Here is a 144,179-nt window from a genome sequence, read left to right on the forward strand (position 1 = left end):
CAACTAGACATGGAGCCATTGATCACTACCCGTTGAGCCCGACAATCTAGCCAACTTTCTACCCACCTTATAGTGCATTCATCCAGCCCATACTTCTTTAACTTGCTGACAAGAATACTGTGGGAGACCGTGTCAAAAGCTTTGCTAAAGTCAAGAAACAATACATCCACTGCTTTCCCTTCATCCACAGAACCAGTAATCTCATCATAGAAGGCAATTAGATTAGTCAGGCATGACCTTCCCTTGGTGAATCCATGCTGACTGTTCCTGATCACTTTCCTCTCATGTAAGTGCTTCAGGATTGATTCTTTGAGGACCTGCTCCATGATTTTTCCAGGGACTGAAGTGAGGCTGACTGGCCTGTAGTTCCCAGGATCCTCCTTCTTTCCTTTTTTAAAGATTGGCACTACATAGCCTTTTTCCAGTCATCTGGGACTTCCCCCGTTCACAACGAGTTTTCAAAGATAATGGCCAATGGCTCTGCAATCACAGCAGCCAGTTCCTTTAGCACTCTCGGATGCAACTCGTCCGGCCCCATGGACTTGTGCACGTCCAGCTTTTCTAAATAGTCCCTAACCACCTCTTTCTCCACAGAGGGCTGGCCATCTATTCCCCATGTTGTGATGCCCAGCGCAGCAGTCTGGGAGCTGACCTTGTTAGTGAAGACAGAGGCAAAAAAAGCATTGAGTACATTAGCTTTTTCCACATCCTCTGTCACTAGGTTGCCTCCCTCATTCATTAAGGGGCCCACACTTTCCTTGGCTTTCTTCTTGTTGCCAACATACCTGAAGAAACCCTTCTTGTTACTCTTAACCTCTCTCGCTAGCTGCAACTCTTCAGGTCAGTAGACTCAAGCCCTGTCAGACCAGTGGGTCTCGTCATCTATTATTTAAATCTGTGGGGTAGGGCCTCAGACTTCAGCTGATCTCAAATGCTGGGACATAAGAAGGAGAGGCAGGTGTTACCTTAAGGACCTCTGTATTCACACCCTACACACTATTGTATTAAACATTGTACAAAATATGCATTGTGAGGTATCATTTTAAAACTAATAACTCATGGATCATTAATGTTCTTGGATGATGTATGTACACAGGATGTATTAAGAGTTATGCATATATGGAGGAAGTATGACTCAAGTGTGTTTAGACTAGGCATGTCGGGGGTGGGGGGTAGGGAGAGATTGATAAACAGTTCTATCCTAAACAAAGACTGGTGGGTTTAATCTCAATTTATATATAAGCAGTACACAGGGGCATCAAACTAACAAGGGGTGGAGATTGCAGGAAACAGAACAATTTGCATTTTATCAAACACCACCGGGGAAAGAAAAAACACAGTGCTTCCTTCACCAACAGATTGCATGTCACCTTCCTCACAGCTTGAAGAAACTTTACTTTGAGGATACCTTTTAGAAGAATCAATTTCAAAGGGTTACTGGACTATAAAAGAAAGGGGCAGAGAACTCCAAGTTACCTCTTTCAGCTAAGAAGACAAAGGATCCAGCACTCTGGGTTTCTGGAGGAGATGCTGATGGGGGTATGGGTGTCAGCCACCATATTGCTAGAAGACTGTGGGTGAGAAAAGCCATCTTGAACAAAGCCTGTACCTTGCTAGATTAAATTTTAGACTTTTAGATGTGTGCTTTCACTTCTATTTGCTTGCAACCATTTCTAATGTTGTTTCTTACACCTGAACTGACTGAACATCCTATCTTCTTTTGTTAATAAACTTGTTCTACTATTAATATAAACCAACAGTATTGTGTTTGAATTACAGTGAATGTTAACTGCAGTTAACATGGCAAGCTGTTGGGTTCTGCCTCTTTAAATGAGCAAATGGCTCTTATTAGTCCTCTGAATGCCGCAAGAGAGAGCACTTGGCTTTGGGAAAGTTTGATGCTGATGGTGTATTGGGGTCACCTGCAACATCAACCAAGTCTGGGATAGCCAGGAGTGTGTCTGTGATAACTGCTGGCAGGCTGTTGGATTCAAAGTGGTTGAATCAAAGCTGTACAGCACAGGGAACATGAAGTGAATGCTAGCTGCTGGCTGTGTGTGTGTGTCTCGGGCAGGGAGTCACAATTAGCAGAAGCATTTTGGGGAACTCAGGGTTATAATTCAAGGGGTGACACAACCTCTCACAACTGCATCCCAGAGGGTCCTTCTAAAGTAGCCAGGACCTAGTCAAAACAGGACTGCAGGAAACCAAAACAATGTCTTGAATTACACTGGAAATCTGGAGTCTATAAACAGGAAATGACAAACTTGTCTCTAGGTTTGCAAGATTCTATAGGAAGTAACACATTTTGCATCTTTTATTGAATCCTCTACATGAACTGGGACATGGAGCCAAAGTCCAAATTTCTAAGCAGTGAGCCAAGGGTGATTCACTGTCTCCCACAGGGCTGTTAACATTAGTGTCAGATGACGCCACTGATAGGGAAGTGGATGGTCATACTTTGTCCAGCAGCTTAGGTGTACCCAGGTGGTGCGAGCACCTTAGACTAGCAGGATCCAATGTGCCTGCTTAAGGCCTAATACCATAACTGGGAATCAGAACTGGAAGCTGCCTTCATAGTTGTTTAACTTTGCCCTCATGATTGGCAGGGGGTGTGAATGGCAAAAGGTTGGTGGTTTGCTATGGATAAGCAGCCATAAGACAGTTATTTCAAATCTTGATGGGATGGAATATAACATGATTATCTGCCAATTATTTAGTATCTCTGCTTTGGCCCAAACTAGAAAGTTTAGAGGTGACATTTTTTTTAAAAGGCCAGTCAGAGGCTACTGATGAGGGAAATTATATGGATGATGCTAACAAGTGCTTAGAGTGGCTAATGTCTTACTTCACCAGCATCCTGGAGTGGAGGGAAAGAAGATTGTATTGGACCAAAAGGAGATCACAAGTAGGTGAATATTGGTACCTGCAATTTTTAAAATTCACACTTCCTGGAACAGTGCTTGTGTATGTGGGTATAAAATGTGCTTTTATTAGCAAATCTCATTCACTCAAACATCTCTGGAAAGTAAACATAAAAGGGATACAAACCCACGTGAAGTAAATTTTTGCTTAAGCGTTCCTGAATACACAGGGTCAGTGTTTTGTGGTATTTGCCTAGCGCTACCTAGATGAATGAGAAATGGTAGAAATATGCCTTCTTCTGAAATTCATTATTTGTACCTTCATTTTTTCAGGCATGTGTCACAGTTATTTACATGTTTAGCTACATACAAGGCAAACTGGAAAGCCTCAGTCCCTTGCACAGAGGTTTTAGATGTCTAGACAAAGGTTCCAATGTTAATGAAAGCAAACAAATAGCCCTCTGAAACTGCAGACATATCAGCAATAGGTCTCTTTGGGGAAGAACAATCAACCCCTATCATCAGTGTCAGTACGAGGATGCTAGATGGGAATTTTACCACACTTTACTGAGCTTTTAGTCCTTCAGTCATGAACAGCTGTGGGCTGCTCCTTCAGTTTTGGGAATTACATGTTTGCCCAATTCTGCAGAAACCTGTATAGCACAGAGAAAATGTTCTGCTGTGAAAACTTGCATTACAGCTTTATACCCCATATAACTGCTGACTTAATGACCTGCATCCTATATTCTGCATTGCCTTGATAAACACAAAGGGCTTTCATCCACTTAGCTAGAAAATGCATTTTTTTGCCTATACAAAGTATTAATGCCATTTAATGTAATAATTTAGCTTCAGAGAACTTTCTTACTGCAACTGGCATGTCAGTGCAGTTCTTTAGATCAAGTAAAGGTACATGACTGTGTAATCCTTTGGAGAAATTGCGATATAGTCTTTTTTGTTTCCAAAATATTAGCTACAGTTTAAATATATTTACAGAGTTTCTCTCCACCCCTACCTTCTTTTATTGGATTTTATAAATAAAATACAATACAAATATCTAACAATATGACAAAACTGCTGGGGAAAACATTAAAATGCAGATCGTCCCATCATGGGCCTAAAAACTTATAACAGCATATTTATGGAGCTAATCAAATTCCTTCCCTCCAAAATGAAACACCTTTGTTCCCCATACTGAAAAGCCAATATGATTATAAAACGAACATATTACATTATCAACATCAGGGGTCCAGTGACTGCAGAGAAACCTAATGTTAAAAAGGGACACAGTGGAAAATTATGTTATATTACATGGGTGAAAAAAATGGAAGTCCATTCAAAGGTGACAGGAATATTTTCTATTATAATCAGAAGGCAGAAATGAACTTTCTGGATCCCCAGATGTTGAGATGGTGCCAAATTATTATGAATTGCTGTGATTGATATGAATAAATGTGGTATGGCTTGGTATGTTTGAATTTGCTAGAGGATTCTGGGAGCAGGATTCTCTTAGCATTACATAAATGATGTGGAGAATCACTGGAGGTGCTGGAACTGCCCTGGAATGGTTAATCATGGCTGGATCTGTGCGTATGCTTCAACATTGAACTTTGGGATGTCAGCAGGGAACCAGCTCACAGAGTAAAGAAAATGTAATATCATGCGATCAGTGGGCTTGGAGCAAGCTGACCTGGATCAAAGTGACCACTTTGGATGGCATCATGGCTAAGAGCTTAAGTGAATGATTGATGAGAGGGTAAATGATTGAGCTTTGGTCTGTCTGCTTTGCAGCGCCCTTCCAAAATATTAATTAGAGTACACCATAATAAATGCCCACAAGGCGTACTTCTGGGATATGTGACTCCTTTGAGAACAAAAGGTATAAATGCTAAGTAAAGTAAATTAGTTCGATTAATTCCCCAATTAACATCTGAAGAAGTTCATGATGCTGTGACACAGAGGGCTTGGAGCAGCATAGGCTCTGCTTTGAGGGACATTTGCGGGATTCTAGAACCGGTGCTATGCCAATTTACAGCAGTTAAGAATCTGGCCCATTGTGTGTAAGTCTGAAACATATTAAAATAAGCCTGAGGAGCAAAGAAAATAGAAAAGGAGAAAGGGAAGGTTAGGGTTAGAGCCATTATTGAGTTTCTGTAAAATATTTTGTCATCCTCTGCTGTTAAAGTAATTTTTTTTTCTTTTACACTCATGCTGGTTCATCTTTTTCAGAGTTATATTTGATGTAAAATGTGTTGGGCTGCTTGGAGTGGTTATGGTTTGCCTGTTTAGACATGCCTGTAGGCAGATCCTATTAGCATGCATACTTTCCCCTACATTTGTAAAATACCTTCTTCTATAACCAGGAAGATAATTAATGTCTGGAACCGACTAGCACGGGAAGCAACGGAAGTCACAACTGTGAACATACATTCAGAGATCAACTGGTTTGTATGTAGGGAATGAGTATATAGAGGAAAAGTATTACAGGGCACACACCTAGACAGACAATAGAGTTGGAGTGTCATTAATGGCTTCTTTTCAGCCTGAAGTGATATGCATATGCCCTTCCTTTTTCCTAGAATATTTAGAACTTCTGTTCCTCTTATTTGATTATTCTCAAGGAGTCCCTGGAAATTCTTTGTTTATTTCCTAACATTTTGGCTTTTTTTGTGGCTTGTTTGATAATTCAAACCCAAGCTGGAAAATCACCACAGGTAACATGGCACTTTTGCACCTGTTCAGCATGGTGACTAGACACTGGCTAACTGTATTTGATAGATAAATACATTAGGTCAAATAAATAAATGATAGACAAGTGGATAAATGATAGATTGATAGAAATAGGCTCAAAAATATCAACTAAGCCTTACATCCACTCAAAATTAAAGCACTTCCTCACAAAATGTTTAGAGAGGGAACCATCTTTTAGTATCGGGTCAAATTCAACATTGGTGCAATTGCCGTTGACTTCAGTTGGAACTATGTTGCTTACACCTTATCTGAATTTTGTCCCTAGTCAGGTAAGTGACACTTTCAACATACTATTCACCGGGTGTGTCCAAGTGATATCTGCTCATTTTACTGAGAGAAAACAAGTATTCATTCCTATTAACAATATAGAACTGATAAAAGCTGAGACCAAGTCTGCTGTGCAAGGGCTAGAGTGGTTCTCAACCTATTTACCACTGTGGGCTGCATATGTGGCCCACACTGTATTATGTGGGCCGCATCCAATACTACCTCTATGGCCCCTGAGGATGTCACATGGGCTGCAGCTCTGTGCTGATTGGGCTGCACATGGCCTGCGGGCCACAGCTTGAGAACCGCTGGGATAAACAAAGTGGAGTGCCTCCCTGTACTCACCAGGAGTGTGTTTGCTACTGCTAACCCTTTCTGGGATACCGCCACTGCCCTCTCTGGGCTGGTTCTAGTTTTGCTCTGAGGCCAAATCGGATTAATTAATAAATATTTCATATGTAAGCAGTGCCATAATTTTTGTAAGTGGTATTTGCTGCAGTGCCTTAGAAGTATTCCTGTGGGGTTTAGGTGAGAGAGAGAGAGAGAGAGAGAGAGAGAAAATACCCATTGGTTCCACATCATTGGATTGTCTCCAGTTTGCAGGGTTGAATTGTCCCACAGCATTGAATTCTTATGGAACAATAGCTTAAAATTTTTTAGATTTGCTGCTAGATTAGGTCAGACTCCTTTGGTAACATCTGTTACTTGTGATCTTCCATGTGGATGTGGAGACTGAGCAGCAAGAGAGGGGAATTCCTGTTTTATATGAATTTGCACCAGAACATTTTGTGCTACATATAAATACTGTTGGGAGGTATGATGAAGTCATACACTCCAGTGCTGGAAAACTGGAATCCCCCTTGTTCGTAGATAATTTAATTCATAGACATTTGCGTATCCTCCTCTCAACCAAAATCGATGGTTTTCATGTATAATAGTACAAGTCCCTGCTCACTCTTTTGTAGAATGCGTATTGCTCTCAGAATAGTTTAGCTTGATTTTCAGCACCCAGATGGAATTTGCAGTGTTGGCAGATAGGAAAAAAATCTTGTGACTTGTAACCAGGAAGTTTGGAGCAGATGAAATGAAAAGAATCAGTAAGAAACTCCACATCATTTTTATACAGCCACTTTTATGACTTATTGTAAGCATTTTAAGACTGTCTTTATGAATCAGTTTTCATTGTCATTTACACAGACTGCATCTGTGGCTATAGGACAAAGATGACTACAAAACTAATTTCAGTTAACTGAATCCCTGGGAAGTTCACAAAATCTTGACAGGTATCTTTCACTTCTCAAACTTTAGAGAGCTCCTTTTATGTTAACAACTGTGCGAGTATTGGAATCTGACTTGTACCGTGATCCAGCCCATTGTTTCACTCTCTAGGTTGTATTCTGGTTCCATGACAGTTCTCCAGCACACTTCAGCAAGTGATTGTGACCTGGGTCTATTGTTAGATCATCTTTGTTACTTGTCTGCTGGCAGACAATTCTTCCCAAGTTTGTTTCAAGTTTCAGATTTATCTTTAATCCCCCTCCAACACTCAAGACTAACTCTGACAATTTTGAAGGCCTGATTGGTATTATCCAGATTACCTATGGATTTAATCACCATGGACTTGTCTATATTACAAACTATTATTCTGTTCAAACATGATTATGGGGAGGAGAGTTAGGTAACATGTTGCTGACCACAACTGATTGATCATTGTAGTATGCAGTGCAGTTATAGCCATGTCAGCCCCAGGATATTAGATAGACAAGGTGGATTAGGTAATATCTTTTAAATTGTATTGAGCATTGTGCCAGTCAATCGTGATTAAACCCTGGTGTATATGGATTTGTGCTAGGGAATTATGCTAAATTTACGTACCTTTGGAAAGTGTATCCCAAGAGGAAGTCACCGCAATATGTTCCAGAACTAGAATTGTTTATAAAATGGTATAGGTTAATCCTAGCACTGCCTGTGACCACAGCAAATATACCACCATTCTAAGAATGGACATTGGCTTACATTAACAGATAACAATTTTTGGAGTGCCAGCTTTGAAGGACAGTTGAAGAAAAGAAATAAAGGTAGAATCCACCTCTATTATATCTGGGTGGAGACTTCACAGTAAAGGAGATGAATTAGAACCACACTTTTTGACCTGTGATTTGTGATGCAATGTGCAGGAGGTCTGGCTAGATGATCATGATGGTCCCTTCTGACCTTAAAGTCTATGAATCTATGGGTGACCATCCATAGGTAAATGACATCTATGGAGGTGGACAAAGCAGTCATCAATCATCTAGCCTACAAATCAAAATAGTATTAATTGAATTGTAATTATTCCATCAAACATTATTCTGTCAATGGCCTGCAAAGCAAAGGAAATTATACCTATTTTTAAATGTAAGGAATTTTATATAAAGAGAGGTAATATAAGCAAAACTCAGTATCTCAGTTTTGTAGCTGGAAAAAAATGGGGGATATTTATAAGCACGAATGCTGGAAATGCAGATTTCTGCTTCCATAGGGTTTGGTTATTTCAGGGTTATTTAATCTAAATCTTTCCATCACCTAGGTTACTGGGTGAGAATTAATTTTTGGTTCCTTTTCTCCTGCACAAAGTTGGTGGTTTCTTAATGTTAAATGTGAATCCCATAAAAGGGCTTAATATGTAAAATGTGGGGTTGTTGATTAATCAAAGTTAACTCATGCGATTAACAAAGAAAATTAATCACAGTTAAAAAACTGAATCGCGATTAATCAGTTTTAATCATATTGTTAAACAATAGAATACCAATTTAAATTTATTAAACATTTTTGGGTGTTTTTCTACACCACACTATCTGAAGAACCATCAGTAATGTAGTAATGAAGTAATGGGAACTTGTATTGTTGATGTATTACCTGTAATTTGGGGTCTGGCTTCAGAACTTTGATGGAATCTCTCCAGAACTATTTAGAAGTGGGATTTTCCACACTAGAGAGATTCATTCTCCCCTGCTCCTGCAGCTGAATGTAGCTTTTACCGAAAGCATTCACTATTTTTTCCAACTGGCCTCGTGCTACTTTTACTCCAAAACAAGATCAAATGATACTATTCAGCATGTATGGTTTAGGGGCCAATCTAATTCCCATAAAGTCAATGCGAGTCTTACCACTTACGTCCATGGGAGTTGGATCAACATCAAAGGCTTGTATAAGCATTGGAAAAGCATTCAAACTATAGTGTCTGAGCTGAAAGGAACCTAATCTCTGACCCTTCTGAGTTTCATTATTCATTATAACAGAACTTTCTTTGGCTTCTGGCTGGTAACAACAAGCTAGAGATTAGTACCAAGATCACAGAACAACCTTGTATACCAGAGGTGGGCAAACTACGGCTTGCGGGCCACATCTGGCCGGCGGTAGCATCCTGCCCGGGCAGCCCCTGAGCTCCTGGCCTGGGAGGCTAGCCCCTGGCCCCTCCCCTGCAGCCTTACCTCTCTGCGCCGCCGGCACAATGCTCTGGGCAGCGTGGCAGCAGGGCCCGGCCTGACCTGGTGCTCTGTGCTGCATGGCGTGGCTGCTTATCCTGGTGTGGCCTCGCTGCCAGCTACTGGTGCTCCAGGCAGAGCAGGCAGGGGGCAGGGGGCAGGGAGCGGGGGGGTTGGAGAGAGGGCAGGGGAGTTCGGGAGGTGGTCAGGGGCCGGGGGTGTGGATGGGGTCGGGGCAGTCAGAGGGCGGGGAACAGGGGGCTTGAATGGGGGCAGGGGTCCTCGGGGGACAGTCAGGAAGGAGAGGAAGGGTTGGATGGGGCGGCGGGGGGCAGTCAGGGGCGGGGATTCCAGGGGTGGTCAGAGGACAGTGAGCAGGGGGGGTGGATGGGGCAGGGCTCCCGGTGGTGCGCAGCCATGAAGGAGAGGGGGAGTTGGATGGTGTGGTGGGGGGCAGTTAGGGGCTGGGGGTCCGGGGGCGGTCAGGGAGAAGGGGTGGTTGGATGGGGTAGGGGTCCCATGGTGGCAATCAGGAAGGAGAGGTGGGGTTTGGATGGGGTGGCAGGGGGCAGTTAAGGGTGGAGGGTCTGGGGGTGGTCAGGAGACTGAGAGCAGGGCGGGTTGGATGGGGCAGGAGTCCTGTGGGGGCCATCAGGGGGCGAGAAGCAGGGGAGGTCAGATAGGGGGCGGGGGTCGGGCCATGCCTGGCTGTTTGAGGAGGCACAGCCTCCCCTAACTGGCCCTCCATACAATTTCAGAAACCCGATACAGCCCTCAGGCCAAAAAGTTTGCCCGCCCCTGTTGTATACTATGATAAATGGCAGGATCTCTGAGGTGCTCAATCTATTATCAGATTCCATTTCAGACCTTGTCTTGTTATGAGCATAGGATGTGCAAAAGTTCCCTACTGCTGTAGCATGCCAACAAACAAGGGGCAAATGCTCGGACTTCCTGTTAGCAAGAGATATGAAATTATATAGTGTTTAATCATATCTTGACGAGAATAATGAATTTTAAAGAATTATTTACATTTGATTCATAGCGTCTCCTGGAAGAGGAGCAATTTATGGACATCATGTATATCATTGAGAAAACATTAAAATTTACTTCTTAAAATTGGAGTCTTTTTAACGCGTCGATGTTGGTTACAGATTATTTGAAATTAGGGCTGTCAATTAATATCAGTTAACTCACATGATTAACTCAAAAAAATTAATTGCAATTAAAAAATTAATCATGATTAATTGCAGTTTTTATTGCACTGTTAAATAATAGAATACCGATTGAAATTTATTAAATATTTTGGATGTTGTTGTACATTTTCATATATATTGTATTCTTTGTTGTAATTGAAATCAAAGTGTATATTATTTTTGCTTACAAATATTTGCACTGTAAAAATGATAAAAGAAATAGCATTTTTCAATTCACCTCATACAGGTATTGTAGTGCAATCTCTTTGTTGTGAAAGGGCGACTTACAAATGTAGATTTTTTTTTTGTTAAATGACTGCACAATGTAACACTTCAGAGCCTACAAATCCACTCAGTCCTACTTCTTGTTCAGCCAATCGCTGAGACAAACAAGTTTGTTTACATTTAAGGGAGCTAATGCTGCCCCCTTCTTATTTACAATGTCACCAGAAAATGAGAACAGGTATTTGCATGGCACTTTTGTAGCCAGCATTGCAAGGTATTTATGTGCGAAATATGCTAAACATTCACATGCCCCTTCATGCTTTGGCCACTATTCTAGAAGACATGCTTCCATGCTGATGATGCTCATTAAAAAATGCATTAATTACATTTCTGACTGAACTCCTTGGGGCAGAATTCTATGTCCCCTGCTCTGTTTTGCCCGCATTCTGCTATATATTTCCTGTTATAGCAGTCTTGGATGATGACCCAGCATGTGTTGTTCATTTTAAGAACACTTTCACAGCTACCAATGTGAGATTTCTAAGGACAGCTACAGCACTCGACCCAAGGTTTAAGAATCTGAAGTGCCATCCAAAATCTGACAGGGACGAAGTGTGGAGCATGTTTTCAGAAGTCTTAAAAGAGCAACACTCGAATGTGGAAACTAGAGAACCTGAACCTCCAAAAATATTTAAATTTATGGTATTCTATTATTGTGTAACAGTGCAATTATTCGTTCAATTATTTTTTTAATCATGCAATTAATCTCGATAAATTATTTTACTCGCTTGACAGTGCTACTTGAAATACAGTGGCACTTTCTGATCAAAATTCCATCAATTGAGGGGTGCAGGTATTTTCACACACAAAATAGAGGGCTGTTTTTAAAAATCAGGCCTCAAATGCCTCATGTAAGATAATACTGAAATGCTCAAGAGAAGTTTGTTTTCTCTCAGTAAAGTTATTTGCACTTATATGAGAAGTTGCATGACCCGGTGTGCAAGCACACCAGCTTCTAGTAGTTTCTCCATAAAGCTGTTACACATGGAGCGCAGGCCTGCTCCTCAGCTGTTGTATAGCTCCGCTGAAGTCAATGCAACGATGTGGATTTACACCAGCTGAAAGTCTGGGCCAGAATTGCTTAGCTTCTTCCCGGGGAGTAAAAGAAGACACAAGTGCAACCCTGGGATATTGGAGAGATTTTTTTTTTGTTCACAGGCTAGAGATAAGAATGGTAAGGAAGCGTAATTTACTGTAAACCATGGAGACATATTACAAGATATTTCTGCTAGTATCTTAGCAACCAAGGAGAGTAATAGAGAAACTACACAGGGAAATCAACTAGTCTTGGCTTATCTTTTTGTTTTATATTTCGTACATGTTTCTGGTATTGACGTTTTAGCTATGGGTATTGCATGCCGCGGGGTCGTTTTGTTGTACGAGTCATTGTTTCTGCTCATTGACTGATAGGTGAGGCCATCTCTGCATTGATCAATATGTTAGAGCAATTCTGCTGACATATATCAGACTGAATTTGGGATCATCAGAGATAGAATAGAATAATGCAGCAAAACCAGGACTAGCTATATTCTTACCAAATAAGTATCATGATGGATGAAAAGCACCGTGGCCCTGATCTTGTTCCCACTGAACATAATGACAAAACCTTCATTGACTTCAGTGGGGTAGCTGAGGACCTATTTACTGTCAGATCTAATAACCTTTTATATAGTATGCTTCAAACTTGTTTCACACATGTTAAATTTTACATAGCACGGTCAATGTAAATCTGTGTAATTGTGGTAAATGGAACTTAGTACTTACTGCAAATTAAATATTACTGACTTTTTCCCCCTAAATCAGCAAAAATAGAACAAATTAATTGATAATTATTTAATTTTTTTAGTATGTGTATTATGAAGATGTAGTCAAGAAGACAAGCTTAGAATCTATTGATTTCCTTCAAAATTGTTCCATACCTCTCTATTTCAGTTTATCAGCTACTTCTTGAGGCACTGTTGGTCCCAATAGTCCTTCTAGATACAGGAATTTTGAAGCACAATGGGATTTTGAAAGCTGGCCAAATAATAAAATAATAGATTCACGTTAATGTTTCAAATTCAATTTGCTTTTCTTTTGGGGGCCATACTATTTGGTATTCATGCATATTCAGAGCACCACTGGTATTCATGACAATGATCACAGATTTTGAAAGTTTTACAACTTGTTATAGGCAGTAGGGCATTATTTGCTATGCACTAATCAGTCTGTTGTTTGTTTTAAATTCTCCTATTAAAGATTTTCAGGAAGCCAATGAGAAAGCAGGAAATATGCCAACACGATCAGTCACGTAACATGAACAGCAAATAGTCAGTGTGAGTTATTTGTGCACAACCGTTTGAAAATTATTCATCTGGGCTGTTCACTGTGTACTTATGAATAATAAAAACTCTTGCAGAAATCAGAAAGGGTTTGCAAAGTATTCACAAACTCCAAAAATGCTTAAATTCATCACATTTTGTTCAACTAATACTATTCTACCTTCTCTAATAAGTTCCGCGCCGATACCTAAAAGGCTCTTCCAGCTCACAAAAAAAGCAAACAAAGGGTTTATAATGGAAATACCAGTTGAATATTGGCTTCTGCATAGCTCATCCATATGTGTTAAATGTGGGGTAACGCATGTGTGTCTCACACACATGCCTCTGAATGTAAATTGCACATTATGACCCAATAAGCCTCAGGCTGTGCATATGAAGCTCTCTTATTATCATGAGGTCTAAAGGTCTCATTATTTACTAAACACCCCACTCCAGGCACTTTCAAGGATGTTGTATTACCTGACTGGGAGATGACTCAAGGGCATAATTTAATGAGTATCTTGGGGTTAAAAAGGCAGTTTCTAGTTAACAGGTGGATCCTGAACCAACCTAGAGGAATGTACTTCGGTTCGAGCAGCGCTCCTTAAGTCAGCCGTTGTTCTAAATGGATAATCTGCTGCTAAACACAGACCGAATCAAAGTTTGAGAAAACATGTAGGGTATAATTTCTGAGAGATTTTTAACTATCCAATAGATTGCATGAATAATTGCTTCTTTCTGCTTCAGGCTGGAGACATGGCAAGCAGTACATTCACGGGCAATTATGGCAGGTCTCAGGAGGTCTTGTAAGGCACACAGCCAAGGCTTGAGTCATTTTAACCAGCTGGGAAGGGCACTAATCACCTTGAAAGGTGCTACCTGTGGTGCTCCTTACTGCGATTATCAAATGGAATTTCCAAATAAAAAATGCATAACACAGCCACTCCTGTGCCCACACTGAGCCCACTAGCTAGGATTGTGGCAGCCCAGGGTAAAGTTCTAAAACTGTACAGATTTTTAAGGCTGTTTTAAATTTTTAATTGATTTAATCTTTAGTTTGCTTGGCCCGTTTAATCAGTGCTTTAGGTACTCTGCATAGAGGAAAGATGAGTTACTTGAAAAAAGGTGGTATGTTGAAAATACCCACCCTACCCCAGGAGTTTTCATGACTGGATATCATCCTCATAAGTATCTATCCACTTGTTCAAATTCCACATCCCCTTTATGGTCCTGGCAAGATTTTTCAGAAGTAGCTAGTGATTTGAGATGCATTGATTTGTAGGTGCCCAATTTGAGACACCCTAAAGGGGCCTGATTTTTTCAGAGGGTGGGCGTATAGCACTTCTGGCTAGCAGGCCCCTTTAAGGTGTGTCAGACTGGGTATCCACAAATGGAAATGCCTCAGATTGTTAGTCACATATGAAAATCTTGGCTCCTGTTCTCATCTTTCTTTCTTTCAGTGTGCTATTGCTTGCCTACCGTAGGACTCATTTCTCTTTGTGTCAAAATATTATTCTATCATGGTGCCTATCAACATGGGAGCCTATCTTCTAGTCTAGCTACAAGCAACAGGGTCATTACTGCTGCTAGAGGCCAGGTTAAAACTCTCAGGAAACAGAGGCCTTTCCTGTGGAGGTCCTGGACTGTGGGCCTTCCTATTAGCAGATATTAAAATGAGTTCCTGTCTTTTCTCTTTCTGGCTGGGTGTTAGGCTGGGAACTAGGAGACCCACATGCAAATCCCTGCTCCTCAACTGACTTCCTGTGTGACCTTGCGCAAGTCACTTAATCTTTTTACGCCCTACCTCACAAAGTTGTTGTGAGACTAAACACGTTAAAGACTGTGAGGCACTCAGATGTGGCAAGACTGGTAAGTACCATAGACAGATAGGACACCAGTCAAGCATGGCACTTATAAATATGCTTTAATTTAAAGCAGTAGTCCTATTCACTCTTGCCCTAGAGCACAATATAAGACACAACTCTCTGTGCAGGACTGAAATAAGGTATGACTCACAACTGGTGGAAGACTTTTTTTCCCGTAGGCACCTTAGAAAGATCCACAAGACTATGAGCTAAGTGAAAAAAAGGGAGTGGAGAAGATGCCCATACTTAGGGCTTGGCTACACTTGCAAGTTACAGCACAATAAAGGAGCCCCGGGCGCACTAACTCACTCCCCGTCCACACTGGCAGGGCACGTAGAGTGCTCTGACTCTGTGGCTACAGCCTCGGCGAGTGGAATAACGTTTCCTGTGCCCTCGCTGGAGCGCCACAGCGCCAGTGTGAACGAGGGGTTGCATTACTGCGCTCTGATCAGCCCCCGGAAACGTCCCATAACCCCCTTAAGCCAAGTGGCCACGCTTGTCATTGTTTTGAACTTGCTATAGGAATGCGGACATGCCCTTTCAAAGCTCCGTTTCTGACAGCTGGCTACTTATCTGCTCCAGGACAAAGGAACCATCACTGAGGAATGCTGCTTGCTTTGAGAGAGAGGCGGGGCAGGGGGCGGGAAGGGAGGCCTGTTGCTGTCTGAACTTACAAGACAGCATGCTGACACTCTGAGCTCCCAAAAACAGTACAGTGAGATGGGTCTTATAAGTACCTCTGAAAGACAGATCCCTTCTGGGCTTAGAGAGGGGGAGTTCCCTTCTACAATTTTATCCTGATTCACAATCATACCTTCTTAACTGGAACTACCAGGGAATTCTGATGCACGTTTAGTGATGTGCAAGTGAGAAGCAGAATAGTATTCACTTTAATAGTTATCTCAACACTTGGAGAAATCCCCTAGAATTAGCTGCTTGTAAATGTAAATATTTAACAACAATGTTTCAATTACTGTCAGGCTAGTGGATGGCATCCATGCCATTCAGATTCTTTTAAGATTTTCAAATCAATACTTATGAGCCACTAAAGACTCAGATTACACCTGTCTATTAGACTAAATTGACTGGTTTATTGTTTTAACAGTCTTTTGAAGAGTGATAAGCACATCCTTAAACAACTGCTCAGAGAAGATTTCTTGATTATAGCCTTTGAGTGAGTTATGAGAGGAGGCTGACAGCTGTCCTCTCTGGTTTGGAAACAATCACATTAGACTGAATGCTAATGGAAAATACTACTCAAAGGATAAGCCTATAATATGAGATAACAATGATGCCTTGATGACCCTTTCCGTTTTCTGAAGTGGAAAGAAAAGATTGGCATGAGTAATTAGCAGCAGAGGTAAATGCCTATGTTATTACTTGAAGAACAGTTCAGTATTAACAGTGGTGTTCTTGTGTGGAAGATGTAACAGCATCCTTGTTTGAAACGATTTTCTCAAGTCCCCTCTTGCGGGGATAAACAAACAGAGACGTGAGAATATTCAAGTTAATTTTCTGGGCCTGTGCTAGTAGAGATGTTTCTTTCCTTTTTTTCAGGGAAAACCTGGGAATAGCCCATTTTTCAGGGAGTAAACAGTGAGTGATAACTTAAAGAACAGTCATATAGTATACTCAATTTCTCTCTCTTCCATGACCACTATGATGGCTGATGGCTTTGGCTAACCCTTGAGAACTTGAATGGTAAATTATCAGGAAGAATGCTTTCCATTCTGTTGCCCCCAGACACACATATATGAATTTACCTAAGAGCCTGGATAGGCAAAGAATTCAAGAGTTCCAGGCAAACCCTTTGTCAATTATTGTGGTAGACAAGTAAAGTGCGCCAGCGGCTTTCTTCATTGCCAGAGAAAGGCTGATGTTATGAATGGATGGATGGATAAGTCTGATGCCCTGAAATAAACTACACAGGCCATTCTAACGGAACTGAGCATTTTCTCTGAGCTCAGATTCAGCACAGTAGGTGGCAAAGAGCCTTTTTAACTGTGCGCAGTGCTGGGAGCTTTGAAACACTAAACTTCAGAGGAAAAAATGGTGGGTTGAAAGTGAAAAAGATGGGTCCTAGAGAATGTTGTGTGTACTCACACCATGTATACGCATGGCAGAGAGTGACTACTAAACTTCTCTGCTGTTTGTACATCTAGCTTCTAATTCCTTAGAAAGTTCTTTTTGCTGGGTCCCTAGTCCTTGTGTGGGGAGGTCTCATCTAATTTATTTTTCAGTTGTTATCCTGAGCTACTGCTCTTTCTTTGCCTTCTGATTCTTATGCTTGGATGTTTTCCTTCTGCTTCTTTAGTCGGAAGAAGGTATCCAGACATGAAAGGCAGGAGGGGAACGGTGCCAAGCTAATTAACAGCTGCTTGAAGCTATTGTTTACCATGCACAGTAACATATCTCAAATCATTGGTTATTTTTCTCCTGAAAATTTTGATAGATATCCAGAACAAAGTCTTGAAAATCAATAGCCCCCTCCACAATCCCCTTTGGGGTGTCTTATTTCCTCATTAGCATCCGACAGGTCCCATTAGGGGATTTCCCAAGTCCATAGATTTTGACCTGCTGGAAAATTTCTAGGACATGTATCACACCAGTAGGCAGAAACCCCTTGGTCAATTAGCAAACGCACAGTTTTACATTCTTACTGTTTCAGGAAAGACACAGGGTGTCGGGGTGAGGGTGGGGGAAAAGAAAATTAGGAAATTGTTGTTTGGATTAACTTGTTTCAGAAGACCAGTGAAGAATACAAAGCAATAAGGGAATGCTCCTCTCACCCATCTTCCTTCCTCTATCCTAGTGTAATAGATCCTTTAACACTAGTTATTAGGGCTCCAGTTACCTGGATGCAAGGAGCCAAAATAAAGCAAAATGAAATTTTTGGCACTGATCAATGAACTATATTTGAGAGACCAAACCTTGGTTTAGGCAAGGGCCAGAGACAAAAACCAATGCTAAGGTTAAAGGTCTGGTTTGGATCTGATGGCCCAATAACATCAGCTGTTCTTGCACTATTTATGGAATCTTCAGTGGTGGAAATCTCATGAGGTCATGTCTTTTACGGCCAAAAATCTCATGAGAATAGCTGTTTTATGAATTTTTGCATGCAAACAAACCAGAAAAATAGACCCCCCCCCTTCTGATTTTGAATGTGCTGTGGAACAAAAACATTAGGAAGTTTTGGCACGAGGGTGTTGATTCCAAACCTGTCTGAAAATCAATGGGTACGTATTCAGGGCTCCAGTTTTAGCTCTCTTCTAAAATATTTGTATCTGTCGGTACATAGGCAATTTTCTGTCTCTCTGCGTGTGTGCATCTATCTATCTATATACACCACACACACTATTTCTACGGAAGGAAGTAGGGCTCAATCCTGCAAAGGTGCTGCTGTGTAACTTCAGGCATGTTGGTGGTCTCATTGAGGTCAATGACACAAGTCATGTGTCTACATGTGCCACATGTGTAGGGCCTTGTCTACACTGGCAGCAGCATGTGGGGTATGTGTAGTTACCATAGTAAAAAGCAGGCTGCATCCACAGTATGGTGTATAGCTACTCATGGGAATGAAAAGCTCTGGCAGGGTGAGTGGGCAGGCAGCAGGACACTACACTGTGTAGAGGCAGCAGGCCCTGCTTGGGTGTGTAGAGAGTTGCGTGGGGTCTGGCACATCTTTACTCTGCTCACCTAAGCAATGCTATTTATACCTTTGCGGAGGGTGTGTGCAGTGTATGTATGCTATATCCCACCATAACTATGGCAATAATCTAAGTGGCTGCAGGCTCAGGACCTGGGTGAGCTAAAAGCAGGTTTGAGATGATTGACTGCTCTACACACTTCCTCCAGTTGGATGGAATGGGGAGCAAACAGTAAAACTGGAATTTTTCTTTTAATTCACATCTCATAAGTGTATGTCACTTGTATGGCATTGATTTATGCCTGTGCATTTCTTACTTTGTTTCTGTCTTCCGTATCTATACAGTGAAAGTCAGGCAAACACTACCACATATAAAATTAACTCCTGACATTTCTTCAGCCACTCACATTTGAATTCTGAAACTCCCCTAATATAGTGCACTGCAATCCAGGGAAAATCCTTAAAGCATGCAGTCATGAAATGCACACTGCTTATTACACTCATTTGTAAAAAGGGAAATGTTAATATAAACCAAACCATTCTTAAGTCAAAACATGGACAAACATGAGGAGTGGTTCTCCTCAGATGATCATCTCTCACTGCTAGCAAGAGGAACACTTTTACCAATATTGTGCTGAGTGTGTATGGTGCTTTACAAAGATTTCTGTACATACGGATATTTTCCTATATGTGTGGTTGTAACAGTCCCCTGGTGTTATCTGGACCAGTGATCTGCTAGGTCACTCCAATCCTTGACTCTGGGAGCCAGCCTGTCATAAATATAAAGGGAAGGGTAAACCCCTTTGAAATCCCTCCTGGCCAGGGGAAAGCTCCTCTCACCTGTAAAGGGTTAAGAAGCTAAAGGTAACCTCGCTGGCACCTGACCAAAAGACCAATGAGGAGACAAGATACTTTCAAAAGCTGGGAGGAGGGAGAGAAACAAAGGGTCTCTGTCTGTCTATATGCTGTTTTTGCTGGGGACAGAACAGGAATGGAGTCTTAGAACTTTTAGTAAGTAATCTGGCTAGGTACGTGTTAGATTATGATTTCTTTAAATGGCTGAGAAAAGAACTGTGCTGAATAGAATAACTATTTCTGTCTGTGTATCTTTTTTGTAACTTAAGGTTTTGCCTAGAGGGGTTCTCTATGTTTTGAATCTAATTACCCTGTAAGGTATCTACCATCCTGATTTTACAGGGGGGATTTCTTTACTTCTATTTCCTTCTATTTCTATTAAAAGTCTTCTTGTAAGAAAACTGAATGCTTTTTCATTGTTCTCAGATCCAAGGGTTTGGGTCTGTGGTCACCTATGCAAATTGGTGAGGCTTTTTATCCAACATTTCCCAGGAAAGGGGGGGTGCAAGTGTTGGGAGGATTGTTCATTGTTCTTAAGATCCAAGGGTCTGGGTCTGTAGTCACCTAGGCAAATGGGTGAGGCTTTTTACCAAACCTTGTCCAGGAAGTGGGGTGCAAGGTTTTGGGAAGTATTTTGGGGGGAAAGACGTTTCCAAACAGCTCTTCCCCAGTAACCAGTATTAGTTTGGTGGTGGCAGCAGCCAATCCAAGGACAAAGGGTGTAATATTTTGTACCTTGGGGAAGTTTTGACCTAAGCTGGTAAAGATAAGCTTAGGAGGTTTTTCATGCAGATCCCCACATCTGTACCCTAGAGTTCAGAGTGGGGGAGGAACCTTGACACAGCCTTACCCTGCTTTACTGTGAGAACCCCCACTCCTGTGCTGTTCACACACAGCCTCTGGCAGGTAAGCTGCTCCCTGCAAACGAATGACACTAGCCAATATCTCCGGTCCCCAACACAACCCTAGGAACCTCTGTCTTGCAGTGTCCAGTTATGCCTGCTGGACATTGCAAACTTATGAGTTCACCAGTTTAACAAAGAAATTGATATGTACCAGGCTTGTTATCCCAAGGGGAGTCTCTGACATGCTTCAAACCAAACACACTACTTCAGGTAGAATAAACAAACAGATTTATTACCTATAAAGACAGATTTTAAGTGATAAGTCAAAACATAAGTCAGATTTAGTCAAATGAAATAAAAGCAAAATGCATTCTAAGCTGATCTTAACACTTTCAATACCCTTATAAACTTAGATGCTTCTTGCCACAGGCTGGCTGGTTGCCTTCGGCCAGACTCTCCCCTTTGATCAGTGCTTCAGTCCTTGGTGGTGATGGTGTTTGTAGACATAGGTGGAAGAGAGAGAAAGAGCGTGGCAAACGTCTCTCCCTTTTATCATGTTCTTTCTTCCCCCTTGGCTTTGCCCCCCCTCCCCCATTCAGAGTCAGGTGAGCATTACCTCATCACAGTCCCAAATTGACCAAAGGAAGGGAGGTGACTCACTCGAGAGTCCAACAGATCCTTTTGTTGCTGCCTAGGCCAGCGTTCTTTGTTCCTGTGAGGCTGGGCTGGGTTTGTCCCATACATGCCTTGATGAGGTGTGAACTGCCCCTCTGCTCTTAGAGAGTTTTTGCTTGGGCTTGCTTTAAGCTATGAGGATACATTTTCAGCCTCATAACTATATACATGAAATTATAACCTATAATATTACTGTAACAACAATTACTATAACAACAATGCTCTGTGCATCATGAGCCTTCCGAAGACACCCAACATGACAAACTTTGCATTAGATACCACACAATCATATTATAAGGATAACATGGGGTTGTAGGGTTTCCCCCACAAGATACAGAACGTCACAGTGGTCCAGGAGATGGGCACAGAAACTAGTGTAAATGAGAAGATTACAGTTTGATTAATTTCATAATGTCAGATTCACTAACATATAATGTAGTACACACCAATAATATCACCAGGGATACAACATGTGTTTCTATATGCTCATGAATATTCATACCTAATTTTTAAATACATGATGTTTATTTTTTCGTTTGCTTCCACATGCAAGCGATCAATTAAATGCACAGGCATCGGGGAGAGGAAAAATCAGAGTAAAGACTAGAGAGCTAATAAATGACAACCATATAGGGTAAAACCTTACCTCCCTTTAAAATATATTCCCTTCCAAATTTGCAATCGGATCCTAAATATTTCTTTCTTCTCCCAGAAAATAGTACTTGTCTTTATTCTTTGAGAATCTCCAAAGGAAAGTGCTATAAAGACAGGAAGTTTAGCTGGATATCTGGGGCAGCGGGGCAAGGACTAAATTTAAGATTGACCCTAAATTGCAGGTGCAATTTAGGTCATTCTGATGTCTATGTACTTGTTTGTGACTGCAAAATTGTGGGTTATGAAGGAGGAGGCCTGGTTAAGGCTGGGCTGAGTACCAGGCCCCCATGTTTTTTTGGACATCCAACATTTTTGAGAGAGAGAGAGAGAGATCACCCTTGACCCTCTTCATCTCCTCTCCTCAAAGCTAAGATGCCAAACAAAGTTATTGCCATCTCTTAAGTGCACAGGGATGCACCTTATGGTCCTTCAAATTTAAGCTGGTATGGAACATGGATGATTGCTTAGGAATGACGTCACAGAGAGCACATTACCTGGGTACTCCACGATGTGCAATGGCCTCTGGGTGGAGTTTAGGGATTTGAGCTATAAACCTCTAAATGGCCCTGGCTACCGAACAAAGTGCCCCTCACCTCTTGTGATATTGTGCAGGCTTGATCAAGGTGCCACGCACCTTTACTCATCCCCTCCTGCTCTGCATCAGTGGTACAAAGGACAGAACTGAGGATCTACTCTTTTGGCTCGTCAAGAAATTCAAAATTTAGACTCAAGGAAATGAGATTCTTGCCCCTTGGGTGGCTGGACCCAGCAAGGGCGTGCCTGCTCAGATGGCAGGGTATGTTCATGCTGGGAAACCTTCCTGGCAAGCTCCTGTAGAATTAACAGATTAGAGGAACAGGGTGGGCTCTAATAGAGTTACACTGAATTTAACTGCTTTTAATTGAGCCCTATTCACTTGACCTCAGCCTTATTGATTTACATGTGTGCTTATTTGTTTTAAATAAAACCAGTACACGTAAAGGAGTTTGCACCTGGTTTCTTTAGAGCTAAGTAGAATTGAATTAGTTCTACTGGAAAGAAAACCAGCACAAAAATATGAAGCACTGGCTACACTACCACTGACCTAGCCACACAGTCACCTATTTATTTAAAGGTTTTTTTAGGAAATGTTCTGGGATAATGCATGCTCTGCACTTTGGTTCTTTTGGATTGGCCCCAGAGTCAACTGATAGCACATTTAGAATGATGCTCTAAATACATTACAGTATGTGCTAATGCACTACAGATGTCTATGGGACTAGATATCAAGCAATTGCCACCCATGTACCTTAAATCTCATGAGCCCAATTCTGCCTTCAGCTACGTTTCAAACTCCCAGTGGGGTTCCACAGATATAACTGAGGGCAGAATCCTGCCCAATGAGAATTGCAAGCACATAAGACAGAAGACATGAAACACAAGAGAGTGAAATCCTGGCCCCAGTGAAGCTAATGTTAAAGCCCCCATCCACACCAGGAGGGCCAAGATTTCTCCCTGAGAGTTTAGTTTGTCATTATGATAATTTATAGATCACTGTCAACTTACATGGAGTTTAAAACATATAGTCAGACATGCTCCTTGGACTCCAACCCATAAAAAAAGCATCCATTATGTATATGTTATTGGCTCTCCTGTAGGCTATTCTAAATTAGCTTCAAGTATCCACCATGCACCCTTTTCCATTATCACAGATTTATAGAAGTAATCCTAAAGACATGCATTGTTTTTCTCCTACCCACTAAAGCTTAGCTGTTACCGTGCCTTTTTTATGAGAATAAGAATAGAGAAGTGCCTATCTGACCTAGCAGAGAGGAGATCATTAGTAAGCACAGTTTTCATGAAATATAGAGTGAATGCCAGATTGGAGGGGAAGCAAGGCAGCCTAAGCAGCTAGAGTAGTCAGCATGCTCAAGGATTTTATAGACAAAGGGCAAGAGGTAGGTGGGGTTAAGGAAGGATTTTTCAGCACAGGAAAGATAGGAGCATGCTTTCAGGCACAGGGAAACGAGCCATTGGAGGAAAGAAAGATGCCGCCAATTGGGAGGGGATGGTGTCAAAAGGAACAGGCCAAAGGGTTAGGAACACAAGAGGAGAGAGACCTCAGAATAATGTTGGCATGAAGGCCAATGGGCTTGAACTAGGGATGGGAAAGAGAAAGGATGGAGAGGCAAAGGGAGTTCTCAAAGCGTTAATTCTGTTTCTGGGGAGGAAATGGCACAACGCTGTCTGCAGAAAAGAAATTCAGAGATCAGAGCAAGAACAGTGCTTATTAGAGACCAGATTAGGAGCAATCAAGACACTGCATGGGGGAGATTAAATGGTGGTGGTGAATAGGAGGGCTGGAGATGTAGCAGATTCAGACAAGTTGATGTGGAAAATGAAGCTGTATGGGATAAAGGGTGGGGATTGAGGATGGAGGGAGAGCGAAGCAGGCATTACAGGTAGGGAGTAAGGAGGATGGAAAGCAGGGCCGGGGGTAAACTGAAGTTAGTGGCCAGGCAGAATGGATGTTGAAGCAGATGGAGTGGGATGGGAAGGACAAAGAGGGTAAAGATGGGAAAGTGGTAGGAGAGGGCGGGGTGAAACCCAGTGTCAATCCCAAGGCTTTCAGATCTGGGAGCGAGAGCGAAAGGAGACCCACCTAGGGAGAGATGATGTAATAATTGAGACCTAGTAGGCCTACATGAATTGTTAGCCTGACTGATGAAAAGTAGGTAAAGGTTTATGAATCATCACAGTGATCAGTAATATAAAACTGTTTCAGGGAAGAGGTGAGGAAACAGAAAGACTGAATATATTTAAACAGTAAACCACTCAAAACTGGTGCGTCGGATATTAGGCCTAATTGGTGGACAAAACAACAAGAGGATATGTTATCCCACCCATTGCCTTTTTGGGGCCCTTAAGAAAAAATGATTATGGGAGCGGGGGGAACATCTCTTACCAACATTGCAGCTGTAGCAGAAGAATTGTTGCCATGACAGCAGTCCTTGATACTCCAGTGGGGACACCTGACCCTCATCACGACACCAGCGAGGACCCAAACCTGATACTTATGAGATCTTCTCTTGTGCTTTCCTTTCTCTTCCTCCCCAATTTTCTTGCCCTCTCTGCTTTTCACCTGATCCTGAAATAAACTGTACTGCATGGCACCAGCATGGTGAGATGAGATGGCTCATTCAGGTCTGCCTGGTCTGAGAAGGACCAGTGAAGGAGACGGACTTGACCAGATCAACCAGCTGATGTCCTTTGGCTGGGGAAGTAAGCCAGGGTCCAGAGCCACACTCGTTGTGGCCAATTTGCTGGCTCAAAGCATCTAACCGTGACCGACCAGCCACGCTGCATTCTGAGAACATCAACAAAAACTATATTTCCCTCCTCTTTACAATCCTATTTCTTCTTTGCCTTCTGTGTCCGTTGGTTTTGTCTAAAGCAGGAAAGTGACTATCATTCCTGATTCAGAATTGCTCAGCAGCATTAACCCTTTCTTCCACACCAGGAAGGACTGTTTGACTGAATAAGGGACTGTAACCAATATTCATGGTCTCCAAAAAGGGAGGTTTTGGTTGTTTTGTATAAACGATTTCAGCTTCAATGCTCTTTAATTCATTTTGATTCTTTTCCTTTTATGTGCTTCAATCAATACATTTCTAACCTTAGGCACGAATTTTATAGTGTATTGGCCATTGTAGTCTGTGGATTGAGGTCTCTATTCTAAACCCTGGACCTTGTTTAACACTGTGTAATGTTGGCCAGTAACTGGGTTATGTAAACAGTTTTAGCCCATATATTCCATCTAAATTAATAGAACAGAAAGCAGAAACAGGTGCTGAGTCAGCAGGGAGAGCCAGGTTCAACCAGCACAAAGAGGCTGAGTCAGGTGGGGATCAAGGGGGGTTGTGTATCAAGCTGAGTTTCTTGGTTGATGGAGCAGAAGTTAGGGTGGCAGCAAGGGAATGGAAGCATGGAAGGGTGTATAGGAGGGGTTTGAATTAGCTGGCAAGTGTAGAAGGTGGATTCTTCTTTGTAACTCTATGAGATTAAAACACATTAGATGGTGTCCAGTGAAGGGGCCATTGCTGATATCAAGAGAAGCATTTAGGCCTTAATTCTCAGTTAGTCCATCCCTGTGCTCAGCCACGTGCCTCCCATATTTGGGGGTGGGTGCAGCCCCAGGCTACCTGTGGGCCTTAGAGCATTGTGCTATGGGCCACACTCCTGCCTTACCGCACCCTGGCACCTCCCTCCCATCCCCCCCAAATGGAGGAGCTTGGCAAGGGCTTCTCTAGCAGCTCTATGCTTGGGGGGAGCTGCCTTATACAGGAGCTAGTTCTTGGGGCTTTAAGGCAACACAGAATCAGCTCCAAGTCATTTTCATTTTGAAAGCATAATAAATTCAATCTCTGTTTTCCATGCCTGGCTTGTCTATGTAACTGACGATAATCAGGTGTAGATTATAATAGTTAGACGACAAGTCCTAGTCACATTTGGTTCATGTACTGATAATTGCTGTGAGTTCCAATCACCAGTTAACGTCAAAAATACTTTATTGATCATCAGTGTTATTTGGTCAGGCCTCTCTCTTCCATTCTCTGGGATAATTATCTTCAAGAGTCTCTTATCTTATCATTTACATTTTTAGTCATCAGCACCGGGTGCAAGTATCTAATTCACACCGCATCCTGTCTTCAGTCATCGACCCCCCCACCCTCCAAAGCAAACAGCTTTGTACTTCTACAGTGCCTGGTACTGCAATCACACAAATGAATTAAACATTACAGATGTAGCACACAAGTTGCAAAATATATGGCAATTTATCCTTTAGGCAAAACATTCTTTGCTGCGGTGTTACACCCATCTCTCTGTATATAATATTACTGTTATACTTGCGCTGAACAAAAGAGCAAATTGTGTCTTCCCTCCACCTCTTCTTCTTTCGGGCTTTTAATCCGAACAATTACAGCCAATATTTAGTAGGCCAAAGGGCACATTTCCAAAATGTTGCACTAAGAGGTACAAGCACAAATTCAGTTAAAGCATAACAGGGTATGTGCACACCTCCATCCCCATGCACTTAAAAGTCCCCTCCTGTAACACGATGGATGGCTTTTCTCTGATCATTGTAAGCAGCTCGGGGGTAGTTTGCATTATTTTGTGGATAGCCTTGTGTAAGTGAGAGAGCTGGTCACTTACATAAGAGAAGTCACCTTCAGTTTGTCTCATAGGTAACAGTGCCTCCTATATGTGGCTTGAAGCATTGTTGTTTGTGCAATTACTTTATTATGATAAAGTGTCACAGACCAAAAGAAGATTACGTGGCAATTTTAATTGAGACTCATTCATTTGTAATATTTTGTGGGCCATCTAAATGAAACAATGAAGTTGATACCAGCAGCAGGCAAATGAAAATGCTAGAGACCCACTCTGCTTTTTGACCGTTCACACTAGAACTGATGGAGTGTGTCCTGAAAAGGACTCATTTAAATAAGCCATGGTGCATTTAGATTCATAAAAATATGCAACCTCTGTCAAGCAAACAAAACAGCCCCATGGGAAATAAATCCACTTTGGGCTTTGATTTGGCTCTGAGCCTAAGGCAGGTAACAGCGTTGCCACCTTTCTCACCCCAAGTGGAGAGCTGCCAGAGGACTGCTTTACTCTCCAGCTAGTGTCCTGCTAGGCTTCTGAGTCCCTTGCCTGGTCCCTTGCATTTTGTGGGCTACATTGGTTCACTCTGCCTCTACTCCCCAAATGAGTGGGTTGTTTACACTGTTCTGATGCTACAGAGCTTTCTGGTATTGAAGACCACAGTCGATTCCACAGATAGAGGAGTAAATTGAGCCATTTATTGTAATCATCTACCACTTGATGGCACTAGCAGGTAGCTTGTTGACAAGTAGATTAAAAGGCACACTTGCAAACTTCTACTCATTCCTCTAGGAGTAAATATTTCTGATTGTAAATTCTTTGGGCAGGCACAGTCTCTCTCTCACGCTGTATCATAGGTGGCCCTAAGCATCATGGAACCTCTGGATACATTCAGACAGGTGAGCACATGGCAGGAAATCCTCTTTCTTCCTGTTTAACAGAGAACTGTTATTCCCTGCACTGCATCCTCAAACCAGTTCTGGACACGTTCCCGCCCCCAAATGCTCTTGGCTTCCCAGCTGAGAGGGCAGCCTGTATGGCACAGCAATTTCTCTGGTGGTGAGAAGAAAAATCACACATTGATTCTTGTGGCTTGTAGACAGGGGACTCAATTAAGAGACTCCACTGCAGTCCCCAGGTTTGCTTGAACTGGTCTTGGCTCCCCCCTGTATCCTCTCCATACACCCACATAGACCTACAAGGTATCCATTATTTTGCCCTGAACAAGTTGCCAGTGTGACCTGGTGGATAAAGCTCTAGAATAGGACTCAGGAGATCTTGTCTTGGCCACTGGCTGCTGGGTGACCTTGTATCCTCAGTCTCCCCATCTTTAAAATGGGGATAATGATAACAACCTTCTTTCTAAAACACGTTGCGATCTGTTGATTAAAAGCATGAAATAAAAGAGCTTGGTATTATTACTTTTCCCCCCATCAGGTAAGGCTCATCATGAATAACACTCTGAGTCATAAATGTAGCAATTTTATTACAGTGGAAATATTCCACATTTTGTCATCATAAAATACATGAGAAAAAACTGGTGAATGGCACCTCATTTCCCTGAATTCAGAGAAAATGGACTAGATCACATAAAACCACTGCTTGGAGTGGAAAAGAGTTGATATCAAATATAGTCACCAAAGAATTCATTCCTAGCCACTGAGCAATCTCACATCCCATTAACAAAAAATCTCAACTACATCTAATTCCCTTCATTCACATATCACACACACAAAATCTCTTTCTCAATGGCCTTCTACTTCCATCAGAGCAGACAATACTGTACTGGTTACAGTTATAAATGAGCTACAGTTTTAGTACAAATCTAAGTGCTCGGCATGATATTCAGTCCTGCCTGACTTGTTTTAAAGTAACCACAACTTGAAGATATTAGTTACAGTAGTCCTCAGAATACACTGAAAGCCAAATGAGTGTTTGCTAAATGGGTTATTAAAAAGGGATCACACATTGTGATGTGTCATAATAAATTAGCTAAAATAATACATATATAAAAGGCTAAAAATATTTCTAAAATAGAGAGTCAGTGGTTGAGTCACAGGTGCCAGGCAAGATAGATTTAGTGCATGATTGGGTTCAGTTTAAGCCCCACATTGTGAAGATTTTCCTGTGACATCCTGCAACTTGACACAGTGCTAATAAGTCAGTATTTCTATGAGAAACAATAGAGACATCATTCACTGCATTACAACAGCTAGTAATGTTGGAGTCATTTATGATTATTCTTATTACTTTGAGGTATTGAAAAAGATCTAGAGATGTATTTTTTAAAAGTCTTGAAGACACACCACATTTTACTCACCACTTGCTATTACGACGATAATGTGATTAGCACCCTTTCATATTGTATATCTCACATTCAAAGTAATTTACTTGCCTGACTCTCAGATCTGGTATAGATTTGTATAGTTCACTATTAAAATATTTTCTCTCTCTTCAGCAAATTTCCTCTCAAAACGATCCCAAGAATATCGATAAACACATAGGGATGTTCACATCTATCATTGACTGCATCCAGTTCTGGGGTAGAACATTATGTGTGTCTGACAGAACACAGCAACACTCCATAATAGTATAGGGCAAGAAGGGAGGAACACTATCTCCAAATGAAAAAGCTAGGAGAATTCTAGTTAGGTTGAATATTTACTTGAATTGAAATTTGGCGGGGGTTAATATATTTCTATTTCACTTTTTGGTTTAAATTAGGTAGTTTTCAAAAGTACAAGTCTACACCTCCCTTGAAGTTCTCCTGCCAGTTTTTTTGTTGTTGTAATTTTATATGCACATTTTTCTGTTTATTAAAATCTTTTCTTCACTGCCCTCTACTGCTGTGTAGAAGATCAACCCAGACAAAAAGGGTGAAACAGACTATAAAAGGGAAGCAGTGAAACTCACTATCTACACAGTATTGTTACATGCATAAAGCATACAGACTGAAAAATATACCATTTTTTCTAATTTCTTTCTGTTACAGTCATCTTAGGTATCACTTGTAACAGTAGGAGATAACACATTGTCAGACAGAAGTGTGATTTTTAAGTTGCTGGTGCCCCTTGAAAAAGCAGCAGAGCTTGAAAGGAGCTGGAATGGGATTTGCTGCTTTAAGGAAAGACCTAGAGGATGATTCCCTCTCACTGAACTAAGCATGTAGTTACCATTTAATCAACACATCGACTACCATTATTGTGAAGGGAAAATGTTCCCTGGGGAGCAACATCTTTGGTTTTCATCCAAACTGTGCATTTCACAGATGTGGGCCGCACAGCAGCAGCACAATATGTCCAGAGTTCAAACACCTGCCACCGCAAATCTTTTACAGTGTCACTGAGCTCACAGACCTCCGATGGCTTCCAGGGGTAAGTTCTTCAGCGTTATCACTTGTCAGCTGGCTAGCGAACAGCCCAGGAGATGGTATTCTAGTGGGCTCAAGTAGATCTTGCCCAGGACAGGGTCTTGCTAAGAAGTTGGCAGCAGTAGTTTCTTCCCCTGCGCACCTCCTGGTGGAAGAATTACCTTCTCCATTTAGCATCCAGTCCCTGAGGTGATTCATTTCAGGAGTCGAGAGTCCCTGGGTATCGTTATTCCCATGGGGTGTAACTGCTGCTTGGCCCAGAAACTGTGACACATGTAAATTACTGTTGGTTCGGTCAACCTCATCACTGGGTGATACCACAGATGTGGTTGGGATGCCTTGTTTTCTTGACCTCCACCTCTGGATTTCCCGGTCTCGTTGCTCTTTAGGGAGCTTATCCAGCTGCTGAGCTTTCAGAATCGGAGATACTCTGAAGGTTCCTCGCACGGCCAATACAAGATACCTGGTGAAAGTTGAAGAAGGGTACTGCATTAATAATGGGCTTCACTGGTAATTTGCCACAACATGACAAAAATCTAACTCTGATCTTTCAACTTCCATTGTTATGCAGGTTTCTGGCAGAGAGGTGTAATATTTCTAATGGAGGCACTTAAATACACACAGTCCTCCTATTGTACAGAGTCATTTACACTTATGATGCTATATAAATTATAATAATACAGGTTGTGCAGTCACTGCATAGAACAAGGAAGGTCAGACACAGATTAGTTTCACTGAGAGAAGCACTATCAGTCAGGACACTGGGGTTATATTCTCCCATATTCAGAAAGAGGATGGGCAGACAGGATCTTAGTTTAACATCTCGTCTGAGGCTTGGAAGTAAAAACAATCCCAGCTTGAGGGTGGCTCAGGAACCAGCAAAACAGTTGGCCTCCCTAGAGAGATGGTGCCTGTCTTTACACTACCAGGTCATATTTGAAAACCAAAGCCTCACCGTAAGGACAGTTTCTGAGAAGGGTTTGGAACATGATTTGGCCTTTGTCCACATGGCTGGCCAATATATATCCTAAACCAATTCAGAGGGAGTGCTGTTTGAAACTGTGTTAAGAAAGGACCCAGTTCCCTTCTCTCCCATGCAGGAAGGGATCTTAACTCTGAAGTTCCCCTCACACTGAGATCAGGTGGTGTGTGGAGGCAGAAGTGGGCAGGGAAATAGGGAAAGGTGAAGGGCATGGGGGTTTTCACTCTCCCAGTACAAGGAACAGAGGATTCTGTCCCAAGAATTTGTGGACTGTTGGAAAATTGCAGAGGCTAGGGCCAGTCAGGCAGAGACTCCTTGCTTTTATCCTGCCTCTGCTGCACCCACTCTTCTTCTAGCTCCCTGGCAGTGCCTGAAAGTTGAGGAAAGTTGCATGAAGCTGGGAGCTCACAAGAGCGAGATTCATATTCTATTCTGAACAGGAAAGCATAGTAAAATTTTTTTGGTCGTGTGCATGGGGCATCTCTCAAAGAATTATGCAGAGCTACTACAAAACCCCTGCACACAAGCAAGGGCAAATGGGGATGTCCTTCACCAAACAGTAAATGGTCTTAGCAACTCCAACCTATAAAAGCAATAAGTACAAGAAGTTGTGGACAAGAGGAGGAATTGAGGCTCAAGAATTTTAATCCTACCTCCTAGAGATAGTGAGGAGTCGGAAAGCTGTAAACTCCAGGTGGGAAACAGGGGAGATAAGGAACAATCAGCATGCCAAGAGGAAGAAAGTCACAGCCAAAAGAAAACTTAATTTGAGCATGAACCTGTACATCACAGGAAGGAGTGTTTTTGTTATAACTCAGTTCTAGGGCGGGACTTCGAGCTGGATTTTGTGTGAACAGAAACTCCTAAAGACAATATTCTGGGGTGCCTGCAAGAGGGAACAGCAGTGCTCCACCCCTGTTATCAAGACAAAAATCCTTAAGCTCAGTATCCTGCTGAGGCAGCAATGATCTCAACGAATAAATCCCCAAGATAGAGACATGAATTTTTAACCATGTGTTTGATGTAGCTCTTCCTAGAAAGCTCAGGGTCAAAAATGACAACAGTGAATATGGGCTGATAGGAACACAACCATCATACAGGAACAAAACAGACAGTAAAAGATGCTGTACCCTGAAGACATGGGACTGCATTGAACTATGAGGCACTTCATCTTTACCTTATATAGCACAGCATATAAACAGAAGTAAATTTAAAAACACATGGAAATATAGTACTCATTGGACAGGTATTATTTGAGAAAAAAAGTTATCTAGTCTTAAATGGTCACCTTTCCGATCATTTAGGCCCATATTTTATAAAGCATTTGAAAAGTGGTTTTACAGAATCCAATATTAAAGGAACTGTTTTCATAACTAGTATTTACAGTTCATGACAACCACAAAAGTGACTAGAAACAAAAAGTGAAACAAACTAGTCTTATTTCATTGTCCAAGTTGAATGTAGTGCAAAAAATAAATTAGCACCATAATCTGGGAATAGGAGATTTGTTTTTATAAACTATTTTAGTTCTAATAACCTAAGGTGTTAACGACAACACACATAAGGAAGTGAAAGTATATATTTTAGCCTGTCACTTGTTAAAACAATAACATTATCACTGAATATTTTTCAATACATCCATTATTTGGCATATAGTTGTGACCCTGCGAGACACTCCATACCTGCTGGCAGAGGACACACTATACTGTAACTCACAATAGGCCTGACACACTCACTGCCCTCAACACATCATTGCCATGATATTCATTTAACAGGTGTCTTGTAATATGTCATTTGAAAACTACCACCCTGCTGGTCATTAATATTACCGTTAAATGTATGTAACAATGTTGTTTGTGAAATTATGCATGCCCTCTGATATTGTTTTGTAGTCTGTAAACAGACATAGGAGGCAAAACCGTTTTCTCTCATTTTTTCCTTGTCTCACCAGTTTGATCACAGGCAGAGGACAATGCAGGTACATTTACATATAAGGTAAATCAAGCCAACAAGCAGGGGAGAAGACCACTTAATGATCACAACCACAGACGGAGTCTGTACCCCTCAGGAAGCCTTCCTGGCTCTTGAAACAGAGACAATGAACTTTGGGCTAATATATGTGGGGGCAAAGAGATATTTGAGTCATCCATCTCCTGGGAGAACAAAGAAGCCAATTTGCTGTATCTACAAAAGATGAGTCCTCCTACTAAACTAGTTGGAGAACGCTAACAACTTAGTGTGAGTAAGAAACTGTTAGGCAAAGCTATATCTTGCTAGAATTGAATTTTAGACACTAGAAAGCATACTATATTTCTTTTGTTTGCAACCTTTTGAGATTGCTGTCACTCTCTCTTGAAATCACTTAAAATCTATGATTGTTGTTAATATATGTATTCTTAGTTTACTATAAATCATCTCAGTGCCATTTATTAAGGTTGAGTTTATAGCCCCAGGTGAGCTAACAAGCTGTTGCATGTACTGGCTCTCAGGAGGCAGTGAACTTGGGGTTACCTCTGTAAGTGTCCAGTAAGAGGGACTGGACACTACAGAGGAGACATTTTTGGGGAGAGCTGGAACCAGAAGGGTGGAACCAGGGTGAGACCACTGGGCTGTGAGCATGCTGCTAGTGTCAGGGTTCTGAGCCAAAGATGCACAGCACAGAGGCAATCAGGGTCCCAGGGCAGGTGGCGAGAGAAGCCCTTTTCGGTCTGAGTGAACCCTCAAAGCATCACAATAGTAAACTAAGATTCTGGCTGTACGAAGACGTTTATATATAAAGAAGATATTATTAGTTATCTGCAGTAATGCATTGCTAAATTTTAAGATGTTAATTATTTAAAGATGTAGTATAATATAGGGACATGATAGAAGTAGATATTTTTCAAGATTTTACTGCATTTGGGGACAATTCAAAACTTAAACCTACCCTTTACCAAACAGTGGTACACTGAATATTGCTGTACCCATAATATTGAACACTTTTATAGCAGCTTTTCACTTGTAAAATCGCAAAGCACTTCACAAAAGAGGGTAAGCATGACAAATGTCCATTTTATAGATGAGCAAAAGGAGGAACAGAGGTGTAAAGTGACTTGTCAAAGCTTAGATAATTGTATGAGCCAACAGCTGAACTGAGAATAGAAGCCATGTCTCACATTGGACCAAACATGACTCTGAGAGAGCTAAGGACAATATCGTTTTTATCTGTACAAGGCATCATTATCATCATCATCATCTACCCTAATGCCCTCAAATCCCAACATTGGGAAGGAAAAAAAAATCAAACGTTCAAACCTTGGTAAAAGTGCTACGACTGGTGTAATGAAGCACACTAAATAAAAGCTAGGATCTGACAGCTGATCCTCCATAATCCAGTAGGGGCTTGTGGGTTCATTACAAACAACGCAGACAGCATTGTAGATAGTTGAGAAGACGAAGTAAAGCAGAACACTTCCAATCATTGTGATCCAATGGAAGCGTGTCTATGAACAGAAGCAGAGAATACATTAATGGCACCAAACACTGATGCTGGATCCCATGACTTTAGTTTTAGTACAGGGGAACACATAAGGATGTTAGAAAGAACATACCTGTATAGATCATGTTATTGAGAACTACTGCATAATGCAATATGTATATATCACAGAATAAAACATGCTCTCCTCCACATAACTCATTCAAAGGACAATAACTTGCAAGTAAGAAAGACTATCTCTAAGAGCATGGGATAAAGTCTCCTAGTCTGATGCCTAACTGCAGAATTCTGCATTGTTCTGTTCCAAAGACACTGTATGAATAATCAAAGGTATTCCAGGGAGGCAATTACTCTAGGCAAATCATCCATTTTTGTTGGCTCACTGATGATACCTCACTGCATATAAAGAAACTTATTTCCTTTGTGTGATCCAGAGTTAAAAAATGACTCAAAGACAATTCCATGGCTTTCTGTAGGCCCTATCTACACTACCATATAATCATATTTAAATACACAAAAAGTAAAATTGTCATCTGTACCCATCACGTTTACAGACATACCCAAGTTTTCATTTCTAGAGCTTGGTGCAAGAGAATTGTGAAGAGAGAGATGGTATTGATGGGGGTTCCAAATGTGAAGACATCAGTGTCAGAGTCCTTGTACGTCTAGAAAATAGACAAAAATCAGATATGCATTCTTACTAGTCAAGGTTTAAGAAAACTGTGGTGTTTTGGGGTATTTTTTAAACCTCTTTAAAGAAGTAGTGTTTAAATCCTCTATGTACGTACCAAATAAGGGACAAAGAAGCAGATGAGACTCTGGTAGAAGGCATCCAACACGGCAATAATAAAAGTTGACAGCTTGTAGGTCTGTAGGAAGTGAGGGATAACCATTATCACACTGTTTCTCCTAATTTGTACTGCATCCATTTAAGTCATTGTCTTTAAGAACCTGATCCTGCAGTTCTTATTCAGGCAAAACTCCCATAAGGGCTGAAGGATTGGGTCAAATGTTATTCTTTAAAACTCTTTTCCATGGAACAGTAAGTTTAGGGAAATGTAATGTGATTGCACATGTTGACATTTAGGCCTTTATCATGACTTTTAATGCCACAGTTGCAGTAACAGGTAGGGTCACTATGGGAGTGGCAGGTTGATGAGGCCTTCAGAATGCCAGAGCACCAATGACTATACCCTTTGAAGACATGAAGAAATACATTCCACTGAGACCAGCCCAACAGCTGGAGTTGGAAGAGGGTGAGACCTCTTCAGAGAGTCTGTTGGCAGTCTGACTACCTTCCACACTTCGCACTCCAAGAGCTGGACTGTCAGAACATCAAAGTGAAACCAGTCTGAGTCATGGGTGCTCAGCACCTCTGAAAATCACACCCCAGACTAAAAATGTGGCTGCTGCATAAAATGGAGGAGCACTGACTCCTTCTGTATTCCACTGTTCTGGGACCTGGAAAGGGCAGGTAAAAAATCTGCCCCCCCAAAAGGTTTTGCTTAGAACAGATTAGAAAAGAACAGTTGAGCCCAAGCTAGGCTAAGGCATTTTAAAATGACAGAAAAAAAGTGTGTGCATTTGTAATAAATAAATAGAAGATCAGCCTGGTTCTCTGAACTTGACAGGGAGGTTTGAGAAAAAGCTTAATATAATCGTTTACACATATTCCCGGATTTTTATCAATTTTGAAGTATTCAAAGGAAAAAATGAAAGCATCCAGGCCTGGAGAAACAGGGACACCAAACTCTTACAGTGGCAAAAGAAGTACTTTGTATATTAAAAGGACTATTTCTAAACATAACAGCAGGAGTGCATACACACAGTCTGACAGCCTTTTGTTGATCTAAAGGCTTAAGTTTACGTGTCACTTTCTACTGTCATCTTCACTTTAAAAGCTTTTCCTTTAGAACTCCTGCTTAGGTTACAAATACTCAGACCCCATCACAATTTAATCATGGGCCATGCTGTTTTTACACTCAGCTGTTACCTTTCAACTCCACTCATTTATTTCTCCTTACACCCTCCAATAATGAAAAACAAAAGTCTTTACAAATTCCTCCACTTCATCTTTCTTCAGGTTAGAGACATTACATCCTTCTGATGTTAAGAGAGTCTTCAGGGTTGCAATGTTTCGGGTTTGATTTACCAATGCAGCTCTCCACTGACTTCAATGGACTTATGTTGTTTACAATGTTGTAGCTGTGTTGGCCCCAGGATGTTGGAGACATGAGGTGGGTGAAGTAATATCTTTCATTGGACCAACTTCCATCAAAGAAGAGCTTTGTGGAAGCTCCAAAGCTTGTTTCTTTCACCAGCAGACACTGATCCAATAAAAGGTACTACCTCACCCACCTTATGTCTTCAGTGGACTTACACAGGAGTGAAACTGGAGTGATTCAGTGGCCAATCAGGCCCATGAGATTTGTGATCACACCAATCCTCTGGTTTACACCTTCCAACGCAGCCCCATCATTTTCACCAGAACCCAGCCCAGCTTCCACCACCACCTCCAATCCAAGTCCACTCACAGGTACTTGCCATGACCCCAGTTACACAATCCTTTGGCTGGATGTCAGCAGAAGAGAAAGAATAGGTGGATAGTGGATATCAGGGAGGGGGAGCATGAAAAAAGTTGAGAACCACTGTCTTATCAAACAGATAAGATCTCATACAGTTACGCCAGCAGCCAAGACCCACCTCTGAATTTTGCCCGCTTTTGTATAGTTCTGGCAAACTTAGGAGTGTTTCTGCAGATATATCTTTATCCAGGATTCCAAAAAGGATGGGGGGAATCGAGGTGAAAAAGAGGTTGAAGAAGATCATTTGCCAGTAATCTATCATAGTGGTCCCTGAGAAGCCACAGAAGAACTGGTACCAGAAGAGCAGGCTGACGTAGCTCTGTGAGAAAAGTGAACAGAAAACACCACGATGCATTATGAATAGACGCAGTCCCAACATTTCGAACTTGCAAGAAAAACTGCTTTTGGTAAGTATAAATTTCATTTTACTTTGGGCTCCAGAAGCCACAAAGTCACAGATCTCCTGTGGCCTCTTCTTTGGACCTTCACCAATTGTGATGGTCTATTTGGGACTGGTGTGAGTTTCTCATTTTGCAGTACAGAGTTAATCCCAGCCAATAGGTCCACCAATGGGGTTTAAATAGCATGGAGAGCTCTGAGATATCCTTCCACACCACATATCCATTCCACCTTTAGCTACTTAATATTCCACACCACACATTCATTTCACCTAGAGAGATCTTAAACAGATAGCTTTGCATTCCTTCACTTAATCAATGCAGCGTACCTTTAAGGAATATTTTGGTTTTAAATCAATGCATCACAGTGGATGTCCTTTAAGAAAATACAGCAGAGCAATTCAGTTATTCAGTTCTGAACACCAAGTTTTAAATCTTTTTACAAAATTGGTTGTGACTGTGGAATCAAAAGGTCTCTCCCCACTCCCAAACGGCAGCGGGGAGATAATGAACAACAGCATTCCAGTTGAGAAAACTATTTCATGTTGCAAATAAATATCATTTAAGCTTTGAAAGCATGCCCAGACCAAAAAAGTTTTCCATTACAAATTTTAATATTGATAAGACATGATCCTTATTTAAAATGATGACTTTAAAAAAAATTTAAAACGTGAACACTTTGAATTTTAAGTAAATAGTCTTTCATGCTCAGAATTATTTCAAGTCAAATAGACTTGTTTGCACAGGCTTGCTGAAAGAGTATTACTCTCAAGTTTATCCACTTTACATTATTCTTCAATGCACAGCTTATTTGCATACACATTAAACTTTTAATAAAAATGCTAGATATGACCGCACCAGTGCTTGCAAGCAATTTCTATCAAATTAATAACAAAAATTCACAAGTTTCACAAGAAATTCTTGCCTAATGTAAAATCATCTTCCATCTTCTAGCACTAATCTACCATTCCTTATGCAAATTTTATTTTGAGGCTCATGAGCGTTACTGGAAAAGTTTTTGAACTAAAAAAAGTCACTAAACTGAGGTATTTCCTCTTCTGGGACAGTACTATTTTCAACTCATACAGTGAAAGATCTAGATGTTACTTTTTCTGAAGTAACTTTAGGTCAGTAGAGTAGTAAGAGTGAATTTGTGAGTAACCATGAACTGTCCAAATGAAGAAAAAGGAATTGCAATTCAATGAACATTAAAGAAACATGGCCTACAAGAACTGGTACTTTAAGTCACCTTGACTGAAGTAAACCAAGGCATCCAGGATCATTTGCATCTTACCACATTTTTGTAGAAGAAGTAAATCACCATCTTTGCCAAACGAGAGTAGCACCAATGTCCATGGACCAGAAGCAGCTTCTTGAGATGTTTAAATCGAGATATTGCGAAGTCACTGGCCATCACAGCCTTAAATAAAAAAGTATTGAGATTATTTATTAAAAATTCTATCTATTTCTCTACCCAACATAACCTGATTTAAGAATAACCAATGAGGCAATCACCCACCATTGTGTTGACACTTTAAGGCTGATTAACTAACCAAAAAACCTACTCTCAATCTTCCCAATATGAACCTGCATCCTTCTGCCTCCATAAAATGCACCACAAAAATGTATTAATGAGTTTAGGATGATGAGAGAGGGGAAATATTTGGAATGAAATTAGGATGAAAAGCAGCCCTGTACCAGTATCTTGGGGAAATTGAAGAGTTGATCCAGAAAGCAGGTGTTATTCCATTGATGGATATTCATCTGCTGATTTTTCAAGCTTAGGATAAACATACATACATGTTAATTGATGATCTAGTTAGCCCCACAATGATGGAAAGGATAATGTCAGGATAGCAATAATGCCAACTTGTATCTTAATTTCAAGTTGTTACTCAAAATAAAGGTCCCTCTATAAGCCCTTGATGCTACTCAGATCTACTTAATAAAAACAGAAAGGGGGATAAATTGAAGGGATACCTGCATGCCTTCTTGGCCAGAAATTCCAATCCCAACATCAGCTGCTTGAATCATACTCACATCATTTGCACCATCACCTTGAAGAGAAAAAAGAACCGATTTCCAGAAATATGAAAATACAGGATAAAATAATGCTAAGGTTTGGATTGTTCAGTGTTATATGCCTATATCTGAGAGCAACATCTCAAACTATTGCTGAGAGACAAGTATCTTTACAACAACACATTTAGGGTTGCTGGTGCCTTGCCTTGTGGTCAGGTGGATTAGGATTAGGTCAAGCAGTCAAAAAAATTGGGTCTGATAGCTCCGTGCTGTGAGCCTTTGGTTCACAAACTCTTGGGGTGAAATTCTGGCCCCATTGAAATCAATGGCAAAACTCCCTCTATAATACTTGCAACCATAAAGTAGTAAGCAGAGTCAGTGATTGAGGTGGTGTCATAAATATAAAGGGAAGGGTAAACCCCTTTGAAATCCCTCCTGGCCAGGGGAAGCTCCTCTCACCTGTAAAGGGTTAAGAAGCTAAAGGTAACCTCGCTGGCACCTGACCAAAATGACCAATGAGGAGACAAGATACTTTCAAAAGCTGGGAGGAGGGAGAGAAACAAAGGGTTTGTGTGTCTGTCTGTAGTCGTCTTGGCCGGGGACAGAACAGGAATGGAGTCTTAGAACTTTTAGTAAGTAATCTAGCTAGGTATGTGTTAGATTATGATTTCTTTAAATGGCTGAGAAAAGAATTGTGCTGAATAGAATAACTATTTCTGTCTGTGTATCTTTTTTGTAACTTAAGGTTTTGCCTAGAGGGGTTCTCTATGTTTTTGAATCTAATTACCCTGTAAGATATATATACCATCCTGATTTTACAGGGGGGATTTCTTTATTTCTATTTACTTCTATTTTTTATTAAAAGTCTTCTTGTAAAACACTGAATGCTTTTTCATTGTTCTCAGATCCAAGGGTTTGGGTTTGTGGTCACCTATGCAAATTGGTGAGGCTTTTTATCCAACATTTCCCAGGAAAGGGGGAGTGCAAGTGTTGGGAGGATTGTTCATTGTTCTTAAGATCCAAGGGTCTGGGTCTGTAGTCACCTAGGCAAATTGGTGAGGCTTTTTACCAAACCTTGTCCAGGAAGTGGGGTGCAAGGTTTTGGGAAGTATTTTGGGGGGAAGGACGCGTCCAAACAGCTCTTCCCCAGTAACCAGTATTAGTTTGGTGGTGGTAGCGGCCATTCCAAGGATAACGGGGGTAATATTTTGTACCTTGGGGAAGTTTTGACCTAAGCTGGTAAAGATAAGCTTAGGAGGTTTTTTCATGCAGGTCCCCACATCTGTACCCTAGAGTTCAGAGTGGGGGAGGAACCTTGACATGGTGGCACAGTGGTGGGATTAACCTGAAATCATTTTGAGATCCAGTTGAGATTTTTTGAACTAGAAATACAGATTTTAAAAAGGAATTTTTAGGAAGTCCAGAAGGCAGCTTTGAAACTGAAAGCAGCTTGGTTTCTCTCTGCTTTGTGGCCAAGCAGAGACAAAAGGGGATTATCTTGTGAATTGCAGGTTTTCTTGCCTGGAGGCAGGGTACTTAACTCCTGCAGGGAAATTCACAGTCTTCCAACCCAGAGGTTTTTTTTCTTTTCTTTTCTTCCTAAAAGTAAATAGGGGGTGTGTGCTCTACCCATTTGCCTGGAGACAAAAGTGGCAGGGTTTTTTTTTAGGATTTTGATTTTTTTTTGTTTTTGTTTTACAAGGAGCACAGGTTTGAAAAGAAATTTTTTTCTTCTTTGGGCTGGGTAAGCAGGTTTCCAAGTAGTTGGAGGTTTTTTGCTTTAATTTGGGCCCAGAGCAGAGACAAGGGAATTGTCTTTTTCTGTAGGCTGACAATCACTATCAGAGAATAGGTATTCTATTCCAGCACAGCAAAATTTTACAGCCAAGTTTTGTTTGTTTATTTCTAAACCTCGGGTGTAAAGTTAGTTAAAAACAGAGAGGTTAGAATGGCCAAATCCTCAGCTCGACTACAGCTGGAATTAGCCAAATTTCAGGCTGAGGAAAAACAAAGGGAACATGAAAGACAGATAGAACTCATGCAGCTGAAGAAGGAACAAGAAAGGGAGGCAGAACAACACCAAGAGGCTGCCCACAAGAGGGAAATGGAGGCAAGGAAGCATGTGGAGGAGGAGAGGGAAAAAGAGAGGAAGCATGTGGAGGAGATGGAGAGGATAAAGGCCCAGCAGAATATACCAACAAACCCTAGCAATCCTTCTCCAGGTACCACTTCCCATCCCAGAAAGTTCCCCACCTACAAGGCAGGTGATGATACTGAGGCCTTCTTAGAAAACTTCGAAAGGGCCTGCCTTGGGTACAACATCTCTACTGACCAATACATGGTAGAGCTGAGGCCGCAGCTCAGTGGACCCTTAGCTGAGGTGGCAGCTGAAATGCCTAAAGAACACATGAACAAGTATGAACTGTTTAAATCCAAGGCGAGAGTCAGAATGGGGATAACACCCGAGCAGTCTCGTCAGAGGTTCAGAGCCCTAAGGTGGAAACCAGACATGTCATTTACCCGACATGCCTACCACATTGTAAAACATTGGGATGCCTGGATATCAGGAGCAAGTGTTGAATCTCCAGTAAATTTGCCCTTCCTAATGCAAATGGAACAATTCTTAGAGGGTGTTCCTGAGGAAATAGAAAGATACATCCTAGATGGGAAACCCAAAACTGTAATGGAGGCAGGAGAGATTGGAGCCAGATGGGTGGAGGTGGCAGAGAAGAAGAAAACTGGTCGCAGTTGGAGCGGAGACCAGAAGGGACCACCCCAGACCACACCCTATTACCGGGGGCCGCCCAAAGCCCCACCTACCTCCCAAAGAACCCTCCAGACCCCTTATCGTCCCACCACCCCGTTCTCCAGCAACCCTCCTCGCCCCAGTGACCCGTCAGCTGGACGATGTTTTAAGTGTAACGAGCTGGGGCATGTAAAGGCCAACTGCCCCAAGAACCCCAACAGATTACAGTTCATTGCACCGGAATCACACCAGAGGTCCACAGGCCCAGATACCTCCCAGATACCCTTGGAGCGGAGGGAAACTGTGAGTGTGGGCGGGAAGAAGGTCACCGCGTGGAGGGACACCGGAGCACAAGTGTCAGCTATCCATGCTTCCTTAGTGGACCCCAATTTAATTAACCCAGAGATCCAAGTGACGATTCAACCCTTCAAGTCCAACTCTTTCAATTTGCCTACAGCCAAGTTGCCTGTCCAGTACAAGGGCTGGTCAGGAATGTGGACTTTTGCAGTCTATGATGATTATCCCATCCCCATGCTGTTGGGGGAAGACTTGGCCAATCATGTGAAGCAGGCCAAGAGGGTGGGAATGGTCACCCGCAACCAGGCTAAACAAGCCGTGAGGCCTAGCTCTGTTCCAGAAACTTCTATCAGGACCCAGTCAGAGGTGATGGACCTGGACCCCAGGCCAATGTCTGCAACAGCAGTAGTGGATCCAGTCCCAGAAACCCAGACGGAACCAGTCCCAGAACCGGAACCAGCCGAACAACCAACACCAGACCCCGTGTCAGCACTGAATCCAGTACTTGCAACCTCAACACCAGAGGGCCCCACCGAACCTGAACTGGCAGCAGCCGATAACCCTACACAAGAGGCTCAGCCGGAGCCTGAATCCCAACATAGTACACCAGCGGAGAGCGGTTCACAGTCAACAGAAACAGCTCCATCCCCTATATCGCTTCCAGAGGGACCAAGCCTAGGTCCACAATCCCATGAGGAACTGATGTCTCCAGCATCAAGGGAACAGTTCCAGACCGAACAGGAAGCAGATGAAAGCCTCCAGAGAGCTTGGACGGCGGCACGGAGCAACCCACCGCCTCTCAGCTCTTCTAATCGATCCAGGTTTGTTGTAGAAAGAGGACTTTTATACAAGGAAACTCTTTCTGGGGGACACCAGGAAGACTGGCATCCTCAGAGACAGTTGGTAGTTCCAACTAAATACCGGGCCAAGCTCTTGAGCTTAGCCCATGATCACCCTAGTGGCCATGCTGGGGTGAACAGGACCAAAGACCGTTTGGGGGGGTCATTCCACTGGGAGGGAATGGGCAAGGATGTTTCTACCTATGTCCAGTCTTGTGAGGTGTGCCAAAGAGTGGGAAAACCCCAAGACCAGGTCAAAGCTCCTCTCCAGCCACTCCCCATCATTGAAGTTCCATTTCAGCGAGTAGCTGTGGATATTCTGGGTCCTTTTCCGAAAAAGACACCCAGAGGAAAGCAGTACATACTGACTTTCATGGATTTTGCCACCCGATGGCCGGAAGCAGTAGCTCTAAGCAACACCAGGGCTAAAAGTGTGTGCCAGGCACTAGCAGACATTTTTGCCAGGGTAGGTTGGCCCTCCGACATCCTCACAGATGCAGGGACTAATTTCCTGGCAGGAACTATGAAAAACCTTTGGGAAGCTCATGGGGTAAATCACTTGGTTGCCACTCCTTACCATCATCAAACAAATGGCATGGTGGAGAAGTTTAATGGAACTTTGGGGGCCATGATACGTAAATTCGTAAATGAGCACTCCAATGATTGGGACCTAGTATTGCAGCAGTTGCTCTTTGCCTACAGAGCTGTACCACATCCCAGTTTAGGGTTTTCTCCATTTGAACTTGTATATGGCCGTGAGGTTAAGGGGCCATTGCAGTTGGTGAAGCAGCAATGGGAGGGATTTACACCTTCTCCAGGAACTAACATTCTGGACTTTGTAACCAACCTACAAAACACCCTCCGAACCTCTTTAGCCCTTGCTAGAGAAAACTTACAGGATGCTCAAAAAGAGCAAAAAGCCTGGTATGATAAACATGCCAGAGAGCGTTCCTTCAAAGTAGGAGACCAGGTCATGGTCTTAAAGGCGCTCCAGGCCCATAAAATGGAAGCATCGTGGGAAGGGCCATTCGTGGTCCAGGAGCGCCTGGGAGCTGTTAATTATCTCATAGCATTCCCCACCTCCAACCGAAAGCCTAAGGTGTATCATATTAATTCTCTAAAGCCCTTTTATTCCAGAGAATTAAAGGTTTGTCAGTTTACAGCCCAGGGAGGAGACGACGCTGAGTGGCCTGAAGGTGTCTACTACGAAGGGAAATGTGCTGGTGGTGTGGAAGAGGTGAACCTCTCCATGACCCTTGGGCGTATGCAGCGACAGCAGATCCAGGAGCTGTGCACTAGCTACGCGCCAACGTTCTCAGCCACCCCAGGACTGACTGAACGGGCATACCACTCCATTGACACAGGTAATGCTCACCCAATTAGGGTCCAACCTTACCGGGTGTCTCCTCAAGCTAAAACTGCTATAGAACGGGAGATCCAGGATATGTTACAGATGGGTGTAATCCGCCCCTCTGAAAGTGCATGGGCATCTCCAGTGGTTCTAGTTCCCAAACCAGATGGGGAAATACGTTTTTGCGTGGACTACCGTAAGCTAAATGCTGTAACTCGCCCAGACAACTATCCCATGCCACGCACAGATGAACTATTAGAGAAACTGGGACGGGCCCAGTTCATCTCTACCTTGGACTTAACCAAGGGGTACTGGCAGGTACCGCTAGATGAATCTGCCAAGGAAAGGTCAGCCTTCATCACACATCTCGGGCTGTATGAATTTAATGTACTCCCTTTCGGGCTGCGAAATGCACCCGCCACTTTCCAAAGACTTGTAGATGGTCTCCTAGCGGGATTAGGAGAATATGCAGTCGCCTACCTTGACGATGTGGCCATATTTTCGGATTCCTGGGCAGACCACCTGGAACATCTACAAAAAGTCCTTGAGCGCATAAGGGAGGCAGGACTAACTGTTAAGGCTAAGAAGTGTCAAATAGGCCTAAACAGAGTGACTTACCTTGGACACCAGGTGGGTCAAGGAACTATCAGCCCCCTACAGGCCAAAGTGGATGCTATCCAAAAGTGGCCTGTCCCAAAGTCAAAGAAACAGGTTCAATCCTTCTTAGGCTTGGCCGGTTATTACAGACGATTTGTACCGCACTACAGCCAAATCGCTGCCCCACTGACAGACCTAACCAAAAAGAAACAGCCAAATGCTGTTCAGTGGACCGGAAAGTGTCAGAAGGCCTTTAACAAGCTTAAAGCGACACTCATGTCTGACCCTGTACTAAGGGCCCCAGACTTTGACAAACCGTTCCTAGTAACCACAGATGCATCCGAGCGTGGTGTGGGAGCAGTTTTAATGCAGAAAGGACCTGATCAAGAATTCCACCCTGTAGTGTTTCTCAGCAAAAAACTGTCTGAGAGGGAAAGCAACTGGTCAGTCACTGAAAAAGAATGTTATGCCATTGTCTACGCTCTGGAAAAGCTACGCCCATATGTTTGGGGACGGCGTTTCCACCTGCACAAACCGACCATGCTGCACTAAAGTGGCTTCACACCGTCAAAGAAACTAACAAAAAACTTCTTCGGTGGAGTTTAGCTCTCCAAGATTTTGATTTCGACATCCAACACATCTCAGGAGCTTCTAACAAAGTGGCTGATGCACTCTCCCGTGAAAGTTTCCCAGAATCAACTGGTTAAAATTGTCCTTGAGATGTGGAAAATATTGTTAGTCTTTATGTACTTGGTAGTATATTTAGAGATGCATGTGTCTTATTAACTCTGTTTTCCTAGAGCTCCAGGAAGAAATCCCAGCCAGTGTTTCACCCTAGCTGAGATTTGGGGGGCGTGTAATAAATATAAAGGGAAGGGTAAACCCCTTTGAAATCCCTCCTGGCCAGGGGAAGCTCCTCTCACCTGTAAAGGGTTAAGAAGCTAAAGGTAACCTCGCTGGCACCTGACCAAAATGACCAATGAGGAGACAAGATACTTTCAAAAGCTGGGAGGAGGGAGAGAAACAAAGGGTTTGTGTGTCTGTCTGTAGTCGTCTTGGCCGGGGACAGAACAGGAATGGAGTCTTAGAACTTTTAGTAAGTAATCTAGCTAGGTATGTGTTAGATTATGATTTCTTTAAATGGCTGAGAAAAGAATTGTGCTGAATAGAATAACTATTTCTGTCTGTGTATCTTTTTTGTAACTTAAGGTTTTGCCTAGAGGGGTTCTCTATGTTTTTGAATCTAATTACCCTGTAAGATATATATACCATCCTGATTTTACAGGGGGGATTTCTTTATTTCTATTTACTTCTATTTTTTATTAAAAGTCTTCTTGTAAAACACTGAATGCTTTTTCATTGTTCTCAGATCCAAGGGTTTGGGTTTGTGGTCACCTATGCAAATTGGTGAGGCTTTTTATCCAACATTTCCCAGGAAAGGGGGAGTGCAAGTGTTGGGAGGATTGTTCATTGTTCTTAAGATCCAAGGGTCTGGGTCTGTAGTCACCTAGGCAAATTGGTGAGGCTTTTTACCAAACCTTGTCCAGGAAGTGGGGTGCAAGGTTTTGGGAAGTATTTTGGGGGGAAGGACGCGTCCAAACAGCTCTTCCCCAGTAACCAGTATTAGTTTGGTGGTGGTAGCGGCCATTCCAAGGATAACGGGGGTAATATTTTGTACCTTGGGGAAGTTTTGACCTAAGCTGGTAAAGATAAGCTTAGGAGGTTTTTTCATGCAGGTCCCCACATCTGTACCCTAGAGTTCAGAGTGGGGGAGGAACCTTGACAGGTGGCAATACATAAACTCATGTATTTTAATGATCACATTTGTTCAAATTTCCCAAACTACATGCTATTCTTTATGGACTCTGTACAAAAATAAATTTACTTCTTGAGGTTCAGCTTATTTACTCCAACCATCACTAAAACCAAGCCAAACAAAAAAGCCTTTGAGAACAATTTGTTCCCCTTTCCTCCTATGGCAAAAAAGCAATTTTTTCCATCTTATCATTACTCAAAAATGGCTTAAAACATTTAGATTCAGCCAGGGAAAATGCATGGAAAAATTCAGCCCAAAGGTGCATGTTTTCAAAAGTTCTGAGTGAGAGAAACAGAAGTTACAATAGTTTTACGACAACTTCCTTCTCGCACACTATCTGTATCACCTTATACCAAATATAAAGCATATTAACAATCACTGTTATGTTTTTCCTTTGTGGAACCCAAATTGTCAAAAGCATGCTTTTGTAATAATTCATTTTGTAGATTTCTTTGACTTAAATCAGAAATGATAATGCAAATTATACAGTATAACAAGCCACTTTAAAACGTTTGGTGGCATTTTCAAGATCTTTGACTACAAAGAATATCCCTGTGGCAAGAATATTCAGGTTTGTATGTAAACATGTAGTCTGTGAACAAGGTAAACTAGTGAAGTGGCATAAACAAAATGGAAGTGTGGCAATATATATCTTGTTTTTTACATTTTCCTTTTTAAAACAAAACTGATGCAAATCTATAAATGTAAAAATTTATCAGACCCTTCCCTTCCTGTTCATATTTTGTTTGATCTCCGCAGGCTTTAGTTATGTTGTAAGTTTTAAAGTCAGTTCTGCAAGGATTTTAGTAGAATCACACACAGTGAAACAAGAAACTTGCAGATTTCACATTGACTAGTTTACTTGCAGGTTAAAAGCAAGCCTGTCAGTGTCCAATGCTGCTTTTGGGATATGTCCTGTTTTGACGAATTGGAAAAAAGGGAGATGAGTAAAAGGGAGATGTTAACACAACAAGCACAGTAACTATTATTATGATTGGTTTTCCTGAACTGAAGAGTTTTAGAGGGAGGCGGGGAGGAAGAATTGCTGATATTGAAAGTTGCTGCGTGCCCTCATCTGATCTTTGATTTTAATGGGGACTGAGGTTGTTCAATGGTAGCAGGCTCTTCAAGAGGAAATTTCACCTGCAAGCGTATGGCTATTGCTAAGGAGAGAATATTTAGCACCATCTTTTCCGCTCATGATGAATATAAAAAGCATAAAACCAAAGTAATTTAGAATTGCAAGAGACTAAGAAAGTTAAGTACCTATTGACAGTGTCATGACCTTTAGTTGTCTCCGCACTAGTTTGACCACCATGCTCTTCTGCAAAGGAGTGGCACGGCAGCACAAAACGGAGCAACAGTACTTTGTCAGCTCCAGAAACTTCTCTTCCAGCTTTCCTTGGAAAATGATGTTCAATGTTTTCCCATCAACTACCAGTCCAATGTCAGGACTGGGGGCCACAGAGGCTGGTAAAGATGATGACAGGCTAATGCCAAAAAATTTCCTTTTTGTTCTTTCAACATTAGAATTCTTCCTTACTTCTTCCAATGTTAAATCCAAGAGGGATTCACAGGTTTCCTGGGGGAAGATGAAATCATTATAGAATCACACTGGAGATGACATCAATGATGTTCTCAGCTTCTCCACCCATAAAAAGTATGTTGAAAACACTGACCATTTTAACAGCTATTTGCTTCCAATATGACCATTCATTTTAAAAGAAAGTCTACCTTTACAAAGAGAACCTATATTTGTGTATGCAATGCAAAGAATTTAGGGAAAGCAACATGGAATAATTGTTTTTAATAATAAATTGCATTGTTGTAGCCTTTTCCATGCAAGGATCTTACCATGCATTCTGAAGAATAATGTTAGTAATAACAACAAACATCCCTGTGAGGGATAGTGAAGGCATGAATCATATTTCTCTTTCAGACATGCACACATGAAATCTGACAACTCCCATGTGGTGGATGGTGAAGGCATGATTCATCTCTCTCTCTCTCACACACACACACAGAACCTGACAGGTCCAGATTTTTAAAAGTAGCCACAGGTTTTGACAATTAAATAATGCGTTGTGACACATCAAGTGCATGGCATAGCTAGGAACTTAACCCAGGTTCCAACAGCACCTGCTTCTGTGCTTTAGCCACAAAACCATACTTCTTCCATTAGTGCATTTCCCCGTTTTGGACTGAATTCTTCTTTCGGAGGCACACAGTCCCTAGAGTGGCTTAAGTAGGAGCTAGGTATAAAGGTACCCAAGGATGGATAACTTGTTCCAAATTGCCTTCCTTTCCCTAAGATTTCATAAGGGCACAGTAACAGTGTGACATACGGTGTCACCCAAAGTTCATCTTGCTGTTAGTGCTAAAAGTCTTTCTGTGGCATGGCATAGAATACCTGAAGAGGTAATCACTCCCCATTTTTGCCTTCTCTCAGCCTTACTGAGTGATGATTCAGTTCTAATATGTTATTTTCATGTTATATTGCATAAGGTGCACCCATAGGATGCTACAAGATTTAAATTACGCTTAAGTGGGAGGTTCTGAAACCAAACGTACCTCTGACACCTAAGATGAAGCTGCATCACTAAAATGTTCTAAAAATGTTCCTGGGGAACAGCACCTTTCCATGTGTAAAGCAGGAAATATATACTGAAAATGTAAAGTATTTTTTAATTAATCCTAAAGAAACTGGCTAATTGACTAATGCTGGTCACTAGGAATGTATCTAATTTCTAGGGTTTTGGTGAGTCTTTGGGGTAACTGTACCCAGGAGAAGAAACGTCTGAGACCAGTGGGAAGAATGAAGGATTGGGACTCCTTCTTGCAGTATGTCCATCTGGCTTCATTCCCCACTAATTCCTGTCAGGGAACCATAGCCCTTAATGACAGCTGCCTACCCCTGCAGCTGGGCCCCACCTCTTCCTCAGCTTGGGAGGAAGTTGAGTGATGCAGAACAGTGACTGACGGTACAGATGTCCTGGCATGGAGCCAAGGAAGGTTTGATGTCGTAGCCCAAGCTGGGCAGCTTGTAGAGTAGGTAAGAAGAGTAAAGTTCCCTGCCAATTGAAGAGTGGCAGTATCAGTGAATATGGTGGGCTAGAGATTTGGGGAGAAGTTTCCCACCTGTGCAGAAATGGGTCATGTAATTTTGGGCTTGGGAGTGGGGTGGAAAACAGTGCACCCCAAGGTGCCTAAAATGGGCATATCTATCTTTAGCACCCCTGTACACATCACTGAGTATGTGTGTTTTTGTCTTTAAGTAAAAGTGACATCTCAAATACAGTAAAGGAATTTCCATTTTAACAACCAGAACTTTACTATAGCATATGTGTGCCACTGCCCTCTGCTGAATGGGATCAGAATGCTCAGCTGTGTGTTATGAGTCATATATTGGCAACAGTTAAAGGAGATTTTCCTTTAGTTTAACTGGTTGGGATTGTGCTTTTGGAACAAGAGGATCTGAGTCATATCCCAACTGCTGCCATGTAATTCTTGGTAGTAATTGTGACAACTATGAAGTCAAAGGTGATCAGGGATTTGTTATATTTACAATTTCACCAGTAATTTTTTTTTAACATTAAAAACTTATTTTCAGACTGTTAAATATAATTAAAGTCAGGTGCAAGTTTATTGGGCTCACAGAATCACTGGTGCTTTTCAGTATTACACTGAATGCCAAAAGGCCCCCATATACCCATCTGAAATAAAAAACTTCAACTTTATATACAAATGAAAGTTTGCAGGTACTAAGTGTGTATCCCATCAGGTCAACCAGGGTGTTGCACTTAGTAAAATAATGCCTCTTTTCTTTAAAGCAGACATGCTTATCAAATCAAATTTACACATTGAAGCAGAGAACATATTCCATGCCAGATTCTGTATCTGCTTTGCATGCTTTCTATTTCCAAAAAGAATATTTTATATATATATATATATATATATATATATATATATATATATATAAAAAGACATTTGTACAGAATTATGTTCCTGTTTGGGAAGCTGCTAGCCACGGATAAAAGAAGCTACAAAGTAGGCCATCTAACTGCTCTATAAAAGTGTCCATCACAATAAAATATTCAGCACTTAATCACTGCTTTTCACATTCAAAGCATTTTACAAACCACTATTTAGTTAATCTGCACAACAGCTGCATGGAAGTAGGTGTGAAAGTAATGTGGCTCTCACTTGGGCAGATAAATTACATGATCCTGCCATATGCCATCTGAGTTGTATCACAAGCATCACTCTTGATCCCAAGCAAAGCCTAGAGATGACTTGTTGTAGCCCACTTGTGGGCTGGTCCACAATTCTGGTCAGGAGTAGGGGTAATGTTCAGGCTGTCTTTTGGTTGGGTTTGGCCTCCCACCACAGCAGAGTATGGGAAATGGGTAGATCTCTTCCATGGTGTTTAAGAATCAACTCACCATCTATGCAGATTAGAGCTGAACTGGCAGTAACAAACAAGTCCTTGTTGCACAATTCAATACTTCTTTGTGCAGTAATTGTGCAGGGGTGGGCTAGGTCTTGGAAATGAGCAGGCCTATTGGGTGGGTCTTGGGTTTAAGTGGGCTGATTAGTTAGTGGACTGTTAGAATGCTCAGGATGTGAGTAATGAAAAGAGAGAAGGTGGGTGGCAGCTGCCTCTCCCCCCTTTTAGGGCTGCCAGGGCAGGATGGCTTCTCATGGCATCTTATTTTGTCATCTGAAGTTATGAAAAAGTTGTGGTCACTTGGCCAAACTTGTGTCTATCCTCATTGGCACCTTCCATTTGCAAGAGTTCAACTCACTCTGCTCTGGTTGTTTCAGAAAGTTATAGGTTGCTCCATCGATTGCTTGCTGTGGCTTCCTTTGTGGTGTACTGAAAACTGTTAAAATTAAAAGCTAACTTTGTAAAAGTAAGAGGTTTCCTGGTCCTGCTTGCAAACTAATGGGCTCTAGAAGGAAGCATGCTATCTGGGTCTTGTGCAGCCAAGCCAGTCTAGAGCAAGGTAGGTTGAATTGTGACCCCCTGCTTTAAGGAGCAGCCTGCTTTGTCTCTCTTGGGTTTTCGGTTCACGTGTGTTAGGATTCTGGACTTTAAGAACGAAAGTAGTATTATGCTGCAACCTTCCAGAAAGAGTATTTTATGTTTTTATCTAACTTCTATGTGTGTATAATGTGAAAGATAACATCTCTGAGTAGTAGTGGCTCAGAACAATAACCCAGAAAAGTTACAGAGGGGTAGCTGTGTTAGTTTGTATCAGCAAACACAACGAGGAGTCCTTGTGGCACCCCAGAGACTAACAAATTTATTTGGACATAAGCTTTTGTGGGCTATAACCCACTTCATCAGATTCATGGAGTGAAAATTACAGTAAGCAGGTATAATATACAGCACATGAAAAGATGGGGGTTGCCTTACCAAGTGGGGGGTCAGTGCTAATGAGGCCAATTCAGTTAGGGTGGATGTGGCCCATTCCCAACAGTTGACAAGAAGGGGTGAGTGTCAACAGAGGGAAAATTATTTTTTTAATAGTGACCCAGCCACTCCCAGTCTTTATTCAGGCCTAATTTGATGGTGTCCAGTTTGCAAATTAATTCCAGTTCTGCAGTTTCTCGTTGAAGTCTGTTTTTGAAGTTTTGTTGTTGAAGAAACTCCCTGAAGAAGCACAGGAACAAATCTACACAGACACACCCTTAGAGCCCCAACCAGGGGTATTCTATCTGCTACCCAAGATCCATAAACCTGGAAATCCTGGACACCGCATCATCTCCGGCATTGGCACCCTGACAGCAGGACTATCTGGCTAGGTGGACTCTCTCCTCAGGCCCTACGCTCCCAGCGCTCCCAGCTGTCTTTAAGACACCATTGACTTCCTGAGGAAACTACAATCCATTGGTGATCTTCCAGAAAACACCATCCTAGTCACTATGGATGTAGAAGCTCTCTACACCAACTTTCCACACAAAGATGGACTACAAGCCATCAGGAACAGTATCCCCGATAATGTCATGGCAAACCTGGTGGCTAAGCTTTGTGACTTTGTCCTCACCCACAACTATTTCAGATTTGGAGACGATTTATACCTTCAAATCAACAGCACTGCTATGGGTACCCGCATGGCCCCACAGTATGGCAACATTTTTATGGTTGACTTAGAACAATGCTTCCTCAGCTATTGTCCCCTAGTGCCCCTACTCTACTTGCGCTACATTGATGACATCTTCCTCATCTGGACCCATGGGAAGGAGGCTCTTGAGGAATTCCACCAGGATTTCAACAATTTCCACCCCACCATTGACCTCAGCCTGGACCAGTCCACACAAGAGATCCACTTCCTGGACAAATACAGTGCAAATAAGCAATGGTCACATAAACACACTCCATACTGGACACCTACTGATCGCTATACTTACCTACATGCCTCCAGCTTTCATCCAGACCACATCACATGATCCATTGTCTACAGCCAAGCCCTAAGATACAACCGCATTTGCTTCAATCCCTCAGACAGACACAAACACCTATAGGATCTCCATCAAGTGTTCTTAAAACTACAATACTCACCTGGGGAAGTGAAGAAACAGATTGAGAGAGCCAGAAGGGTACCCAGAAGTCACCTACTACAGGACAAGCCCAACAAAGAAAGTAACAGTACACCACCAGCCATCACCTACTGCCCCCAACTAAAACCTCTCCACCGCATCATCAAGGATTTACAACCTATCCTGAAGGACGACCCATCACTCTCACAGACCTTGGGAGACAGGCCAGTCCTAGTTTACAGACAGCCCCCCAACCTGAAGCAAATACTCACCAACAACCACACATCACGCAACAAAAACACCAACCCAGGAACCTATCCTTGCAACAAAGCCCGTTGCCAACTCTGTCCACATATCTATTTAAGGGACACCATCATAGGACCTATTCACATCAGCCACATCATCAGGGGCTCGTTCACCTGCACAACTACCTAAGTGATATATGCCATCATGGGCCAGCAGTGTCTCGCTGCCATGTACATTGGCCAAACCGGACAGTCTCTACGCAAAAGAATAAATGGACACAAATCAGATATCAAGAATTGTAACATTCAAAAACCAGTAGGAGGGCACTTCAGTCTCCCTGGACACTCAATAACAGACTTAAAAAGTGGCCATTCTTCAACAAAAAAAACTTCAAAAACAGACTTCAACGAGAAACTGCAGAACTGTAATTAATATGCAAACTGGACACCATCAAATTAGGCCTGAATAAAGATTGGGAGTGGCTGGGTCACTACAAAATATAATTATCCCTTTGTTGATATTCACCCCTTCTTGTCAACTGTTGGGAATGGGCCACATCCACCCTAACTGAATTGGCCTCATTAGCGCTGACCCCCCAGTTGGTAAGGCAACTCCCATCTTTTCATGTGCTGTATATTTATACCTGCTTACTGTAATTTTCACTCCATGTATCTGATGAAGTGGGTTATAGCCCACAGAAGCTTATGCCCAAATAAATTTGTTAGTCTCTAAGGTGCCACAAAGACTCCTCATTGTTTTTCCAGAAAAGTTACTTTATCCACTATTTTGCCGAGTATGCCTGTGCTACTCACTGTATGAACCTTTTATTTCCAGTGAATATACAGGTAATATTTGTGCAAATCAATGCTAGACACACCACAGGGAGTACCTAGGAAATGATCTCATTATTTTTACAGGACCATGAGAACTATTATGAGAAGGTTAAATGGAATGGACACTGCTGACCCAGACAAAGAGGCAGTGCTAAATGTTCCCTACTAAATAACTAATTTCTTTTGAAGCCTAACTACTCTAACTCCATTAAGGAGCATGCAGTACACCTTGCTATAAGGTTCTGAAGGGAATGGAATCTACATGTGCACATTTTTTCCAAGCTGACTCATGCAGTACTTTAAAATTGTCCTCCTACAGAAATCGCCTGGAGCTAAATGATCATGGCAAGTGAAAATTCCATTGCAAGGAGCAAAGCCAAACATCAACACTATTATGCGATCAGGCACTCTAACTGCAAAATTACCTTTTCTCAAAAGCATAATATTCAATGCCCCCTTTTTCTTGGAAAAAAAAAAGATTATTTTCATGTGGAAAATTCATTATATTTTAATCTCATAAAAATAATCTATAAAACCTGCTTGGACTCTGAATCATACAGCATGATGTGTGATCTAAAGAGTCAAAGGCCTTTTTCCAACAGGCCTTGAGGGATTTTTTTTTTTTTTGGCTTTTCATGAAGCATTAATACAAAATGAAGCATTTCCAAACCCCAAATCATTGAAGGAAATGGAATGCACTTCCCACCTTTTTCTGGACGTACCTTATTTTCAGTATTAATGGTAAACACAGTGTCTTTTTGGTCCAGAAGTTTACAAGAATATGCAATATTAACTGCTGTTTCCTGCTTGTCTCCAGTCAGCACCCAGATTTGTATCCCAGCCTCGCGGAGAGCTGCAATAGTATCAGGCACTCCATCTTGCAGCCGATCTTCAATCCCTGTTGCTCCTAGTAAAAGGGGAAGATGAGAAGTGAGCCAATTTATTTCCCTTTGAAAGCTGTGGTGAGATGGCTTTAAAAAAAATATCAGAAATCTTTGATTCTAAATAAAGAAAGATCCTGCATGTACTGATAGCTAAGCCAATGCTAAGGTTGATATAGATTCAGATGGCATAAAATTAAACCTGCCATTGAGGGGAAAATCTTTACGCAGATTCCCTAAATTTTTGCATGATCTCCAGCCTCACATCAGTCCTGCAGGAAATATATGGATGAATACTGAGTACTTCTAAGTGATTAACACAGACAAAAATCTGCATTTAGATTGAGATTTAAAAAAAAAAACAAACCACCAGCAATCAATGACTAGTGACCATTCATTGTACCTGGCACGGTAGTGTCTCATTTAATTTCTTTTGAATACTCCAAAATGACAATGTACTGGCCAAGGAATATACTACGTGCATTTTTTAAGAAGTATGGTAACAGTTCCCATCACAGGAACTAGAAAGGATGCAATTCTACACTGAATCTTGGCTGTTTAATTGAAAGACACTCTACGGCAAGTCAGATGCTTCTTCCATCAAAAGAATGAGATAGGATACATCAAATTTCCTCTTTTGAAACGTGAAAACTTAGGTGAAGAAGCCAATACTTATACTGAAGGTAAATCACCATATGAAAGAGTGATAAACAGTCATCTCTTATCTCTTCCACTAGAGGCCACTTTGAAATTGCTGTAACAGTGATACTGTATATTAAAGATCAGTATTACTTAAAGCAGAAAAGGATACTTCTCTGAGGAAAATTAAGTAGGAGTGCATACAGAGGGTTTGTAGTTGGCAAAGGTGATAGATTCTGACAGCTACACTAGCTCACCTATAGCACTGTTTACAGTATTTACTGTTATTATCCTAATTTTTTACACACATCATTGCAGAGATTATGGAGAGCCATAATAACAACAGGCTGAAATTAAATAGAGCAGGATGACAAAGTGTTGAACATACAGCACATAGGGAAATAGGTTAAACCTAGGCTCCTTTGAAAAGCCAAGCCTAAAATAGCAAAACATTTGGACTCAAGATAGAGAACATTAAACTACTCTCATTTTTAGAAAATAATGGTGCTTTGGTGCTATAGGGATGGTTGCCGTATAAGTACCTAGATAGATATCTTTTTGCATGATGTACTGTAGTTTTTTCGAAGTGGAGAAAACTAACAGCGGAACACAGATAAATCACAAATCCATTGGCAAGCATGTGCATATACAGAAAGAGTGCATATGCACACAAACCTTAGGTACCAATATAAAACACTGTGCACCAACGTTAGTGCTCTGGACACAGCTTATGCGTATAAAAATATTTCCCTTGGAAGCTACATCCAGCGCTAATATATTGGTATCAAAGAATTGCAAAGGGCCACAGGAAGACCTTTTAATATAAATTTGTCTGAGTCATTGTTTCTTTGGTTACCAAAACCATCACTTGAAAGCAAGCAATATTTCACTCAGTAACGAGTCTTTATTTTTAGCTACCTAGCAAGGTGAGTTTGGTCTCCAGATGCTGTGCTGTGTCCATTAATAGCTCATCTCTGTTGTCAATCGCTGCCTCTGCCTCACGACGAAAATTGGCCCATTTCTGAAAGTCATCTTCACTTAAAACCTGTGCAACAGGGATACAGGTATGCCACATATTCAGATTTAGGTAGAGCAGTTGCTCAAACTGTGTGTAGTCTGTGGCCTTTTCTGGTGGTTCACAGAATGAAACAGAACCAAGAATCAAGCAGTGGGGAAGAATTGGGAAGTGGTACGAGGAAAGGTATCCATGAGAGGAGCACTCTCTCAGCAAAGCAGTATGGATGCAGAATGGAAAGTTTGCATAGGCAGAGTATTGTTGAGGTAGAATACCAAGTAATAGATTTTTTAGAGAATCGTCAGCTACAATTGAAGATGCTTGTGTTTTAAAAATAACTTCATTCTTTGCATTTGAGTCTTATCCTGTAAAGCACAATCTTGCATCTATTACGTCAGTCTACTGGTATAAAATATTTGGATGCAACAGTTTCAGCATTATGTCTTTCCCACTGAATCTAAGAAGAGCTCACCTTGATCTAAACTGGAGAAATAGGGCAGCAATATTTTGGATCCCAGAGTGGTAATTACTACCCCAGAGTCCATTTGCAACATATCACCTCACCTTTAACCTTCCCTAACTGAAAGCTGCATGGACAAGTAGAAATGAGGAAAAACAGACCTGATTTCTCAATTTGCATAAAATGCTATAGACAGCAGCTGTCTCATCTTTAGGAGAGGCATGGCCTGGAAAGACAACTGGTCCCAGTGCTCCTCACCAAGGACCGAGAGCATTGCATGCTGGGACATGTTGTTTCTGAAGGCTGGACTCCAGACCTCTATGGGCTGGATTTTACCCATAGGCTGAACTTTCATCACCACTGTATTAAAGCCATCAGGATAAAGCACAACTGCTCCAAATTGAGTACAAGATGTTTGAAAGCCGAATGCCAAATAAAATTTAAAAGAACAGCTAATAAATTGTGATTCTGTTTGATCTTGCCTGGAATCACTAACTAGGAATAGATAGGGTAGTCTTAGGAGACAGATATTGCTGACCAAACCCATCTAGATAAAAGATTTTGTCTCTGACAGTGACCAAATACTTCAGAAAAAAAAAGTGTAAAATCAATTTGTTCATAGGAAAAGTTCCCTTCTAATCCTAGGCAGTTAGGATTTGGCTTGTAGCTTTATGCATAAGGGTTTATAATTCTTACATATCTCCAGTCATAAATCTGTTCACATGTACAGGACATCGTTAACAAATAGCATTAGTCCAATTACTTCTTACCTTCTTCGCTATGCACAAGGTTCGCAGGCCAGATTGTGCATACCAGTCCAGGTGTTTCTGTGTTTTAGAATGTATTCTTATCAGCTTCCTCCCCATATTAATGTCAGCTGTGAAATATAAGCAGTCAGCTACTTATTTCTAGTACAAAGCATTCCAAACCCGACAGCAAAATAAAATAACAAAATAATAATAATAATTAACAGGCAACATAGGAGCTGGTGTACTAACAAAACAGCAATTCCTTGCAAAGCCCATAAATATTAATTTGTGTTCCATAACCTCACAAGCATATGCTCCAGGATGGCATTTCTTGGTCTTCTTTATGTTACTGCTCTATTGCTGCCAAGTTAAAATACAGTGGTCGGGGTTGTATGACAATATTATTGCGAAATACACCATCCAGTTAGGTTAGGCTGCCTGTGAATCTTAATTAGCTTTTTCCATATTCCAAGCACTCTTCAGGTTAAACAAACCCCTCAGTTTTGATCTGCAGCAATAATGCTATAAGGGACTTGTTATTCCTGTATAATCCTAAAGCTTGGATATAATATTGTATTCAGGAAAAAGTACTGTAAACTTAACAGACAATATAGTGATAATAGTTCGCTAGCTGGTGCACTAATTACCTTTGGCAGGGTCTTCCAGTAAATCCATTATGACAGAGTCAGCTCCCTTGGTGTAGACAATTATCTCATTGGTAAAGGGGTGCCTCACCACCACAGACATCCTTTTTCTGACTGAGTCAAAACCCAAGGTGCAAAGTATGTCAAAGGCCAGGAGGGTACCTTGTGGCAACCTCACAGTTACCTGCTCAGGGGTCCTGGACATTAAAGTGAAACTGTAAGCCCGGGCGGCGTGGACAAGGGCTGCCTCATCTGGGCTCTCAGCCTCGTAACAAAATTCTGGCTGCAAATGGCCTTGACTAACAGACCCAAACACCTCATCCAGGGAGGCACTACCAATCTCTATGCTGTCTTTCCTGGGCATTGCATCTGCTCTACCATCACCATTGTAGTCACCATCTGCTGAGTTGGAGCAAGTGTGGATGGAAATGTCATCTTTGTTATAGGAGTCTGTCGCAGCTGGATTCTCTTTACCGTTCTTTGCATTAACACTTGCTCCGAGGTCTGAACTGGACTGAGTCAATGAGAAAGATTGACCAAGGTTTGCTAATTTTAGCCGTTGAAGTAGCTGGTGAATCCTCTCCAGGGAGATCCCTGATGGTTTCATCAGTGGTGGCACTGTAACCTTGAGACATGAGAAGACATTGGGAACATTACACCTGAAATTAAACAAGGTGAGCCACAAGAACCTTTACAAATTCCCACTGCAGTGCTGTGAATCAAAGTAATGATTTTTTTTAAAAATATGCGGCTGTACTTTTTCTAACTAATTATGTCAAGGGATTTTCAGGACAACAGTTAACTTGGCTTCTAGATTCAATGGTGATCTATGGCAGACACAGAATGGTGCCCTAAAAACCTAACCAACTACCTAAGATAATTAAGCAAGGTTTTACAGTAAGAGAACTTTGTAGCATATTAAAATCAAAATATTTCCTCAAGTACAAGGGAATGCTGCAGACACTGAGGTAGCCATATTGATTTATCTTACTTAAGATTGGCAAGTTCTTAACGGCCACCGTGGTAGACAGGGAAATATGTAGGTAGGGATGGAGAGGAGTTATTTAATTTAAGAGCCAGTGTGGACAAAAACCAAAGGGATATAACTAGCTATCAACAAGTTTGGGCTTGAACTAAGGCAAAGGTTTCTAACAATCAGAGGAGTGAAGTTCTGAAATAGCCTTCCAAGGGGAGCAGTGCGGGCAAAAAAGTTAACTCACTTCAAGACTGAACTTGATATGTTTATGGAGGGGATGGTATGATGAGACTGCCTACAAAGGCATGTAGCTGATCTGCGACTGCTAGCAGCAAATATCTCCAATGACTGGTGATGGGACACTAGATGGGAAGGCCTCTGAGTTACTACAGAGAATTCTTTCCCAGATGTCTGACTGGTAGGTCTGATCACATGCTGAGGGTCTAATTCAGGGGTTGGCAACCTTTGGCACATGGCCCATCAGGGTAATCTGCCCGTGCTGCTGCCATTGACTGTGAATGGCAAACCACGGCCACTGGGAGCTGTGTGGGGCCGTGCCTGCGGATGGTCAACACAAACACAATGTCTCTTGGCCCACCAGCCGATTACCTTGATGGGCCGCGTGCCGAAGGTTGCCGACCCCTGGTCTAACTGATGGCCATATTTGGGTTGGGAAAGAATTTTCACCTTCCTCTGCAGCATTGGGCCCAGATCACTTTCAGGTTTAAACTAGTGTAAATGGTGGATTCTCTGCAACTTGAAGTCTTTAAACCATGATTTTCAGACTCCAGTAACTCAGGCAGGGTTTAGGAGTCTATTACAGGAGTGGGTGGGTGAGATTCTGTGGCCTGCAATGTGCAGGAGGTCAGACTAGATGTTCATTATGGGCCCTTCTGACCGGTAGAATAGCAGTCATTGGAGTTATTGCAGACAGAAGATAGAAAACCATACGGCAATTCCAAAACAGTGCTTTTTTACCACTACAGATAGCTTTCAATTTTAGTATACAGATTTTAAGCAAATCAATTCTCCTTATGTATTTAAAGTGAGATTACCCTTTGTCTTGGCTCAGTTGCTGTGGAGACCACAACAGTATTACAGATAGCCAGTGCAAGAAAAAAGTCCATAACGGATGTGGAGGAGTAGGTGTCCTTTGCAGATGGAAATGATGCCGAAGACTCTATCTGGAGTGCAGCATTTCTGACTTTCATCAACAGCCTGTTATCAGGGGTCACATCCTTTTCCTGGAAGAGAAGTTATTCAGTAAGGATCCCCCGCATTTGGGATTGTGTACGACCTGCACCTTAGGAAATGCTTGTACAGAACTATATACTCTATTGTACCCAGCATATAGAAAAAAAGATAGAATTCCCACTGTTGCATAAATAGATGGTCAAGGTCGGGGATAGCTCAGTGGTTTGAGCATTGGCCTGTTAAACCCAGGGGTGAGAGTTCAATTCTTGAGGGGGCCATTTAGGGATCTGGGTCAAAAACTGGGGATTGGTCCTGCTTTGAGCGGGGGTTGGACTAGATGATCTCCTAAGGTCCCTTCCAACCCCGATATTCTATTCTATTCTATCATTACTAATTAAATCTTCAAGGATCTTCTGAAGAAGAGAAGATTCTCCATCTTGGAGACTGTGCAATGAGGTGCTCAGATATTATGATGATGGAGGGTAGAATAAGAACCTACATAGAACAAAATAGAAAGGCGGTCACTTCACTGGGCTTGCAAAAAGTGCAAGTCAGGCCAGAATCTGAACCTAGATCATTAAAATTTATGTTATAGAAGCTGCACTATTGCCCTAAACCCAGAAGCAGACCTAAATGGGCAGATCCTTGAAACCGCTGATCACTGAGTTAAATGGAATGCTTAACAGGGATAAGTGACCACCCAATGAATCCGGTTGCAAGTTCAGGGTCTACGTTTAATTTTTGCTCTTCACTCTGTATGGTCAATTTCACTTTTTGTTCTCATGCCCTAATGTCATTTCCAAAAAATGCAAGAAATCAATCGCACCCTTCAAAGTGTTTTCACTCAATTTTTAAAAAAAGATCATTAATTTCTGTGATGTGGTATTGTAATCCCTAGCCCCCACCTGATTTTTAATAAATTTGAATTTAGTTCAGGCCATATTTAATAAGAGCTTCCAGTTTTAAAATAGGAGCTGAGGCTTTTAGATTTCTTCTTTAAACTACTGCCAAAACAATTTAGCTTCCTTCTCAGTTCATCTCTGCCATTGCCCTCTCTTCCTTCAATCTGGCACAATTATTATAAAGTTCCCAAATCTGCAACAACAACAAATCAATAACCTTCAGGGCTGTGTTGTGCTGAGCTGAATGTGTTACATTTTAACTCCCGCTTGCTAAAGTGAATAGAGATTCTAAAATTATCTAATAATTGAAAATAAATCTCTCTCTAATTATACTGGACAGAGCTTGAGTGAGACCCAAAGACAAAATAAGATGATGCATCAAGCTTTCAGCTACAGGAGACCCTCTTGTGTCTCTGGGGTTGCTGATTTAAACTGACATTCCTTTGAAATAAGTGAAAGATCTAGACATATCAAGTATGTTCAGCAGCAAAGACAGTGCATTTGTGTTTACTGGCTGCTACAGCATCACACAATGGAAAAAAAAAAAACCACAACCTGAGGTTCCCTATTACTTGCATGATTTCAATGAAAAAATACAAATTGTACATACAAAATCCCAAAAGTTAAAGCAAATTTTTCCAGGATCCATACACGTTCTAATATAGTAACTGATTACTGAACATCTAGCTATTTATGCTGTATCTGTGCTCTTTTTATCAAATCCCCCAAGGTACACTCATGCAAGCAGCAAAGCACAATAACATACACCTCTCTCTTGCTCCTGTCCATCATCCAGCCATCCAGTTTCTACTGCATCTATATCATTAGTATCCAGTACTGCAGCACCATGCAGCAGACGAAGAATTATTTAACCTCAGGTATGCTACTTGTGCAGAAACTTTCTGTACTATATTTCTCTGCATATTACAGTTATTGAATGTTAAGAGGACACTGTCAGGTTTGAAAAGCTAGATAGTGCACAACTGAAGCTTAGAAGAAAAGTTTTCATTATCTTAAAAAATGAAAACAGATGTTGGCTTGAATTTATATGTTTCCATGTAGCTGGATGGTAATGTATAAGAGACAGATAGCGAAACTGACACATCTATTTTCACTGACCAAGCTGAGTGAAATGCAGAAATTAAACAATCAGCATTAAGAATGAAAAATCAATTAACACTTAAAAATCCTGCCATTGTTAGTAAGCTTGTTCATTATTTATTAAATGGGTAAGACCATTTAAGATTTAAAGGGTAATTTATTAATAGTTTTCATCTGAGTGTCCCTTTAAATGAATACAAAATTAAAAATAAGTTACTGACTTTAAAAGACATTAACTATGAAAACTGCCAGTCTTCAAGCAATGTTTCTAATAATAGTGATATTTATAGGACATGCAATAGCAGACTTATTAAATCTAGATCAAGAGAGCTGTAAGAACCTTAATTTAAAAAGCACAGCAAAGGGAAAATGGACAGTAATAATCTTCTTTCCAACTTCTTCCATAATTTATTCCTTTTCATATTGTAAGGTTTCTCCTTCCATTCTTCCATAGTACAAGTAAGTCCTCTCCCCAACCCAGGATCTATTTTTTATTTTGTAGCACATGATCTGATGCAGCCTTTTTCGCTCAGAGAAGTTGTTGCAGCAGCAGCAGGAGACAAAATTAATAAAAGAAATTGGCCATCTCTCCACTTGAGACACAAATAGAAACCATGAAGCTGGCCAACATAAGGGAACATTTGTAGGTCCCAGCATGAAATGTGTAATTCTGATTGGGCTGCAGGCTGTTTCTCAGTGAAGCTGGGTTTTGACGGATACAAAAAGAATTAGTTTTCATTTTCATCTGTGGCGTGAAGGAAAGAGAAATCTGATTTCTCATCTATAAACGTCTCAATAAGATTAATCTTTCACCTTCCTCACCCTGCCTCCCCATTTCCTCACTAAAACAGGGACAAATTAATGACACAGAAAACACTCTCTTTGGGGTGTTCTGAAATACAGCTTTTTTACCATTCTTTATTCCTTTCCCACACATATGATCTTCAGTTATGCAGAGGCAATACAAATTCCCTGGCACTGGTATAAACACTACAAACTTGACAGGTATTCTGAATTTTAAATACTATCTTTCTCTTTCATCTTGGGAATTGATTAGGTAGGAATTGATTTTCAATCTGGCTTTAACTCAATCTCTAATTTTGCAGGGGTAATTGTTAATTGCACCAGAAACAGGTATCAAATTGCTGTCATTTATGCTAAAACTTACTATGAGGTGAAAAATGTGGACACAAGTATTTGCAGGAGCACAAATAGAGGACACTACTGTAAAGCAGACTATGCTGGCTCTTGCATCATATCTTTGTAATTTCTATTCCAGAATGGACCACACAGTGCTGCTTATATTTTTCTCCAGGATCAGCAGACTCCATTTTCATTAACTCTATCAAATGCCATGAAAGAATCATCATCATCATGTTTCCTTCTCAGAATTACACTGACATCAACATATTAATTGACGAAACCGTCTCATATTTCAACAAAACAGCAAAACCTGTCAAGCATAGATGGACTCACAAAACAGTCAAGCTTGGATAATTTTTGTAGCCACCTAGCTCCATAATCCTAAAATGTCTCAAGATATAGCGATAAAGTGTAAAACCCATACAAGAGGGCATTAGGAGATGTCTGGGAACCCGACTGGGTCTGGGGAGGAGACAGCCAAGCTAATGGCAGGCACCTCCTTGTGGCGGATGTCCAGTGCAGGAACTCCATAGGGAAGGTATACAGTGACCAGATAAATGGCTTGGGAAAGGACTTAAAAAGAGGTGACAGTAAAGGAGCGAATGGGGGGTGGTTGGATCCCTATGATTGATATGGCAGGGAGCTAACCCCCATTATTATTCCACCTTAACCCTCTTGTGAGGCGGCGGGGGCGGGAGGTGGATGGTAAGGTCCCGGCAATGGATTTGCTTGAGTGACCTGGATGGAAAAAGGAGGAGGAGCTGGTAAAAAGCCCCCTCGGTAATTATGGCATAAACATAGGGTTACCTGCACTGCACACTTTTATCTGCCAGGTAGTCCCAGACATCTAATAATAAAGTTGTGGCCTGATTAAACCCATGTCAAATATCACCTGTCTTTCTTTCGGTATAGCCAGACAATAGATTACTAACAGTACAAATATACTGTAACTAATGCAGACTGCTTATCACTCATGCATGTAAGATCACTTTCCAGTTGGCTTTGCAATCACAGTATAGTAGATGTAGTTGGGAACTTTTTGACAAAAACACGTTTTGTTGGAAAATGCTGATTCATTACAGAAACGTGTTGGTTTTAATTAAACTTTCATCAGGAAGATTTTTTAGGTCCAGAAAGAACTGCTGATGAGTGAAATAGACACATTTGCCCCAGAATAGCCTATAGTCTGTTGGAGAGTGCTCACAGAAACAGTCTCTCTCTCTCTTTTTCTCTTTCTGAGTCAACAAATATTTAATTATTGAAATTGAGGGAGACTAGCTGTAGAGCCAGATAGTGAGACAAATCACCTGCAATGTGGGAGACCCAGGTTCAAGTCAATGGTACAAATAAAGGCAGATGAGGAATTTGAACCTGGGTCTCCTAATTCCTAGGTGAATACCCCTAACCAGTGGACGATTAGCTATCCAGAGGAAGTGTCTGTTTGTCTCCGTTTTTTTCATGAAACAATTTGAAAGGTCTTTGCTTTGTCTTGCATCAAAATGGAAACAATGTTAAAACCTTGACATTTTCTGCAAAATTGAATTGGTGTTTTCCAGCCAGCCCTACCATACAGAGAACATTGCTTAAACTAAAAAAAAAAAAAAAAAGAACTCTTTACACTTCCTTTTGGTTCCACACCTATTTGGCATTTACAGAAGATTCTCTCTTGTTCAACACTATTACTTTCCATTGAAGCTCAGTATATTCCATAGCATACTTATTATATTATCAGCTCTCCTGCTTTAACACTTCTCTTGGCAACAGCCCCAACCATGCAGGTGCTCACAGCAGATGCGGTGCTAACCTGTATCCAAAAAACACTCTTCTTAGCATTGCCAAGTTCTTCAGTTTTCCTTTTATCTGGGGCTACCAGTTTTCATAGCTGGTACAACACTTGGAAACTTGGCATTTAGAAGCCCGCCCCCCCTGCAAAAGTAGGATCCCAGTTTGTGACCCTTTGGACACTCCTGTCAATTATTATATAAAAAAGATTTTTGTCTTGCCTTTTGTCTGTTTGATACAAAGATTCAGGAAAATGTACATGGAAAATACAAATTCTAAAAACATAAGAATGGCCAATGATCCATCTAGCCCAGTATTCTGACTTCTGACAGTGGCCAATGCCAGACGCTTCAGAGGGAATGAACAGAACAGGCAATCATAGAGTGATCTGTCCTGTCATCCACTCCCAGATTCTATGCAGTCAGAGGCTAGGGACACCCAGAGCATGGGGTCGCATCCCTATAATTTTCGTGTATAGCCATTGATAGACCTATCCTCCTTGAATGTATCTAGTTCTTCTTTGAACCACGTTATAGTTTTGGCCTTCACAACATCATCGGGCAATGAGATCCACAGGTTGTGCATTGTTTGAAGAAGTGCTTCCTTATGGTTGTTTTAGACCTGCTGCCTATTAATTTCACTGGGTGACCCCTGGTTCTTGTGTTATGTGAAAGAGTACATAATATTTTCTTATTCTCTTTCTCCACACCAGTCATGATTTTATAAACCTCTATCAAATCTCCTCTTAGTCACCTCCTTTCTAAGTTGAAAATTCCCAGTCTTTTTAATCTCTCCTCATATGGAAGCTGCTCCATACCCTTAATCATTTTTGTTGCCCTTCTCTGTTCCTTTCCAATTATAATATATCTTTTTTGAGATGGGGTGACCAGAACTGCATGCAGTATTCAAGGTGTGGGCGTACCAGGGATTTATATAGTGGCATTATGATATTTTCTGTCTTTTTAACCTATCCCTTTCCTAATGGTTCCTAACATTGTTAGCTTTTTTGACTGCCACCCCATTGAGCAGATGTTTTCAGAAAACTATCCACAATCACTTCATGATCGCTTTCTTGAGTGGCAACAGCTAAATTAGACCCCGTCATTTTGCATATGTAGTTGGGATTCTGTTTTCCAGTGCTCACTACTTTGCATTTATCCACATTGCATTTCATCTGTCATTTTGTTGCCCAGTCACCCAGTTTTGTGAGATCCCTTTGTAAGTCTTTGCAGTCAGTTTTGGATTTAACTATCTTGAGTAATTTCGTACCATCTGCACATTTTGCCACCTCACTGTTTACCCCCTTTTCCAGATCATTTATGAATATGTTAAGCAGCATTACTCCCAGTACACATCCAGGGGTGACCCTATTATTCACCTCTCTCCATTCTGAAAACTGACCATTTATTCCTACCCATTGTTTTCTATCTTTTAACCAGTTACTGACCCATAAGAGGACCTTCCCTGTTATCCCAGGCTCTTCAGTAAACTCAACAGTCATAAGTGACAGAAAGCCTTGTCAAAGGCTTTCTGAAAGTCCACTTATCCACCAAATCACCCTTGTCCTCATGCTTGTTGACTCCCTCAAAGAATTCTAATAGGTTGGTGAGACATGATTTCCCTTTACAAAAGCCGGCTTGACTCTTCCTCAAAATATCATGTTCATCTATGTGTCTGATAATTTTGTTCTTTACTACAGTTTCAACCAATTGACTTGGTATTGAAGTTAGGCTTACTGGCCTGTAATTGCCAGGATCGCCTATGAAGTCTTTTTAAAAAATTGTTATTACTTCAGTTATCCTCCAGTCATTTGGTACAGAGGCTGATTTAAGTGATATGTTACATACTACAGTTAGTAGTTCTGCGATTTCATATTTGAGTTTATTCAGAGCTCTTGGGTGAATACTATCTGGTCCTCGTGGCTTATTACTGCTTAATTATTCAATTTGTTCCAAAACCTCCTCTACTATACCTCAGTCTGGGACAGTTCCTCAGATTTGTCACATAAAAAGAGTGGCTCAGGCATGGGAATCTTCCTCACATCCTTTTCAATGAACACACATGCAAAGAATTCATTTAGCTTCTCTGCAATGGTCTTGTCTTCCCTGAGTGCTCCTTTAGCACTCAGGGAAGTTGATTGCCCATTTGCCCCACTGATTGTTCAGCAGGATTTCTGCTTCTGATGCATTAAAAAAAATTGCGGTTAGTTTTTGTGTCTTTTCCTAGGTACTCTTCAAATTCTTTTTTTGGCCTGCCTAATTATATTTTTACACTTGACTTGCCAGAGTTTATGCTCCTTTCTATTTTCCACAGTAGGATTTGACTTCCAATTTTTAAAGGATGCCTTTTTTTTGCCTCTAACATCCTCTTTTACTGTGCTGTTAAGCCATAGTGGCATTTTTTGGTCCCCTACCTGTTTTTTTTTTTAATTTGGGAAATACATTAATTTGACGCTTCACTGTGGTGTTTTAAAGTAGTTTTCATTCAGCTATATTCACCTCTTGGACCGGAACCACTTAGGACTAAATCAAAAATTGCCTCTCCACTTGTGGATTCCAGTGTTAGCTACTCCAAGAAGCAGGAAACCCTAGTTTTAACTGAATTTGCAAAGTGAAGTGAGACATTTTTTAATTCCCACCCTTAAAAAATGCAAAGAAGAATTGGAGAGAGAGGCACAAAGCTATTGATTCTGACTCAATGATTTTACAATAATAGGAAAAGTAGTTGGGGAAAAATTCTCTTGAAGGAGATGTTTTACACACCTGAAATGTCATGATCCATGAAGCAAATAGATACATAGAAGTTCTCAATGTACTATGTGGTAAAATGGGATGGAAGACAACAGACCAGCAAGCAATAAGATTATCATGAAATAAACAGATTCCAGAAGTTAACAGAATACTAACTGATGTCCACTTCTACATAACAGAGATACTGAGTTAGCAAGACAGAAGCTTGTAATAAATACATTCATAAGTCCACATCCCAGAAAGAAAAGTCACTGGGAATCAGTGGGCATAAGATATTGCCATCCGGAGCTTCTTTGCAGAATGAGGGCTTAGGGTTTGACCCCATAAAGTCCTGAGCTCTCTGGCTGAAATCCAGTAAAACACTTGAATATGTGTGTAACAGAGCAGATTGAAAAAGCAATAATATTTGGGAAAATTTTGTTCCTCTTTTCAAATTTAAAAAAAAAAAAAAAATCCAAATTCTGAATTTTGAAAAATTTCAACCTGCTGTACAGCGGGTCACAAAAATAGGACAAAATTTTTGCAAAAATTATAACAGAAAATGTTGACCCATTTTTTCTGTTGAAGTTCTGACAAACTTGTGGTGAAATTCTGGAAGTTTTCGATCAGCACTCGTGTTTAATTTTAAGCATGTGCATAGTCCCACTGGTGTCAATGGGACTACTCGTGTACTTGAAATTAAGGATGTGACTAAGTATTTTGCTGGATTGAGACCAGAGTGCTCAGCGTTTTGTAGGATTACAGTCTTATTTTGGAACTACATTTTATATAAAACTCAAATTTTATAATTTTTAACTTTGTACTAAAAACCATACTATGTTCACTGTATTTTATCTGTAGTGAAGTGTGAGACCTCTCTTCTGACAGAATAACAAAATACTGGTAACTCTCCTGGTGGCTCAATTTGTCACTTTTTCATGATATAGTGTAATAGACTGAAATTCATCTGAGGTGACCATGTAGCATTCTTTGGCAAGTAGCAGGTTACAGTTTCCTTGTTCCCAATCTAGTAAATGAGTGCTATTTCATTGACGCTTTTCAGCTCCCTCCTCCCTTCAAAAAACTGCATAAAGCAGAGATCCCAAAAACATATTGACCTAATCTGAAGTTACTCACTATGGTACTGCTGAACGCCACTTGAGACTGAAGGCTGTCACAACGCCCCAATGATTTCTTCCTTGCATGTCCCTGAAAACGTGCTCGGGCACTTTGGCACCTCCTCATGGGCTTAGTGTTTTTCTGTTTTAAAGTGTCTGGTTTCTCGATCTTGATAACAGGAAGAGCGAAATGCTGATATCTTGCCCAGTCTTCATCATCTGAGTCCAGTTCCTTATGGGTCTCCAGGCGTTTGGCTGGAAGAGAGAAACCAATATCTTGCCTAGTCTTTTCTTGTTATTAGCAGTATTAATTAGAAGATTTTATTATTATTATTACTAAGATAATCTGTGACACTCTGAACCTCAAAATGACACCCTGTACTCACATATTCACCACTGTTATATGTTTTGTACAAAGCATGCCTTGTGAGGTATCAATTGAGAAGTCATAATCTGTGGAACATTACTACCCTGTTGAATTGTATGCATTACCACTGTATGTGAAGTTATGGAGTTTGCTATATGTTTGTTACTGAAATATGTTGTGAGTCTGGGAGACACCCACAGCCTTTCAGTAGCAACAAAAGAGCAACTAACACCTCCAAGCCAGATTTACATTATGGATAGCCAGCCAGACATTGATGGCCCATTAAGGAGAATCCATTCTCCCAGAGGGCCTCTCCTGAAGTACATAGACGGAGACCCAGTGTCTCAGCAGGGCATTTAGAACAGGTGACCTCTGACTCTATGTTTGAGACACTATCTTTCCGTGCACATGGATTGGGGGAGTATAAATTGGGGATGGTGACAACAGCCCTGGCCTCTCTCCTCCCCCACCTACTCTGAAGGCAACAAGAACACTGGGAAGACAAAGACTTTGAACTGGGGAAATTGGTCTCAGGCTAAGAAGGAAATTCAGCCTGCGTATTAAGAACTGTAACCTACCTGTAACGTCCAGTGGGGTAAGAAAAACTGATTCAAATCTTGCTTAGTCTGATAAAGTTTAGAATATAGACTGTGATTTTATTTTTATTTCTTATGTAACCAACTTTGATCTCTATGCCTAACTCTTATAATCACTTAAAATCTTTCTGTAGCTAATAAACTTATTTTAATGTTTTATCCTTACCAGTGAGTTTGTCTAGAGTGCGTGGGGAATCTACTCAGATTACAAAGGCTGGTACATGTCCACTATCCTTCGATGAAGTGTTGAACTAATTAATGAGCTTGCATTGTTCAAGAGAAGATCTTGAGCAGGTACATTTCTGGGGTGGAAGCCTGGGGGGATTTGCTGGTGTTTCTCTGTGTATGGTTCATGAGTGGCTTAGAGCAGTGGCTCTCAATCTTTCCAGACTACTGTACCCCTTTCAGGAGTCTGATTTGTCTTGTGTACCCCAAGTTTCAACTCACTTAAAAACTACTTGCTTACAAAATCAGATATAAAAATATAAAAAAGTGTTACAGTGTTACACTATTACTGAAAATGTACTTACTTTCTCATTTTTACCATCTGATATTAAAATAAATTGATTGGAATATAAATATTGTACTTACATTTCAGTTTATAGTATATAAAGCAGTATAAATAAGTCATTATCTGTATGAAATTTTAGTTTGTATTGACTTCACTAGTGCTTTTTATGTAGTCTGTTGTAAAACCAGGCAAATATCTAGATGAGTTGATGTATCCCCTGGAAGATTTCTGCATACACTCAGGGTACACATACCCCTGGCTGAGAACCACTGGCTTAGAGAGCATTTATTGAATTTAGCTGGGTGAGTCCCTGCATATTGTTGACTGAGTGATCGTAACATCTGGAGGGGTTGTGCTGCTTGTCACTGGCAAAACATCCTGAGAGACAGCCCAGGCTGGAGCATTAAGAGGGCACAGCAGTCCCACAGTTCCAGGTTGTACACTGGAGACCCATCACACAATCTTTCAACCATCACCAGAAAAAAACTTCCATGCATAGTTCAGTTTCTTGGCAAGCCTCCCACTGAAATGTTTATCATTACAAACCAAACCAAACCAAACAAGAAACTGATCACTTTTATGGACTTCTGTTAACTAAAATATCTTTAGCTGCACTTTTTGCAGTTCAGTGGAAGAGAAGAATGAACTATGGTAATTCACAAATTTGGTAATGTTTTCACTCACAGAGCATGAAAATCTATTTGGCAGATGCTGGCCATCTTAATGACATTCTAAATATAATGTAGAGGTGGTGTAGTTATATGCATAATAAAGTACTTTGGGCCTAATTTTGCATTACCCACACAGGAAAAACTCCCACTGAAGAACACAACATGAAAGGGAGTTGCGATCAAATGGGAATTTTGCCTTAGCAAGGACTGTGGGATTAGACCAATAGTACTGTTATCCTTTTTTGACCCAAGTGGTTTGTGAAAGTTTGCGGCCCTGAGGGGGTTGCAGTTGGGTGTAAAAATTGACGATGAGGTCTAGTGTTTTCTTTGAGACAAACTTATTTATTTAAAAGGAACATATAGAATCCTGCATCTCTGAATGCAGAAGGAACCAAAACAAGACAGATTCTTTGCTTACAGTCCCAAACATCTTTAGCCAGCACCAGACCCAGAAGCCCATTCTCTAGCTTCTTTCAGGGCCAGAGACTGTGCTTGACCAGGCTCTCTTAGTATGTCTTGCTTCAGTTTGTCTGTCCGTGTGCTCAGTTTGTCTGTACGTCACCTTCTCTCTCTCTCTCTCTCTCTCTCTCACTCACACACACATTGTGCCCTCCGTCTATATGGTGTGAGTTTATGCCTATTTTTAGGTGGGGCTCCTTAACTATCTCTTACAGCTATCTTAAATGAAGACAGCATTCACACCCATCAGTTTCAGTGAGGTTTTAACAAAATCCATAACAGTATTTATTAATGAAAAAGTAACTATCAGCAAATGGACCTAGCCAAAATACCCAGATTCAAATACCTGCAAACTTTGGGGAACTTCAGATATGGACTTTGTAGTTTAGGCCCGTTTCTAGCAAACGCATAATTGTTCCTACCTTTCACATTACCCAGATGGTTGTATGGTAATTACTTTTGGACCCACTGAGTTTAATTACCACTTATCTCACTTAGTAAGAATCAGAGAAAGGTAGGGGTGGCAGTTACTGCAGCGAGGTGAATTTAAGAGGATATTTCTTCCTTGCAGTCCTGAATTGTTGATCACAATAGAACAGAGGCTGAGGTGTTTGATGTGGGAATATGAAGATTAGTTGTGTGGCTTCACAATAATTTTTAAAAACTTCCACTCTCTAGTGAACCTTATAATAAGACAAAGAAAAATCAAAAAACCCCCAAACAAACCACAAAATGAAACACTAAGCCACTAAGGTACAGTAGGTATAGTAGGCTCATAATACAATAATATTTCTTTGTGTTTTACCATTTTCCTGATGTGAAAACTCATTTCCATCGACAGTACAGCGCCGAAACACCATCTTGTTCTCTGTTAGCGTCCCAGTTTTATCTGAGAAAATGTACTGGATTTGCCCCAGATCTTCAGTGATATTTAGGGCTCGGCACTGTATGGGCAAATCTACATCTTCATCATACAGATCAATGTCACTGTGAATTAAGAAAACTTGGCCCAGCTTGACAAACTCGATGGACACGTAGAGAGAAATGGGGATTAAAATCTGAAAGAAGAATGTTCCACAAGATGTTAGAACCTCAGTGGTGGGTCTTTTTTCTCGCTGTACTTTTCACTATCAGCCAAGTCCCATGTCAGTTGCAGTCATGACACTTTATGGAGAAGAAAAAGAACCAGTTCTTTCTGGAGTCTAAGTCTTATTAACTCAGTGGCAGGGAGATTTTCACTGTCCCTGTAATTCACAGGGAATTTATAGGTCACGGTCACCCTCACCGAAGCGCTGTGACCTCCATGATGTAGCATCTTGACCATAAGCACAGAAAATAATGTTCATGCATCTGCTGACTCTCACTAAACATGCATCTATGGGAATGGTATACTACCAGGAAATTCATATTTTAGGACTGAGGCTATGGTGCCAGAAACAGCCATCCAGAAGTGGAATGATGCTGTACACATAATAGCACCCTATGGATAGGTGCGGTGGATGTGGGTCAAGAGGTGCTATATTTGGAACTGCTCAGATGGGATTCACAACACTATCCAAAATGTGTTTCTAGGCCAAGGTGCATCTTTCTCAGATTGCTCCTAAAATAGGATGGACTAGCATATTTTTCAACTCTTAACATAAATACATTTCACAAGTAACTGCTTTGTTTACCACTTTCCCCTCTCCTGTTATACCCCAAAAACCTCTAAATTCCCAAAACGTACAAGTATTCTGTTTCAGAAATAATGCACAACTTCCCTAGGGATTCTACCAACAGCTCAGAAAGTTGTCCTCATATTTTATTCATGTTAAACAAATTCTGTCTGTTTATATCTCAGTGGCTATAATAATAGATATGAAAAATAAATCCCCATTCCATAAAATGTTCTCAGTTAGGCTTAATCAGACTCAGATATATGGTCTCCCAGTTCTAATTTATCTTCTTTTTCCACGCCAACACAGCCTTATCTAGTTATTATTCCCTGTTGGTAAAGTGTACAAAAATTTTTGTTTCACTGTTTCCTTGAGCTACTAAGTAGAATTCTCATTCTGAATCAGGGGAGAAAACACTGACAGTTCTAACATACTGACGGAATTGTCCTCCTTCGTGTGCATGCAATCAATTCTGGAACTAGTTTAATGATATTACCACCGCCTTCATATCAATACACTGGGAAAGGGTCAGAAGAAATAAAAAAAAGACTGTATCTTAAATATATATAATTGTGGGTATATACATACCTACATACCCATACTATAGTGACTATCGTGAATTGACTGTAACTATGTATGGGTTTTCAGATGCTGTAGGACCCTAAAACGTAAGAAGCTTTCAAGATAAAAAGATGCTTCCACCTGATGTATATAGCAACTGGTTCTCTACCATGTGATCTTTATTTACAAATACACAAAAGGCTGTTATCATTTAAGCATTCTACAGTAATGGTCCATAATATTGCACTAACTACTAGTTAACTAACTAACTAACTAACACACACACTAGTATTTTGGACCATTTCTGTAAAATACTATAGTATCTTTACAAAAGTTTTAAAAATAAATTCAACTATCAAGAGGGTGTAACTTGACATCTGCTTGCCAGCCATTATATCACCATTTCCAAAGCTACAGCTTTTTTAAAATTTCTGTTTTACCTGTAATAGGATTATCATTGTCAAGAACATGTAGAAACCAGCAAGAGCTGAGGAAAGGTAGTTGCCATTCATGTCTGGGACTTCATATGGTGGGCGTTCTGAAAAATTCCCATTCCAAATGCCATGACCTATACAGAATCAACACTATTTTAGTGGAGTAAGCTGAGCAAAACAGTGGTGGGGCAAGAGTTCTGGAATATTCTATTTCTTATACTCTTGTTAAAAAGGAAAAAATATTCCACAGCAAAGGCCCCAAGCAATGCTGTAAGTCTACTGTAAACTGCACCATTAATGTAGAACACCATTGCACATTTTTATAAAGGTTAGATTAGTAGTAAATTTGAAGTGTGGGTATCCTTTAGGGAATCCTCTTCCTCCTCCGTTCTCCCACGGTCTGTGGGAGTTTCCCCAGAGCTCTTTCCTTTACCCTTTGCTCTTCTCACTTGAATCTGTGTAAGCAAATGGAATCACCCAGAGACAGAATGTAAGTATCAGCTATACTAATGACTCAAGTTCAAGAGGACAGTGGAGAGAGAAATTTAATGTGGCCAAAACTGAAGTTATTCTCTTCCTTTCTAAACTTCTTCACTTCCCCTTCAACTTCTTTTACTGTTGACACTACCATTCACGCTCCCCATGACTCAGTCCTGCAGTTTGGCATTTATTTTAGATTCCTCCCTCTCCCTTTATTTATTAGTCTTAGGCCACATCCAGAAATGGATGGGTCTTCCTCCTCAGTTTCTCCAAGATCTCTGTCCTTTCCTTTCCATTTCTGAAGACAAATCTCTTGTTCAAGGTTTCATTGCTTCCTGCCATGACTACTGCAAAATCTTTCTTTCTGGCCTCCCAGATATGCATGTTGTTCAAGAAGGCTGTTAGCTTAACAGCACTGGAAACTGAATTTCCATACAGAACTAGTGTAGTTTGATACTGTACAGGCAGTCAGCAGGAACACAAGCTTCCCCTGCACTGTCTGTGGCTCCAGACCCATTTCAAAAGGCAAATCCTCTAGTACTTCACTCTTCAGGCCTTTATCTTGGCCTCTTTCCTGACGCTCTTGAAGAAGATGCTATTAATGCCAATTGTGGAAGCAGTTTTTGTGATGTGAATATCTGTCCTACTAAGAACTGGATAGAGACTCCCAAATTGTTTTATGCTGGTGTAAGGGGACTGTTGCCCCCTTACTAACATTCAGTGGGGGTGTTTTAGTTGCTAGCTCCCAGTACTAAAAGGGGGAAGGGTCGATGGGGATTCAGGACCCTGAGATTGACAGTCCCTAGGAACAATGTGGAGAGGCCAATGCTCCAGGTACCAGCCTGAATGACAGGGCGGGCAGGCTAATCAGGGAGTCAGGAGGCCAGGGAGGTCCCGTCCTCCGTGTGAGCTGGAATTGCCTGGGTCAGACAAAGTGGGGCTGAGCTAAGGAGAAAGCAGGGGCCCAAGCTGAGCTGGGGAGCAGAGCTGTGCCAGATCCAGAGGGACCAGAAAAGCAGCCCAGACAGAGCAGACCCTGGCCTGGGAGGAGAGCTGCAGCCCCAAAGCCAGAGGCACAGCCCAGAGAGAGCAGACTTGCCCTGGGAGCAGAGCTGCAGCAACCAGAGCCAGAGGGGCCAGAAAAGCAGCCCAGGAAGCAGGTCAGTGCTGGGAGCAGAGTCACAGAAGCAGCCTGCAGAGCAGACCCGTCCTGGGAGCAGAGCTGCAGCAACCAGAGCCAGAGGGGCCAGAAAAGCAGCCCATGAAGCAGGTCAGTGCTGGGAGCAGAGTCACAGAAGCAGCCTGCAGAGCAGACCCGTCCTGGGAGCAGAGCTGCAGCAACCAGAGCCAGAGGGGCAAGAGAAGCAGCCCAGGGAGCTGGAGGCAGAGTGGAGCTGGGGCTGGAGCAGTCCGGAGCCGGGTGTCGTGAGCTGCTGGGGAGTGCAAGGGAGGACCCTTGGCAGTGGGCCCAGCACAGGAAGACGCCTCAGCCAGGAGGCTCTGCAGGCCAGACTTGGAGGGGGATTGGTAACCCTGACAGGGTGGGGGCAACGCTGGGAAGAAGGGCTATGCCACCTAGAGCCTGAGAGCATGTGGCCACCACCAGAGCGAGTGTCCAACCCACAGCATCCCTGCAGCACAATCAGGGCCTGAGAAGGAGGCCGGGGACTTACAAGGAACAGGCTGTGAACTACCCTGACGTTCCAGAGATGCTGTTTGTGATGTTCCCTGCCACAGAGCAGGTTGATGTGTTTCCTTTAACCTTTCCCATTTTTCCTTATTCTTTTTAAAATTAATTGTTGATTAAATAACTTGCATTTGCTTCAAATTGTATGTAATGATCAGTGGGTCAGAGAAGTGCCCAGTACAGAGAGAGTACCCCAGAGTGGGGACACCCTAGCCCCTAGGTGACCACAGCAGGGTTGGGGGTTGAGCCCCCCAGGGATCCTGGGCCCAGCCTTGGTGGGGTTACGAGGACTCTGCCAGACAGGAGAGTGGAAGGTGAGTCCTCAAGGGCAGGGAGGCCACTGGGTAAAGGAAGTAGGAGCGAGGACTCAGATCCTTTCGCTAGCCCACTTCACCGGGGTAGTACAGAAGCAGGAAAGTTCCCCACAATAGTGGGACTATTCCCCCGCTTACACTGGCCATGGAAACACCTGTCAGATAGCAACAGCTTTGGCTGCTAGAGACCTTATCATATTTGAACAAGGATGATTATCCCATTACCACACTCATGAGTTACCTACTCCCCCAAGTTTTGCTAATATTACGTTATCTGCAAGCAAGATACCGATCACTAAATCATCAGTAATATTTTTTTTCTGAAATCCTATATTCAAACAATTTTATCACATAAAACAAACTACTAAACCACTGTTGGCGCTGAAGGTCATTTTAAGAGGATGAAATCTAGTGGATTTATTACTGTTTTATGTGTTTCACTGTATGAACATTTCATGTTTAATTCTTATCTTTAAGATAAGCAGATAAATTGGTTTTTAAATGTTGACTTTTTGCATCTGTGTCCACACATCAAATCGGAACTTAAAGGATTTTGCTACTCAGGGGTCTCTGCACATGACAAATACAAGAGTCTAAATCTAAATGACAGCAGCCCAGGAACAATGAAAATAAAATCTCTCTCATATGCATACAACTCAGCTGTTAAACTGAAATCCCATTTCTAAGCCAAAAAAAAAAAAAAGCTCATTCCAACATGAAGTGGCAAAATTAAAAAGGGATTTACTCAGTTCTACTGTTCGTCTTAAACAGATTCCTCTTTTCTGATGCTCCCTTACTTCTAGAAGTACTAATCTAATGGCTTGCTTGTATGTCTCATTACAGCTCTCATGGGCAGCTACCTGGAAACTTGTTAGGGCTTCAGTATGGTACGATACAACTCTGTGTGTGTGAACTACATCAAAGCTGTAGCACTAGGCAACTTCATGGCTGTGCTGCAATTTAGTGAAAATGTTTAGAAACCACAAGAAACCTACAGGAGCCTTTGTAACCTCTGTAAAGTCATGGCCCATGGAAAACTCACTGGGCTCCAACTTTGGCCCTTTCTTCATTAGAGTTAAGAAAATGTATTGATCCTGCTCTGACTAGGATAGGATCACAGTCAGTACTGGAATGCAAGCCTGTTCTGCAGCTTTCTGCAATGCAGTGAAGATGACCTCTTCCACGATTAGCATCTAGCAAATCCTACTAGAACTGGAGATGAAAATTCATACCCACAACTGAATTTCCTCCCACATTTGGGATTATTCAGATTTGAGATTTTGATTCAAACCCATTATAAAGATATGCATCAACCCTGAAATTTCAGTTAAGTTCCCCAGAGTAAAGGTGATCACATCTAGGTTTTGGAACATACACACGCCTAATAAGAACAAATCTTAATCACAACAAAGAAAACCAAACATTTCAAATGGAAGAGGAGATTTTCACTGTTGCTCCATACCTAGTGCTCCGATAAGACACATGATGAACAGAAGCCCCACACAAAAGAAAATATCAATGTTCATGCGCCGTTCTATCTTGCTGCGTTTGTAGCGCGGCCCACTGTTATTCAGCATGGCCTTGGTTTCATGACCTTCAAAAACACAAATGGAGAGAGCCTCATTTATTTAGTTTCTTACCTGGGGGAGGGGAGAGAGAAGAGAGACAGACTTAATACACATTTATACCCGACATGCTGGTGCCCACAATGTTCACTTAACTCCAAGCATTTCATGGGGGGGAGGGGGGTGGCTCAGACGGGAGTGGTGTCAGGGCTGGAGGATCACAGGAGGAGAGGGAGTGTTTCTCTGCCTTCTCCACCGGGTATCATTTACCAAGAAGGTGCGTTCCTGTGCCCTAAGTCACAGCAAAAGCACTGCAGCAGGGCATTTTACCTGTACAGCCTGGTGGGGCCCACGCCTATCACACACCATCCATGCCACTCTTCCAGGCATTCATATTTATACTAAATTGATGCATTTATGTGGTAAATACAAGGACCCCAAATTCTCACTTACACTAAGGCCCCATAAGAATAGCCGCTTGCAAGAGGTCTCCCTGGCTAGCATAAGGCTCTGGTCCCAGTTTCTGCAATACAGGGGCATGTTAAGGGCTGACTGAGGTTATGGCTGGAGTATAATGTACAATGGCTAATGTCTGCTTTCTGGGGACCACAGGAAGCAGAGCATACATTAGAGCAAAACTGAGTGGACTTAGCTTACACCAGGGCCAGGCAGGTCCTGCCTTCCTCAGAACTCAAAGGCAGCTTAAAAAGCTACTTTTCCTTCCCCCCTCACTTCCTGTCTAAAACACTTCATTCCTGTATCTGAGAATTGAGGCCAAGAATTTGAATCCTGCTTTAAAGTGAAAATCTGAATGCAACCTTAACTATGGAGTTGCTTCTGACACCCTCATGATATACACACAAATAAATACACACACACTGTAAAATGTATATGTTTAACTACAAACAGAAGACAGAGAAACTTTTAAGACGTAGAATTTCTATGAGACAGATGTTAGGGGGAGCATGTTTCACATTAGAGGCAAGCTTTACAAGCATTAGAAGAAAGTAAAGCTTCCAGTTAGGTCTGGAAGGATTCCAAAAAAAACAATTACATTACAGATTTCAGCTGTCACACACATTTCACTCTCACAAGGGCAGCAGAGTCAGCAGGCCCACAAAGCTTGTACCAACATTTGAAGATGTGGGGAAACATGTACGTGCTTCTACTTAACAGCTAAATCTGCTTGATGTGAAAAAGTAAATAAAATAAGATTTGTAAAATATAAAAATCTTATACAATAAGATAATATACATCTTATTTTACTTCCTTTTATATATAGAAATAAAAACCTTGATTAGGTGGTCTACTGATTTCTAACTACTTTTGAATATCTCAGCAGCTAAACTGGCTTAATTAGAAGCTGCTAGTCACATTTGCCATGTGCAAACTTACAGAAAACCCAATACGTCAGATCCAGAAGTGAATAATTTTAATGTTATTTAGCTCTTTCTTATGTGATTGTAAAGCATGAACAACACCATAGGATAGAAAAAATATTAAACTTATTCAATTTGAATCAAGTTACTACATTTGTAATGCTAATAAGAGACTAGTATAAGAAGTGCTAACATGAAACCTACATGTAGAAACTGCTTTTTCTATCCTATTAATTTTTCATACTGCACCCCTCATTGTGTTGTCTAAATAATCTCCAGTGGTGTTTTAAATGATGTCATATGTGGTTCTTTCTCCATTTATCTTTCCACAAGATAAACTATGTATAGATTTTTGTTTGCAACTGCGTGGTATATGCGAATGATGGGTTGTTTTTCCTTGTTTTAAGAGATGCTAGATGCTTTTATTTGGGAAGACAAGGTCAAAGAAGCACGCCTTGAACATGAAGAGGAAGTGATCAGCAAGTGGTCCAGCAGTTCCATTAATGCTGTTGCTGTTCCATATCGTAGCCCGAATTCATATTGCACAGCATCTATGATTACTCTTTGTTCTTATTTCAGTAGTGCCTACAGGCCCCAATCAAGATGAAGGCCCAAATGTGCTAGGTGTTTTACATATACATTGACACACCTCCCTGACCCCAAAGATAATAAAATCTAAATGAGTATCTCAGCAAGCTCAGAATGAAAATTTGATATCGACATCATCTTGTGACAGGCTAAGACTATGAATTAGAGGTATGAATTACACTGCATTTCTAGGACCTCCCCATAACTCTGAACATGCTGTTTAACTCACCCCCTTGCTTAGCTGCAGGGGGTGGCAGATGAACAATTATGTGTCTCTCGCTTTCTAGTTGCTGAATGGACGGAGAAATTTCTCTTAGCTGCAGGATTGCAGTTTCTCTCTTGTCTCCTACCACCTTCATGTCTGGGGTGAGTGCAACTCATGTAGCCCCTCCGCTGTCATGATTGGAAGAGTGCATCACCCTGTGTTGGCTGAAGCTTCAGCAATGAGGCCTGTATGTACTTTTCCCTTAGCACAACTGCCTCACATTTAGCCATCTGCATAGACAGGAAAAGTAAAGTCACACACCAGTGAGACGTGAGCCACACAGGCTAGGCAATCACATTCAGCGATTGCTCCACAATTCACTGATGTCTCCATTAAAGGGAAGTTAAGAGGTAACAGAATTATACAAGTGGAGAACATGTCATCTGTGATAGACCCAGGCCAGCTGGGTACAGCAGAGTAGCCTTATTGGGATCCAGGAAGTGGGCGGGCGAAGCTAAAGGATCCCTCGCCCCAGCCTAAGCGGGGGGTCCACAGGACCTGGAAAACCAAATAATTACGGGGGACAACTAATGAACAACAGGGACAGGAGTGCGGTCAAAGGGTCAAACGAAGGGAACCGGACGGGGACACCGAGCAGAGAACCCCGGACAGCGCCCACCGCTCCTCAAAGGCGTCAAGGGAGTAAGTGGACGCCGCCCAGAGGAACTCTGCCCGGAGGCGTGAACGAACAGAGGAGCGGAAATAGGCCCCACAGTCGCAGGAGACTCCATCGGCCAACCTCCTCACCCTGGTTTTATAGATGGCCACTTTAGCCAGGGCCAGGAGGAGGTTGACCAGGAGGTCCCGCGACTTAGCGGAGCCACGGACAGGGAGTGCATAGATAAGGAGGTGAGGGGAAAAGTGCAACCAAAATCTTAACAAAATATTCGTGAGGAGCCAGAATAGGGGCTGCAGCCTGGCGCATTCCAGGTAGACGTGCGTCAGGGTTTCCCTCATGCCGCAAAAGGGGCAGGTGTCCGGGATTGGGGTGAACCGCACCAAGTACACGCCCGTGCTCACGGCCCCGTGAAGGAGCCACCAACTGATATCCCCAGCGGGCCTCGGGACTAAGGTGGAATATAGGCTGGCCCATCGGGGCTCCTCACCCTCTAGAGGTGGCAGGAGGTCCCGCCACTTTGTGTCAGGGCGGGACGCGAGGGTGAGGACGTGAAGGGTGTGGAGCACGAGCGTGTAGAGATGTTTCCTTGGCGCGGTCTGGAACCAGACTGGCTGCAGCTCGCGTAGCTGGCTCGCGGTGAAAGGGTGGGGTGGGGGGGGGGGTCGGTCGGGTCCACGGGGCAGGGGCCCGATAAAAAGGTCCGGAGGGCCTGGGGTGGAGGGTGGGCGGGGCGCGCCCTCTCACAGGACCTGGTCGAGGTAAACCCGAGCAGCAAAGCGGCCCTCACCTCCTGAAGTACGCGCAGGGGAGTACGAGGTCTGGAGAGCCCCATGCGCTGAGCGAACATCAGGGGATCCAGCCAGTCTCCCCGGTCGTAGTCCAGGAGGTCTCCGACTCTGGTAACTTCTGCCAGGACCAACCTCTGGTGCACCGAGGGGGACTCCGCCACCTGCACACGGAGCTGCGGGTTGTGTAGCAGGGGCTCCGCGAGGAGATCTTCCCCCACAGAGGCCGCCACGGACCTGGTCGCTGTGAACAGTTTCCAGGTCCGGAGGAGGTCCTGGTAGAAGACCAGCAGCCTGGAGAGGTCTCACGGAAGACCCCTCGGATGGAGGTAAAGGAGCTGCCGGTCATATCGGAGCCCTTGGAGGCGGCGCAGGAAGGCATTCACCAGTACACTCCACGGACTACCTGCACCATAAAGGAGCCTCTGCAGGGCCTGGAGGAGGAAGACATGGACCTGAGTGCGGAGACACTTCAGGCCCTGCCCTCCCTCCTCCACGGGTAGATGGAGAACCCGTGCAGAGACCCAGTGCAGTCCTGACCAGAAGAACTCCAGAATCAACGTCCGGAGGTTGGCCGGGACCAGGGTGTTGAGCCGATACCAGAGCATGGACAGGACTAGTTGATTGGGCACCAGTGCCCGCCCTCGAAGAGACAGACACTGGAGCAGTCCTGTCCATCTCCGGAGCCACTCTACCACCCTGCCCTCTAAACCGTGCCAGTTCTCCGGCGGAGACGGATGCGTGGCAGAAGGTAAACACCCAGATAGAACAGCGGACCCGCGCTCCACCTGATAACCTGAAGCGCGGGTGGGAGGGAGCTCGCCTGCCGCCAGTCCCCTATCACCAAGCCAGCTTGACCCAGTTGACCCGGGCTGAGGAGGCTGCCGAGTAGACGGCCTGGCAAGCCTACACCCGTGCCAAGTCGTCCGGGTCCTGGACCACGAGGAGCACATCGTCAGCGTATGCCGACAGGACCAGCCGCAGCTCCGGCTCGCATAGCGCCAACCCCCTCAACCTCCTACGTAGGAGACAGAGAAAGGGCTCGATCGCCAGAGCGTACAGCTGGCCCGAGAGAGGGCACCCCTGCCGTACTCCTCGCCTGAAGCTGACCGGTTTGGTCAGGGTCCAGTTGAGCCTGACCAGACACTCTGCGGAGGCGGACAGCACCTGGAGAAAATCCACAAATTGGGGTCCGAAGCCAAATGCTCGCGGAGTGCTCAGGAGATACCCGTGATCCACCCTGTCGAATGCCTTCTCCTGATCCAGGGACGGGAGGGCGAACGACAGACCATCCCTACACCTGAGTTCCAAGAGGTCCCGGACCAGAGACAGGTTGTCGAATATGGTGCGGCCCAGGACGGTGTAGGTCCGGTCTGGGTGGATCACGTCCGCCAGCATGGACCCTAGCCGCAGCAAGATGGCTTTCGCTACAACCTTGTAGTCCGTGCTGAGCAGCGAGACGGGACGCCAATTTTGTAGATCGCGGAGGTCCCCCTTCTTTGGCAATAAGGCAAGCACGGCTCGCCTGCACGAAAGAGGGAGGACCCCGCTCTGCAAAGACTCGTCCCAGACGGTGACTAGGTCTGGGCCGAGGACGTCCCAGAACATGCTGTAGAACTCCACGGTCAGTCCGTCCATGCCCGGAAATTTATTGGTGGGCATGCGGCGGAGGGCTTCCGAGAACTTGGCCAGAGTGAGAGGCAGCTCAAGCCGGTCTCGGTCGCCCGCACTGACTGTTGGGAGTTCGTCCCAGAGCACTCTGCAAGCGTTAGGATCGGTTGGATCTGGGGAGAAAAGGCCTGCGTAGAAGGCCCTGGCCCTCCCGCACATCTCCGCCGGATCCGTGAGGGGGGTGCCACCCTCTGCGAGGAGGCAGGTGATGTGCTTCTTGGCCCCCCTCTTTTTCTCCAGGGTGTAGAAGAAGCGGGAGCCATGATCCATCTCCCGAAGGAAGCGGATGCGGGATCGAACGAAAGCACCCCGGGCCCGATGGTCCTTGAGGGCCCGGAGCTCCTCCCGCTTCTCCTGGCATGCAGAGGGATGGATCCTCAGGGCTGGCAGCCAGACGCCTCTCCAGCTCTAAGACCACCCGTTCCAACTGCCCTATCGTCCCATCCCTCCGTCGTGGTGCTCCGGGTGTAGTCATGGCAGAAGAGCTGGGCGCACACCTTCCCTAGGTCCCACCGCCGCCGCGCCGAGGGAAAGGCACGCCGCTGCTCTCGCCAGGCCAGCCAGAACTCCCGGAAGGACGCCACGAAGCCCACATCCTTCAACAAGCTGTTATTAAAATGCCAATAGGCCAGCCCCGGCCTTTCTGCGCAGAGAGAGACCGTCACGGTGGCTAAGTGATGATCAGAAAAAGGGGCCGGCCGGATGCTGGAGGAGTGGGCCTGTGAAAGATGGAAACATGATAAATAGATGCAGTCCAACCAGGAGTGGCGCGACCGATGGGCCTCCACCAGGACAAAAGTGAACGTCGAGACGTCGTCCGGGTGGTGGTCGCGCCAGACGTCCACCAGGGAGTGATGGTTGACTATTTCCTGGAGGACATCCGCAGTGGCCGGGCACTGCTCGGGCCCCGAGTGGTCCTGCTCCTCGAGGGTAGTATTAAAGTCCCTGCCCAGGACCAGGCACTCGCGAAGTTCCAAGGTGCCGAGGAAGGCGGACGCCTGCTGAAAGAAACGCAGCCGCTCCGGGCCCGATGTTGGGGCATAGACGTTGACAAGATTGACCACGAGCCCCTCCATATGGACCCAAAGGTGCAGCAGGCGGCCCGGCACAGCCTCGGCCACCCCCAACACCTCGGGCCGTAGGTCAGGGGAGAACAGGGTCGCCACTCCAGCCATACGAACTGTGAGATGGCTAAAGTAGACCCTGTCCCCCCATTCCAGCCTCCAGCTATCTTCGGCGGCCGGATCCGTATGGGTCTCCTGCAGGAAAACTACAGAGTACCCCCCCTCCCGAAGGAAGGAGAGCACCTGGCACCTGTGGAGACACCATCCTACAGCCCCGGGTGTATAACGTTGTGATGGTGAGAGGTGCCATGAGGAGGGCTGTGGGGGATCCTCGCCGGCAGGGACGCTCGCGGTTCCCAATGGGCTGCACAACAATCCATGACCTACCCCGTAGGTAAGTAGGGAGTCACGGAAGAGGTGGACCCGCTGGTAGGCCGCGGCGGCCTGCTTCCCGGTCCTTTTACCCTCCCCCATGAGGGCCCTCACAGCCTGGAGGATTTGATGGAAGTCCCCCCATCGCTGCAGGGCGAGCTGCACCTTGTTACGGGAGCCCTGGACATCCTCAAGGAACTCCCGCAGTTCCTCTCGCAGCTTATGGGGTCACTAGCTCCCGGCTTTCCTCCGGAAGGACCACTGACACAGCCCCGTGGCCCACCGAAACGGGCAGGCAAGGGGCAGACCCCCGACGTGGCGCCCGATGGGCTGGCGCCACGCAGCCCCCCTCAAACCCTGCCTTGATTGGGGGCGGCGGAGGGAAGGTAGCAGCCCCTAGTGAGTTGGGCCTGGGAAATACAGAAGCCGCTCCCTGGGGGCTATCCTCTAAGAACGCGGAGATGACGGCCTCAGGGGCGGCAATGATATCACGGGAGATGGAGGGAGCAGGGGCGGGGTTGACATCAGAGGCAGGGCTGACATCAGGGGCAGGGCAGGGATCCAGAGTAGGAGCAAGGCAGGGGTTGGGTGCAGAGTCAGGGAGAGGGGCAAAGGCAGGATCCTGGGCCCCAGGAGCCAAGCTGTTGGGAAATGGCCCCTCTCGATCGGGCTCTGGGAGCGGGGCAGGGGGCCCTCTGTGATGCTGGGCTCCGGCACCACGGCCGGTATAGTAGCCACAGCATCTTCAGTGGGGTCCCCACCTGGGAAGGAGGTCGGTCGCCCCACGCCCACGAGGGGCAGCCCGTGGGTCTCGGGTCCCAGCCGCGCGGCACCGGCAGTCGCCTCGGTGGGCTTGGCGGCCAACAGCAGGGTGCCACCCGCAGCTGGGTAGATGGAGGAGCCCAGGGAACCCTTGGAGGTGGGAGCAGAAACAGCGGAGAGGGGAAGGGAGGCTGGAGAAGGCGGGGCTGGGGTGAGGTCGCTCAGATCGAGGCCCTCTAGGAGAGGGTCGTCCTCCCCCTGGGTGACTGGGGTCAGACCCAGGGCCTCGATCTCCTCGTAAATGGAGGGGAGCTCTCCTTCCACCATCCCGGAGGTCTCTCTGCCAGTGCCTGAAGCAACGCTCGCCCCGGAGCTCACGGGGGTTCTGGATGGTAACGGGGCAGGTGGGGCTACATCGGGGACCTTGGAGGGAAGGGACTCCAATGGAGGAATGGTACTGCCCTCCCATGCTGCCAAGTTTTCCCCAGCTGGCACCAGGGGATGGCACATGCCCGCGGGCAAGGCAGAGGGCTCGGCATCGGTGCCTCCCTCTGGTCTTCAGGGGGGCTTCCGCATCGGTGGAAAGGAGCGGAGCTCGAGCCCTCCGCTTGTCCCGCTTCCCCTAGACTAGGGCCCAGCCCTCCATGGCATCATCGGGGGGCCGGCTAACAGGGGTCAGGTCAGGGGGCAGGGACGATGGCTCAGGGACCGTGGGAGGCAGCGGTGGGGTGGAATGAGAGAGGGAAGGTTCCCCCTGGGGCGGGCCCTCTCCCACGCTCGGCGGTATCCCTGCCGCACCCTCCTCTAGGGGCCCAGCTGGATTGTAGGCAGCAGAGGCAGGGCTCTCCCGCTAGTCTGGGTGTGCTGGGGGGAGCGTCCCTTGGGCCCGAGCGGGAGCAGTGGTGGACTGAATGGGAGGCGGGGGCGGCTTTGGGCACCGGGCAGCCAGGGGCGCCGGCGATGACGGGGCCAGCACCCTGCCGGGGCTTGGGGGTCCCGGATGCCTCTCCGTGCCGGGCCAAGGGGCAGTCCCTCCGGACATGCCCCATCGCCCAGCAGAGGTAGCACCGGGCCTCCCCCGTGGAATAATGCACCCGGTAATGGGCCCCTGGTAGGGGATCAAAAAGGACCCCTCAAGCGCCTCTCCGTCCCGCGCTGCTGGCGGCAGTTGCAGCTGCACTTGCCAGCGGAACGAGAGGACGTGACGGAGGGCGGGGTCCTTGCAACCCGGTGAGAGAGGACTCAAAACAGAGATGGGCTTCCCCAGGGTAGAGAGGGCAGGTAACAGGGGGGCACTGGGAAGGAAGGGAGGGACGGAAGTCAGGACAAAGCAGACGCCCAGGTCGCCCAGCGGCTCCAGGGGGACGAACACGCCCCCCACTGCCGGGCCCTTCTCCACCGCCTCCTGGGCGGCGGCCTCCGATACCAGGAAGAAGACCACCTTCCCGTACATTTTGGAGGCTGCCACAATGGCCGTGGGCCCCACCTCCCTCACCAATGCCCGCACGTACGTACGTCTCCACATGGGGCGAGGCGGGCACCAGGTGGCAACGGACGCCGTGCTTTCTGGTCATGGTGGGAAAGGGGCCCTGGCCGCTATAGCTGGTAGCAGAGGCGGTGGGCGGCAGAGATGATGTAGCGGCAGGCGGGGAGGCTGCCGCCACCTGGGCGTACGCCCTGGGGCCAGGGGAGGGACACCCGCAGAGCTGGTGGGGGGTGCAACGGGGTGGGACGCCACAGCCAGTGGCGGGGCTGCGGAAGTGAGGGCAGTCCCTGCCATGGAGGGCCTGGACTTTTTGGCAGGGTCCTTCCCCTTCTTCTTATCCTGGCCCTTCCTGCCGGCTGGAGTGACTCCCCCAGAATCTGAGGGGGGGAGGGAAGTGGCAGCAATGGAGGTCACCCCGGTGCCCGCCGCTGCCGGCGCCCCGGAGGGGGCGGTGACAGGTGGTTTGGCAGCAGCAGGTGAGGTAGAGGCTGGGGGGGAGGTGATGGAGGGGCAGGTGGGGGAGGGGTATCTAGAGCTGCTGGAGGGGCCCCACATGTCGTGTCCCCCGCCATAATGAGCAGGGAGGGAGGGAAAAGGGGAGGCAGGTCAACCATTCCTCCCTGCTCGGCTGCAGGCAGGGGAGGAGGGCGCCAAAAGGGATGGGCTGGACAGGGTGGCTATCAAGGGCTTGTAGGGGACAGTCACCGACTCAGGGTAGGAATCCAGCTCCTCTAGCTGCACTAGGGGAGGGGGGTCATAACAATGTTTGGGGAGTGCAGTGAGATCGGGGCAAACTCAAACAGGGGAAGGGCACAAGCACATGGGAGGGGGCATGGGCGCACTGAGTAAGGGGCCAATCAGGGCGGGGTATCACGTGGGGAGGGGGGAGAACCAGGCTGGAGGCAGGACAGGGAACCAAGGGGCTGACTTCAGAGGCGGAGGCGGGGCAAACAAACAAAGGCTGCAGAGGGAGAAGGGCGGGGCAGGCAAACAAACTGAAGCCAGCGAGGTGCTGGGGTAAAGGGGAGGGTAAAAAGGCTGCAAGGGGCAAAATGGGGCAGGGAGCCAGGGACAAAGCTGGGGGCTTGCTGAAGGGGGTCAATCCAGGATGGGGCGGGGGGGTGGCACATGCACCCACGTGCGCTTGCAAAAGAGTCAGTGTGGGCTGGCTGCTGCTTCAGGCCCAAAAGGTGGTGAAAGGGGGTGGCAAGCCAAGCAAGCAGCGGAGTCCCGGAGGCAGGAGCTTGAGGCAGATGGTAAGTGTCCACTGGGGGTGGTGGACGGGGCAGTGCCGATGGTGGTGGTGGGGTTTGGGGGGGGGACACACAGATGGACTGGGGGGCAGACTCCACGCCACACCCCGTGTCCCCACAAACACAGTCAAAACCCCCACCACAAGAGCACAGTTCAAAAGTTACTCAGCCTTCAGGCCCCCTTCACAGTGGTCTGCAGAGTCCCTGTGCCCTCCCCCAGCAGCAGATGGCCTCGTCCCCTCTTCCTTCGGGGTCCAGCAGCTCCCAGGCAGCAAAGGCAGCAGCAGCCCCAGGTAGCAGCCCGGTGGCCAGGCAGGCAGAGAGGACCCCTCACAGGTGGTGGTGATAGTGGTGGCCACAGCAGCAGTAGCAATGGCTGGGGCAGGGGTCTCTCACTCCCCCCTCTGTGGAGTGGGCCGACACCCCCCCCCCCCAAGGGGCTGTAGTTGGAGCAGTAGTAGCAGCACCCAAGGGTGGGTGGGGGAGTCCAGCAGCTAGCCAGCAACCAGGTAGCAGAGAAGGGGGGTGGGTGGTGTCCGGCCCAGCCAACGTAGCAGTTGGAGCAGTAGCAAGAGCCCAAGGCCCAGCAGCAGCAGCCTCCCTCCTCCCTCCAGGCCAGTCGGGTTCAGCAGAGGAGCCAAAGGCGAGTCTACTGGCCCCTGGATGAACAGGTTTCTGTTCCCTGACTGACCAGAGCAGGGGCTGCTCCAGGCTAATGAGTACACCTGACTCCAATTAACCTGCAAAGAATCAGGTGAGGCCATTAAGCTAATGTGACCACCTGACTCTAGTTAAGGCCCCTCTGATAATATAAAAGGGCTCACTCCAGTCAGGCAGAGAGGAAGTGCAGCTGAAGGGCTAGAGACACCCTCAAGTCATTAATGAAGACATCCTCAAGTCATTGGTAAGGTAGCCCTAAGGTAAGGGTGAAGAAGGGAGAAGCAGGAGAGCTGTGGGGAAGTGGTCCAGGGAAATGTAGCAACTCTGGCAGTAAAAGGTTGGCTACCAATAACTGCTACCATTAGAGTCCCTGGGCCGGAACCCAGAGTAGAGGGTGGGCCCGGGTTCCCCCCAACCCACCACTACAGAAACACTTCCTGGGAGGGGAAAATAGGCCCCTGTCAAGACAGGAGGCTAAAGTGTTTTGGCATGAGACCATAGGAGCAACAGAGACTGTGGGAATTTTCTCACCAACCTCCATTACTGGCTTATGATGAAAAGGGCTCAGTAGTCTCTATCCCTGGCCCTAGAGAGAGAAGGGCTACGTGGAGAGTTGCAGTGAGCCTCTGAAGCTAGCACAAACCACCTGGAAACATGGGATCCATGGGGACAAGGTCGGAGCTCTGCCACACATCATATAAATACAACATAAATGATAATGGCGATTCAGAAAAAGAGGTTACAGATCTTGATTAAAAGTCACAGTATAATCAATGTCAATGAGTCCCAGAAATGAAGCTAGTGCTGGCTCAGGGAACATGCTGTAGGTGAATCTAATTTTAGAAACAAAAAAAGTAAGAATAAACTCTGACATTGATATTAACAAGTGGGTATCAGCTGAAAAAATCATATTGAAGGCATGCTAAGGTCACAGTCACAATGGCTCAAGAATGACTGCGAGACTCTAACCTTCAAAATGAGCAGAGGAAGCAGTGAACAGACACTCAAGTAAAGAGCAGAGATGCAAACCATATTAGGGTCTGTGATCAAAACAACATACCAAAAAATGACTGCACTAGACATGCAAAGAGAGAAGCAGGATTCCTAAAAGGACAAGTGAAGAGAAATGGTCCCAACTTCACCGTGAACAGTTGCCCCAATTTTTTTTATAGTAGCTATTTTGAGGAGGTGAGTGATGGGGCTTGGCAGTCTGTGCTAGAATGGTACAAAGGTTGCCATCATAGAAACAGGTATTTCTGTTAGATGGATATTGTCACAGCATTTGGCATCTAGCCACGGGTGCAAATGAATGACACTCATGATGAATGTCACTTCACATATCAGCTAGCAAGTGTGCTTGGAGAAATGGCCATTATTCTTCCTCTATAGCCCAACAGTCATCCATGGAAAACATTTCAGCTCAAGCAGCCCGGAAACAGAAGGTCTGACTACAGCTGTGAACCCTGTGATGCTGCTACAGATCTGGGCACTGATGTCTTCATGGCTTGTATATGTATACGTGGTTTCCCTAAGCTCCGTTCCCCGTCACCTATACTGGACACAGTCCTGGGATGTGGAGCAGATCACTTTATGCCTTCTTCACTCTGGCAATTTTTGAGTAGCCACCGCAGGACATCTGAAATCAACTAACAAGCAGGATCATCTGCTATCACTATTAGCCACCAGGCACCGATGGGCGGACACCTTAGCTTCAGATTAGAACCAAACCCTTAGAGATAAACGGCAAGTGCTTTGACTTTATCAACCTATTTTATTTCCATAAACTACTACTTCTTAAAGTAAAATATTATGGCTTAGTATTAGACTATACGTATTCGTTGTAAGATATTTCAAGAGCAACTTCATGCTTAACTAAATGAAAGGGTAAAAAGTGAGTTGTTACCTGCATAAATGACAATTCCTATTGCAATCTCAGTATTTCTGATTGTACAGCCACGAAGCAAAAGGCTTTCACTTCCAAAACCAATCCGTTTGTGATCAGGCTGCTCCCTACAAAGAAGAAAATAAAATGATATGATTTCCCTTTGTGTTCTGTTCTATGTATTTTTTTTCCCTTCAGCTTTGAACCAGTGAATTGTGACGACTGAGAAATGTTTCACTGTATCTGGCTTCAGTCAGGGATCCACACTGGAGGTGTATAGAAGTCTTTGTATCTTATAATACAGAACCTGTCTGTATGGACTAAAGCATCAAAATTTAAATCTGAAGATAAATTATGTGGTTGGAGCCTCTGATTCTGTTCTTTGCCTGGCAGATTTAGTATTTAATAAATGAAGATAAGAGAAACTGTGCAATTTAACCCACAATTCAGAGGGAATTATTAGAGAAATCTTATAGGTGTTCTCTCTCCGAGGTTAATGATTAAAATGAATAGATTTTATAATATTGTAGAAGCACAGTTGTACAGATACCACGTGTATATAAATAATATCCTTTGTCTGCTGTGGTTACCATTCAGGAGCTCATCTCTGTGATGCACCAGCTGGGAGGAGAGATTTTTCAAAAAAGCCTGTGAGTCTTCCCCTTCACTGTATTATTGATTCCAGCATTATTCCTCCTTGAGAGTCCCAGTTTAGGATGCATATTCACAAGACAGACTTCCTTGCCAGTAAGATGGACAGTGGTGGAGGTTTGATTTACATGCTGAGCAAATCACTATGAAGATATTCCTTCAGGTAAACAATTCATTATCTGCCTCCAGTGACAAAACAGCAAAAGTCTGATGTTTTCAAAGTCTCGATTACACACCAAGCTAGGTTCCTGCTGAGGTTCAAGTTGGGATTTATGATGTGGGTCAGTCCTAATATGGTGGAACTGATATTGCTACTTTAAACATCAGCATTGAACAGGAGGTTCCCAAGTGTTCATGGCTTCCATTTACTTTTTTAAAAATATATGCAGCCTCACTTTTGTTGGTTAAGTATGATATTATTCATAGGTGAGGCCTGATTATACAATACGTCACACCTTGTATAATCACTTACACCTGTGCAAATGAATGCAAGGTAAACGAGTGCACTCACAATGTTTTCAAGCCAGTTTGCCCATTTGTAAATGACAACACAAGGTGCAAGGCAATGAAGAATTAGGTCAGAATGTTTATAAACAAACTCCATGACTGTTAGGAATCACTTTATTCTTAAGTTTCATGAGCTAGGCAAAGTAGCACACGCTCCAGTTTGCAATGTAAACCCATGAATCAGTCATGGGAATGAAGGGACAGATTTTCAAAAGCAGCCTGTAATAGGTGCCCAAAGTTTCTCATTTGCTCACAAAAAAGCAATTTGCACATGAACATCAGGCAGTCAGTGATGTAGCAGTGTAAAGTAGTAATGTGTTAGTTAAACTGCATTAATTTAAGTGTCTTCACTAACACACAAAAAACTCCAGCAACCTCTTTTTTTCCTCGTCTAGATAATGCATTGGTAAGATCATTTCCTAAAAGTCTTTGTGTGTCCCTTTGCTCAAATTTCAATCCAGGAAGGGACACTTTTTCAAGCATGTCAGACAGGCATTGTGATTTCAGCAGAGCCAGTTCTTTGGAGTTACTATAGTTTTATAGTGAAGCTAAAGAAAATAACTACAACTTACAAACGATTCTTGGAGGAATCTCAGTGACGCTCAACCTTTCCAGACTACTGTACTCCTTTCAGGAGTCTGATTTGTCTTGCATACCCCTAAATTTCACCTCACTTCAAAACTACTTGCTTATAAAATCAGACATAAAAATACAAAAGTGTCACTGAAAAAATGTTTACTTTCTCATTTTTACAATATATTTATGAAATACATTAATTGGAATATAAATATTGTACTTACATTTAGTGCATAGTATATAGAGCAGTATAAACAAGTCACTGTCTGTATGAAATTTTAGTTTGTACTGACTTTGCTAGTGCTTTTTACGTAGCCTGTTGTAAAACTAGGCACATATCTAGATGAGTTGATGTACCCCTGGAAGACCTCTGCATACCCCCAGGTGTACACGCACCCCTGGTTGAGAACCACTGTCCTAGAGCAAATTCTTTGCTGAAGACATTGTTCATTGTATGCTGGGTCACACTCATTTGTTGGAACATCAACTTTTGTTGGAAAATTGCTTAAAATAATGCTGGTTTCCTTTGACTAGGCTTCTAAATTGTCTTAATCCATAGTAAAACTAGAGGGAAGAACTCAAGCCTCATTGATCATTAAAGGCATTAAACTACAATGAATATATTTTGCTGAAGATTCTTCCTGCTGTCCTTGGACCAACATGATGAGAAACACTGAATGGATTCTGTATCCACTAAGCTCGGGAAGTAGTAAATATTTCTGGAATGGATTTCCCACATAAAACTCCTGCTAGAGTTCCAAAATTTGGGGTCAGATCCTTGGTTCCATCTGATTTGCAGACAGTACAGTCGGTGTGTGTGCATAGGCGAAATACAGCCCATTCTTGCATTCCCCTTATGCTGGTGCAGCCTCTATGTAGGGCCAGTTGCCCTGTGCAACAGCAGCCTAATTGAGAGGGCTGCCATAATTTATGCTCCAAGCAACTGGTCCCAAGAGGTCAAAACTAGATCAATATTAAATAGGGGTTTCCTAGCTGCACCTCTTGACTCTTCTAACGTGTCAGATGGGAGAGTAAGTGGAGGATCACCTTACACTGGGTATATCCTCCAGGCCAGATTCATATGGGTTTACACCAATGGAGCAGTACAGTGACTACACACCAACAAAAAAACTGGCCCTTCCTGTATCTTCCAGAAGTTTTAATATTCTCATTGCTCCTCTGAAGAGGCATTAATGTATGCCTCTTACAACCATTTTACAAAAGGTAACAGAAAATAAGAGGCAGATTCTTTCCTCACTTGCACATATTTTACATTAGTATAATCCCATTGACTTCAGTGGATTTACTCTTGATTTCTGCTAGTACAAGAAAATTAGACCACAGTAGGTCATCCCTGGATGCCTTTTATTTCCTGTGAACATACACATAAAGAAACTAGAACCTTGAACCTGAACCACTTTGAATGTTAGGAGAGATTTAGATTTAGACCCTGGCCCAGACAAGTCCCTCTGGTGTAGGTTTCAGGTCAGATTTAAAATTTAAAGGGACCTATATCTGGGTTCAGACATAGCTGAAACCTCATGAGAAGGGGTCATGTGATTCTGGAAACACTGAATCCAAACCCAAGTATTAGCATTGACTTAGTCACAAACTCCAAATCCCATCTACATTGGACCTACAACACAGCTTCCACAGCCCACATTTAGACAACGGTGGAGCTTCTAAACCCATTACTTCCTGTAAAATACTTAGTTTTAAAACGTGATAGTTTAAAGCTCAGAGGTGATTTGACTCATTTATAGAAACAGATAGCAAGTACTTACACGTAACCTTTGAATTTATTGAGATCATTATTTGGCTTTTCACAGACTATGGTGTTTTGGAAAAATTCTGGATCAAATGGAGTGTTCTACAAAAGAAAATACATTGGGAATTAAGTTCAACATATACTTATAAAAATGTAACAATCAGAACATCTCATGGTAGTTGTGACTAGAAAACATGTCTGTGGTTGCTAGCACGGGAAGCCTTTTCTTGGAAGGGTCATATAACATTAGATCGAATGCAACAATCCCTGCAGATCCTCTTCACTACTGCAAAATAAAGATCAATGGGCAAGAGATCCTGAGGGCAAGTTCATGGCTTGCAACATACAGACACATGCAGTTTTTTGTCTCCCATTACTGTATAAAATATGAATTCTGACCTTGGATTTGTATCCAGAGCTTTTATTGAATTCAGTGAGCTGTGGATGCATCCAAAGGCAGAAGTTGGTCAAACGTTGTTGTTAGCTTCTCCAATAATCTTGTTTTGATGAGGTATTTACAATATAACCTTTTTTATGTAAATCAATCCAGGCCTTTTCCTTATGCAATTAACAAAAAGTAAAACTGACCATACTTAGATTTAACTGAGCAGTTTCATCTCATTCAGCATAGTAGACATTTCATTCAATCTTCGGCTTTTCTGGGAGCACTAGCTCCAGTTCTATTGTTTCAACATTTACACAGTACACAAATACCCAGTGACGTGCTCACAACATGATGTGGTGCTGACAACAAACATACAATCAGCAGGAAGAGAAGGGAACAAACTGATTAGTTCATTAAACTCTAACCTCTAACACTACTAGATACCACCACAATCCAAACTGCTTTCCACCAAGCTTACTGAGGTCAACAGTTTATACATGCAAAAACCATACATTAGGGCATGTGGTTTGTTTAGGTAACTTGAAGGTAACAAGGTAATAACCAAGCTAAATAATCTGAGTCCAAAGCACATTTAACTCAGAACACAGCTGTTACTGAGTTAATAGCTGACGGATTGAGAATGGCCTGCTATTAATGCAGAATGTTGTGTTTTGTTTAACATTCGGGTTGGTCAGTTATAATATAAAAGGTAGGAAATACAAAAGATGTAGTTCATAAGGTACCAGTAACATGGTAATATCACACAAATGTAATATTTTCTATTCTTCTTTTTTCCTTGTTAAATATGTAGTTCAATACATTTTGGTTTATGTTAAATCTATACAATAAAATATACAGATTTCAACTATGCTGGGCAGAAAACTTAGTTTCATGAAACATTTTGAAGTTTAAAAATTTGTTTTCATTTCCATGTGAAGGAAAATGAAACTTTTTGAAATTCGGTTGTGGAAAGCAGAGAAAAAGAAACCCCTTTAAATAGCCAATAACCGTGATATAGACCTGGATTTGAACCCAGGTCCCCCATATCCTAAGTGAGTATCCTAACCACTGGGCTATTGGCTATTCTGGAATGGGTTGATTTCCCTCTTGCACCTCCTACCTTCCATCCTGAAGCCAAGACAACTTCCCAGCAAAATTTTTGTTGAAACCAATAAGATTCTGTGAAGCATTTCACTTTTGATGATATAGCATCTTTCAAGAAAAAAAAGTTTCACCAACAATTTTTCAATCAGCTCTAGTTTCAACTCTTTGCACTAAGAAGAGCCTCTCCTACTTATTGTTACAAAGCTTATAGATAGTTTGAGGTTTATGGAACTATAGACTTGATCTAGCAAAACACTTAAGCACGTGCACAAGATAAATTCAAAAATTTGAAGTGTTCAAAATTTCTTAACCGACTTTATGAACTAATTGCGACAGATATGGCAATTTCCTGCAATATACTTGTAAAACCATATTGAATTAAGTTTAAGTATCTTTGGGGTCCATTGTACTCTATGCAAAGTTTATGTACTATTGTGGGCTGAGACTTTATGTAACTTCTGGGGGTCAGGAGGAAGAGAGATCTGATTTAAGGCCTGGCTGATCAAAGGACTATACTGAAGGACATACCAGATGAGAATGGACTTTTGGGACAACATTTGCAAAGTGGATTTCCTGGGAAATGCCTAAGGGGAGGTAAATGCAAGTTCCCCATCTCCAGTTATGCAAAAACCCTACCTTTTGAAGCTACTCTCTGAGGAGAGGATTTTGGTTTGCTGATTACCTGTTCCTGGATACTAGACATCAAAGCCACAGCTGTATTAAGAAATCGATGAACTGCCCAGCTGCTTTCTCTGGTTCCAAATCTGAGACAATTATGAACTAAACCTGAGACCATTGTGGGTTTTGGAAGACTGACACCTACCAGAGTCCAAGTTTGGAGTTGGGGTGACCTCTGGTAGGCTTATTAGCATGTGCATAGCTTCTTTTATAGTTGTTAGTGTTTTCTGTGTAGCGCTTTCATCTTAAGAATAAATGTCCTTGCTTAGAAAAAGTGGTGTAGTAACTTGTGACCGTTGTCCATCACCGCTGTTCATAGCCTTCAGAGAGAAAACACAGTACAGACACTGGCCTGTTTAGGCAGTCTGGCTTGCTGGGGACGTCACAAAATCTAGGCAGGGGACTCCGCAGCCTGAAAAAATCCCAGTCAGAAGGGACATAGATGTGGGTTTCTGCCCAAAAGAGGTGATGGCTGAGGAGCAGGGAGCTTAGAGTGGGTCCCCTCGAGGGACCACAAGGTGGAAATACAGGTGCAGTTGCCCTGAACTGTAACATTAATGACGATGATCTGTTTCATCAGAGGATCAATTGTGCTGAAAGCAGCCTCATGTTTAATGTAATAAAGTAAATATATTCATTTCATTTGCAAAGAGGACTAGCTACAATTTTGGACTGCTGTAATCAATTAAGTAAATAGTCTTAAGAATGCAAACTAACTGTGGCCTGCAATTCTATTAAATGGGAATTTTAATTAGGACCAATTTTTAAACGGTGAAATAAACAGACAAATAAAACTATTAGATTAATAGAAGATTATATTAATTGGAGCATTAGGAGATGAACTGAAACCACAGATCCTCTCATATTGTAAATGGAGTGGAGAATTCAGAACGTGCAGCAGCTAGATAATAGTTACTGCACAATGCAGTTTATTATCCTGTACCTTAATAGCTAGAACAAAAGCTAGTGGGAAGACAAGTGATTTGAAAGAAACAACAGATCAGTGTAATGGCCCATACTGATTTAGGGCCTGATGCTGGGAGGTGCTTATTGCCCTCAATTTCCATTTATCTTCATCAGTCATCTGAAATAATGGAATTTTATTGTTGTTCAAAATAATAGTATGGGCTCTGAAATCTGAAAAGCACAAAACATAAAACCTACTGAGTAAAATTATTTCTTTGTTCTCTCCCCATCCTTTCACAGACATTTTCATCTAAGTACAACTCCTCTTCCTTAAAAAAAAAAAAAAAAAAAGACCACAATTTGCATTTGATCTTATGAGCATTAACTTCCTTAGACCCTAAAGATCTCTGAGAAATGACTTGTATAACAGCCGTAAGAGTCTCCACTGAATTAAATGAGGTGGGTGGAGTGGGGGATGAACTTGCTGCCAGTTCTACCTAACTACTGAACTGCTGAAGTGAATTAAATATGGGACTGAAAAAAAAAAAGAAACATTTTTTGTGGTACAAATATCTATTTGGAGATTTCTGCAATAGTTGTTCCTATTTTTGTGCCTTATGTATATTCTCACTTCCTGCTAACTAAAACATTGATGTTTAATTCCAGGAATTATCTACATGTTCTTTATTTTTGCCCTATTCACAACTATGATTCCAATAGTGCAAATTGTTCCATTCCTCCTGATGTAGCTGATTAAACTTGGTTTGTCTTATCTGACACCTGTCACTAGTATGTTTGAAAAGTCATTCAAGAGTGTGAAGAATACAACTCTTCTAATGTCAAACTGTCTCAATTTTAGGATTTCTCAAAAAGTGGCACCAAATGAATAATTCAATCAGTTGCTTATGAGAAAGGAACAATATGAACTATGCAATAATGTCAACATCAAATATTTAATTTCTCACTGTCCAACATTCAAACTGATGACTAGACAGCCAATCTTCAATTTTAATTCAAATTCACATTTGTCCTAATAGCATACACAATAATATATTGTACTCTCAGGCAGGGCCATTCACAAAGTTATTTTCAGCTTAGTGTGCACTAGAATTGTTTATCCACTAGTTAATATATGCCAAAGTCCTGGTTAGGAACATAACCATAAAAACTCATGGGGCATAAGGGTGGCTGGGAATGCGGTGAAAGCTACACCCCCAAATCTATGCACAAACATGCACCTATTCTTTCTTGCAGAAAGACTGAATTGGAAAGGGTGTAGTGAATTACATTGCTAGTTCTGTGCAGAAGGCAGGTCATCCCTCACCCAACTCTCTTGTTTTTGTCTTGTATCCCATCACAGTCTAAAGGAGATGGAATTCTTTTGACATTGGGAAAAGGCCACTGCAGATTCAGGTGCCCAATGGGAAGCAGAATACCACTTGCAACCCAGAAGGTACTGTCATCTGGTCCTACAAGCAGGAAACACGGTAATATAAGCACTTATTTGTGTCAGATAACATTCATTTATAATTGTGCATGTCTGTAGCACACCTACACAAATCTGTTGCTTACCGTACTATACATTCATGCCCTGAGATGGCATGGATCTGTGGCTGTATGAGACTGAGCAAGTAGTATTCAGCCCTTCAGAACATGCTTATATTGCATTTCATGACACTAGTTGTCATGGAAACAGAGGCAGAATAGCCTGAATATTGTCACATTTCCAACAGGCCTACCTGATTAGAGAACCCTTTCACAACTTGTCTTTGTTTAAGATTGGTCTCCCCATCGAGGTTTGCAGTCTCCAAGTGACAGATCCCATTCTGATCGGAGGAGTACAGTAACAGGATATCAGCTGGGATGATCTCGTTACATTGCAGCTGCACAAAGTCTCCCACTCGCACATCTTTCCAGCACTTCTCAACATAGTCGCTTTCTTTCCTGTTGGGTTAAAGAAGTGCCACATTTGAATAGCCACATGAGGAGCAAAAGGCTATAAGTACTAGTTCTTTAAGAAAAGAAAACCGGGTTATTCCATAATTTAAGCTTTGGTGCATAGGAAAACAGAGCACTGATCTGTAGTCTCATAGCATCACTTCGGCACTTTCTGTTGGAAAGCAAGTTGTGTAACATACGCAATAAGCTCTTTAACCGAAGTAAAATGATACCATGGTGATAACTGTCTAAGACACTAGCATCACCCCATGTCATGTTTAGTCTCTTACTAAACAATATTAGGTCTTTAAGCCTCTCAATGGTGGGCACTTTTAAAAATATCTCATTTTAAGACTGAAGCCTTAAAGATGCACTGAATAGAACTTCTTTTCAAAAAGAAAAGGAGTACTTGTGGCACCTTAGAGACTAACCAATTTATTTGAGCATGAGCTTTCGTGAGCTACAGCTCACTTCATCGGATGCATACCGTGGAAACTGCAGCAGACTTTATATACACACAGAGAATATGAAACAATACCTCCTCCCACCCCACTGTCCTGCTGGTAACAGCTTATCTAAAGTGATCATCAAGTTGTGTGTGTATAGGGGTGGGGGGGTGAGAAAACCTGAATTTGTGCTGGAAATGGCCCACCTTGATTATCATGCACATTGCGTAGAGAGTTGTCACTTTGGATGAGCTATTACCAGCAGGATAGTGAGTTTGTGTGTCGGGGGTGGAGGGTGAGAAAACCTGGATTTGTGCTGGAAATGGCCCAACTTGATGATCACTTTAGATAAGCTATTACCAGCAGGACAATGGGGTGGGAGGAGGTATTGTTTCATATTCTCTGTGTGTATATAAAGTCTGCTGCAGTTTCCACGGTATGCATCCGATGAAGTGAGCTGTAGCTCACAAAAGCTCATGCTCAAATAAATTGGTTAGTCTCTAAGGTGCCACAAGTACTCCTTTTCTTTTTGCGAATACAGACTAACACGGCTGTTACTCTGGAACTTCTTTTGTGAGTTTCAGACATTCCACAGAAAATGCTACATTACTTGAGACTGGAAGGCTACTTCCTTGGGGTTTCCCAACACCAAAATAGAGACACTTGAACAAGTCAGACAAACTTCTCAGCTGCAGTTATTTCAGCTCTCCCTGGTTCATAAATATTGAAAGGTTACGACAATTCTCAAGCTTAGCCCATATGCATAGTTTCAACACATGAAACAACCGAGAGGTACCACATTAAAAATAAGAAACATACTGTGATTTTTGTTTTTTAAAGGGCAATGAAAATCTTAAGGTGAAGAACATTTACAGGTTTTGAATGAATGAAAACAGAAAAGAATTATAGCCTCGGGACTTAAGGAAAAGGAATATGGTTTGTTTCAAAGTATAATAAACAAAATAAGAACTACGGAACAGACTTTCCCTCTATGGTTCAAGTAAGGGCAAGCTTTTTTGAGAGTGAGTGCAGACTGCAGCTTTGAGCTTGAGCAGATCTGGGGTCACTGGAACACTGTCTGCTGCTTCAGGCCTCTCTGGCTCTGATACTCAGCTGCCTGCTTTAGTTCTGATTCCACACAGATTCCCTGTGGATGTGTGAAACTCTCTATTATATTGGATTTTTCCCTGAGGCCCGTCTCCAGGCCTTTTTACCAGACCTATCCCCAGGCCAGTCGTGTGTTACAGGAAATAAATGGAAGCACAAGATGGTTGATTTGGCTGCTGCATTTTGGCCTAGCTGTGTCACAGAGCAAAGTATCTGTGGCATATGCAAACATTTTATTAGTGTGTTCTGATGCTGGACACTTTTAGTCCTCTCCTAAAACCAGAGCGCACAGGGCAGGAATTAGCTACAATTCTGCTTATTATGTTTGCTACTAAAATAAAGAAATCTAGGGCATGTTTCATATACAGCATGTGTGGGGTATAATCTGACTGAAGAGAAGTGACAAAGCCATTTAAAACAGCGTAATTCATTGGTTAGGTCCAGAGGTCAGCTCTCCCCAGTAAGGAGTGCTTGGACTGGACCCTCCTCAGCAGTGGGCTGGAAAGAGGGATCCTCCCACACAACTACACAGCTGCAAATCAGTCCTCCAGCCTCATGTCTGCCTCCTGGATACCAGAATCCATGGATTGTCCCCAGCTCCCAGATGATTTAAGTGATCCTGCAACCTTTGCACTAGTCAAAACAGGAAAGCCAGAGAATCTTCCATTGCAGAAATGTATTAAGTAGTTATCTTTCTGCACAATAGAGGAATCTTCTTCACAGCTGTGATATATTTGCTATATTTCCACTCCTCCTGCTTTGCTAGCTTACCACCAAGTTTGTGTTCTTTGCTGACTCCCCAGGTGTATACAATTTTCTTGCTCTGGAGTAGCATGTGTATCCTAACACATCACTCAATTTTCATTTAACAATTATATCCTATTTAACCCTTCGTTTGAACAGTTTATTCATCAAAGTCTTGACCCCTAGATTATCTGTTTCAAACTTCTGAAATATTCATCATTTCCGTATCCAGGCAATAAATACAAGTCACATTCATTTCTCTGCATAATTTCTTAATTTAGTAATGGGATTTTTCCCCCCGTCCTCCTCCGTGATGCTCAGTTGTCCATCAGCTAGTGTTAGTGGGGAAAACTTATGCAAACTAAAGAATCTTGTAGCATGCCATAAAAATGGTCAATTGAAAGTCTGCGCTGGAAACAGCAGCATAGTTCTTTTAAATCCTTACAAGAGAGAGGTTATTTTTGTAATGTGGTTTGTTGAAGTATCTTACTTCTGAACCTACAATAGGGAAAGATACTAGAATAGATGCTTACTAAATGATTTAAGTGGTGATTCAACACCCCAGTTTCTCTTCGGTGTTTAATTACCAGAAAGGCTATTTATTGCCCTGTATACTTCTCCACCTGGAGCGTTATCCCTTAATTAATAACTATGTTTTTCCACTGAATGCATCCGATGAAGTGAGCTGTAGCTCACAAAAGCTTATGCTCACATAAATTTGTTAGTCTCTAAGGTGCCTCAAGTCCTCTTTTTCTTTTTATGTCTCATTAGGAAGTTTGGAACAGATCTTTTAATTGTGCAGGTGACTCTCTTTTCAACATGGTCATGGAAGCTGATCTGATGTGCTCACTGAATTCTCTTCCACACTTTCTGATTATCCAGCTCTGCACCCTGACACACAAAATATGGTCGTGCACTTTTCTGCTGGGTTCTCTCCTGTCTTGGGATATGGGCTTCATTTACCACCCCAGTTAGCCCAGAGGTATATTAACAGCTCTGAATGGTCAATGCTAAACTAATAATGAAGCAGCACATGACTGAAGCATTCCAGACACTGTAACTTGATTAAGCATCCTATAGGGTGAGATCAAAAGCACTCAGCGTTGGCTTAACTCTACTCCTATTGAAATCAAAGGGACTTTTACATTTGACTACAGTGGGAATAGGGTTAGGTCAATGGTGAGTGCCTTTGAAAAACCCACCCTGGGCAGGCGTTAGACTCGCTGGGGCCCAGGGCAGAAACTAAGGAGTGGGACCACACCCCGCCTCCCTTACCTGATCACTCACTGGATTTCTGCAATGTTTCTGAAGTCAAAGCCCGAGCCCCACTGCGCACAGTCCCCTGTGGCATGTGGCCCTGGGCAACTGCCCCGCTTGCTACTCACTAACGCTGGCTTTGAACCCACAAACACAGCCTACCAGGCATAAACCTAAGAGTTTCTGCAGCTTGATTCATTTTAAAAGTGCTATAAAAAAAAGGCCATGGAGCCATGCCAGATATTTCATTCTGAGGTTCCTTTCATCTTTACATAAATATCTCACCAGTACTCCACTCAAGGCTTTTCCAGAATTTAACTTTCATTTTAATTAAGAGAAGAACTGGTGTCTACACCAGACTTGGAGTCAGGACTCCTAGGATTCTATTCTATAGGTTATATAGAAGCCCAATAAACCTGCTTACGTACTGACAGATAATTTATATATTATCTACCACTAGGTGTTTAAATACTTGTATCTAAAAAGGAAGAACATAACATATGGCTACCCAGGAACGTCTTGATGCCAACACATACCATTTTCTGGTAACATTTTTGAATGCAATGCAATTGTGCATCATTTCCTCATTGCATCCACTCCACATTATTGCTTAAAAACCTATCCTGTAAGAATCTTTGCAAACCCCTCTCAGTGAATATACTGGGTGTGAAATGCGTTTAAATATTGCTAAGTATTTATAGCAAAAATCGTTAATGCTTAAATCTTCCCTCATTTCTTCTTTTTCCCCCTTCTACTCCTATGCGCCACACACACTGCTGTTTTTTGTATCCTTCACCCATTTCTGACTTTGTGCTTTCTTTCATGCCATCCTGCATGCTCAGAAAACCTTCTCAACGAATAGATGTCAAGCTCTTTTTCTACTCTCAAACAAAAAAAAAACTTGCAACTTCTCAGAAAACTTCTAATTCACCCACCACCTTCTCAATCCCTTTGAATAGGAAGGAAACATTAGAGAGGATGTGGTAGTTGTTCTGGGCATTTTTATGATTATTTATCGTGCTTATTACACCCGTGCCTCAAGGCCAGCTGAAAACAGGGCCCCGCTGTGCTAGGCATTGCACAAATATAGAAGAAGAGACATCTGTCATGCTCCCATGAGCTTATACTCCAAATAGACAAGACAGACAAAAGGAGGGGGAAAGGGATAGAACATATAAGCAAAGCAAACAATGCCATGGTGGCAAATGTCATGTCAGTTCTGTAATTTTGTTTTGTTATTTAAAATCCTTTCAGTGGGGCTTTGTTGGGGTGTGTGAGAGGGAGATTAGTTAACTGAAAAGACAAAGGAAGAGAAGAGGTGGGAAAGGTTTGCTACAAGAAGCCAAACAGCACAGAGGAGAGGATGTTCAGAGTGAAAAATGCAGGGATCAGTCCAATGACATCATCAGTGTCCACGGGTCCTTGCTCAAACTGAATCCAGAAAAGCACTGGCAGAAAGTAGTCATTGAGATAGAAAGTGCAGGGGGAAGTCAGCCAAAGGCCACACAGCTTGGGGATGAGGGATGTAGCATAGGTCCTAGTGTTCTCTTGTGTCTATCAGTTTGTCTCTTTTGCTTAGTTCTGGATCCAAGGGATCTTTTTGGGGGGGGGGGGGGGAGAGGGATTGGGTGCTCTGCTCGGGCCCTATTTTGCTCCCCTCTCTCCCTGTGCAGCAGTACTGTTTTAAACTGCTTTCTGAAGCTGCTGTGCTGACTTCAGTGCTGCAGGAAGTGCTGTTTTCTTGAGCAACATTTATTTTTCAGAGTAGCAGCCGTGTTAGTCTGTATCAGCAAAAAGAACAGGAGTACTTGTGGCACCTTAGAGATGAACAAATTTAGTAGAGCATAAGCTTTCGTGGGCTACAGCCCATTTCCTTGGATGCATAGGATGGAACATATAGTAAGAGATTGTGTGTGTGTGTGTGTGTGTATATATATATATATATACACACACACACACACACATATACAGGTAAGTTGGAAGTTACCACACAAACTATGAGAGGCTAATTAGTTAAGATGAGCTATTACCAGCAGGAGAAAAAAACTTTTGTAGTGATAATCAAGATGGCCCATTTAGACAGTTGACAAGAAGGTGTGAGGATACTTAAATTAAGGAAATTATGCTCTAATAAATGTTTTAGTCTCTAAGGTGCCACAAGTACTCCTATTTATTTTTTAAGGATTTTGAGGCACGGACAGTCTGATCAGCAGTTGTCTCAGGGATTCCCCATTCACTACAAGGTGAAGGGGTCCATTTTGTATTTGGCAGTACAGATTTCCCTTGCTTGTGACAAACTCTGTTGTGATCACTAATTTCTTCCCTGGCTCCATCTCTTCAGAGTTGGAAAGTCTATTTCAAATTTGCCTAATCATTACCTAGAGCCAAATACTAGTCACATTTAATGAGCTCTGACTGAAAGTAATCTGAGTTGATCGGAGGGCTCTAGAACTGTTCCATAAGTCAAGATTTTGCAGATGCCCGATGACAAAGAAGAGCTCTCACCATCCTGCATAGCTACTGCATAAGTTTGCACTTGAACCCTGAACAAGTCTCATGCCACCAACACTGTAGTTTTCTGTTCTTATGCTTTATCTGGTATAGCACACTGGTGAACAGAGGTGATTTAATGGGATGATGTAAAGGGCATTTATGAAACATCATGTTGTTGATTGTGGACAAGTTATTTAGTGCAATACCAGTTCAGCAATCCACTGGACCCACAGATGGACAGTGCTCTGCCAGTATCCTGAATGTAAAGCCAAGGGCCTGGAGATCACATGGGGAAAATATCATGGCAGTCAGGAGGACTTTAAAATGCCTTTATAAACAGCTGACTCACTTCTTAAAGGCTTGTGTCTGTAAGGTATTAGTCGGCAATGAAGGTATACAGAGCTGCACTGCCCCAGCTAGACCTCTTGGAGGCATTGTGTTTCCAGGAGCACCTGGGGATCATGCCCACTACTGCCTTCCTTGCAGGGTGTGGCATGTGCCCCATTCACAGCTGGCTAGTTAGGGTAGAGAGGGAATAGGGCTATGAGTACACATTTCCCCCCACTTCATTTGGGGTGGGTAATGGAACTAGCAGCACTAGCCAGGGAACAGTCCTTGAGCGTATGCAAGCCAGAGACCTGCAACTGTGGCTAGATCATGCACAGGGAGCAAGTTCTTACACTCTCATCCTCTGCACCCCTATGTACATCCACATAGGGGCCTGACAGAATCTGGCCCTATTTGTTAATTCTGTTAGCACAGCTGTTCTCAGAAATCTCTCCCACCTGTGAAGCTGGTTGCTAAGAAATATTTCCTTGCTTACAGAGCTCTGCAACAATGAGCTGAAAGCCAAACCCTAAAAAGTCAATTCTATTTTAAGTTAAGCTGATGTTCAATGTTATTTATATATTAAAAAAAAAAAAGGTTCCATCCCAGCAACTCTGACAAATTGCTGCTTAAAAATATTTAAGCAGCTGAGCATTAAATGCTTCACAAAAGTGGGGACACGTATTAACAGGACACAAATGCTGAGTGACCTTTAACACTAACAGCATCTAACACCTTCCTGGTACAACTTTAGAATCTGTTTGTACAGATCATAAAAACAAAAGGACAGAGGCAACCAACAGTAAGCAGATGATGTGTCATAACCTTTGCGAGACATACCTGGGCACAGAGCTAGAGACTGCTGCAATGCAGACCTGTCGTTCTCTCTCTCCACCTCTTGTTTAATTCCAATATCTACCAAACTCTTTCTTTCCATTAATCTTGCTCACAAAGATCTTTAGAAAAGCCCAGCCCCATTACCTGACATCCAGAAGGGACCAAAGAGCCCAGGTAATTAAAAATAGCCTATTGAAAGAATGAACTTGTTTATGAATTACACAAAATTACAGGAAAGTTGTCTGAATAATAAAATTGTTGAGAGAGTAAACTGTCAGAAACAGCTGGGGATTAGAGCCTGATTAAAGCATTTACAATGCATAATACCTTTCATCTTCAAGGAGCTTTAGAAACTTTAATTTTACAACACAGAGTATTATTTAACTCATTTTCAGAGAGTGATCTGCTCAAGGCCAAGTGATCTGCTCAAGGCCCCAAGGAGAGTCATTTTCAGAGCTGGGATTAGAATTCAGGAGTTCCTGGCTTCCAGGTCTGTTTTCTCACCACTAGACTCTTCCTCTCTTCCCTAGAGAATTAGATCTATTAAATGAATGTATTTGCTTTGTATCAAAAGACTATGTTTCCCAAAAAAACATTTTACAGCACTACCTGTTATACAGTTGTTACAGTGAAATTAACAAGTTTCTTCAGTACAAAGCATCACGTATGTTTTAACACTTTGTAGTGCCTTCTCTCTGGATACAAGGAAGGAAGGAGCTCTTTACAAGCAACCCCTCCCACCCCAACTGCCACCACCACCCCAGCTATCAGCTTTGAAACCATATAAGACCTTTCAAATGAAGCAGTTTCCTCTTAGTGATTCACGTAGACAGGGAGCAATGTCCATTTGCTATTCATGGATTTAAGTGCACAACACAATCTGAAGCTCCCATTGCTAAATAAACAGTGTCTTTGCAAATCTAGGCAGTTCTGGCAATGAACAAATACAAAGCGAACAATTATGCAATTTTAAAAACTACATGAGGTGATTTCTGATAGGTGGGGAACTTAAAACCTGAGCTATTGCTTCCAGAAAGCGGTGTCAGGACATTGGAATCAGGAAAAGCAGCACCTGATTAAATAAATAAGAAAAGATGAGAGATATCAGTGTGGAGTCTCTGCTCAGAGAGAGAGTTGAGGGGGTGGGGTACAGGAAGAACAGGAGTCCGTAGGCAAAAAAAGTTGAACAAAAAGAACAACCACCAGGCCTGGATTTTTCAAAATTAGGGGTTTTCAACAGAGTCATTCTTGCTCCCACCTCCCGCTGATGGGCCTGCATCTCTCATGCTTTTCTCTTCCTCCCAAGTTGTCCCAAAGGCCCACCCAACAGTCAGCCAACAGCAATCCATTGTGCCCTGGGCCACGGTTACTGTCTGCTGCTCTGACCTCTTTTCCACTGACGCATCCATGGGCCTGGATCAAAGGTCAATCCGTATCTGAGAAGAAAGGCTCATAAAAAAATAGAGTGGCTGAAAATTGTTGGATATGGGGACATGAATAAATTATTTACATTGGGTCAACAATGTTCTCTCAGTTTATTTTTTGGATTCAAACAAGACTGGGATTTCCAAACCAAGACTGGGATAGGGAGGAAGATGAAGGGGCGCAAATGGGTATGAAGAAAAAATTACATTAATCTGTCCAAGTGGAGACAAATCAAGCTAGCCACACTGGACCACTGTAATAGCAAGCCCTTACCTTGAGGGTGCCCCTGTGCCCCTCAATAGGACGTTGCCCCCTCTTGATCACCTCCGCCCGCTGGCCAGGTCAAATTTACGTTCAGTCCCCTTTCAGGGTAACAAAGGTCCAACTTTTAAGTTAATAACCACACTAGTAATTCTTATGCTTCTCTTGAGCTACTCAGAAGTTCTCTGCTTTTGCCCCTATTCCTGAGCCCTGCAGAGCTTTTTCTCTGTGCTTCTTCCAATCAGAAGTTTCCTTCACTGCCTCCATTCCCTGGGGACTCTGGCCAATTCCATTAGAGATCTCCCTGTTCCTGACGGGCCCTATTTCAGAGTCCTTTCTACACTAACCTGACCTGCTTTCTGTGTGTCTCCTCCAACCTGACTTCCCCAGGTCATTCCCTGATAAGGTAACTTCTCTTGCTCCACTCTCCTGGGTCTCTTCCTTAGCATGAGTTCATAGCTGTGTTTAAGTACTCTTCTCCCTGATCCCCTGCAACTGGAGACAGTCATAATTAAGACTCCATCACATTCAGCTGTGGGATAGCTGTCTGGTCACAGGCAAGGCTGAGCCTGGCTTGCCTTAAAAGGCCAGCCAGTCAGCCACGGGCACAAAGAAGAGGATTTATCTGTGACTCCTTCTGAAATAGTCATCTAGTCAATTCCCTGAAAGGAAGAGTCCTCAACTATTCATCATTCCCAACTTCCAAACCATGTGTATTTTGCTTCCCAAAGACAGCTGCTTTTTTTCTCCTGTGACTGCATCACCCTTGACTCCTTTGTTCCTCCCCTGCAGAATCTTTTGCAGCCTTTTAAAAAGCCTTTTTCTAGACCTCCAGCAAAATGCTGAACGGTACACCTTTTTAAACATTTACTGTGCCACATTTGGACCAAAGCAGACATTTTCATTTATCACATATACATTTGATAACATTCCACATTTTAAAACTATATCAAGAAGCATCATCTGTAGCTTCTGATTGAAATTGTAATCAAGTCTACATTCGTCGATGCTATATAGTCAGTAAACAGAATTACTGCAGTTGTTTATTCTTGGTAGGTTATCTTTGCAAACAGAGAGGCTAGAAAAAAAATTCAACAAAAGAACAGTCCAGCAAGAAAGTAGCTAGATCTCCATGCTGCTTCATTCATTGGCTACTCTCACAACATTGTCACCAGGGTCTCTGTTAGAGTTGCATATAAGTGATTTTTGTGAGGCTGACACATGTCTGCTTGGAAAGAAGAGACCTACTTGTTTCCCAGAGGCGAATTCTGTACCAATCTTTCAGTCACTACATTCTTAGACTGGATTCATACCTGTGACCTAGAGGTGAAAGTTCTGTACATCATTTGCAGTTTGTGCAGCCAGATAAGTCCTATTTTGCAAAGAGAGATGTATGTTCCTTGTAATTGGAAACTCTTAGGATTGGCCTTGAATGATAAGCTAGCAAGATAACAATGAACACCCTTGATATTGCAATGACATGCAATTTTCTAGAAGCTAACCAAAGTATGCAGTTAAAATAATCCTACTGTCTGGGGAGTGAATGTTCTTAATGCCACAAAAGGACCCTACGTTCTACTTGATAAAATAATCTATTGCTTCCTACCATGAGCACTATTCTCTCAATGCTAAAAGGTGCCTATATTCTTAACTTATGGACTAAAAATACCAAGTCTGTACTGACTTAAAACAGGTACTAGTCAGGAATACTTTATCATCATATACATATATTTTTTGATTTACCTGATTTGGTCAGAATCCATTTTGAAAACAATGAGCCAGATCAACTTAAATGGATTTACTTATTTTGCAAAAAGCATTTTGACTGCTGTTCAAACTTCACTGTCCAGTAACTTTGAGGTTCATTTTCTTAACGGTGCTTTCATTTGACAGTTTTCTGATTTCACACCTCAATGTTTTTGGTGCCAGGTTTTTTTGTATTAGCACCGAGAGCAGAATGCTGCTGCTAGGATACTGTCTGACAGCAGATGGAGTGAGCACAACATCACTTAAAGCTCAGCTACTTAATGATTGCTAATCAGATTCTGCATTAGCTTCCAGTTGCTCCTATTGACCTGAAAAGCCTTTGGGAAGCTCAGTCCAAACCACCTCTGTCACCTCCTGACACCCCCAAGCACAATTCTGAGGGCACTGGACTGTGGCCTGCTGCTTGTCTCCTAGTAGCATCTCAATAAGCTGTTCACCCATTGTTTCAGCCACTGAGCACCTTCTCTGTGGCATTCCTTGCCATGATGTCAGGGATTCTGCTGTTCATTAAACCAGAAACATAGACTCCCATTTGCCCTTTGCCTTTAGTCATTAGTTTGGTGTTGCAGTCTGCTAAAGTACCACACATGGGTTTTTTTTTGGTGAAGCAAAAAATCTGATAGATACAATAATGCGGTAGACCTTGAAGATGTTGTTATTAAAGCCGTGCACAAACAGGTGATGGCATTAATAATGTTATGGCAGGTGTTAATTTAAAGAAACCAAGGATCATGATTACAGTGATGTGCATTGACTGGCAATGAGAATTGCTAACTCACTGCTCCTTGATTTGCAATGCTGTAGCTTGGGCCTAACCAAAGTAAATGTTGATAATCTGAAGTTCTTTTAAGTTTAGTCAGCTGAGCAGGTTAGACATTCCTTTACCACATAGTCAACAGGCTCTCCACGGTATGAATTCAATTTTTAATTTTTCCTTCACAACTTTGATGCCATTTGTTTCAATAAGTTGCTTGGCAGCATACAACACAGACCTCATTTATTATGATTCTAGAGCCACCTTCACAACTTGCTAGAAGCCCCCAAAGTGCATGTAGCTTGCATAACAGGGGCACGTTGTATGCATCCACCCACACCATACAGGTCTGAAAATTCCAAGAGAATCTAAGTTTCACCTAGATAGTTTTTAAAGAATAGTAGAATGGACCTATATTAGCTAACTAGTATCTCTTTGTTTTTGGTATCCCCTTTCAGTATGCAAGATGCTAGATCAGTAATACTCAATCTGAGATTTTAGAGCAGTGTGCAGCTCTTGTAGAATTATGGATTTCTTTTGTGCTTCTCGGGCATATGAGCGGAGCACCAATCACAGGAGTGCTCACCACACTGGCACATCAGGCAAAGTGGTTAGTTCTAAGCAAACAGACAGGATTTGTTAGTATCCCTCCCTGATGCCCTCAGTATCTGGGAAAAAAGGATACAAAGAGGGAGGAGAGAGTAGATATTACATCAAATGGAATTACAGATTCATGAGATAATCATGGAGTGATGTTCTGACATGGCACCAATATTTGATGACACTAAGTTGCAATGGGGCATCTTCATGAGATGAGCACTAAAATATGATGTCAGAATTATCTTTCTGCAGTTAATGTAAAATTTCAAATGGATGTATATGCTTTTATTTTATAAACTTCAAATTTTAAGATGATTCATGCTTAAATTATATTTCATGTCCACATGCCTTATGAGCACGATACTAGGCAAAACCCATCATCAGTGTGGCATGCTCATGTGTTGACTGGGATGAGAGGGTAGGAGATCCTGCATGTGGGCAATCTGCGTATATGCCACAACAAGAAGGCCTCACTGGAGTGTAGAAAGCCAGCTGTCTGGTATTGCTCTTGCTATGGCCAACAATGCAAGAATAGTCACCAATATGTGGAAAAGGAAAAGTCAGTGAGAATTTTGCTTGAGTAAGGACTGAGTAAAAACCACATCAGGACTCCAGGATTTGTCCCCTACAATGTAACGTTTAAAGCAAACGAAATACTGATTTTCCTTCAAAGCAGCAAATATAGCAAAATTCACATTACAGCAAAGTTTTCCAGTAGCCTGCAGTGTCCTGTTACTTGACTTGATGAAGAAATGAGCTCTACAGCACTTCAGGGTTTACTATCATGGTTGTATGTCCAATGTTTAGTGCAGATATAGAAATTTTGAAACTTGCTTTTAAAGCTGATGCTAAGTAAATTTGAGAGTCACATAGACAGCTACCCTGTGTTTGTCATAATGCAGTCATTCAGTGAATCAGCAGAGAAACAGCTTGTGGAACCTAGACAGAAATCCCTAGGGATTGAAAGTGACACAATGGCACTCCAGTTTTAGTCTCTTTGTGTACACAGCAGGCTCATATGTACTCTATGCAGAGTGTATAACTATGCTTTCCTGGATTATTATAGATCATTGCTCTTACTGGGTGAAAGGATACCACCACCTTTTGCCTAGGACTTTTGCTATTTGAAATTAATTGCTCATCTCCTCCTGCCTCTTTTGTGTGTGTGTGTGTGGGGGGGAGAGGGGGAGGCAGGGGAGAGAGGGGGTGGCGGAGGAGGGTTGGAGATTGAGGGGGTGGAAGAGGATTGAACCATACCATTATTAGTTTGGAATGCCACATTCAGTTCTAGGCCCCTATCTCAGAAAGATGATGACAAACTGGAGGGAGTTCAGGGAAGAGCAAGGTGAGGGGCTGGAAGAACTGACCTATAGAAAAGATGAAATGAGTGAATGCAGCATATCTTTGCCAGGACATAGCTGGGAGTGTGGGGAAGGGACTTTGATCACAAATATTTAAAGGATATAATTAAATACTAAGGATAAAGAAATGAATTAATCAGGCTTATACAAAGGAGTACAGCTAGAAGAAATTGAATGCAATTAACACAGAGAAAATATAAGCTGAGTATCACAGATGACTTCCTGATAATGAAATTTAGAACTAGGCAGAAAATGTATATGTAGGGAGAATCCTGTACTGGCACAGGGAATGGAGGTGACTACAGATAGGTCTGTTCAATCTGCAATTAGATTATTAACTTTTTAATTTATCTGGTGATACAGTTTATAAACAACAATTACTGTGATTTTGTGAACCTGCAGCCTATAGGTGGTAAGCCTCCATAACCAATTACTAAGCCCATAAGCCAGCCAACAGAGCCTAAAACACTCTTCAATGACTACTGCCCTCTCTCCTGTTCACAGCTGAGTCTTATTTAAATATGCTACTAGGAAAGGTTATCTCTTACCAGTCCTGACTTGACATGTCAGTTTATCTCAGTTAAAAAAGGCAAAACGAAAAGGGCCATGTTACAAGATGCTCTATTTAAATTCACTAGCCGCCCCCGTGATCTGGGTAAAGGCAAGATGGGAGATTCCCCCACCAATCTCCGAGCAAGTTTTAGGAAAAGCATCTTTCTATCAGAGATGAAAAAAACAGAATTCTGCCCTCATAGTTCCATTAAAACTGGGAACCAGAATTCATTATGTTGAAGTCTGAAACAACAGAGATAACACAGTCTCCAATTCAATTTCTCCTAAGGTAATACTGTAAATCTGATTAACCCTTCACCTTTAGATGGGAGATCAGTTACTGTATTAAAAGACAATGCTTTACTGCAACAAGATTATAATTCAGTTTTACAAGGCTTCCAGTGTCTAGAAAAAGAGTTTCACCCATGGTACAAAATAACGTATGACAGATGAGTCACAGGGAAGAAAAGAAAACTAGGAGACACCAAGCTCCTCCGTGAAAGTGCAGCTAACAAGAAGAACAAGAAATGTCAGCTTCCCAAAAAATTAAAGTTATTCATATTAATTACAGCACATAACAAGTCTGATGGTAGTTGTATTATCTACCATTTTTTCCAGGAGAAGGGAACCTCTATTGTCCTGAAGACACCCCACTCCCTCTGGCTTTACACCTCCTTTAAGGCCACAAATATCTGTTGAAAGACAACTGGAAAGGGCTCTTTTCAGAGCCCTCTGACATCACTGCAAACCAAAACAACACAACATATTGGGATAACCCAATGACTATTTTTAATGCTTGACTGACTACGTATCCCATGGCTGGAGAAAAAGTGAGCCAGAGGCATGATGTTCACGTCCGCAAAGCATTCACAGGTCTATCTGTAAGTTGACAGACATTTTTCATACACAAAAAAAAAGTTAAAAACATATACTGGATCTTTGGGAAAACCACAGGCACAGAATTTTCAAGGAACACAAAGACAGTTCATTGCTGTACTAAGGTTTCTAGGTTCAGAAAGAACATAGAGCAATACAAAATGGCACAAGAGGAAGAGTAAAGAGCAGAAAACAACTTCTGTGCTTTCCCCATTTAGCACTTAGAATTAGCCATCTCTGGTAAATGGTTTTCAGAAGCAATTTATCATGCTTCTTTTATGCAAAAGAGAGATAATTAAGATTTCCTGCACAGACTCAGTCAGCTAATGCCTAGCGTATTTGTTATTTCTCTCTCTCGGTTGTCTTTGTCTGAGCAAATGTAAAATTAAACAAAACAAAAAACACTTTTTATCATTGTCTTACCTATAAAGATGTCAATATTTTTTCATTACCTCTGTTACAATGTGTCATTTTCTTAAGAGTGAAAATACTATCACTGCTACAGTTTGAAGGAAAACAGAAAGCAGCAATTCTGCAGGCAATACAGGAAACTGGGATCATGGACAATTTTGGTGGTGGGAGAGAGAAACTTTTTAGATAAGGTCACACATTTTTATGAACTTCAGAAATTAGTGTTTTCTTAGTCAATCTAGTAGGATGATCATCTTAATTTCCCCTTACAAGGCATTAGTTGTAAAATTTGTTTTGTGGGACCCCTTTATTTTAGCTATCAAATACACAAATTCATTGGTTTCCTCTGTGGAAGACCTTGTTCCCCAGTAGTTATTTTTTTCCCCCAGAGACTCCTTCATTTTTTAAGATGCTTCTGAAAAATATTGAAGCAATTTTTGGTTTACATTGAAAAAAAGTGTACGATTTATTTACCTGCTGTAAACGAGGCAGACCATATTATTGATCTCTTTGTCCAACTGGTATCTCCGAAAGTCCTCCCAGGCATCTTTAACTGCTGTAATAGCCATTATAACACAAATTGGGATCACAGAAACTGCGGGTTGAAAAGCATTTACCACTGGCACAAAGTTCAATGCTGCAATGGCCACAAAATATAAGTTGGCAAAGCGGTGAAACTGTTCAAAGATATTCTTTGGGATGAAGGATAGGCAAGTATATTTGGTGGTCTTGATTTTATTACAGTCGTAATGTCTGTTTGGGTTCTCTTTCCACTTGCAGCTTGCAAAGGGCAAGTTGGATACGACCACCCATTTATTTTCTTTTTGCTTCTTTCTTTTCTTTCCTTTTCCTCTCTTCTCTGACTCCTCATTTTGTGTCCCAGAATCTGAAGCAGCATGTTGGCAGCAAGCTTTCTTGAAAAAAAGTTTTTCCCTTATGATCTTCATAGAACAGCAGCCTAGAGCATATTTCCTGGACATCTTACCTCCCCTTTAAAAATGTTGTTTCAAGTAATAATAAAGATAAGGTACAGTGGTTTAAATAATCCAGAAGAATGCAAAAGCAGTGGAATGAGGTTTGAGTTTCCCTGAAAGGAATGCTGTCTTTCTCTTGATGGAAAGCTACACCTGTTGGAATACAGACGTCACAGGAATAGGTAGTTTCCTCCTAGAAACCAGTTCTGTCACTGTCAGACAGGATGACTCTGGGTCCTAAAGTCTCCCCCGTTGCAAGTCACTGATGACAAAAGCACTGCTGAAATGTGCTGTTGTTTGTGTTACTATACTTCCTGAAGCTTGTGCCAGACAAATCTTCTTTCTGCATATTATTATAGTGGGTGGATAATTTTGAAGTCATGCCCAGTCCTCTTCTTGAGGCTTTTCTAAAACACTCTTTTTAAAGTTGTTAGAAGCTAAAACTATTGCCAGTAAGTTAGTTCAAAGGGGAAGCCCTGATCTCACTGAAGTCAATGGAAGGCTGCAATTGACTTAAAAAGTGCCAGGACTTCATCTCCTAAAACTATCCCAATCTGCCATTTGCTTTTGTCTCTACAGAACCAAGTTTAAGAGAGGAAAAAAAAACCTCTTGACCAAAGGATCACACAGTGTAATCAACCTCTTTTAATGCAAGTTTACCACCTTGTCATGTAGTCCCATCAGTTGTGGCAAGATAAGAAGGGTCTAGTCAGGGCACTTAGACAAGAGACTTCTGATGCTGTAAGAAGTATTGCTGGTAATTAAGAAGGTAGTAGAAGCCATTCTCTTCCCTCTGAATCAGTACTGGCAAATGCCCGAGAACAAATGTAAAGGGTATCATACTTCTGGAGGTGCGGTCATTCACATGAAATTTGGAGGGACTGGCCACCTTTGGTTATTGGAGATCTGATGGCAGAGACGAAGTGTTATGTCCTGGTCACATTCCAGTCAACCTATGAAATTTCCCACTCTGGTTTCAGTTGCTTAAAATATTCTTCCCTTCCTGTTGCCAATGAACAGTGTTATGCCATGCTGTTAAGCAGCTGCAATGTTCTGTTCCAGAGTTGGCTGCACTTCAATGGTGGGTGAAGGATCCTCACCATCCCTAAAGATCCTTTACCTACTGAGAAGGAGTGTTGAGCCTTAATTATTTGGTACTGGTAAAGTGGTTGGAAAACTTTAAGAGCAAAATGCTATAGGTTATTGACATCAGTCTGGGCTAAAATAATTTCCCTAGCTTTTTCCCATTAATATAATTAGGAACGAGTCCCTATATAAAAACCTTTCCAAATTTATTAATTTCACTTATTGTGATCAAATGGGAAAAATATTGCAAAATAATGTGGTTAAATTGCACATATATGTAATGTAAAGTAAAAACTAATGTAATGTAATGTAAAAACAAACAGTCATTGTTTCATTCCACTTACTCATCATATGCTTTGGTTTTAGAGGAGTTTATCGCCTTATCAAATCTGTATCTCCTGCAGTCTTCAGTGCCATCCTTAACCATGATTACTAGCAGCACCACACCCAAAGGTAGCATCGTGATCTCCCTATGGAAAACTTCCACTTGTGGGAACCAGTTTAGGATGACCAGGAAGAAGAAATAGAGATTAGCCAACCTGAGAAGGTCAAAAAAAATGGCAATAACCAGAAATTAAAGGTGTCCTTTCCTGATTCACATCACTGTTTGTAGGTCAAAACAGCTCTCTCTCTCTCACACACACACACAATTTTCCTTCTCCCTTCCTTCCCCAGTAAAGGACAGAATATTTCCTGACTACATTGTGATGTCTCCATTCCTTATGAGGATTCTATAGGAGATATATTTTCATAACATTAAAAAGAATTTCATTTAATTTGTGTATTATACCACTGTTTAAATCCAGAAACCTAAAAACTGTTTACCTCATGACGTTCCTCACATCCAGGTTCCCATATTTGCATTCATTTGTCATTCAAGGATTGCCAACTTTAAAAAGCAACAAAGTATTTAAAACTCATATTCAGAAATGTATGGGGTTGTTTTTACAAGCAACAGACTAGGCCCTCTATGAATTTACAGAATAAGGTAAACAAAAAGATAGGCCAAACCATGGGATGACAGAACCTGGCACCATATTACAGAATGTTTATTTCAAAGTGCAAGATGGATGGGCAAATTTCATCTATTGTGATCAGAATGGCATTTCCCACTGGCTGCCTTTGGCAGGATTCTTCATGCCAAGGTCACTAGTCCTACAACCAGTAGTTAATGGGAAAGACTGAGCCACACAAGCAACTCAGCTCTGACCACCCTTTATGGACAAGTTCTATATAACTTAATATTGATGAAATCAATGTGCGTATGTAAAAATTAACATAATTTTATAAAATTACTCTAAAATCCTATAGAATCTAAGAGAATAATTTGCTTTCAGCATGCTGTTTTGAGCCCTTTGTGTAATTCTAAATCAGAGATCTTAATTCTCTTATAGGATTATTCAAAAACCTATAGAAACTTTACACATTTTTATCAAAGATCACTTATGATAGGACAGATCTTAAAGCTGATCAATCATTTCCTTAGTTTTGGCAAGTGTATACCTGTGAAACTGTTCAAAGAGGTTTCGAGGCAAAAAGGAGAGCAAGGTGTATTTCGTGGTCTGTATCCCATTTCCAGAATAAAACCTAGAAACCTTCTCCCAATCTTTTTGAAGTCTCTTATTGTTGGGAAACACAATCCTCCATTTGTTCAAGTTGTATCTCAGTCTCTTTCTGACAGAAGACAGCAGAGGTGTTGATTCCGATTGAGTCCAGGCAGAACCTTCGGCAGCCAGCCGCTGACAACGATACAAAGCTGAGTCCACTGACAAAGCCATCCACAGTAGCAAGGTACGGCTGAAAGAGAAATGCATTAAAAGGACTGAAAACCAATTCCATTATGGTAACAAATTCACTTTGTGTCTTGCCAGTGATGGTTTTAAAGCAGCAAACAATACAATTCAGCATATTACCTGTTCAGCTTCATATTCAGTGCTTTCTGTACAGAAGTTAACTAGTACAACAAAAATATTTAATATGGAAAAAATCCATTTCTAACTCTATGAGAAAAATGCTTTATGAGCTGTGTGTTCTAACTGTGAGTTAATGCAAATAAGGCAGATTCAAGCTGATTGTTCACAATTTAACTTCGAAGTCTATATCATTTCTTTATCTATATCATTTTATCTTTATCCAAGTCTATATCATTTTCTCTAATCAAACTGCCACAACCAAAGCTGTTTGGTAGTTTTTCTTTGACTGCTTCAGACTTTTGCAGGATGGTTTTTCTGTTCATGTTCTTTTACAAAAGGTGATTGGCTCAGGTGCTGAATCTTAAAGGCACACACAAAGACTATGATGAGAATGAACTGCATGGTCATTTTAAATTCATTTACATTCACAAAAGGAAAAACATTCTTTAATCTCCATAGAAATCTGATTCAAATGCAGAACTCAACAAGCAACAATGGGCATTTTACTGGTTGGATAGATCTAGCGACTTGATTAGTAAATACTAGTGCTCTTATACAATGTAACAGTACAGCTTGAAACACAATCATACAGTAAGACCCTGATCCTGTTCCCACTAGCACAACCTTCTCCTTGGGCTGCCAACTTGACGTGATGGAGAAGCTTGCATATACTTAAGACCCTAAGAGTGATGCCGTCTGGAGTCCTGTACTCCTGGTAGGGTCACCCATGGCGGTAAGGTTGAAGGTGAGACACCAGACAACATGCAGCCCAGCACAACGCAACCCAGTATAAGACCTCAACAACAGAACGGGTGGATGAAGCAGGATCACCTCTCAATGGCTGTGAAGGTGGACAAAGGCTGCAACAGAGGAGAAACCCCCAGTTCTTGGATCTCCTTGCCACTGGATATCAGTGCCTCTTCCGCCAAGATATGTGTGGCTGCTGGTGAGCATCAGCTCCCCCACACTAAACTACTCATGCGCAGGCTTCTTTCACAGGAGAACTTTTTCCTCACCCCTACCCATAGAAGTCCTCTGGTGCTGGGCGAGTCCCACACACACGGGGAGACAGCAGCCCAGGATAGGGATAACTGGTGAAGACTTTTGAGGAAAATCGCTTTGCCCAGATTGCAGAAAAATGCCAGAAAAGAAAGGAAGGACAACTGTCACACAGCAATCACGGCCCAACCCTGTCTTCCAACACCACTTGCAATGTCTGCCAATGATCCTGTGGCTCAAGAATTGGACTCCTCGGTCACCAAAGGACCCATGAAAAATAAAATCTGCGAAAGAGATAGTCAACCTCGAGGGATTGCTGACAAATAGCACAACTCTAACTGACTTCAAAGGTACGGCACTGGGCTCTATACCATTATGCCCAATTCAAACCACAGTAAAATGCATGTGTAGGGGCTGGAGGGAGACACAAAACAAATGGTATGGCACAAACAAGAAAAAGGATAAAGCCTTGCTATATTCAAAGCTGCACTGGTTTAACTTAGTTGTGATTTGAAACCAATTTACTTAAACTAGCAGAAAACACAATATGGACAATCTTAATCTTATTTAAATTATTTTAATATTGATTTAGTTTAATTCAGTAAAGAATCTGCTTAAGCAAATTTGATATCAACCTCGTTTAAAGAGGATTAAGAGTATTCACATTATGTTTTGCACCAGTTCAAGTAAATTAGTTTTTATACCAATTTAAAATTTGACCAATGCACATTTAATATAGACAAATTCTCAGTCTCCCTACACTCACGAAGCTACTGCCTATGCTGCCCCCTTCCAAATCCCCATTCCTTTTAAAAACTGTGAACAGCCACACATTCTTCTCAGGAAGAGCCATATACAAAATATTTATATTTTAAAAATTATTTTCAAAGATGTATATGACTGAGTCATAAGGAGGAAAAATAACATACTGTGACAGTTTATGACATGTGTTACACTGATATAGTGCTTATAGGCATGCAGTTACAGTAATGTAATGCAAGTCATACCTATGCGCTACTATTTATTAAATACTTAAAAAAGCAGCTAATGAAGAGTTAAGATTGCCCAGTGGTGTCTTGTGCCATTGCGGAATGTGGAGTGGCTAACTTGAATCTCTGAAAACCTACATATTTCAATGTGGCTGATCATGGAGTGAGATACTGCTCAACATGAGTGAATATGAAAGAATCGGGCTCTTAGTTATTCACTGATTTTTTTTATATTCTATCTGACTCCAACAAAATTACATATACACTTAGAAAGAGGAAAGGTGTACTAGTGGCACCTTAGAGACTAACCAATTTATTTGAGCATAAACTTTCGTGAGCTACAGCTCACTTCATCGGATGCATCCCGAGCTGTACCTCACGAAAGCTTACGCTCAAATAAATTGGTTAGTCTCTAAGGTGCCACTATTACGCCTTTTCTTTTTGCGAATACAGACTAACACGGCTGCTACTCTGAAACATATACACTTAGACTAACCTATCAGAACCCCAAATTATTAATACTCCTAGCTCTCCACCGAGTTAAAATAAAAGTAGGTAAATAAAAGCAGAGTTCATTCACAGAATCAGCTATTTAAAGTAGAAAATATATATTAAAACAGAGCATCTCCTCCAACCAATGCAAGTTTATTTGCTAGTTCTCTGGTCAGTCTAGCTTTAAATGTCTAAAATAATGTCTTCCACCACCTCTTTTGGGAGACTATTCCACGGCCTTACAGATCTCACAACTGTGAAGTTTTACTTGACATTCAGGCTGATTTCTTTTCTTATTATCATTCTATTTCATTAAAACAAATTAATGAAAGAATAAACTCACCCTACTTAGTTTGATTCAGTTTAGTTTACTTCTCTGTAAAAGCATTTTACATTTTACATTTACAAAAGAACATTTACTTCTCTGTAAAAGCATACTAGCAGTTCCCACAGGATTTCTCTCTCTCCTTTAAAAGGCTAAGGTATAAAGCTAAAAAGAAGCAGAGAATGCCATCTTTGCAAACCCACAAATACAGTGAACACATTATTTATAGCTCTATATTATGCATATATTGGTGGTGGGGGGTGTGTGCTATATGTGATTAAAGTAAAGAGCAGATCTTTTCAACATATGATTACCAGAACAACCGAGCATCTCCCACCTTGAAGGTGATGCTTTTGTACCACCAGAGGCACCCCTAAAGAAAAGGAAGAGAAGATGCAAAGAGAGCGGCGAGTTATTTTTCCAGATGCTGTGATGTCACTTGGGATTTGCCTGCTACATTACTCCAGTGTTAGGGTTACAGCATGTGTCGATTCCTATCCCAATACAAGAAAACAATTGTGCTTTCTCAATGCTCACCACAGTTACCAGAAATTTAAAATATTTGATTGCTGTTAAAAGGCAATCAGCAGGCCTTAGCAGTGTGCTTTAAGGCCAGGTATAGTCATAGTCTGTCTCTGAGCAGGCAGAAGCCAGAAGTGCTGGAGAGGCACATGTTCAGGCATGGGTGCAGGAAATACCTTCCTCATGTTTGATTAGCCCCCTGGCTAATCAAGAGGTAGAGCAGATGAACTTCACAGGGAAGGCTTTTGGCAGTGCCTCCTCTCAGCTCTCAGACTTGGATTGCTGAGGACAAATGGCTAATAAAGTGCATGGGGGAGAAATTTGGAAAGAAGTAGAAGTTTGGATGATCTCTGCCAATGCACAATTGTCCTTGTAGAGTACACTTGTCTTAAACTTTCTGTCCAGTCTTTAGAAGTCCCAGTTGATGAGGTTTCCACCTCTTCCCTGTGGAGTTCTAGTCTACACCCTAATAAATCTCACAGTCAGGAACCTGAAGTTTCCCCTTATTTCAGTTTATTGTTCCTAGTTGAACCACCAGGTACCTGTCAATGAACCAGACTGTGAACCAGCTCTTACTTATATTGATGAGCAGTTACTACTACACATAGTCTCACTGGAACTAAGTGCTCAGAAATATGAGAAAGAGGTTCACAAGCTAGCCCAATTCCTCTCCCTCCTTTGTGTTGATACCCTTCAAATATCAAACTGTACCTATATCATTACCGTAATTATCTAGCCAAACTTCACATATTGAGCTCTCAACCTTCCCAGCCCCCCATCATTTTTATTACTCTTTTCAGATCTTCCTTAGGAATTCTTAGGACCCCGCAAAGGGTGTGAATAGCCAGAGTGTGTATAGACAGTTATTTATTCAAATACAGAAGGTCAAGAATTGAAGCTGAGAAGGAGAAGCAATATGGAAGCAATTTATGTAGCATCTGATTACATCAAAGTGAATTGAAATAAAGCACAGAGTGGCATAATCAGAACTAGAAGCCCAGTTGTACAAACTGATTCATTACAAAGCTGATAGGATTTCTGGGAAGGAAAAGGAAAGGGATGCACATAATACACAGTTTTGCAGAATGAGAGGCACATGATGCTGGTTTAGGAGGCCCAGACATTATGGTTATTTCATGTGCCTCAGTTACAATCTCTTGTTTTGTGTACACACACACACACACAATGCTGCCCTCAGATATCTGAAAGATATTTCACTTTCTTTAGGTTTTAGAGTAGCAGCCGTGTTAGTCTGTATCCGCAAAAAGAAAAGGAGGACTTGTGGCACCTTAGAGACTAACAAATTTATTTGAGCATAAGCTTTCGTGAGCTACAGCTCACTTCATTGGATGCATTCAGTGGAAAATACAGTGGGGAGATTTAGACAGCTATGGAAAGATTTACATATGAGAAAATTTACAAGACATACTTTACCTGACAAGACAATGGAATAAGAAGCCAGTCTACAAACAAAAGTGATAAAATTCTCAATCAACAGGAAACGTTTTGAAAAATCTGAACTTCTTTGCAATATAAGGAGAACTAACATCATGCTATTTCTTCAGAGATTGGCAATAAGTTTTGGGGTGCAATTTGATAGCATTTATTTCCGGGCATTTCAGAGTGGCTTCAAGTTTACCTCAAGCATGTCAATGCACAACAAACTATTCAAAGAGAATCACATTAAACAGATTTCTCCTTGCCATTTTCACATAGATTAAACTACTCAACATCTTATTAACTTCAAAAGTGTGTTCCATGCTATTATTGGAAAGGAATAAAATTTTTTGCCTAAAGGTTTTATAATATTACTGTGGAAAATACATTGGTTGTGAAATACTATTGACTATACTGTCACAGTCAGGGATTTTACATATGGCTCAAAAACAACAGTAATGTATTTACTGCAATAAGCTGCCATGAAATACAACTCATAAAGCCCAACGCTGCCATTCCTGAACTCATTATTTTAAAAGACTCATTTATTTTCCTCTCATTTTATTTGTGAGGAGAACTGTCACCACTGTTAAGACTAACGCTACAGATTCACTATATTTGCCTTGGACATCTCATCCAGAAATGAAATGTGCTCAAGCCCTACACCTTGTTAGTATCTCCTAGATAATCCTCACTGTGTTTTAAGGCATGTGTTCCCAAAAAAACGAAGTAGAATTAACCCACGATCCTTGAGATTCAAGTCCCCCAGTCTGAGAAGGGTTCTGAACACCTTCAGAAACTAAAGAGACCCAAGATTTAGATGTACTCATTTTAGTGGAGGGAACAGGTCAGGTGCCATGATGGAGCAGAAGCTTGCCGGCATGTTGACTAGTCATGGGGGGAAGGGATGCTGTTCAAATTCTCTAAGTAGAGGTTTGGCTCAAATGGTTCAATATATCATATCAATGCATGAGTCACTAGGTGCTTGTCTGTACCAAGCCTTTTAAGGTGCACCCAAGCCTCATCTCTGTATCATGTTCTGCATGTCCAATCCTTCACCTAGGCATTTATTTAAAGCACATAATATAGACTTTCATGGTGACAGCTTAATCTTATGTGAGAAATAAACCATGATTGGGATAGGCCACTAGAATCTGAACAGCATATCCAACAAGTATATCAATAAAATAGGGCATTTATATACTTACCCCACATATCATAGCCTATTTGTCAGAACTGCAAGCACAAACCCAGCACGGTCCATCTATAGAATACTGCCCTTTATTGTGAAAGGCATGCTACAACTCCCTGATGCCAAATTCTTCCCCTTCCCTCCCTCGCCACCCCCAAAATAATGGGGAGATTCTCTCTTGGTTCTTCACTTCTATAGGAATTTACAGTTCCTCATACATGGTCGGTGTGACTACCAGACTGCCTATGATCTTGCAGTTTTCTCCCTACCTGCCACTAATGAGAAACCCCTTCCCAGTCTTCCTTATATTACATAGACAGTTAGCATTAAGAGACCCACGCCTACTAGGGTTGCCATTCAGGAAGCTATTCAGGGAGATTTCCCCTCAACCCAACATGACAAAGTCATTTTCTTAAAATATCCTATTAAAATCTCCTGGATTGCTTTCAACAGTCACTGGGAGATGGATGCTGATTCCAGGCCAATCCTGGACCGTTGGCAACCCTAACGCCTACAAGGAACAAGGCCTTATCAAGGAACAAGGCCTTGTTGTGCTAGATGCTGTCCCTGCCTGAGAGATTATAATCCCGGTTTATAACAATATGCAACAGGTGGGTGTAAGGGACAAAGGAGGGGAAAGTGGGAAAATGAGGTATCAGTAAAACAAGCATGGTTTTCTATAGTGTCATTTTGCCATCAGCCTAGCCATTGTCAAAGGGCAACATTTAGCAAATGTATTATGCCTTGATTTATATTATACTTTCCCTGGTTTTATATCTTCCTATTGCTGGTGTCTGTGTGACCAAGGGTTTGCAGCATCATGTCCCTGTATTCTGTTCATAAGAGGGATAATAAGCCCAAATTCTGGAAAATATTCTACACACAGATATGTATGTAAAAACAAACAGACACTAGCAATACAAAGGTAAAAAACGAGGGGCAACATTTTCAAAAGTTCCTAAATTACTTAGGAGCCTACACCAATGGGATGCAGGTGCTTTTGAAAATTTTACTCCAGGGAAAAAGCTCAGATACAATGGAAGTTTTAAATGTAACATTTTAACATGAACAATTGCAGTTAGGACCTTTCAGAGGGATGTGTGCATTAATCAAACGTTACTAAGAAAAAGGTAATTTTTCTTTCCAAACTATTACCTTACATTTCCACACTGAAAGAACCCATAAACCTACCTATAAACTAAGAGCACACACACACACACTCTCCCTGAAACGCTTAATTCCAATTTTTTCAAGTTTTCTCTTGCAGTTCCTGACTGAAAACAGCAGCAATTATTCTTTGTGTTGTCTTATATGAAAGATGTGGCACCCATTCAAGTGAATCATTTCCAGGATGCTTTGGTTAGGGAAATAAACATCACTGAGTGAGCAGAGCACTACAGAAGGCTGAACTACACTGGTTTTAATCTGCATGGCAATTATCTGCTAGGAAGCAGCCTGATTTGTTTTTTGCTATGCTATATAAAGCCTCCTATAATCAGGAACCAGTCACACCAATCCTGAAAAAAATATTTGGCTAGTGAAGGCTGATGAATATATTGAATGGGGTGAGAGAGGGAGGCTATTGTAGTTCATTAGCAGCCTATAAAATGCTGTCTGGAATTATGTTACGCTATACTGAAGAAATAATGCATGGGTGGCATCAACAAGAGTTAAAAACAGGTCCTAAAGAAATGATTATCCAAAAATGCTAGCCATTGCAGGCTGCCCTGTCATTCAGTGAACAGAAATGCATTATGGATTAAAATTTATATAATGTTTCTTTTTGCAGGATAAATAGAAAGGAGCTTTACATAAATCTAGTGTGTCATTAGACTACAGTGTATTGCTATTCTATTATTATTCTATGAGATTAACACAGGCTTTTCATGCAGTGACTAGATTTTGTTTCCTTGTGGGAGAAATCTATCCTGAAATCTTGCAACAATGGGTTAATTATAACACTTTTCCCAAGGCAGACAAAAGATTTTAGTGCCTGACAGAATTTTCCTTCAGCTTCAGCAGCATGTTCAGAGAATTTGATTTTGCAAAAGGCTACAGCTGCATTATTAAGACTTGCTCCAAACAGATGTGCTCTGAGCAGATGCCAACACACAGGTCATGAAGACAACTATGATTATCAAATGGCTTTTTCTCAAGTAGGATGCTGTCAGTCTGAATGTAGTAATACTGGATGCTTGGTTTAGCTCATTTTTATGGAAGAAGTCAGATACTGCACAAGAAAAGCATTCTGCCTTGCTGCCATTATTACTTGCTTGTCCATATGCAGAATTATGCAGAAATTAACTATCCTCTTCTAGCCCTTCTTGCACTGTTACTATCAATCTGCCCTTCTCAGATAGAGCAAAGGATAAGTAAATAAATCCTAGCCATACATTTGTTGGTGTAAGAAAATTCTGAGCATAGCCTAACTTTAAAAGAGTTATGTGCTATTTAAACATACATTATTTCTCTAAAATGAACTGTCAACCTGATAGCCAATGGAATGATCCAGCTCCACTACACCCAATGCTCAGGAAAGCTCCCATGGCATTTTTCACAAGCATAGGGTGTGTTAACCTTGGCATTTTAGCATAACTCCAGTTCTGTAATTACATCTGGCCTACTTACATTTTTCCTGTCATTTCAGCTGAGTAGCAAAACAGGAAGAGAGAATGTAACAGTAGTTCTTCACAGCAATTACAGAGGCAACTGGTTACTAACCTGAGCCTAGAGGTGGCCAGGACCAGAGTTTTCAATGATTGCGGACTACAGGTTGTTTTAGTATCTCACTAATGCATTAGTAGCCTGATTCAACAGTTGGGCAGCTATCTCCAACAGGATATGCTAGAAAATTATTAGGTACATGAATCCCTTGGATTGAGCCAGCAGCCTAATGGGAAAGAGATCCCTGGGCTCAGACTCGTGTAGACGTTAAATTAATCACTATGGAAAACATGAATGTTCTTAGGTTGCCCTCCAAAAGTACATACCAAAAGTATAAATTAAAGCTGGCTGTAGCAACCATAACTGACTTGCATTCCACTGCATACATGTGTACACAAACCAGGTTCAAGTCTCAGGTTAGCCAATTATTAACTATCCTCACCTATGTATTGTAGGCAAGAGATGAGTACCAGTCAGAGATATAGATATATATGTGAATAAATAACCTGACACACATACATTCCAACTTCCAGGGACCAGTCAACATAAGGTCAAATGTAAACGTATTGTACTAGCCGCCCATTTGATTGGAAATAGCATGTTGGTATGCAGGTCCACCCTAGACTTATTTCATTAGTATCTGTGTATGCCCATTTGATCATCAGCTAATTACTCCTCTGTACATGAAGAGCATCTGCACTGCTGTTTTTCCCCCTGTTTACTTATCTGGGTGTTCTCAGTCTATTTCATGTTCTAGCCAAACTGGGTGTCTTGCTGCTCTGCTATTTGTGTTTCATGGGTGATCAGTTAAAGTGCGGTATGGAATTCTACTGTCTCACTCATGTCCTTGCATCTTTTTTGTATTATACAGTCGCTGCATGTATATGGTGCCAGTTTTCCTAAGCTGTACTTAGAAGACGATATATCTCATCATGCCTGTCAAGGTTCCTCCCCCACTCTGAACTCTAGGGTACAGATGTGGGGACCTGCATGAAAACCTCCTAAACTTACTTTCACCAGCTTAGGTTAAAACTTCCCCAAGGTACAAATTAATTTTATCCTTTGTCCCTGGATCTCCACTGCCACTACCAAACTCTAACTGGGTTTACTGGGAAACATAGTTTGGACTCGTCTTTCTCCCCAAAATCCATCCAACCCTTGCACCCCACTTCCTGGGAAAGGTTTGGTAAAAATCCTCACCAATTTGCATAGGTGACCACAGACCGAAACCCTTGGATCTGAGGACAATGAAAAAGCATTCAGTTTTCTTACAAGAAGACTTTTAATAGAGGTAAAGAAATCCCCTCTGTAAAATCAGGATGGTAGATACCTTACAGGGTAATTAGATTCAAAACATAGAGAATCCCTCTAGGCAAAACCTTAAGTTACAAAAAAGGTACACAGACAGGAATAGTCATTCTATTCAGCACAGTTCTTTTCTCAGCCATTTAAAGAAATCATAATCTAACACATACCTAGCTAGATTACTTACTAAAGTTCTAAGACTCCATTCCAGGTCTATCCCGGCAAAAGCAGCATACAGACAGACACAGACCCTTTGTTTCTCTCCCTCCTCCCAGCTTTTGAAAGTATCTTGTCTCCTCATTGGTCATTTTGGTCAGGTGCCAGCGAGGTTACCTTTAGCTTCTTAACCCTTTACAGGTGAGAGGATTTTTCCTCTGGCCAGGTGGGATTTTAAAGGGGTTTACCCTTCCCTTTATATTTATGACAATGCCACTGTGGAATCTATTTACTTCTTAACTCAGAAAAGAGGACACTGGAATCAAAGAAATCCTTTGCAAAATAAACTTCTTTGTTCCACTTAATTTTCAAAATCAAAGTAGAGTGGCCTTTAAAAGACAATCTAATATTTATAGCATGTACGAGTATAAAGCTCTTGTGATCAAGATTATTATGTTGCAGATGTACAACACTGCTTAGCTCCCATATGAACAAGTCCAGAAGGAAGGAGAAAGCTTGAAAATAAATTGGGAACTGACCAGAAGATCCTCTGTGTGTAAAAATCTTTTATGCAAGGATTTTTGTAAGAACGTGTTGATTTGTTTTGATCTCAATTCCCCATATCTATATAGTAAACTAAAATGCCCCAGAGAGAACAGTTATTTATTTATATTAAACCGAAAGAGAAAACAATGAGTCTAAAAACACTACCAAGTTATATAAAGCACAGTTCCACAACACTTAATCAGCTTGGAAAAATCTCAAGGAGAAATCAATCACACAATCATGTGAAAGGAATGTCTATTAGACACCCGGGACAGTGAACTGACTGCTTGTATTTAATAAATATGTTTAAATCCTTGACCTTATTAAAGACCACTGCACTGTCCCCTGTCTACTCTACCACAGAATACTGCTCACTCATCTGGACACATAGCTCCCACACATCAATTGCCAACTCTCAATTTAATACTGCCATGTGAATCATTACAAGGACAGTAAAATCAACGCCACAACCATGGCTTCCCATGCTGGCACACATCCATCCACCCCGAATTTGCCATGACATGAGAATCCTTGGAGAGTCCCATCATTTTAGAGCAGGGGTGGGCAAACTTTTTGGCCTGAGGGCCACATCGGGGTGCGCAACTGTGTGGAGGGCCGGGTAGGGAAGGCTGTGCCCCCCAAACAGCCTGGCCCCCACCCCCTATTCCCGTCCCCTGACTACCCCTTCCTGGGACCCCCCCGCCCTAAATCACCCCCCCCCAGATCCCAGCCCCCCGCTCCCTGTACCTTGACTGCCCCAACCTAGCCACACCCCCGCCCCCTGACAGGCCCCCCAGGACTCCCATCCAACCCTCCCTGTTCCCTGACCTCCCCAGAACCTCCACCCCATCCAACCGCCCCCTGCTCCCTGTCCCCTGACTGCACCCCGGGACCTGCTACCCAACCCCTCCACTGACGAGTGCGCACCACCACTGCCCCCTTACCATACCACTCAGAGCAGCAGGAGCTCGCAGCCCCACTGCCCGTACGGCAGCATAAATATGTGGGAGGGGGAGGGGCCGTAGGCGATCCTCCCAGGCCAGGAGCTCAGGGGCCAGGCAGGATGGTCCTGCGGCCTGGATGTGGCCCACGGGCCAGAGTTTGCCCACCTCTGTTTTGGAGGAATACAATGCATGAAGACCCAAACAACACACCAAGATTTTGACTAAAATTCAGAAAATCTTTTTGGCTTGTAGTGCAAGAGCTCGAAGACTTAGGGTTCTTCCCTGAAAATCAATAGCGAGCAAAGTGGAAGGACACCAGCATCCTTAAACTCCTTAACAAACACCTCATCAAGGACCCAACTGAAGAACCCAATGGCTTTTCACTCCCATGGAAAATATGGCCCACTCTGAACTGCAACTGCAGATCATGCGACAGATGTGCCTACTTTTCCCATAAATGGGGACTGAGACACAATCCTATTTGTTACTGTGGAAAAGGACTTCAAACTATGAAATTCCTCATCAACTAATGTCCCAAACAATTATATCCAAGTGGTAACCCAGCCATCCACTCTATGACACCCAAAGCAATTAACTGGAATACAAACCTAGACATGGACATCTACGTTGCTAGTTTTAAGACACAATAAAGATGAAGAATATGATGAAAGGCAATAGTCTGGGACTTGGGAGACCCATGTTCAATTCCCTGTTTAGCCACAGACTCCCTGTGTGACCTCAGGCAAGTCATATAACCTCTCTGTGTCTCAGTTCCCCATTTGTAAAATGTGGACAGTACCACTGCCCTACCTCACAGGGGTGTTGTGAAGATAACTATGTGAAACATTGTGAGTCCCTCAAATACTATGGTAATGAGTGGCATGTAAGTACCTGACATGGAGATTTAATAATTTTATTAAGATGTTAAAATAAAAAAAATTGTACAGAGTTTAAGTGTAAAAGTTTCTGGTTATCAGGGAATAAGGTACAGATTATCAAGGGGTGCGAAGTTTAGTTTAAGATCGGGTGGTGTAAGGAATACATAATCTGCAATATCCCTGATTGGGGGTAAAAGGTTAACGGGTCAAAGTACAGACATTGAGACATAAGGGTATGTTGTTCATATAATGACTATGTTCAGGTGTGGAGTATAATGAGTGGATACGATGATGAGGATGGATTTACCCTCATTTGGTGAGATTTAATGTTTGGTGAGTTTATGGTTCCAGTTCATATGGTCCAATGGAAAAAGTCTCTCGGTCCCTTTCTCATAGTTGATGCACGATGTTATACCGGCTCACACCTCCAGATGTCATACCGGCTCACACCTCCAGATGTCATGGTACTGTCAGTGGCCGGTGATGTGTTCGATGTAGATGTCCCTGGACCATCGGATGGTGTCTGAGACCATGAGGTGCCACATGAGCCATGCATAGTGTCGACCGATCCCACAGGTCTGCAGCACAGCAGCTGATCTCATTTGCATACCCATCCTGCCTAGATGGTCACTTTGACTGCTGTGGGATCCCCAGTTTCTCTGTTATTGGGGCAGGAAGAATAAAGTGTTGTTATCCTGATTATGTGAATCAAGGACCGTGGAACTGTACTTGGCTTTTTGTTATGATGGAGGGACTTGCCATCAACAAAGTAGCACTCGCTAGGCAAGGGACACGAGTGCCAAAACTCAGTGAAGGGAGAGAGGCTGGGGACAGACATTTGTACCTTGTGGTATGGGCCCCTTCTGAGGGCCCTAAATGCCCACTGCACCTCCTTCTCCTCTCTCCACTGTGTAATAGCAAAGCTAATTTTGATTCTACTGGGAGTCTGGTTACAGATTGCAGAGCTGAATTCACTTTAGGCCAATGGTGCACCAGCACTAGGGCTCCCCTACTATGAGTTGAAATCACTGAGTACTGTGTTAAGTAATAGGGGGCCTGAAGATATAATGGTGAGTGGCACACAGGATGGCTACTGGAGAGGAGCAGCTGGCAGAGCGGCTCACAGGACAGTTAACGGAGAGGAGCAGTTGGCAGTGAACGCTGCAGCAGAAGCCCATGGAGAGGTGGGGCAGTTGGCCATCAGAGCACGTAAAGTGCCCCTTTACTTCCCCCCACCCCATTTCCACACAGGCTGGTGGGGCTAAAACTCTGCAGATGAACTTTTGAACTCTGGGCTCACCAAGGACAGAGATGTTTGGGTTGCTGGACTTTGGGGTTGTTGGACTTTTGGTGACTTTTGGGTTGCTGGACTCAAGAACCAAAGGGAAAGGACACGGCCCAGTTTGCTTGTGGTGGGTTTTTGCTCATGGTTTGTGTTATGAATCTTGGTGGTGGTGTTACCCCAACATAATGCCACATTGTTTCTCTCTGTTATTAAAAGGCTTTTGCTACACTCAGACTCTGTGCTTGCGAGAGGGGAAGTATTGCCTCTTAGAGGCGCCCAGGGGGGTGGTGGTATATATTTGTCCCAGGTCACTGAGTGGGGGCTTGAGCCAGTTTTGCATCGTGTTATTGGAACAGAACCCCTAGATACTGAACCTGACCCTTGTTACTGCCAACTCTGACAGGCAGAAGAGTTACATTTGGGGGGGCTCGTCCAGAATCCCTGGGTCAGTACCCCTCGCAAGCACCTGTTGAGTGATCCATCACATTGGGAAACAATTGTGTTTATATTTTGAGGAAATTACTGTTTGTATAATGGCTAATATGTCAGGTTTGTTGGGCCCCAGCTCAGTAGCTTCATGCTCAGAGGCTGCAGCCTCTGCCGATGATTGGACAAAAGCACTGGGGCAAACAATGGAAAAGATTGTGCTGTCCCATGCTACATCAAACTCTTGTCATAAGTTAAGGTTATTTGCTGGGGAGGAGGAGTTTGAATCCTGGATAGAGCATACAACTGAAATGCTGCAAGCGTAGGCCGTACTAGATGCAGAAAAGCGAAGATGCCTCATAGAGAGCCTTGGCAGCCCAGCATTAGATGTGATGCACACTCTGAAGCTCATTGACCCTGGGGTCAACGTGAAGGACTGACTAGAGGCCCTCGATCACACCTTTGGGAGCGTAGAGGGCCCTGAAGACAGCTGCAAGTTCCTTAATTCCTGACAGCAATGGGGCGAGAGGGCTTCAGCCTACATACAGAGTCTGGAGAGACTGCTTCAGAGAGCTGTCAGGAGGGGAGCAGTGGCTGCTGAGCAGATGGATTGGACTAGACTGGCTCAAATCATGAGAGGAACTCAGTATCAGAACCCGATTCTACTTCATCTCTGGCTAAAAGAATGACAAGAACATCCCCCAAGTTACTCCCAGCTGATAAAAGAGGTCAGAGAGGAGGAAGAAAGGCAGGCTGCCAGCGAGTTTTGCGAAGGCCAAACATCGGAGCCAGCCAGCACAAAACCACTGCAAAAGGCCAGTGTTCTGATGATGAGCACCAGAGAGGAACTTGCGTAACAAATGCAGGTCCTGACGGAATGGACAGCTTAGCTGCAAAGCACCATTGACCGAGCTAAGAGTTCCAGGAATAAGGAGCCTCAAACTGCAGCAATGGAGAAGCCAGCACTTAGAGCCACCATCCCACCCAGGCAAAGGGGGAAAGGGCAATTCTTCTGCTACCGATGTGGTCAGGATGGACACGGGGCTGCCAAGTGCCGTAATGAAGAGAATCCCTCCTTAGTGTATGGAAAACTGAGGATCAGCTGGGAGAGATCCAGTAACTGCCAACAGGTCTGGGGACAGGGACCACCCAGGCCTGCAGGATTTGAAGATTCCCTCATAAAAGACTGTCCATCCAGGATCCCCACAGGACTGATAGGGCCTCGAGCAGAGGTCACGGTGGGGATTGAAGGGGCGGAGCCAGTTTTGCATCGTGTTATTGGAACGGAACCCCTGGATACTGAACCCGGCCCTTGTTGCTGCCAACTCTGACGGGCAGAAGGGTTACACTCCGTTTTACGTTTTTGTCGCAGACCAGGATATAGATGATCAGAATGGTCAGAGCAGGCGTCAGAGACTGAGTCAGTCACCAAGCCAGATTCAGTCCGGAATCAAGCCAAGCATGTCAGAGGTGGTTTCAGAGGAGAAGAGATCAGGAACCAGGAGCAGGACAGGAAGGCAGGAATCAGGAAGAAGGCAGGGCTCAGGAGGAAGTGAGAAGGGAGGGTCTAATGTAGTAGCCAGACAGGGATTCACCTAATTATTCTGACAACTCCCTGTTTCTCCTTCGGGCTTAAATAATGAGTCTGAGTCAAGTGGTGAGGCTGGATGTCTCCTTCAATTAGGAGCTTTATAGGCAGTACCTCTGGTGAGCTAGGATCCACCAGCCCACATAATGTGCTGGTATCAGCAAGCTGCTGGCTGAAGTCTGAGGTTTGCCTATAGACCCACAGACCTTGGTTCAAGATCTGCAATCCCTCACAATTTTTCCTGTCACAGAACTCATTTATTCAATTTGGGATTTTTTTAAAGAAGGAAAAAACACACACATACACACCACAGCTCCTCAATCAGCTCAACAAAGGCCCCATTTAATTTAGTGGTTTTGGCAACAGCTAATTTAAATGGGGGCCTTTGCAAATAAAACCAACCTCCAGGGACTGTTGTAAGAGTCCAAAACTGCTTAACATGTTCTAGCACCAACTATCTGAAGTGAGGGAAAATCTATTGAAAATGGTTCAAAAGCTAGGGTCATTTGTGTATGGCTAATGAAGTCCATTCACTCAATTAACTATTCAGTCATACAGCTGTGTTTCTCCCTCTGCTGGAACAAAAGTCCAAAGTAGAGGAAAAGACAGCTTTGGGGTTTTCTTGGGAGAGGGACTACAGTAACTGTCTCCATTGCATAGAATCCTACTTAAATTCTAAGCCTCAATATTTTGTGGCAATGAGTTTTACAGATTAATTATGCAACATTTTAAAAAGTATTATATAGTAAGTTTATTGCTTTATATTTGTTGCCTTTCAATTTAGTTGAATGACATCTGGTTCTTGTATTATGAGAAAGGGTAAAAAAGATCAGGTCAATTTATTGGTTCTATGCTGTTTGTCATTTTGCACTCATAAAATTGTACCAGCAGATACCTTGATAACTGTAAGTCCCTAGGGTCCTGTGAACGTGTTGAAAATTCTTCCAGCTACCTTTCCTACCATACTTTGACTTATTTCTTAATTTCACTCTGGCTAATTTGGGATGCTTTGTCCTTTGAATCTGCAGAGAGTACAATATGTGAGGTTCTGTCAGGTTCAGATGTCACGCTAACTGGTGCAAGACCACTACAGAAGGAGGAGAAAGCAAGAGTATTCTGGTGTTCCCATTGAAGAACTAAAGTCCTATGACCAGAAGCAGAGTTGGTGAGAAAAGAATGCTATAGAGCTCTAAATTAAAAATCCCATGTCTGCTCCTTCTGGAATCTAATTGCTGATTTCTATTTTCTATTACTTTTAAACCAAACTGCTTGTTTTTCATCGAATATGATTTAATACACATTTCTAAAAGGTTTTCACTTTGTCCACTTGCTAACGTTGTAACGACAAAAGATTTAACAATCTGGACCTAAAATACATAGTGACCCAAATACCACTGAAAAGACCCATGTTTTACTTACCACAGACGTTCTAAACGCTGCTAAAGGTTTTCATTCTGCTTTAGGGATGAGATAAGGATATTCAGGATATTTTAATGCATATTTGTATATTTATTTAAAATAATCATGTGGAGTAGGAGGGATGAGAACTGCATAATGAAGAGAAACCCATGTTAAAAGAACACAAGAAAAGGATTTGCACAGAAGTTCATTTGTTATACACCGTTTCTTAACATCTCTGCATTAATAAAATCTTTAGAAGGACCAAAATGTATTGTCAGTCAAGACCAGCTGTGTAAGAGGTCTCTAATACTATATTCCATTTAAAATTCACATCCTCCATGACCTTTCCTTTCCCTGCTTCTGCCAGTGCACAGTGACAAAGCATTAATCTTGGGAATTACACCATTACCCACCAAAAACCAACAACAATAACAAAAACCAACACAAAAAGCAAAAACTTTTTATAGGCCAGCAGTTTTGCCCTGTATTGTCGTGACACTAGGAAGGGTGTAAACACTGCAGCACTCAGATTATTTGCAAATTGCTGCACGTGCCTGAAATTAATTACACGTATTGGACTCTCTTTTAAAACCAGGAATTCATGACATGATAGCTTTTCAGGCAACATTCCACAGAGAAGAAGGTGGGAAATAATCAGGTTGTGAAATGACACAAGCTAGGGCAAGTCGAATAAGTTATACTGTGAGCTAGTGTGAGCAGAGATTAAGAGATATAGAATAATTAGTTTTATACATTTATTTAGGGAGTACAAAGATAGAAAAAGTGATTACATTTAAGCGCGATGGAAATGTAAAATATAAATTTAAAGCAAAAGGGGCCGATTCTGTCCTATTTCTGCGCCCTCCCCCCCGATTCCCCTTTATACCACTCCCATGGTAGAAAGAGGCCATGAAGCAGACAGGCTGGCACTGTGGGAATACCATTTTTGTTAATAGGTGTATGTCATAAATATAAAGGGAAGGGTAAACCCCTTTGAAATCCCTCCTGACCAGGGGAAAGCTCCTCTCACCTGTAAAGGGTTAAGAAGCTAAAGGTAACCTCGCTGGCACCTGACCAAAATGACCAATGAGGAGACAAGATACTTTCAAAAGCTGGGAAGAGGGAGAGAAACAAAGGGTCTGTGTGTCTGTCTATATGCTGTTTCTGCCGGGGATAGACCAGGAATGGAGTCTTAGAACTTTTAGTAAGTAATCTAGCTAGGTATGTGTTAGATTATGATTTCTTTAAATGGCTGAGAAAAGAATTGTGCTGAATAGAATAACTATTTCTATCTGTGTATCTTTTTTGTAACTTAAGGTTTTGCCTAGAGGGGTTCTCTATGTTTTGAATCTAATTACCCTGTATGGTATCTACCATCCTGATTTTACAGGGGGGATTTCTTTATTTCTATTTACTTCTATTTTTATTAAAAGTCTTCTTGTAAGAAAACTGAATGCTTTTTCATTGTTCTCAGATCCAAGGGTTTGGGTCTGTGGTCACCTATGCAAATTGGTGAGGCTTTTTATCCAACATTTCCCTGGAAAGGGGGGGTGCAAGTGTTCACTGTTCTTAAAATCCAAGGGTCTGGGTCTGTAGTCACCTAGGCAAATTGGTGAGGCTTTTTACCAAACCTTGTCCAGGAAGTGGGGTGCAGGGTTTTGGGAAGTATTTTGGGGGGAAAGACGCGTCCAAACAGCTCTTCCCCAGTAACCAGTATTAGGTTGGTGGTGGTAGCGGCCAGTCCAGGGACAAAGGGTGGAATATTTTGTACCTTGGGGAAGTTTTGACCTAAGCTGGTAAAGATAAGCTTAGGAGGTTTTTCATGCAGGTCCCCACATCTGTACCCTAGCGTTCAGAGTGGGGAAGGAACCTTGACAGTGTATCTGATGGGTATAGAGCTGGTTGAGCAGCTCTATATTACTCTACAGTGCAGCTCTGACGTAGAGGCCTGGAGAAGACTTGTCCAGGAGGAAGTTGTTCGTGAGAAGGACAGTGTATGGCTGAAGCACACTGTGCTCGGGCTATTCTGGGGCACACAGTGATATACAGACTGAGATAACAGAGAGCATCCCCATGAGCTTCTCTAAATAGTGTCACGGGCCCTAGCCGGATTTACTCATAATTTGGAAAACACACAGATGATATAAAGACACCTTGTTTGCCCTTTTCCCCCAAGCTGTGTCTCCCTGCAAGGCACAGCAAAAGAATATGCCCCCAAAGAACCAGAAATAAACTACAAAAATAAGAATTTGCTCGTTTAAAAAATCTTAAAAGTTTTACATTAAAAAAAAAACAAAAAACAACCTTTGTGCCCGCCTGACACTGTCCTGAACTAACCTTATGGAATTAAGATTAAATTCAGTGAAATTAAATAAACCTTACTGAATTAGGGTTAATACCTCTGGGGTAAACTGTATTAAAAATGAAATTGTGTACGTATGGCACTGTATGTACCTTCGCTGGTAGGGAGGAGTTAGGGTTGCCAACTTTCTAACTGCAGAAACTCAAACACCCTTGCGCCCACCCCGCCCCTTTTCCGAGGCCTGTCCCCCGCTAACTCAATCCCCCACTCCATCAGTCGCTCTTCCCCAACACTCACTCACTTTCACTGGGTTGAGGCAGGGGTTTGGGGGTGCAGGAGGGGGTGAGGGCTCTGGCTGGGGTGCAGATCTGGGGTGGAGCCTGGGGTGCAGGAGGGGACTCCAGGCTGGGGCTGAGGGGTTTGGAGTGTGAGAAGTGGCTCAGGGCTGGAGGAGGGGGTTGGGGTGTAGACTCTGGGAGGGGGTTCCAACCTGGGGCAGGGGGTTGGGGTGCAGGAGGGGGTGAAAAGGTGGGAGGGGGTGCGGACCTGGAAGGGGGCTTCTATGGGTTGATAACAGAGAAAGTATATTAGCATTGCTCCTCCTAGGGTTGGCTTCAAACTGGATTCTTCAGGGACCAACAGACAAAGAAAGGGTTTTTGGATAAATGGACTGGTTTTAAACAGGCTCAGGGCCTTCTTCCTGATCCAGCAAATGGACAGGACCCTTGGTCCATGGAGGGCTCACAAGACACAAAAATGATTAGGGGGCTGCAGCATATGATTTATGAGGAGAGGCTGGGATTATTTAGTCTGCAGAAGAGAAGAATGAGGGGGGATTTGATAGCTGCTTTCAACTACCTGAAAGGGGGTTCCAAAGAGGATGGATCTAGACTGTTCTCAGAGGTACCATATGACAGAACAAGGAGTGATGGTCTCAAGTTGCAGTGGAGGAGATTTAGGTTGGATATTAGGAAAAACTTTTACACTCTGAGGGTGGTGAAGCACTGGAATGGATTACCTAGGGAGGTGGTGGAATATCCTTCCTTACGGGTTTTTAAGGTCAGGCTTGACAAAGCCCTGGCTGGGATGATTTAGTTGGGGATTAGTCCTGCTTTGAGCAGGGGGTTAGACTAAATGACCTCCTGCGGTCCCTTCCAACCCTGATATTCTATGATTCTATGAGGGCTAGTTCTGAGCTGAGTCTGTGATGAACCTGTAGCCACAAGAAACACATTAGGGTTGGGGCTCTTTTATGGTTTTTAATTTGTTTTCTCTGTAATGCTTTTTTATCTGAAGAATAAAGTAGGCTTTGTTGCCCAATATATGCTAGGCTAATTATCTACAGATAGATCACATTATCACTGTGTACCATTGATACCACATATATTAATATGCATTATGCACGCAATATCAATATAACATTATATCGTATACATTTATTTCTAGCAGTTTCTTGGCCTAAATGGGCCTATATTTTTTTATAATCCTGTTCATTTATGCCATGCTGAAGTAAGCATTGGCAGAAGAAAATAAGAAACTTGTCAAAGACCAAATACATCAGTGTTCTGTCCCAATATAAGCTGGGGAGATACCTTTACAGACCAATACCTGGAATACTAGTATCCAAAAGAAAGATAAGGAAAGGGGCAGAACACATTAAGGAACTAGGATGAACTGGTGGGCTGGACTTTAGTGGCACACACAGAGTTTAGTAATCTGTAAAACCATGCTATAAATACTTCTGGCTGAAACTTGTAACTTTGGGAGCACACTTTCTGTGTAAGCACAATTTAACAATACTTCCCAAGATGGCTTCCCAGAAGCTGTTATCATATTGAGGATTTCTTCCTGTATTATAGACTCTATGTGCTATTGATTATTTGGTCTCAAACATATGTCACAACAAACCAAAGTCTGGTCAAACAGTTGGCTATTCAATTCATCAACAGCTTGCATAGGAAGTGCTGTGTGGTAGCCTAAAACTGTCGCAATTATACCTGGTTTCAGAGTAGCGGCTGTGTTAGTCTGTATCGGCTTGAACAGCACAAGAGGCAAAACTCACTATAAATAGTTTAAGAACAAGTGTAAAGAGGAAAACCCCGAGGGATTTAAGAAAACGAATTCCAAAGCCGAGCTAGGCTCTTAATAAAATTATCAGCTTGCAACTGGTTACAGGCCTCTGAGACATTAACAAAACTTGTCTGGTTACTTACCTAGCCAACAGAGATAAGGAACCTTGAACTCTAGGACATTGTCAAGTCAGAGGAGCTCAAAATCAACTGTTAAGAAGGCCTCTTTCCAAAAAAAGAAGGTGGGGGTAGGGGGGAGAAAGAAAGAAAAGGGAAGAGGAGAGGAGATAGCTGAGGGGAAAAAAAGTAAACTCACCACCACTATCCTTAGAGGTTTGCAGACTGTAAAGTACCCTTGAGGCAAACGTGATGCTACAAAAGATATTTCAGAAAGGACAGCTTTAAAAGGTTAATTTAAAAAGTTTTTTTAATTAAAATTATTTTAGATCCCAGAGTCTAATGTTTATGAAAGAGTTTTTAGGATAGATTCACCACACAATCTATATGCTTTTGGCATACACTATTAACAATATTACAGTAACACAAGCATAGGAGCATAATGTGAGCTGACAAAACAAACCATGCAGCTATAAAATGGAATAGTAAGTCTGTAGCTACTTGTATAATCAGTAACTAATGTCGTTTTCAACAGAAGATGGAAATACATTTTTCATTGCCTGTATAGTATGGCTGCTTCCAGAGGCGGATTAAAGTTTCCTGGGGCCCTGGGCCAGAGCAAGTGGGGGGCCCTCCTGCCCCTAGCCCCACTCATGGCCCCACCCCTTTCTGCTCTTTTCCTGGGGCCCCGCCCCTGTTCCACCCAGTGTCCCTTCCATTCCACCCCTCCCGCAACCCATTTGTTCCTTTCTGCCCCACTACTGCAGACCCAAGACCGGAGAAGCTCTGTCCCCATGCCGGGGCCGCAGCAGAGAGTGAGAGCTCCTCCAGTCCCGGGGCCACAGCGGGATTGGGGTGCTGGGGCTTTTCCTGCCACCTACTGCACTTCTGCAGGGGACCAGGGTCTGGGCATTGGGGCTTCCTCTGACATCCTGCATCTTCTGCTGGGAATGGGGTCAGGGATTGCTGGGGCTCCCCCACCCTGCCCGGTGCTGCTTTAAGGGAGCAAGTTTGGGGAGTGAGGGCTTTCCCCGCTCCACCCGCCCAGAAGCTGGTGCTCTGAGCTTCTGCTGCCCAGAGGTGGATTTTTTTCCAAGGGCCTTCTAGTTGGCTGGAGCCCTGTTGGCTCAGTGGCTAATCCATGACTGGCTGCTTCAATTTACTCTGGAAATCAGCAGAATGCTTATTTCACAGTGCTACACTCCATTATAATCCAAAATAGCCTGCTTTCAAGGACAAATACCACAAACCAAGGTCATTACTTAAAGATGAGTTCTGTGTGGAATTGATGTATAGTTTCATTGCTAGGCTTCCTTTTTAAAGGAAGATAATGCAATGTTAAATGTGTACCAATATGCATGCCTGCTCCTGAAGCAAAAGGTGGAAAATACAAGCTACTCACCCCCTTTTACTTACCCCTTGAACTAAAATTTCTAATCTTGGATTTCCTAAACTTTCCAAGCACTGGGACTTGATAAACTTCCTTGCAAAACACCTACAGAGTGCATGAAACATGCTTCTCAAATTCTCAAATGCCATGTTTTCATCAAAGCAGCCAACTTGCATTTTACAGTGATGATTTTATTGCAACTTCTACAGATTTTAAAAGCATATGGCTAAGATTTTCACCCGTGTACAGCAGCTGATTGCACCTTGCCCATAAATTCAGTGCCTGATTCAGTCTTCTTACCTAATTATTAAATGAGCCACATTTAGCTACGAGCCTTTTGTGGATCACAAAAATTATGGCAGTTTAACAGCTTTGTTGTGAACAGGGAATACTGCTTGCCAAATGTAAATATAACACTTTAACTTGCCTGTATTCTGCTAATTTACAGGTTATTTTTTGTAGGTTCCAGCTGGGTTCTCACTGAAGTCAATGGGAATTTCCTCACTGAATTCAAAGGGACAGGATCAAGCCACTAATTTGTATTCCTTTTTCTCTGCTATTCCTTAAATATCCCCTCTAATTTGAGTCCCAGATTTGCTACACGCCCAGTGGTGGATTTAGAGTTAGTGGAGCCCTGTGCTCAGCTTCATTTTTGGAGACCCCTTGGGACCCAGCCAAGAAAAAGAACATTCTCTCTTATCTCCCCCCGCCCCTGTTTTTCATTCTTTTTTTCTTTATCCTCCTCCAATAAGTAATAGGAAGTTGTCAAGGTTCCTTCCCCACTCTGAACTCTAGGGTACAGATGTGGGGACCTGCGTGAAAGAACCCCTAAGCTTATTCTTACCAGCTTAGGTTAAAACTTCCCCAAGGTACAAACTATTTTACCTTTTGTCCCTGGACCTTATTGCTGCCACCACCAAGCGTCTAACAAAAATAACAGGGAAAGAGCCCGCTTGGAAACGTCTTTCCCCCAAAATCCCCCCAAGCCCTACACTCCCTTTTCTGGGGAAGGTTGATAAAAATCCTCACCAATTTGTGTAGGTGAACACAGACCCAAACCCTTGGATCTTAACAACAATGAAAAAGCAATCAGGATCTTAAAAGAAGAATTTTA

At 42.6% G+C, this 144,179-nt stretch overlaps 1 protein-coding gene across 1 annotated transcript; it reads right to left on the reverse strand.

Annotated features, from left to right (window-relative positions):
• Positions 1–28,298: 28,298 nt before the first annotated feature.
• ATP10B (ATPase phospholipid transporting 10B (putative)) lies at positions 28,299–117,093 on the reverse strand. The gene is made up of 21 exons (XM_084636531.1): positions 116,540–117,093; positions 100,649–100,853; positions 95,853–95,938; positions 92,356–92,462; positions 79,446–79,577; positions 75,509–75,636; positions 73,658–73,910; positions 70,268–70,503; positions 61,335–61,523; positions 59,307–59,928; positions 58,681–58,787; positions 57,354–57,480; positions 55,638–55,822; positions 48,560–48,875; positions 39,606–39,682; positions 38,920–39,045; positions 37,346–37,546; positions 35,431–35,511; positions 35,203–35,307; positions 34,462–34,649; positions 28,299–30,648 (listed from the first exon to the last, which is right to left on the reverse strand). Exons 1-21 carry the CDS (start codon positions 117,043–117,045, stop codon positions 30,147–30,149), a joined length of 4,479 nt encoding a protein of 1,492 aa, XP_084492657.1. The 5' UTR covers positions 117,046–117,093; the 3' UTR covers positions 28,299–30,146.
• Between the last annotated feature and the right edge of the window lie 27,086 nt (positions 117,094–144,179).

This window comes from Lepidochelys olivacea, assembly GCF_965140295.1.
Source record: "Lepidochelys olivacea isolate rLepOli2 genome assembly, chromosome: 8".
In the NCBI taxonomy this organism is placed as follows: domain Eukaryota; kingdom Metazoa; phylum Chordata; order Testudines; family Cheloniidae; genus Lepidochelys; species Lepidochelys olivacea.

Coding starts and splice junctions, on each gene's coding strand:
- ATP10B (XM_084636531.1), bottom strand. CDS start 117,045: ATGTCCAGGAAATATGCTCTAGGCTGCTGTTCTATGAAGATCATAAGG. Junction 95,939..100,648: donor TGAAAGGGTTCTCTAATCAG/GTAGGCCTGTTG, acceptor TTTCTTTTGTAG/AACACTCCATTTGATCCAGA. Junction 37,547..38,919: donor ACTTCTTCTACAAAAATGTG/GTAAGATGCAAA, acceptor CTTTTCTCACAG/AGCTACGTCAGCCTGCTCTT.